At 55.3% G+C, this 120,836-nt stretch overlaps 6 protein-coding genes and 2 non-coding genes across 11 annotated transcripts; 2 read left to right on the top strand and 6 right to left on the bottom strand.

The window, feature by feature from the left end:
• Positions 1–1,801: 1,801 nt before the first annotated feature.
• On the bottom strand, positions 1,802–27,290 carry DAZAP1 (DAZ associated protein 1). Of its 3 annotated transcripts, none has more exons than XM_032203523.1 (12): positions 27,147–27,290; positions 21,737–21,777; positions 21,133–21,299; positions 20,764–20,829; positions 20,013–20,123; positions 17,583–17,631; positions 13,011–13,093; positions 9,439–9,592; positions 7,925–7,954; positions 7,365–7,505; positions 6,538–6,720; positions 1,802–2,362 (listed from the first exon to the last, which is right to left on the bottom strand). In XM_032203523.1, the coding sequence occupies exons 1-12, from the start codon at positions 27,176–27,178 to the stop codon at positions 2,190–2,192; spliced, it is 1,230 nt and encodes a 409-aa protein (XP_032059414.1). In that variant the 5' UTR covers positions 27,179–27,290; the 3' UTR covers positions 1,802–2,189. The 3 variants fall into 3 exon arrangements, with proteins under 3 accessions (XP_032059414.1, XP_032059415.1, XP_032059416.1); XM_032203524.1 differs by having other exon boundaries at positions 20,013–20,120; XM_032203525.1 differs by lacking the exons at positions 13,011–13,093; positions 20,764–20,829; positions 21,133–21,299; positions 21,737–21,777; positions 27,147–27,290 and having other exon boundaries at positions 20,013–20,075.
• Positions 27,291–28,375: 1,085 nt separating this feature from the next.
• On the top strand, positions 28,376–30,931 carry GAMT (guanidinoacetate N-methyltransferase). Its single transcript, XM_032203720.1, has 6 exons — positions 28,376–28,866; positions 29,314–29,459; positions 29,587–29,650; positions 29,821–29,888; positions 29,967–30,077; positions 30,346–30,931. The coding sequence occupies exons 1-6, from the start codon at positions 28,380–28,382 to the stop codon at positions 30,484–30,486; spliced, it is 1,017 nt and encodes a 338-aa protein (XP_032059611.1). The 5' UTR covers positions 28,376–28,379; the 3' UTR covers positions 30,487–30,931.
• Positions 30,932–31,203: 272 nt separating this feature from the next.
• On the bottom strand, positions 31,204–34,809 carry NDUFS7 (NADH:ubiquinone oxidoreductase core subunit S7). The gene is made up of 8 exons (XM_032203604.1): positions 34,738–34,809; positions 34,420–34,456; positions 34,044–34,112; positions 33,514–33,631; positions 32,805–32,984; positions 32,683–32,729; positions 31,773–31,861; positions 31,204–31,416 (listed from the first exon to the last, which is right to left on the bottom strand). The coding sequence occupies exons 1-8, from the start codon at positions 34,751–34,753 to the stop codon at positions 31,319–31,321; spliced, it is 654 nt and encodes a 217-aa protein (XP_032059495.1). The 5' UTR covers positions 34,754–34,809; the 3' UTR covers positions 31,204–31,318.
• Positions 34,810–34,968: 159 nt separating this feature from the next.
• TRNAN-GUU lies at positions 34,969–35,042 on the bottom strand. The gene has a single exon. It is a non-coding gene; the product is annotated as a tRNA-Asn (tRNA).
• Positions 35,043–35,242: 200 nt separating this feature from the next.
• On the top strand, positions 35,243–35,315 carry TRNAF-GAA. The gene has a single exon. It is a non-coding gene; the product is annotated as a tRNA-Phe (tRNA).
• A 1,698-nt stretch (positions 35,316–37,013) lies between these two features.
• Positions 37,014–45,146, bottom strand: PWWP3A (PWWP domain containing 3A, DNA repair factor). 2 transcript variants are annotated; one of them, XM_032203483.1, is made up of 14 exons: positions 45,101–45,146; positions 44,590–44,685; positions 44,079–44,170; positions 43,665–43,735; positions 42,252–43,268; positions 41,859–41,981; positions 41,328–41,398; positions 40,846–40,922; positions 40,321–40,381; positions 39,736–39,811; positions 39,563–39,613; positions 38,741–39,171; positions 37,947–38,035; positions 37,014–37,750 (listed from the first exon to the last, which is right to left on the bottom strand). In XM_032203483.1, exons 2-14 carry the CDS (start codon positions 44,644–44,646, stop codon positions 37,672–37,674), a joined length of 2,295 nt encoding a protein of 764 aa, XP_032059374.1. In that variant the 5' UTR covers positions 44,647–44,685; positions 45,101–45,146; the 3' UTR covers positions 37,014–37,671. The 2 variants fall into 2 exon arrangements, with proteins under 2 accessions (XP_032059374.1, XP_032059375.1); XM_032203484.1 differs by lacking the exon at positions 45,101–45,146 and adding an exon at positions 44,794–44,811.
• A 1,051-nt stretch (positions 45,147–46,197) lies between these two features.
• Positions 46,198–57,551, bottom strand: LOC116498973 (calcium/calmodulin-dependent protein kinase type IV-like). Its single transcript, XM_032203488.1, has 12 exons — positions 57,164–57,551; positions 56,596–56,730; positions 53,493–53,571; positions 53,181–53,243; positions 51,058–51,140; positions 50,870–50,942; positions 50,411–50,501; positions 50,185–50,259; positions 49,690–49,765; positions 49,445–49,571; positions 48,955–49,107; positions 46,198–48,758 (listed from the first exon to the last, which is right to left on the bottom strand). Exons 2-12 carry the CDS (start codon positions 56,691–56,693, stop codon positions 48,543–48,545), a joined length of 1,134 nt encoding a protein of 377 aa, XP_032059379.1. The 5' UTR covers positions 56,694–56,730; positions 57,164–57,551; the 3' UTR covers positions 46,198–48,542.
• A 17,796-nt stretch (positions 57,552–75,347) lies between these two features.
• On the bottom strand, positions 75,348–115,225 carry EFNA2 (ephrin A2). The gene is made up of 4 exons (XM_032203491.1): positions 115,101–115,225; positions 79,169–79,461; positions 77,065–77,130; positions 75,348–75,715 (listed from the first exon to the last, which is right to left on the bottom strand). Exons 1-4 carry the CDS (start codon positions 115,223–115,225, stop codon positions 75,594–75,596), a joined length of 606 nt encoding a protein of 201 aa, XP_032059382.1. The 3' UTR covers positions 75,348–75,593.
• Positions 115,226–120,836: the final 5,611 nt, after the last annotated feature.

Here is a 120,836-nt window from a genome sequence, read left to right as displayed (position 1 = left end):
GGGCGTTTGGCACAGCAAGGTCACAAACCAGACCCCAAGAGGTCCAAAGCGGCCCCACTGCAGCCACGGGGCTCTGGGCACAGGCTGTAAAACAACCTCTGTCCTGTCCTGGTGTGGAAGCAGCTGAGCAAGGAGCTGAGCCATCAGGAGACACGGCACAGGGAACGGGGACCAGCCAGAGGAACTCACAGCTTCAAGCTGAAATCCCCTGAGCTCATCGAAATCCTTCCCTGGCACCCAGCGGGCCCTGAATTTCAGCCGGTGCTGAGCGAAGGCTTTTCTGCAGGAGCAGAAGTGGCACCTGAACTTCCAGCAGCGCACTGTCCGCTCCTGAGGAGTTAAACCCCCATAGCAGGGATTTGGGGCAGAGGGCTAAGGAGCAGGCACGCACCCAGCACCAGGGCCCTTCAGACAGCTAAAAAAAAAATAATAAAAATAAATAAATAAATAAATAAATAAAAAAGCCCTGAGTGAAGAGCACCTGGACAGGGACCTAAGCTGGTGTTTGGAAAGAGGCCCTTGAAAAGCCCCAGCTGATTTGGACACGGGGCGTGCCTCAGCCCCACACATCAAAGCACAGACAGCAACGAGGATGTTTCCTGCTTGTACCGAGCCTCACCTCACAGCCCACGACTCATTTCACAACACAACGCTCCTTTGGCCTGTTAGGGCAGCTCATTTGGATGGGGTTAGGCTCACAGGGACAGGACTAACATTGCGGCACTGCTCCTGAAGACCCAGACCAAACGGTTAGGGACAGCAACCCAGATTTCAGCCACTTTACGCTGGGCTCAGCAGCTGCAGAGGAAAGCCCAAGGGAGGAGGTCCCTGGGGAAAGGATTTTCAAAGGAGACCAGAGACTGGAGGCAGTGAGAGCATCGAGAGCACACCTCACTGTGTCAGCACAGAAACTGAGAGCGTGTCCTCTGAGCCAGCACCACGAGGGCATTTCACCCCAGTTACCTCCACATTTCAGCTGAGGGGCCTCTTCTGGAGGTGGACAAATCCAGACACCTCCTCGTGCTGCTCACAGCTTGTAAGGATTTATTTTTTTTTAAATGGTGCCTTGCAACTCAAGGTTGGAGGGGCAGCAGCACACAGCCAAAGCCCATCGCCGCTACGAACACACGAACAAGCGAGCACGCACAGCTGGTTCTCTCATGAGCAGGGTAAAAGCTGCGAGGCACGAAGGGTGACGGCTCAGATCCCACTGCTGGTGGTGTAACAGCCCACTGAGGCACAGCCTAAGCCTGTATGCTGATGTCAAGGCAAGATTTTTCAAGGCCGCCAATTGATTTCTCATGAAAACACAAATTCACAAGGAACTTCTTTTTGTAAAAAGAAAAAAAAAAATGGAGACAGGCTTGTGTTTCTAATCCAAATGTACGTCTCTTTATTCAAACCAGGGGTAATCACTGGTTAGTGCAAAACGCACCTAAACCTTTTGCCTGAGGGAAATCTACATCTTAACAAGGCCTCCGTTAACCCCTAATGAAATCCACAGAGGATTTGAAAGAGTTTGAAGCACAGACCTAGCGCTGCGCTTCCTAAGTGACTCTGTGCGTCAACAAGTCTGCACCTGCCTTGTTACCAGTTCTACACCGTCAGGTAACAACAGCAAAATACACTCAGTAGATTTCTTTTTTTTTTTAACTCCCAGAGTTTCTGAACCATCCTCCCCACCGCTAATGTCAGGAGTAAGGGGGCTGCAGCTCGCCCTCACTTCCAACAGTGCTAACGGAAACCCTGTTTTAAATTAAAAAATAAGCCAGCATACATAGTAGAAAATTTCTCTTAAAAATTTCACAATCTGTAAATGTATATATTTTTTTTTCTTTTAAACATAAAAGTTTACAATATACGGTAAAACAAAGGCTCAGGAAAAATAATTTCAAAAAAAAGAAACCTGAAGTTTTTGAATTAAAGCTGAAGACATTTTTAAAACCCTGTAGTTTGAACCAGTGACATTTATTTGTGCTGATGGGTTAGAGAAAGGAAAATATTTAAAAACTGCAGTCCAAACACCCACAGCGTTGCCTTCAGAAGCCATCTTCCCCCACCCCCCAAAAAAAAAATGTTGTTAGGTTTTTCTTCCATCAAGTATGTGATTGTCACAAGTTCCGAAGTCTGGGGCTCGGCTGCTCCCAGGCCCCCCCGTGGGGACAGAACTCCCTGATTGCCAGCCCACGCTAGCGCCTGTAGGGGTGAAATCCTTGCACGTTGTGGTTCTGTCCTCGTCCAAAGCCGCTTCCTCCTGCAGGTGGGCCACTGGATGGTTGCACCGAGGGGCCTCCGTAGGGAGGGGGTTGCTGGCTGGGATCAGAGAAACCTTGTCCAAACCCACTCAAGTCTTGTCCATACCCTGGGGAGAAGGAAAGAAAAGGCAGAGGTCAGCTTCCAGTCAGCTTCCAGCGTCCTCCACGCGCACGGAGCAGCAGAGGTGCAAATTCAAGACCTGACGCCACTCCCTCCCCCCACGCAGTCCCAGGAACACAAACCCTTTGATCTAACACAGAAAGGGGAGCTGCTGCTTTCAGTTCTTCACCTTATCTGCCTCCCGGTACAGGAGGAGAACCCAGGAGGCGTGCAGAGGTGCAGGTTTCACTTTTGAGGTAACCCAGCCCAGCCAGCAGGTCAGACTCCCACACTGCTGCTGTTCAGCAGCTTCAAGTGGCTCGCTGGTAGGCTGTCAGCTCATTCTGAGCAGCATTTTTTTTTAATTTCATTTTTGTTTCTAGCAATGTGAGGTTCAGCAGAGATGAAGATGTAGCAAGGAATTCTTCCTGGCACCTCTGCCTGATGGCGGAGAGCTTTTGGAGCCAAGCTTTGTACAGGCAACTTCACCTTCCCTGAACACTCAAAAACTGCTGCTGCTGAAAGGACACACTGGAGAAGATGCTTCAAAAAAAAAAAAAAAAAAAAAAAGCACTGCTGCCTGTGCATTTTCATTAACTGGCCTCTTTCAAGGAATGCTCAGTTCCTAAATTAGAACTGAAACATGAGGGGGCAAAGCTATTAGAGCAGGATCCCAAAGGCTGCGACTGCTCCACCCGTTACAGAATGTGTAGGGGAACCTGAACTCGGAACAACTGACGTGCTTCCCCTAAGGCTCATCACATGAGCAGGCTGACATCCACTTGCTGCGAGTTCAAAACCAAAAGTTCCACTTCAAAACCTGCCCCTGCTCCCCACTGCTCGCTGCTGCAGCTGCTGCTGAGTGCTTTAACCCAGCTGAAGATCAGCAGCAGTGAACAAGGACACAGCAGGTCCCCACATCCCCTAAAAATCCACTGCAGCAGAGCTTGGGCAGTTTTAAACCTGAAAGGACACTCAACTGCAGCGCACACAGATCTGTGCAGGAAATTAATATTTATATTAATATTTATCCTGTTCTTCCTCAGTCTGCAAAACCCAACGCTCCCCTGCTGCTGCTCAGCGAGGCTACGACCACCTGCACCAAAGCCCAGAGTTAGGCTGGGCAGAATTTGGGAATAGGGACAAAGGGCGGAGATGAAAAGCCTTGCAGGAATTCTTGCTGCCAGTGTGAGGGAGAACTAGATGTGAATTAAGAACGCTGAGAAACTAAGAAATTTAATAAAAGTTCCCTTAATTAAATACAACTCAATCATAACAGCGGCATCAGCACAAGCCTCAGCTATAAAAGATGGTATTAAGAACCCTAATTGCTCGGTACGTTTCTGCAGTTCTGCTTCTCCCTGTGCAGGCTTAAAGCAGGTTTAACTCTCTTAATCCAAAACAAAGTCTCTTAGCACGTCTTCAGTATTTCAATTTCAAGCTCTGCCTGTCTCTCAGGACTTGCAGCTGCTAATGAGCCTTAAAACACATCTATCACAAGGCTTCTATTAGCTAAAAATGCTAATCCAGGCTTTTTTTCATACCAAGATAAGCAGACTACCAAAAATACAATTTAATTGTTTGCCAAGGGGCGAGGCTCAGAAGGAAAGAAAATGAAGTTATTCTCACCGCACAGCGCAGTGTTAGAGCATTCGGTGGGGGAAACCACAGCTCCCCATTTGGTTATCAAAAAGGAAGCCCACAGCACCACGCTGAGCAGCCAGACACGTAACTGCACGTTGTCTTCCCTCGCTGTGGCTCCTGCTGCAGCTCTCAGCTCACACCGTGAAGCAGCACACGGCTCACCTGCCCTTCCAGAGGGCTCTGCTTTCTAAAGGAGCCGTGCCAAGCTTTATGGTCTCAACCTCTGGCTTGCGGAACCTGAGCTCTGTTCAGTTACACAAGATAAAGTGTCGCCAGCGCAGCAGCTTTGGAAGCAATCAGCAGCATCATTCCTATTTCAGTGGTGAGCTCCCCCTCCGAGCTAACGAGGGTACAGAAGTGTTTCAGAAGTGTGTTGCCCTTGCTCGCCCAAAGTAAACGTTTGAGCCACGTCGCTCCCCCCACCCCCTTAGGAGAGACCCTGCAAGAAACAAAGTTAGTTTCCCCAAGGCAAACAAATGAAGAGCATTGGTTGTAAAGAGGCGCCACCTACCTAGATCTCTCACTGCTCAGCCTGACCATAAGAGTGTAAACAAAGTATTGGCGCGTAGCCTGAAGGGTCTTGAGAATAGGTACCCAGCCCTAGTAAGAAATGAGGAGACCAGGGTGACGAACCCCGAGAGAGCCCTGTGCAGAGATAATTTTTCAGGGTGAGGGAGACACACCCGTGTTAGCGTTTCATTTACTTGTGTTTACGTTCATCCCGGCTGTAAACATCGCAGCATTTAAGATGCTGTCAAGCCAGGACAAATCTGAGAATGCCATGACGATTAGATAACGCGGTGCCTCTTTAAAGCCCATCAGCCTTATGCATTTCCGTAAATGCATGCAGATCAGCTAGGCTGCCTGTTGTGCAGCAGTGCTGCTAATCTGCAAACACACGAAGAGCTGGAGCTCTTTAAAAAAGTTTCAAAGATATTACAGGTAGCTTTGTGGGTGACTGCTGCACATCAAACACCTCTTTCTCTGTTAGCACTTGTGCTCATTAACAGATTTCAAGCTAAGAAACCACTCGAGGTGAGAGACCACCTTCAGTTGTGCCTTACACCAACCTTCTTAGCTCCTTCCTCCAACTGCAGTACCACACACCTTTTCCTCCCTCCTCCCTCCCCACCCAGCACTTTTAGAGACTAATTAGAAGCACTTTAAATATTTCCCTGGGAAATAGGCTTCCTGGAATATACAGGAGGCGAGTGGTACTACACACACCAAATAGAGGAACCCCCACAAGGTTGGAAAACAGATTCTTCCTAGACTTCTGAAACACCACAAATGTTGGCTCCCCGCAGAATGTAAATGATTATGCATGGCTCTGTATTTTATTTAGTAGGGTCCACCCTCTCTCAAAAGGGATCTATCTGCAAAGAGACAAGTTCTTGCAAGACAAGAAAACCTTCCTCTTGAGTCACAAGGGCAAAGCTTTCTCTGGAAGCAACTGTGTTTAGAACAAATTTTAAACATTTGAAGCTCATCAACATGAGAACATCTGCTTGCTTTACAAATGCACCTGAAAGGCTAATCTTCCGTGTTTTTTTTAAACACATTTTGCATTTTTGGAACTTCAAATAGTATCTATTCAAATAACTTCATGAACTGTTCTTTACATAAGTTTCTGCAGGCACTTTAAATAAAACAGTCAGGCATATGCTCACACATGGAGAATCTGTCCAAGTGTGGAGCAGCAGTCTTAATCCATGGACACACTGCATACAGAAAACTGACTGCAGAAGTGGAAGACCACCAATTACTTCATCTTCAGGAAAAGGAGCATGCCACAGACATGTCTTAGGGACAATGCTGCTTAGAAGTAGGAGTGTGTGGAAGAGCAATATGAAAACTCCATCTCAGTTTCCACAGAGAGGAGCACGAGCACCTATGCAGGTGTAGGTTTGGTTTTATTTTATTTGGTAGTGCTGCCTGACCGGCTTAAAACTTGTTACACCAATGTCTTTCATCACTATCTCAAGCAGTTACTTATACCACAGCACAAATAAGCACTGCTGAGGCATTACATGCTGCTGACAAAACTACAGCTTGTGATAAGACAGGAAAGGAACAGGGGATGGGAGGAAAAAGCATGCAGATTGGATTTTAATACCCCATACTGCTTGCATCTCGATGCTATTCTTAAAGTCTACTCTCCAATCTGATCAAAGTCAGTTAAACAAAACAGCTGTCTACAAGCTGCATGAAGCTATTAGAGAGGAAAAAAAGTTTTAACTGCGGATTCAGGGAGAGAGCAAATCAGTGACTTATCCTTCAACTGCAGAAGTCTCTGAAGACTATCCCACAGGATACAAACGATGTCTAGAGTTGTTTAAGAAAATACCCACTGGCTAGAATACCTGCTGGATGATTTAAGGATCCCTTGAAAGCTGGTGGCTGGCATTCCCTCCCTTGACAGAAGTGCCATCGGTGTTAGCGAACAGCTTCTGAACACTGATTTTGCACCCAGGTAGGAAAGCAAAGCAGGAAGGGAAGAAGGATCAAGCTGAGTTTATTTTACAGGCAGTTACTTACCAAATTGGCTGTAAGGGAATTCTGGCTGAGCAGTTGGGGGTTTGCTCATGTCCTGAGTTGCCTGAGATGGTGGTGGTGGTGGTGGAAAAGCTAGTGGTGCTGCCCCTGGAGTGGCAGGTGGAGGGGGTACTCCAGGTGGGGCAAACTGGTCAGGTGGAGGAGGAGGAGCACCATAACCAAAACCTGAAACACAAGCAAAGTGCAATGGATGTGAAGACACAGGTCAACACCTCCCTAAATTCTTGCTTGGATTTAGTACAATGCATTTTTTTTTCCAGTAACAGACTTGTAGGTATTTAAGTCAAAACGTTTGCTACTTGTAACTGGCAGGCAGTAAAACCAACTTACATTGCAACAGAAAAAAAAGAGTGGCATTTCCTACCTTTTTTAAACCAAGTTTGTGACTAGACTTTTCAAAAGGTGGCCCGAGGGCGTAGATGTTCAAATCCTATTTACGTTTCCAATGCCACTTGTGACCTTAATTCCTTAAGCTTCTCGAAAAATCCCAGCCTGCGTCTAGCCCAGGTCACCGTGCAATAATCTCTTAAGTTTTCTCACAGATGTCATAATAGAGGTACACAATGAAACTAGATTTGTTTAGCGAGAGATTTGAGCTAGAGAACAGACTATTACAGCACCCAAGAGAAAGCAACCCAACTGCCTGACAAAAATAGTTGCTTGTAACTCCGAATATACAATCTCAGCAGAGAATTTAAGGATAGATTAAAAAAGGCGTAGGGGAAAACTCCAAGTCCAGAGAAAGATGAGCAAAAGCCAACCCCTGAATTTGGTGACGGATTGCACTCAGACTCCTGGAGGTCACTTACTAAATGGTGGAGGGGTGCCATAGCCCTGTGGAAATCCTTGTGGAGGTGGGAATCCCCCAGGAGGTGTAGAGACTATGTATGAGGTAAATGGTGGTGGCGGTGGAGGAGCTCCTCTGCCTGGAGGAGGTGGTCCATATCCACCTAGAAAATTAACAGAAACAAAGAGCTGAAGAGGCTCAATAACGAAAAATCTGCATTCTCTAGATGGGGTAAAGCTGTTTCCTCAATATCAGATGCAACCTCAGCCTTCTTTAAATTCTTACTTTGGGAAATATTTGTCCTCCAAGTATCCCTGCAGTAAATAATTGTATTTGAGAATGTAATTCCTTGATACCGAATTAATGGAGTTGGCAACACCGGGATGCATGTCAGCTCCCTTTTCTGGTTTGTTAACAACATGCTGTCGTCTTCACTCTTTAAGGACAAATTCAATCAAGCTTTTAAACATATAGGCTGTTAAATACTACAGCAATCCACAAATCTCAATGGATTCTTAAAGAAATTACGTCCCCACTCAGCAGGATTTTTCTATTAAAATCAGTCCCATATAATGTACTTACCAATCGCCTGTCCAGCTGGCACCCACATCCCTAAAACAAAGCAAAAAAAGCAAGTTATACATGTACTGAAGCTGTTTAATATGAAACAGGAATGATTTAGGGAAAGTTTATCTTGCTTTAGGCTCTGGAATACACTAGATATCCTCCCAGTGTCCCTTACATTTCTTCTGGTCAAAGATTTATTTTTTTTTAATGGTCCAAGAAGTCTTAAAAGACTCTGAATTATTCAGCAAATAATGCAGAAACATGCAGCAATCCTCAAACTGAAGTCAGATGGAGTGCTCAAAAACCGAGCACACCCAGCCAAGAAACCGCACTAGTATAAAAACCACCGACATACTGAGAATCACAGCAGACTACACATCCAAGGTATTTTAATACATTATCAGGTTTATCCTATTTATTTTTGAAGTTTTTGAACCATAAAAACATCTTCCGCATTCGTTGCAGCATTAAGATAGAGAGATAAATGCATTTACGCTTCACGCTAATCTTTCCAGTAGATCAGCTATCGTTTTCTGTACAAATAACCACACTGAAAATAATCTCGTTTCTCAATTTGTGCAGTTGCAGATTAGCACATCTGTGCAGAATGTCAAAGCCTCAGCTGCAGCTTTCAAGTTAATAAGCACCATGGGGAAACGAGCAATCCCTCCACTGAGGTATCATCTATTGTAGCAAGAGATGAAGCACTGACACTCCCTTTAGCCCCCCAGGTGAAAATTTCTCATATCGGAGCACGCAAGTTCTGTTCTGTCAAATGCAACTCAATTATGCCGCTGTATTTCTCCATAAGTTATCAAAACTGTCTTCGGATGAACTCAGCATATTTATCCCATCTTCAAAATCTGGTGGGGTTATTATAGCCATCAAAACCAAAACACACGGCTGCTCCTTTCAGCCCTGAAGGGTTCAAGCTAAATCACGACCGTTATAAGCACTAAGTGCTCCCCTGCACCACTGCTGGCCCCATAGCTGCTTGTTATTTTTCCAGGCTACATTAAGCAATAAAATCCAGAGACAAGACCATCTGTTTTTCTCTCATCCCTTGCAAATTTTACTTATAACTTCCTCTGAAACTGCCTCATCCTTGAAAATGCCTATTTTAACAACATTTTTCTTTCAGGTCTCAAGCAGGTCACGCTCCCACAGCTGGAGTCCCAGCTTGAGCTTTCTCAGCACCTTCTCCACGTTACCAAAAACCACGCCGATTCTATTTAGGGAGAGGCAGAGCCAAACAGAAGAGGCCAAGCACCTTCTAGAATGCGTGCGAGGCTCAGCACAACTCACTGACCTCTGCCCTAAGCAGCAACGTGTTTGGGGAAAAGGAGATGAAGGACTGGTCTCAGAAGACTCGGGAAGGACTGGTGCAGTTTTAGTTCTGCTATCCATCCAGCACGGAGATAGCATTGATGAACCTGCAAATTCTGTCATTTGCCACTCTTACCAAGTTATCGGCAAGCTTTAAGGACGAGACTCGCTCACGACAGTGATTAAGACATCCAGAGAAGTACCTTGAGGGCCGTATCCTTGCTGCCAGGTAGGAGGGGGCTGACCTGCCCAGCCATTGGCAGCGCTCGGCATGATCCTGCTTCCCCACTGACTGGCGCCGGGCGGCCCTGGAGTTTGGCTTTTGCTATCCCGAGGTTCTGCACGTTTCACCTCCACCTAAACAAACAGAGTCGCCATTTAGGAGAGATGCTGCAGGTCAATCTACCCCCCTTCCCTTCACACACACCCTTAATTAACACTTAAGACTACACTTAGCATCTTATGACTTATGTCTAAGTACTTAATTATTAAACTTAAGGCCGGTAATTTAAAATGTTTCTCAGGTACAGTATGTGTGATGGTAAGACGTTACAAGTCCAGCTATTGAGGTATTTCAAGCAAAACACATCCTACAAATCATTTATGTTTTATCATAGTACAATATTCATTGGCTTTAATCTTAAAACAGCAGTACCCTCTTACAACAACTCTTCACTTAAAAAAAAACGTAATCTTTTAAATCGTTTATAGACTCTTTTAATACTTAAGACTGGAGTTACAAAGACGATATTTTCAGAAAAAAATCGAGTAAAGAGTACACTCTGAAAAAGGGTACTAATGCTTTAACCATTCCAAGCGTTTGGGGTTCATTTGAAAGTTACAGTTTAAACCCACCCCATCTAACTGCAATTTCAGCTCGGCTCATACCTGAGAAACACACATTTGTTTGGTTGGTTTTTGTTTGCTTGTTTGTTTGTTTTTTTAAACTTAGAATTTATTTAAATGTCTAATGGAAGATAAAGACTTACCTTCCCCAGGCTAACGCTTAAAGAATCTCAATTAACTCAAACAATGTCAGAGGGAATGGATGTGATAAGAGAATCTTACATTACATCTAACAAAAAAGTAAACAAACATGCAAGTAATAAAAATGGACAGTTGAGTCAATAAGAAGCAAATCTTCATACTGTGTTAAGTCAGTGACAAAAGCCCTCCTGTTTTTAAAATTAGTAAGCCACAGTGCTTAACTTATTTTATTCAAAGATAAAATGTCCTAGTGTTCCAAGCCATCGAATAAGTGCATTTGACCTACTTAAAATAAGCTGCACATTCAATATAAACCTCTCAAAAAAAAAAAAAAATCCAGTTTCTGATTTAATGAAACACTCTCAGCACTCATGCATGCTGAATTAAAGCCTTTTTTTTATTTTATGATTAATTTTAATGGGTGCCAGAGTACAAAGAAAATAAATCGCAATCATCAATGGGCCTGAGTAGTATGGAAAATAAAGTATTCAGAATTCTTCCTGCCATGTCTTAAAAACCATTCATGTCAGAGAACAAACAGGAAATAGGCACAAGGCAAGGACAAAGCCCCCCACCCCCAGCCCACTGCAGATGCCCCAAGGACATTATACATGACAGTAACCAAATCTCTGTCAGCTGAAGGCCTTTCCAGAGAGGAACCGAGGGAATTTTTCAAAGGACTCAAATTAATGAGTCTTAACACATTTGCCTTGAGGGAATTCGGTTATTGCTTACAAAAGCAGAGTCCTTCTTGCAATTTTAATTTTTTTTTTTTCCCCTTTCAACAACATATGGATTCATTTCAGCAATACCTTTTTAATTACCAGAAAGAGAGAGATACCATTTTTAAAGCAGGCATTATTAGTCAATGAAGGGAGCGGAGTGTGCTGGTGCTCGTTTCTCTGTGTGGAAGAATTCCATTAATTTTTCAGTGTGCATTTACAAGCAGCGAGCTGCCAAACTGAGGACTGAAAAATGCTCGTGCAATATTCTCAACAACCAAGTTAAAATTCTGCACCTGCCTCGAGCCCAGTTTACACCAGTAAATGAGGCATCTCCACCGGTTGTATCCGAAGAAACGCTGCAGATTTCTGCCTTTTATGTCATTGAAAGGGGAAAAAAAAAAAAAAAAAAAGAAAAAAGAAATTTCATTTTCATACTGGAATTGTTTGAGAAACAAGGGAGAACTCTGAATTAGCACTGACAATATTCTGCAAGCTGGCAGCACAAGAGGTGACATTTTGAAGGCTCGCACAGGGTTCTCCATTCTTTCCCAGACCCATTACAGCAGATGAACCACCCTTTGTTCGTGTTTATATTTAGCATGTGCTGCTTTGTGATGTGACCTCTCACTGAAGTGGTTCGTGTAAGTTTAAGGCAATTTCAAGGAAAGATCAGAGGCTGGATGCAGGATGCAATTCATACACACACCACCGTAAATAGATTTCGGGCTGTCAGTGCCTTCGCTCACAAATGGGAGTGCTCAACTGCTCACAGGAAGAAAATACTAGTAATCAAGTACACTAACGGTCTTGATTACACAAACACATTTCTTCATTTGCTGCATTTCCATTAACTAAAAAAAATCAACCCACCCCTCAACCCCAAAACAAGTTCACAGGGATAAAAACCATTCTGTGCTGCGTAATTAACCAAACAAAATTCCATTGATTGGCAAGAACATATCCCCTGCTAGCTAGGTAAATGTTTATAAAATATCAGGCTACAGGAAGACTTTAAAACACAATGCAAAATTTTAAAATGCAGTAACTTAAGGTGAGTGACAGTATTCTCGGGTTTCCTTGAGATATATTCTCTCTAAGGTTGGCAGTTCTAAGGTTTACTTTAAAAACTGTGGATAGAGAGAAAAGCTGCAAGGACTTAATTTTACCAGAATTTCCTGTGGTTAATTTTCCTTTCAGAAGTTATGATTTTCCCTGTCTAAAACTGGGGTGTCCTGAACAATTTTCTCTGCTTTTCATTTGTTCCACAGGTACGAGCATGTTCCTTGCTGAGTAACATCAAAGCAAGCATAAAAAATTCCTCCCTATCAAACATCCACTTGCTGACAACACAGTATGAAGATGAAACAACCAGAGGTCACTTAACTGCATTGTGGTTAAATACTATATAGAGTACGTGGGTTTGTATCAAAGTTTCACAGTAAGTGACCCAATTTTTTAAAAAACCAATCCTTCATGATGTTTTTGTTTTGTTTGTTTTGTCTCTTTTAGTTTAAGATTATACAAAGCAGATTTTCTCACACCAGCTAAAATTTGAGTACCAAATACACATCTGAAGGAGTGGTATCTTAAACCAAGCCTTGAACAACTCAGATTTCATTGGGATTCTCATTTTCAAACGGCTGGACACACCTACCTTCTACCCTTGCACCTAGGAAGCAAAGCAGTGCTCAGAAGATGGGCAGTCGCCATCGATTCCATCCAACACAAGCTCCATTGAGCCACAGCAACCCCCCAGGTCTGTAGCACAAGGCCTTACCCAAAATAAAAATAAAAAAATAAGAAGAAAACGACACCCGTAGCCTAAGTTCTCAGGCTTTCAGGATCTACGTCGCTTCTCTGGGCTAAGACCCAAGCTAACTGCCTCTCTCACCTGCTTAAGCAAACTCAGAAGACTTTCTCCACCTTCATGGATAAAGCCTTGAATTTGGACTTGCACGCTCTCCCAGCTCGCTGATCGGTACCTAGGTTTGGTCACCAGTGAAATTGCTAGTTGCCCAAGACTTGGTTCTTTCTTAAGGTAAAATAAAACTACAACTACACACTTTTTTGCCCATGATGTCGTGAAAATGCATGTTGACAGCCTGGTCCACTGATTGTTCGTCCTCGAAAGTAATAAATCCAAAACCTAGCCAACGACGAAGAGTGAATCAAGGTAGCAGGGTGTTGTGACACAAAACAGGATGATGAACAGTATTAGGGGCGGACCAAGGGTTCAAGCAGGGGTTTCAGATAACCAAGACTTGTGTTAAATTTTCAACAACAAAAAAAAAAAATCAGTCTGAGAAAATTGCAATGGATACTTCCCCGAACTTAGGCAATTAATGCCTCATCTTGGTTTCACACATGCAACTTACAAACTGAACAAGTTAACGATTTTTTTTTTTTTAATTTGATTCCTAACCTACCCATCAGGAAATGGAAAAAAGTGCTAGCATAATCAGAACTGTGCCACATGATCAAATCAAAATACTTGTGGGACAGCAAATTAGAAGTAAAGAAGCTTGCCTGCTCCTATCTTTGATTTAAGCTAGGATCCCAAAGAAAAACTGTCCTGTCCCTACGCCCCCAAGCTGCAAAGCAACTTCCTCCCGTCCCTCACCCCACTCTTCAGTTAGGGAATATTTTCCGTGGAAAAGAAGAACATTGTCTTTGAAATGTAGCTGTTAAAGCATGAAAAAATTTTACCACTCCATGGATGAATGAGAAGCTTCAGAAACTAACAACCTAGATCAGAGGTTCTCAAGTTTTTCACGCCTTGGAGAAAGCTCTTAACAGACGATCCTTGTTCCAAACCCGGCCTCCCCTGACGACCCAAGGAGCACGTCACACTTGCTGGTGTCTCTATCTATTTTACTTCTTGCATTTCCTGCTGCTTTTCTCTCCAATGGCTACCCAACGCTTTTTAGCTGCTCTTTTTGCTCAAGCTACTAACTGCTCGAGATCCCCAAGGATGCCTCACGCCCTTTTATCTGACCGCAGCCCTTGACGTTGGCAGCTCAGCTGAATCCAGCAGCTATTTAAAAGGCCATGTGGGACACGGGGTGGGGTGGGGGGGTCTCATGCCTGTAGCAGACACTGGACGAGAGGCAAAGCCCCGGGTTCTAAATCGCTTCTGGAGGTCACACTTTGAGAACCACTGCACTTAGGTTGTAGCTGCTGATACTGCCGAGAGAGTGGCAAAATAGTGGTTAATCTCACAGAACACGGAGGCTGGTTCATGCCATCAACCACTTGTTGCTGGTGTAACAACCGAATCCCAGGAAAGGTAAGAACACATGCAGTACATAAGTGGTGCCATTCTTTAGATTAGCTAAGGGTAGAGCAATAAAATTAGAAAGAAAAACGAGGTGCGGCATCAAAAGCATATGGAACATGGATGCATTTCTGCTTTTCTGAAACCCAAGATTTCCCCCTTGGTTTGCATTTTGCTTTGCAGCTAGTGCTGACAGCAGCCATATATTGCTCTAAAGCGTTAAACAGAAATACAGTATCTATAACAGTTAGTGTCTCTCTAAGCTTATCCAACTGGGTTGGGTAAGCCCAAAGAGGCCTATTGTAGAAAAAGTTTATATATAAAAAATACACAAAGATACAGGCCAAAATAGATTCCAGCAGGTCAAATTCTGCTGTCAGCAACAAGAGCAAAAGACATCACTAAAATAAAATTAAAATAAAAAGGAAAAAAACTTAGCATTTCCCACACACAAGAGACTGGCAGTATAAACGAAGTTTTGTTGACCTGTGATGAAAGCAGCCTCAAAATTGAGAGCAGCATTTCATCACAATATATTTGTCTGAGGTTAAAATCTGCACATTAGAGCCAAAAGAAAAGTATTTGTATTTAAATCACACATTTAGCATTGCTGCCTTTATCTAAAAGGGCACGAGAAAGGAAAACGAGGGATACAATCTACATATGCAGGCTGCTCACTTGATTCTGAGAAGGCTGAAGGAGGGGAACGGGTTGTGATATGGGGATGTGGTTTGTTGGGAGGGGAAGAAGGAAGGAATAAAGGTCATTGAGGAAGCCAGTAAAGAAAAAAGCATTCAAAAGGGCCAAACGCTACAAGATAAGGAACAGTGAAGAAATCAGAATACAATACACAGAGAAATGCCAAGAACGTGAAATTTTAAAGACAGCAGAAGTGACAAAACCTATCATCAAGCAGCTTTATTTTTCAGAAGACAGCACTTTACTGAAGGCTGGAGAAACTCGTTGCCTTTAGCAGGAACCCAAGTGGACTACCAAACAGAGCTACGAGGCTGGTCTGCAGCCAAGGGAAAGAGAACACAGCAAGAACCTGTAAATTACTTCCCAGTGGTCGGTTCAGCAGAGAATAGAAAGCATGAGAAGCAGGGACTGCAACAAAGCCACTATTTCACTTAAGATGTAACGAGGCTGGCTGTGCTTGGGACTCTGGCAAGAATTCTGATGAAAGCAGCGCTTGCAGAAGAGCTAACCACGAGGAGGTAGGGGCAGCAAGTAAATGAAGGCAACTTGGCTGCTTCGAGACAGGCAGGCAGCTCCTCAAGGGCATCACGGTAGTTCTGACACTGAGAACCTGGTTCCCAGCCTTCTTGTGAGAAGCTGAGGGTGGAGGAACGCTGCTGGGATTAGTAAGAGGGGTAATTTGTCCTTCCTTCTACCGGCAAACTGGTGAAATAGCGTGCAGGAAGGGACGTGTTCAGAATGCAAGGACGGTAAAAGAGGAAAATGGAAGGAGGCAAAACTGACAATGATTCAAGTAGAAGATGGTAGCGAAGTGGCCTTTTAAAATTTATAAAGATAGAGTAATTCAGGTACCATGTTAAAGGGACAAGCGGGGACTGAACAGCACTGTACAACAGAATACAGATCAGAAAGGAAGCGGGAGAAAATGTGTTCTGGGATGCACGACCAGGAGCACCAGATACAAAGGAGCAATTTTTCCTAGCACACCCCGAGGGATTAACAAGGCCATTTTTGGAGATGACAGTTAGTTACACTACATAAAAGGAATCTAATAGAATAAAAATGAAAGCCAGAGCAACAGGATTCAAGAACACTGCTTAAGAAGTCAGACAAATAAAGGAGAAAGTACTCTGCAGTACAACTGCACACTGGATGGAGACAGATGGGTTTTCAAACCTGAGCACATTTGTCATTTCTGCTTCAAGCTACCAAGTCTTAAGTGGACCAGAAGCCTTCTATTAATTTTTTTTTAGTATAGCTCTAAGCAGAGAAGCCATTAATTCAGACCAGGATTAATCCAGAGCAGGCATGATGTTTTAGTATCTTTTGCTCAGAGGCTGCAAGGCTGGGATAAATATCACAAAGATATAGATGATACAATAGTTACTGGAATAATTCAAAAACTTCAACCACAAATTATACTCATTTGCCCTTATCTTGGTCTCCACTGCTTCCTCTACTTGAAATTAGATGCTCTAGAGCATTTAAATGGATGAATTTATGTTCTGCTTAAATAGAAGACATCTGTTGAAAGAAGGTTAAGATAGCTAAGGCAAGAAAACAAAAAACAAAAAAACAAATATATTGAAACTTCGTTTACACTCCAATTAAAGACAAAGCCCGTCCCTCCTCTGACTGTGGAACTGGCCTGTACCTCTGTGATAAATTATCACCTAGAGAGAAGAAATCTAAAGAGATATCGTTAATCACAGTCAAACAATTCACAGAGAGAAAAGGAAAAAAAAAGAACTTACTTAACATTACCATACTTTACTATGAAACACTTAAATATGCCACTAAGGATGTATGTCTAAATTAAAAATAAAACTAAGACTTAACAGCTTAATAAATATGAAGTGAAGAATATATTTCTTAATAATGAGTCAGAGGAGAAATGAGAGTTCAGATGGCAAACTATTCTCTAGCATGTAGAACATGCTACTAGGTGGTAAGTGCAACTAAGCTTCACTTATTTCAAATATTGCCTCTTAATAGTCAAAACAGATGAGAGATGCAATGGAAGGTGGATGGCATGAAGCTTGCTTCGTATTTTGACCAAAGGTTACCAACTCGATTAAAACAATCTAGAGAGACTTTGTGGGTTTTTTCCATTAAAAAAGCAGTCTAGCACATAGGCACTATGTATCCCAATCAAAATATATGTGTTTTTGAAAGCATTTTATGTCGTTTAAGAACTGCTTTTCTCGGATTTTAAGTGAAGCCATTTAACCAAAACAAAAAGCATGTAATGGATGGATTCTGTCCTAATCCCATGTCCAGAAGTACTCTGAACTAGAGCACCCCCATGCAATTATAAACATCAACATACCTTTCATGTGGAACAGGAGGAAAGTCTGATGAGATTTTTCCCTACTGTACCTTAAACCACAGGAGTGGCTCAAGAATCAAATTTCATTCAAATAAAAACCAGCAAAAAAAGAAGAAAATGAACATGAAACATCTGACTTTAAATGCACAGATACCAACTAAAGCTGTAGATGAAGAGTCTGCACTTAATGTGCTATTTGCCCAGCGAATTATTCTTTTTCCTGAGGCAACACAGAAAAAAAAAATCTACCTTTTCTGATGGTGTGAAATAGTTTGCCATCTGACTATAGGAGAGTATGAAGAAATTTCAAGGACAAACTAGATCAGCCTTTACCTCGGGGCCTCTGTTTCTCTGCGTCATAGATCATTACAACTTCAGTGACCTGGAAGAGAGAAGGGAAATTCTACTAACTGTGCTACCAGGGGAGCGTTATAAACAGTTACCACAGGCTGGTTTCCCGCACTCTATCCACAAAGCACAATTAAATGCTTGATGTAGCCATCAATACCAGTCTGTCCTAGCACAGTGCAAACAAATTGGGAATACTGCTCTTTATAGGAGTCTAAGAAAAGCCTGAATTCATCTGTTCCAAAAAACTGCCTCATTTTGGCTTTTCAAGGTCTCATCACACTTAAGATTTTAATCTAGCGTTAAGGTTGCTCCACTGTTTATACTCACATTATAGCCCATAAAAACTCTAAAGGTCTTGGGGTTCTCAACACACTGTTCATCAGCGTTGCTTCCTAAAACTGCTTTTTCAATTTTTAAAAAATTTTCACTCTCAATACGAAAGGTACCTTTAACTGCATTAAAAATTTGCAGTTTCTCTGAATTCCTTGCATGTCAGCGTGGTGCAGTATCAGCTATAAACTGATGCTTCAAATGGCATTACAAAAACATTTATGGGCGATCAGTATCAGAATGCATTTAGCTACAAAAGGAAATCAAAAAATGAACTGAAGGTCGTTCAAGAACTTTGAAGACTTTCTTCAAACTAAGCATCAATATGAGCTAAAACTTAGAACAGAAGCAGAGATGCAACATTCATTTCAAAGGCAATATTAAAATAGCTGAAAGGAACTGCCTTAAAAACTTTCAGATGGAGAAACAGTCACGAAATGTAGGTGATGTCATGGAATCACAGCTCTGCCTTCAAGTCCTTTTTTTTTTTTTTTTTTTTTTTTAAACTATGGTCCCCTCATTAGCTTAAAACTCGATGCAAATCCACCTTTTACTGACAGCTAGAAAACATACTTTTCAAGTTATTACACCATACACACTCACTCGAGTGTATCCTATGGGATGCTAACAGCTGAGGTTTATCCCCACTAGGGGATTTTGCCACATGACAGTGGCAGACTTTTTTCCACTGCTCCGTTTGGATCCCATCCTTCACATCGACCTTATTTCCCATCCAATTACCATGTCTCAGAAACAATCCCTGCTTTTGCCTCATCACCCTGTGGCTACAAAACATACACAGGAACCTCTGCTTCTCCAAACACAGCTCATTAAAACTTCCACGTTGGCTTCCTGATTTCTACCCTGCTGTTAAAGTTCTACTACTTACTTTTCAAGGCACTTACACTTACTGGCTGTTGCCTTCTGGTTTTGGTGGCACATAACCCTGTATCTCCCAAGCCATCCAGAGGTCAGAACTGGAAGTTTTCCTCAAGTCTGCGAGGAAGAGCCTTTAGAAATGATGCCCCACAGCTGTGGAACATGCTCCTCCACCTTTATTTATAAGTCTGGTGCAGACTTTCAAACTAAAGAAAGGGTTATTAGCAACTCCCTTTTGTATTTTATTTAAAATTTGGGGTAATCATTTTTAAATAGTACTGTTGATTAACTTAGCCACTTGAGAAAGAATCAACTAATCCTTTGCTGCCGCTAAGAAATTGTATAGAAAAACAATTTAAAAAAAAAAACAATCAGCAGATCACGCTGAACACCACTGAAAGATGGCAAGCTCGCGTGCACTGGCACATCCTGGAATTCAGCTCAGGGAACCTTTAAATATTTCAAAATTATCTACAGCTGAGTTTAGTAATTGAGCTTAGTAATTTACCATCTTGGAAAGAAGCCACAATGGTTGGGATAAATGGGAAATTAAATCTAATTAGAAAAAAATCCGAAGATACACTTGTTTTAGTGAGAAGTTATAAACTGAATTATACACAGTTGCATAACATGAGCAGCAGTTTCTCTCTAGAATGGATATTCCAGGGACAAGAGAACTCAGCTGATTCCAGATATTGTTTAAAAGCAACCAGTGTTAACAAAATAATGGCAACAGACTGAAAATTTAACCAATCACTTATTCAAAGACAAGCGTTTTAGGTGTAAGCTCATGGAAGTGCTTCCAGTTCAAAAAAAAAAAATACAAAAAAATCACACAAAACTATCACTGGGCTGTAAGTTTTCAATTGAGAAGCAAGAATTATTCTAAGCCACCTAAACTCAGGAGCATTTTCTCCCTGTGCAAGAAGGGACCAGAATAATGCATCAGGCAGACTTAAACGAGAGGAGACGGAGGAAGCAAAGTGAGTTACTTATCAGAGCAATAGATTTTGACAAACAGCAAGATGCACTTCGAGATGATGAACGTTTAGTACACTATCACAAAATGCTTCAGTATGTGCCTATAGCAGTTTGTCTAAATTAACCCCAAATTTGACAGCTTGATGAAATCTGAGGAAAGGCAGCGGGGAGGGAAAGCATCTTGCAACCAACTGATAACTGCCATCATGCCGAATGACTCACCACTCCGAATTTCTTGAAGTATTCCCTGAGCTCAGTCTCGCCACAGTTATGAGGAATCCCACCAACAAAAATTTTATTTGATTTATTGTTATCGCTCCTGGATCCTTTCTGCTAAATCGAGGAGGAAAAAAAAAAAAAAAAAAAAAAAAAAAAAAGAATCAGTCAGAAGGACAATGAGGTTGGCTACTTCAGTCATTTTGTGCTTAAACATGAACAATGGTCTCTTGGAGGCTGAGGGGGAGCCATCTCCAGGCCTGGAGTCTACTGTTCATTAAAGGGAAGCAACTGCACGCTCTCAGCTCAGAAGTTTAGCATTCAGTTAAAATCCAGCCTCTCTTCTTCAGAAGATCAGAGAACCGGGGAGCATGTTCTGAGGCCATTTACTCATTTTTTAATGAAATCATATTAGCCTGCAGGGGATGAAGTAGGCTGGAAAAAAGTATCAGTCCTGCAAGCGCCCTTCCAGACACTCCTTTCAAGGCTTGAAGAACTCCACTGAAAGCACTGCAAAGAGCTTAAAAAAGCACCACACCCACAAAGCGAGTTTAACACAAACACAAAGTGTTTGCTAATAACTCCAGTGTACTTGGACTCTTACCATCAAAAAAAATCTAAGTGTATTTTTCAGAAGTAAAGCTGACACTTGAGGCCTGCCTCTGCCTGCTGGCTTTAGGACATGGGAACAATCCACGTGAATTCAACGCAACAAAACTTGGAAACCAGCTACGACACACCACGTTTAGCTCCTTACCCATCCTTCCTTTGGCCGTGTCCGTTCGGGTTGCATCCCCCGAGGTGTACATGGCTTTGGATCAATCTGGAAGAGATTCCAGCTCGGTCAGATCTCTGCGTGGAACACTGTTCTAGGAAGTTTTGTTTCTGGCAGCTGAACACAGCGCTGCTGAAATTCAGCTCCTCAGATAAAAGCTATCGGCAATACAACGTGACACAGATCACCGAGTTAAAGCTGTCTTACAGTAAACAAATGCAAAAAACAGGCAACTTTTACATTATCCAGTATGCAATAAGAAGTCAGAGTTTAGAACATATATTTGAAGCAGTCTGGGAAAAAAAAAATCAAAAACCCCACACCAGAAAACGAAACACGAAGTCAACTTACGTTTCGGCCATCTAACGTGTGAGGTCTACTGGCCAGTACTGTTCCCACACAGTTGGGATCTTTAAATTTGACAAATCCAAATCCTCGAGACTGGTTTGTTGTTTTGTCTTTCATTATTACACAGTCTACGACTTCTCCATACTGGGAGAAGTAGCTACGAAGAGTTTCTGTTAAAAGAAGGATATATTAAACAGAACCAGATATTAACGTTACCAGGCTGTGTTCAAAACCACGAGACAAGACAGAACGAAGCAGCTGAACAAGTTCAGACTTGAGCTAACCATCCTTTGAAAATGATCATGCTTGATTTAAACAAAATGATTTTTTTGCCACTCATGCAAAAGAACAGCAATATCACAGCAAGGAAATGATTTTAAAAAACTGTCATCTTCTGAATTGACAACTTGAACACAAAACAGAATGTAAAGAAGCAAAACAGTGATTGGAACTTTCTCTACAGAAAATTTTATCTCTGAGCAGAAAAAAACAGCAGAAACCTCAACCAAATTTCCCTACCATGGTATTGCCTGGTAAAAAGCTAGGTGTCTGCGTGTTTGGTTGTACACGAAGGGCAGGCCCAATGACTGTAGAATACATAGCTTACCTTGCGTTGTGCTCCAGTCCAGGCCACCCACAAAGAGTTTTCTGCAATGGGAGCACAGAGCAGTGTTAGTTAGGGTGCTACAGGAAATTGTTTCACCTTATTTAACGAAGCAGTCAGCTCTTCTGAACAGTTCTGCTGGTGCTGAGGCCTCCGAAATACAGGATAAAGCCAAGGCTTCGCCAGAAAGCCTCGATTCCTCGTGACAAGCACCTTGTTTTGGGAAGACTGAGACAGAACTGGAGCACACGCTTTGTGTGCCAAGGGCACGAGCAGAGCTTGTACATTTATTAGAGAACGTTTTGTTCTTCCATGTGAAAAGACAATTACCAGGACAGCCAAAGCTCCTCTCAACTCCCCACTTCCAGGAATTTGAGAAAACGGCATCACTTTGAGAAAGCTTTTGCTAGCCAAGAGGAAAGAACACCCCGGAGCATCACCCAAGTCCGTTTACCTGCTCTCCTGGGGGCAGAAGGGAGTTCCAGCATGGAACACTTCATAGCTCACGAAAATGTGTACAAAGCACCGCTGAAATTGTTTGAAAAGCGATCCAAGCACATCATTAAGGTCGCAAGCTACCTGCTCAACCCCTCCCCAATCCAGGGCGCCTGGCTCCCAGTTTCCTTCCCAACTTCTCACGGCAAGAGAACAAACCAGCAGCTGCAGGGCCGTGCAGCTCCGATTTAAGGATGAAAACAAAAACCCCAAACTTCTGAGATAAAGCAAGCTGACAGAAGACCAGACACCGTGGTTTAGCCACCTAAGTCTATTAACTGCTTTAATCCCAGGCTAATGACCGAGAGGTGCACAGTGCTGCGTTAAGCCTTTGAAATGGAGTTCAAAGAACAAACAGCTTGAGCTCTTCCACAGCCATTTGCGACCTGACGTTGAACATTACGAGGTAACTGACAACCTAAATAGGTTAAAAAAACTCTGCCATACAAAAATGGATTAGGAACACAGCTGCTGCAACCCTCTCTGAGAAGTCAGGTGTTGCTTTTGCCGCAATACCTGCAGTTCGCGCATTTGGTGTTACCACCACGTGAAAAAAACAACAACAGCTGAAGTTAATTAATTAATTTAAGTTATTTAACTTAAAAACACCAAGCAAGAAATGCACCTGCCCTGGGGAATGATGTGGCCAGCTTCCACGGGCCACGTGGTCAAAAGCCCAGTGGGAATCACAGCTAAAAAACTGGGGCTTTACCTGGGATTTCTGTACTTGTTTTCTAGCTGCATAACTGGGTAAGAGAAAGGTTTTGAATTTGTTCCATGCTCAGATCAAAAAGCTTGTGTCAGCCCTTGGGTTTACTTGCTGCTGGGTTCCCAAAGTATGGTGTTGTTAAAAAAAAAAAAAAAAAAAGTCCTCAAACTGTTGGTTAGAACAAAACTCATCCCCTCCTTTTACTCGTTACTCCTTCACTCCCGTAGCAGGACGGGTCAGAATCGCTTTGGTTCTGGTTCAGTCGTCATCTTCTAGGGAAATGAAAGCAAAAGTGGAACTGCCAAGCCTAAGGTGGGAAGGAAACTGGTGAGGCAAGCACGAAGGAACAGCGCAGCAATTAGTTGTGAAACCACGTTACAATCCCTGCCTTCCAGATCTCTCCAAACGCACGAGAAGGTCGTGACTGAAACCCAAAGTGAACCCCACGCTCACAACCCGGGACAGCTCTGAACCAAGCCCGTTCTCCTACAGAAGCCGCCCGGACCCGCAGCGCTTCGTGTCGGAGCACGCAGAGCGAGAGGAGCCGCGAGGCCGCCTGCTTGGCAGCTCTTTATCAACCTCAGGGTGTGACAAGACTCCCATGCAAAATATTTTACTCTCTAATTAAAGGCTAGTTGAAAGCCACCCCGGCGTTTGGCCCTTTTCAGTGAGGAGCACCGACGTAAAACATCTCCAGTTAATAGTTTTGTGTCTGCACAGAGCCGTGCTGGGGTGATTTATCCTCTGAGGATGCCCTCCACGCCTCGGATCAATCCTCCAGGAGAGGAACCACCTTCTGCTTGCGTTTTCTACTCACCTGAGCACAGCTGCAGGTTAGAAGTGGAAAGCTGAGGTTCTCCCTTTTCCAAGCATAGCTAAGAAAAACCATTCTCCTAATAAAGGCCGTTGTCCTCAGCTCCTTTTTAGGAGCCACTAGAGCAGCAGGAACCAGCAGTGCCCAGGCAGAGCAGAGAGCTGCTGCACAGGGGCCGGGGAAGGACCTGGAGGGTTTGGCGAGGCAGGGAGCTCACGGAGGAAACCCGCAGCCCTTTTTTATGGCTTCATTTCTCCGTGCTACGGCATCTCATCACAACCCTTATGCAGTAACAGTGAATAAAACAAAATAAAACAACGCTCTAAGGGTGGAGATGTGCTACGTACGAAGCTAAGGGTGACCCAATCCAGCATGAGGTGGTACCAAGAAGTCGTGCTCCATCCAGGCAAACCTGAATCCTCAGCCCCTGCGAGCAGTGCCAGCAGGACACTTCATCCACTACCAACCTCCTCTGTGAGCGGGCCTGTTTTCTACTTGCCCCCTTCAGGATAAAGCTCTTCTCAGGACAGGAAAAGTCCCCCCAGGCCCCCCAGTGGCAGCAGCACCAGCTCCAGGGAGCTTCCTCACCACCACCCAGTTTTTAAGAGCCGAACCGGGCCAGCAGTCCCCGCCAGGCGCAGACTTCCTGCTCCTTCCCACAGCTCCCCCTTCACCAAATTCACACGTGGGACACGCACAAATCCACGTGGCTCCTCCTCGTGCCGTTACAGTTCTGCAAGTTCTGCAAGAAAACAACTTTGTCTCCTGGCAGCAAAGAGGAAAACCTCATCTGATGCTTGCTCAGATGGAAGTTTTGATGATGCCCATCGCCGCGCGCTGCCTACATTTTCCCCACGTTTTGGGGTTTGGGTTTTTAGAACTGAGCTCGATAGCCTGGCATACGAGATCAATTTCTAAGAGATCGGTTTGAAACACCAGCTGCACTCTGACAGAACACCAAGCTGGCTGCGGGGAAGGAGGACTCCCCGCAGTCTCTGGCCATTGAAACCTCCCCATTCCGGGATTAATTCCTTGCAGTCACCTTCCCTTCATTTAAACAAACAAAAAGGCCGGGTTGCCTGAGGTCAGCAGCAGCTGTATGTAAATACACGGCCTCATCCACAGGCCCACTCCGGGGCTGTCCAGGCCTTTGACTCCAGGACAGATTGTTTTCAGGGACACGGAGTGAAGGCAGGAGTTAACTGCCCCCATGTGCCCCAAAAAGCAGGGGAAGACAGCACAAGAGCGGCCTGAAGCGAGAGCTGTGGGACCTAACGAGGCCTCTTTCTTTCTTCAGCAGACGCAGCTCGTCTGAGAACTTTTACCCAAGTTTCACAGCCCCACGTGTTCCACTGCAACTATTTCCTGACAAAGGTTTCTTCTTCTCTCACGGAAACGTGTCTAGCACTGAAATAGCTAATTCCAGAATTAATAACAAAGCATGCAGAGATGTGTGGAAGGGCTGAAACTCAAAAAAAAACAACATACAAACTCCTTGCCTACATAAAATAACGTCAGCTTGACCATCATCTATCTTTTTAGTGCAGCTCCAACGAGTTCTGGCCCGTAGGACGCAGCAAGCTCAGGAGCAGCACTTTCTGTCACTGAAAACACTCCAAGTCCCAACTCCAATCAATAATGTTCTCAAGCCCCTACCTACTCATACCCATATGAGGAGTTATTTTGGTTTCTGAACTTCAAATCTGCCCAGGAAAGTGGTTCAATCCACAACTTCCTATCAAGTTTAAGACTTGCATCACAGCAGCCTTCAGAACAGAACTTCCTCGCACGGCAGCTGACCAAAACTGCGCTTTATCCTCTCATCTGAGCACTTCTGGGGAGGCAGGGAAACAGAAAATCGCCCTCCCCAATTAAGATCTGGTCCTTTCAAATCTGATTACGACTCGGCTGGATCAAAACCTAAGCAGCCTGCAGCCAGGAGCCACCAGGCCTGCTCAGGATGGGCGCTGATGATCCTCCAGCGGGGGCTCGCAGCCTGCGCTCACCTACGAGTCTCGGACATGTGTCTGCTTGTGGTGCCCGCTGTAAGACACCGGGTAGTGTCTTATATGGGCCACGATCCACAAAAAAGGGCACTTTTGGGGCTAAACCTACATATTTAAACACGCCTCGTGCAGTGTGTGCTGTTCATGTGATATTCAAGGCAGTTTTTTTGCTCCTCGTGTTTTTAAGGCCATACAAACGAGGAACACACACAGCAAATGAGCACCCCGTGCCAGTTCCTTTGTAGTGAAAGCTGAGCAGCCCACAGGGTTTTTTCATCTTCTTTTTGCCGTTTCCCACTGAAGTCTACAGGCTTTTATTTAAATATATTTTTTTTTAATCTTCTCTTTGCTGCTTCCCGTCCTAACACGCAGAGTCTACAGGCTCTTCATTTAAATATTTACATGTCGGGTGGTGTGGTTTTTGTTGGTTTTTTTTTTTTTTTGGCTGTTTCCTGTTTTAACTTGTGGAGTCTCCAGGCCTTATCGGCTTCCGAAGATGGCACCGGGATTGCCCCAAACGTACCTTAGGAGAGCTGAGGCCTGAGAGGGAGCTGATAAGAGGGGTGGGAGAGCCGGGAAGCGCCCCCCTTACAGCCTGACACCCCCTGGCTGGGCAGGGGCAGGCCTTCGGGGCCAGGCTTTGTGCTGGAACCAGAAAATCGCCTGGAAACCCACCTTGGGCAAGGCCTTGGGAGGGTGAGGAGCGTTGGGGGCTTCGTTGTCTGCATCGTGCCTGGGGGAAAGGCTCCGGGACCCCCGGGGGAAGGACCTGGGACCCCCGGTGGGACTGGAGCAGCCCCGGCCAGGCCCTGAGGTGGATTTGGGGGGGGATTTAAGGTTTTGGGGGGTGGTTTTGGAGGGGTTTGGGGGTGGTTTGGGAGGGATTTGGGGAGGATTTGAAGGGTTCGGGGAGGATTTTAGAGGGTTTGGGGGTGGTTTTGGGGGGATGTGAGGGTTTTGGGGGTGGTTTTGGGGTGGATTCTGTGGGAATTGGGAAGGATCTGAAGGAGTTTGAAGGGGTTTTGGGGGGGAATTTGGGAATTTTTAGGGGTTTGCCGGAGGGATTTGGGGTTTTGTGGGGGGGGGGGGGGTTAGGTTCCCTTTTTTTTGGGTGGAATTCCGAGGGTTTCGGGGAGCCGCGCGGTGACCTTGGGCCGCGCCACCTGCCGCCGCGGCGGGGGGGTCACGTGACGGGGCCGGGCCCGTGCCGGTGCGCGCGGGGCCAGCATGGCGGCCGGGCCCGGTGGGGGGCGGAGCCTCCCCCCCCCCCCCTTCCTCCTCCTCCTCCTCCTCCTCCCCCCCCCCCTCCCCGCCGCGGCCTTCCCGTGAGCACAACCGGAGCCTCTTCCCCCCCCCCCACCCCCCAAATCTCCCCCTTCTCCCCCTCACCCGATCTCATCGGCGCCTCCCACGCTGTTCATGGCGGCGGCTCCCGGGGGGGGCCGCGCCCGGTTCCGGCGGCTCGCTGGGCTCCTCGCTTTTTTTTTTTTTTCCTTTTTGTGTTTTTTTTTTTTTTGTTTGTTTTTATAGCTCTCTATATTTTTTTTTGCGCCTACTTTTCCGCTTCTTCCTTCTTTTTTCCTTGCTCCCTCCCTCCCCCCCCCCCCCAGGAGCTGCAGCAAACGGCCGCCCCCGGGCCCGGCCTCCCCCCCGCCCCCCCTCCTCTCCTCCTCCTGCTCGCCGCCGCCGCCCGCCCGCCGCGCGCTCCCTCAGCGCCGCCAACGGCCGCTGCGCGCGCACCTGCCCCCGCTACGGGGTCTCCGGGGCCGCGCCCAGGGAGGGGCGGGAAGGGGCGGGGCTAAGGGAGGGGGGCGGGGTTAATGGGGAAGGGGCGGGGTTAAGGGGAGGGAGAGAGGCGCGCGGGGGTGAGTGGAGGTGGGAGGGGCGAGTGGGTGGGCGGGGTTTGTGGGAAGGGGGCGTGGCCTCGAGGCAGGGGGCGGGGCTTCGGGGCGGGTGGCGGGCACGGTGCAGGGAGCGGTGCGCGGGGCGGCCTCACTGCATGGCCCCAGTGCTCAGCGCACCCTCACTGCATGGACCTGGTGCATGGCTGCAATGCACGGCACAGCCCTGGTGCATGTTGCAATGCACAGTGCGTGGCCCCGGTGCATGGCACACCCTCATTGCATAGACCTGGTGCATGGCACAGCTTTATTGCGTGGCCCTGGTGCACAGCACACCCTCACTGCATGGCCCTGGTGCACGTTGCAATGCACAGTGCACGGCCCCGGTGCACAGCACAGCCCTGGTGCATGTTGCAATGCATGGCATGGCCCCATTTCAAGGCCCTAGTGCATGGTTGCAGTGCATGGTGCAGCTCCAATGCACATTGCAATGCACCGTGCATGGCCCCGGTGCATGGCACAGCCCCAGTGCAAGGCCCCAGTGCATGGTACAGCCCCAGTGCATGGCCCTAGCACATGGTTGCAATGCACGGCACAGCCCTGATGCACATTGCAATGCACAGTGCATGGCCCCGGTGCACAGCACAGCCCTTGTGCATGTTGCAATGCACGGCACGGCCCCAGTGCAAGGCCCCAGTGCACAGCACACCCTCATTGCATTGCCCTGGTGCATGGTTGCAATGCATGGCACGGCCCTGATGCACATCGCATTACACAGTGCATGGCCCTGGTGCATGGCACAGCCTTATTGCATGGCCCCAGTGCCCATGTGCCATTGCATGGCACAGTCCCCACGTCCCCCCCCAGCCACCCCAGACCACCCAACCGCATGTGGGCACCGCTCGCCCGGCCCCCGCTGTCCCCTCCCAGCCCGATAAGGCAGCCCTTTCACCCAAAAGGGGCCCCAGCCCGCCGTGCACACTCAGCTCTTTCCCAGCCCCGGCTATTTAAAGCCGGCCGAGCGCCCAGAGCCCTCTCCCTCCCCCAGCACCGCCGAGCCCTTGGACTTTCCTCCCGCGGGACCATGAGCGCCCACCCGGCCGCAGCACCCATCTTTGTGGATGGCGAGGACTGCCGGCAGGCCTGGCGGGGGGCGACGGCCGCCTACGACGCCCCCGACGCCCACCTGGAGATCCTGGGGAAGCCGGTGATGGAGCGCTGGGAGACCCCCTACATGCACTCGCTGGCGGCCGTGGCTGCCTCCAGGGGTAACAGGGCCCTACAGGGGGGCAGCGAACGGCACTGGGAAGGGGTCGGGGGGGGGGTTTTTGGGTGCTCCCTGCACGGTGGTGGCACTTGTGCGCTCGTGTCAGCGGTGACACATTCCCATAAGAGGATGGGGAGCTTGGGGGAGGAGGAGGAGGGGGGCCCGGCCACCACCTGCCCGCATTTCTGGCAGGGAGGCGGGGGGGTTGCAGCACTTTGCAGGGAGCGGTTGCTTCTTTCCATTGCAATGGGCTTGGGGGGATTTCAGGGGGGACAGGGGAGCGTTTGGGGCCTGGGGGGCTCCAAATGAGGGGTACAGCCCAAGTCAAGGCTGCGGGAGGGAAAGCAGAGCCCCGCACGTGCTCGCCTTGCTCAGTGTCCCCAGGGAGGTGCGGGGACCCCCCCTCAGCAGGGCACGGGGCCCCCCCAGCAACCCCTCTCATCCCCAGGCGGCCGCGTGCTGGAGGTGGGCTTCGGCATGGCCATCGCCGCCACCAAGGTGGAGGAGTTTGATATCGAGGAGCACTGGATCGTGGAGTGCAACGAGGGCGTCTTCCGGAGGCTGGAGGAGTGGGCCAGGGCGCAGCCACACAAGGTCAGGGCCGTGCCGTGCCATACCACACCACGCCATGCCATACCGTGCCGTGCCATGCTGTACCGTGCCGTTCTGTGCCGTGTCGTGATGTCAGGCCCGGGGCTGAGCCCTCTCCGTGTCCCCGCAGGTGGTGCCACTGAAGGGGCTGTGGGAGGACGTGGTGCCGACGCTGCCGGACGGGCACTTCGCTGGTGAGGCACCGAGGCCAGGCAGTACCTGGGGGGCACAGGCGGTGTCCCCGGGGACCCCCCAGTCCCAGGGAGCGGCACACCGCTGCCTGTGGGTGCTAGGGACACGGGGAGCAAATTTAAACAGGGAAAAAGTAGAAACAGCTCTTTCTTTTCCCACTTTTCCCGGGCAGGAATCCTGTACGACACCTACCCGCTGTCGGCAAAGACCTGGCACACGCATCAGTTCGCCTTCATCAAGGTACCGCGGCGGGCACAGCCCCTGGGGAGGGTCCGGGGGGGCTGAGCCCTGCGCCTCTCACCCCCCCCTGTGCCGCAGGACCATGCCTTCCGCCTGCTGCAGCCCGGCGGGGTCCTCACCTACTGCAACCTCACCTCCTGGGGCGAGCTGCTGAAGACCAAGTACACCGACATCGAGAAGATGTTTGAGGTGAGTGGGTTGGGGGGACCCAAAGCTGCCCCCAGCACCCCGCTGGTGCTGTCCTGACTCGCTGAGCAGCACAAACCAGGGCATTTTGTGGCTTTTTAACTCGTCTGCGAGGGCTGGGAGCTCAGCAAGGAGCGTTGAGAAGGTCCCAGCGGGGTTCCCTGCAGCCTCCCTGTCCCCACGGAGAAGGAGCTGGGGCTCGGCACCGCCTCGGTGGCATCCAGAGAGCTCAAAGCATCGCTGCTCCCCCCCTGCCCCTCTTCCCTCGCAGGAGACCCAGGTTCCGCACCTGGTGGAGGCCGGGTTCAAGAAGGAGAACATCAGCACCACGGTCATGGACCTCGTCCCCCCCAAGGACTGCCGGTACTACTCCTTCCACAAGATGATCACCCCCAGCGTGGTGAAGCACTGAGCGCTGCCCCGAAGCCCCGGGAAGCAGGAGGAAGAGGAGGAGGAAGAGCAGCGGCTGATGAAGCACCGAGGAGCACGCGTATTCGCTCCCCTCTCCCATCCCTCAATTCAGCAGCAATTCAAGAGCTTGGCTCTGAGCATTCAGCCACAGGGGTTCGAGCAGTCGTTTACTCTAAAATACCGATCATTTTTTTAAATCATGGGGTAGCTTCCGGCGCTCAAGCCAAATAATCTAAACAAGGCAGGAGAAATGGGGAAAAACAGGCAGTTTGAGGCAGATTTGTTAGAATTGGATTTCAACTGCTCCCGAAGCAACTTTCCAGTGAAGTTTCCTCATATTTTTGGCTAATGTCTATTGTAATAAGTTCTGATTCTTTTGACCCTCTTGCAGTTCAATAGCGCATAAATGATGTTTCCTTTCTCTACCCAGAGGGGATAAAACCCATTAAAACAGAATGAAATACACAACTGCTTCCTCTGAGCAATTTATTTTTGTCTTTCCAAGCACACGTGTAATTCTGCAGTGACTGCTCCTTGTCCTGAGCTGCTGGGAGCCCGACACACCAGGCTCCTAAGACCAAAGCCTGCAAGACCCAGGTTTCAGGCCTCCCCTCTCCTGGGAGGGTATTTCTTTCACTCAGAGAACTGCTTTTTGTAATTCAGCTTTTAAACAAATGAATGCACTTTAGATAAGTGATACATTAAAGACAAAACAACATCTTAACCACGTATTGGTTTATTGGAAGGCTTGTGACAATACTTGTTGTTTTGTGCGTAAGAAAGCAAGCAGGTGCCCCCGGTGGGCAGTAAGTGGGTAGGTCATAAATAAGAGGCTATTTCCTGTACCAGATCTGAATCTTCTTCTCTCGTTTGATTTTCTTCTGAAGCTGCAGGATTCCATACAGCAAAGCTTCTGCCGTAGGTGGGCAACCTGAGGGAAAAAGGAAGCCCGTGGGGCTGCCAGCTGTACTGAAATGTAGTCACCGGGAGGATCAACAAAGCTACAGGTTTTGCCCCAAAGCAGGCTGTGATTTCTCTCTGGCTTTGTGTCTGTCACAGGCTGCAGAGTTCACAGAAGCAAGAGGAATGCAGTTTTAAAGAAACTGATGCGATGGTCTGTTAGCTCCCACTGCCCAGCAGGTCCTGCCTTGCACCCCAAATCCCCACCTGCACAGGCAGATGGCTCACATTCTCCCACTGATTTTCAGACCTATTGCTCAAACTAAAATTAACTTCACTCCTGCTCTGAGTTAGTGCTGTGGCACACACAGAGGCTGCCTTTCCTACCTGGCACGTAGATGTCCACTGGCACAATGCGGTCACACCCCCTCACCACTGAGTAGGAGTAGTGGTAGTAACCCCCACCGTTGGCACAGCTGCAAGAGACATCAAGGCTTCGTTAAACGCATGGTGAAACATTAGCAGGAGGCAAAGGAAAACATTAACCTGGCGTCCAAGCTGCTGTGAGGCAAGAGGCCCACTGACAGTTATAGATTTTACAGTAATTGAATGCCAAGGTTTGTACCGTGGCCACTGAACGCAGGAGCTGTGTCCTCGTTGTGAGCCCTGGCTGGGAGGCAGAGCCTGTGCTCACGGCCACCTTTCAAGCTGAATCAAACCAAACTGAACCATTTTCATGGCTCTTACAAAACAAACAGATATTCAGAGGGTCCTTCCCCACACTGCAAACCCCCTTTTTTGCCACATCTACAGCAAGTGTTTCCAGAACTCATCTTGTCCCCTCTGCACCCTTGCAAAACATCTGACCTCGACCTTCACCAGGTGAAGAAGTCAGTTCCACTAAGCCAACACCACAGCTTCCTGGAGCCAGAGCTCCACAGACCTCATATTTTATGCTGCACAGCAGAAGCACTTTGAAAGCTTTAGTCTAAATGTGAATTCTGAGATTCTGGAAGCACACAAGTCCCCAGACTCTGACGGCTGCAAGAAACAAAAAAGAATCTTTCACTGGAAAGACTCCGCAGCTCACAGTGACCTGACAGCAGTTACTCTCCTCCTCCTAATCAAGAGGGAATCTTTATTTTAATAACAAAGCCTCTTGGTCCTCTTTATAAAATTTAAAGGGTTGGAAATACAAACAAGGGTTGGGTTCCCCTCCGTCATCTCCCCACACATGCAGAGACACCTGAATTCCCTCACCAAAGCGGGGGGACAACAGGGACGGCCTGGCACTTACCTCCCCATGGAGACCACGTAGCGAGGCTCTGGCATCTGGTCGTAGACCTGCAGAGCACAGACATTTCAGACCCCTTCCCACCTGCGTGCAGCTGCGCTTGAGGCACCCGCCAGCGTCCGTACCTTTCGCAGAGCCGGAGCCATTTTATTTGTCAGGGTGCCCGCCACGATCATGACATCAGCTTGGCGGGGGCTGGCGCGGAAAACCACCCCGAAGCGGTCCATGTCGTAGCGAGGAGCTGCCATGTGCATCATCTCCACGGCGCAGCACGCCAAGCCAAACGTCATCGGCCACAAGGAGCTCTGGAGCAGGAGAGACCTGGGTTACGGGAGGGGAACGCTGAAAGCAGGAGGTGAAACCCTGTGTGGGTGACTCACAGAGTGAAGGACTTTCAGGGTTGATTGGACAGAGAAGGAAACAACATGAGAAAGGTTTTAAGGTTTGTTTAATTAAAGCATCATAAATGAAAGCAGTGTTCACCGTTAAACAGGAGAGCAAAACCACAGCTTCTCCTCTGCACAGAGCAGAGGACTCATCACAAGGACTGCACAGAACCAGAAGGTGCCTTTTGCCTATTAACAACAGCCAGCTCTGGTCAGACAGGCAGCCCACACCACTTTGCAGCACCCTCTGAGCGCTTCTCTCCCACACTGACACAACTCCCCAAATGTCAACCTCTGGCCAAGAAACCTGACTATTCTTCCTGCGGAGCCTGAAGAATTCGGAACCTATTTTTACCCTCAGCAGATGGCACAAAGCCATTTCCAACCAGCACCTCGCAGCACTTGATACCATTTCTCCTTAGCAAGCACCAGAGTTTCAGCGACTCACCCTTCGTGCCCAGTTGATCAGGTCATCGAGTTTGGCGACAACATACTCCCCCCTGCTAGAGGGGACGTAGGACTTTCTCTGGACAACAGCTGAGCTCTTTTGCTGGACTTGGAGAGAACTAAAAGCAAACAGCGCAGTAGTGTCAGTCTGATTATTAAGCGTTGCTCTAGAATACAATAAATACACTCAAGGAGCTGTCATCCCGTAAAGAATCCATGGGGCATTGCTTACGGACAATCCCAAACCCTCTGCTACCACTGCAGGCTGTTTATAGCAGTTCTTTTCCCCCTGCTGTGGACACGTGGATCAGGAAGAGGTCCTTTTGTTCACCCTACCGAAATTACAGAGGGTGTCTGGCAGGTTCCTCTCCAGGACTCTCAGCCTGCCAGCTAATCCTGGGCCTTAAGGGTGAGGTGAGGAAAAGACTTTGAAGCACATGCAGGGGGAGCCATGGCAATCAACATTTCTTCCCTTCACAGCTGAGGGAGAAAGGACACAGCTGAGGAACCTGCCTTGAAGCACGGCGTTACCTGTCAGCATGGTCAGCTGCCGGTGTCTGATGGAGCAGCTGGGCGTGAACAGATGTCACCGCGCTGGGCCTGTAAAAATAAATAAAAATAAAAATAAATAAACGCTGAACCTCGGTGCCACAGAGCCACAAAGCCTCCCCATGCGTCCCCTGCCACCCCCACCTCGGCCCTGCAGGGACAAACACCCCCAGGAAGCTGAGTGGCCCCTGATTGAGTGCTTTGATCCAAACCATGAAAAGAGCCCAAAAGGGCCCAATTTCAGCTCCCAGCTCTCTGCCCCTTGCTACCACAGCCCCCGGGTCCCCCCAGCCGCGATGAGGGGGGGGACACTGGGGGCTCCCTGCCCTGACCCCCTGCTCCCAGCCCCAGCCCTCACCTCAGGGCCAGCACACCGCACCGAGCGAGGCCGAGACCTGCAAGGAAAGCACAGGAAAAATCAACCCCGGGCCAGGCCGGGTAACGGGGAAAGGCCCAACCTCGGGAAACGGCTCCGGGAGCCCGGGAGCCCTCACAGGCCCGGTCCCGAAGCCCCCAACCCCAGCTTCGGAGCCCCCCCCCAGCCCGGTCAGGGCCCAACCGAAGGCCCCAGCGGCCTCCACCCGGCCCCGGTTCCCCCTCCCGGTCCCGGTGTCCCCTCAGAGGGCCGGGTCCCGGTCCCGGTCCCGGCCCCGTTCCCGTTCCCGGCCCCACTCACGGCCCAGCGCCGCCATCTCGCCCGCAGCCCTTGAGGCAACCTCTGGGCGCGCGGTGCCACCCGGTAAAGCCTCCGGCCTCAGCCCGGTCCGCGCCTCACGGAGCCGGCCGGGAAACCGGGAGCGAGGCGGCGAGGTTCCGCGGGCGGCAGGGGTAAAACGTTAGGCGGAAGGCCAAAAAAAAAAAAAAAAAAAGAATAAATAAATAAAATGAATTAATTAAAGATCGGGGGCGTCCCTGGGTGGGCTCGAACCACCAACCTTTCGGTTAACAGCCGAACGCGCTAACCGATTGCGCCACAGAGACCGCAATGCCGCCGCCGCCGCCGCGCGGGCTCCTGTGGGCACCCCCTGAGGGGGGGGTCCCGGGGGTGAGGGGGGGCGGGAGGGGTGTGGGGGGGGCAGGGGGGGGGCCGGTACCGGCCGAACCGGGACCCCCCCACACCCCCGGGACCCCCCCTCCCTCACGGTACCTGGGGGGGGGCGGGGGGGACGGCGTTGCCAGCAGCCGAAATAGCTCAGTTGGGAGAGCGTTAGACTGAAGATCTAAAGGTCCCTGGTTCGATCCCGGGTTTCGGCAGCTCGCCTCTTTTTGGGGTAGAATTTCGTGTTTTGCTTTCTCCGCGTTCGTACTGCCGGAGGAAAGCTGAGGGTTAGCCAAGCAGACACGAAAACAGGTTTTTCTTTCCCCAAAGCCACCCCCGTGAGCAGGAGGAGCAGGAGAGCCTTGCCCCAGGCAGCCTCCAAGTCCCTGCGGCTGCAATCGCAGAGGTTCGGGGTTTGGTAAACGCATCGCACGCCAAAGCTTCCTCCTCGTGAACACCACAGATCTGCTGGAATCAGCACAGTGAGTGTTAAACAGCTACAGTTCAAGGGAAGGAAAACCAGAGCAGTTGCAGGTATCACAGCTGCAGTTCAGGTGAAGGAAACCACCTCCACTACACCAAGACTCTTAACGAGGATCCTGTCCTTGGCAGGGATAATGTGAATGCTTTATTTAAAGCACAATACCAGAAAAAAAAGTAAATTTACTTTATTCTATAACATGAAACTGATAACTGTAGCACCAGGTTTCAGTAAATCTGATACTCAAAAACTATCTTCACCTACCCTGTAGTTTCAAGTAGAAGCCTGCGTGCACTTACCACCCCAGCTTAAAAGCAGTTTGAAACAAATGAACACATTCAAGCAAGAGTAATAGGAAACTACTGAGGATTTACTTCTTTATTCCACCACTGTTAGTTAAGACCACATAACACCGTACATTGCAAGAGTGAATTTGGTCTCAATCTATGAGTATTTATAGTGTAAGCAATGCCAAGATGTTAAAAGTGTTCTTAAAGATGTAAACATTTTAAAGTGCTTAAACTCTATGTACACTCCTAGCTGTCCTTCAGAAGAATGCAATTTTATTTGACACAGACGAGTTCTCATTTTAAACATCCAGCTAAGATTGCGATAGATGGTATGAAAAGTGAAGATTCAGGTAAAGGCAAGAAGGGCAGAAGTTTATTCCTGTGCAGCGGTTTGAAAAAGAATCTTAGCAGTACTTGGGGAATGTTATAAAGAAGGAACCTGAGGACAGTTTGATTTCTTTGAACCCCCACCAACAGCGCCTGCAGGATGTGTATTTGCAGCAGCATTTGTTTTTCTGGGGAAGAAGCTCATGCAGCCTGAAGCAGCTGTACATGACAAGACACCTCCACTCGCAGATATCACCTCTGGAGGTAATTCCATAACTGCATTGAGCTATCACAAATACAAGAGATGCATTATCCCCTATCACAAGTTCTAATGAAAACTGAAATGAAGCCCATCTCAATATTTATTACATGATTCCGGTACTTGTGAATGTCACTTTGCTATGCAAACACAAGGATTGCAAGAGTACCATGTAATTAAAAGCAATTAAAATATACTCAGGTAATTACTATGGCCAGAATATATATATCACTATCCAATTTCACATTTAAATCCCCCCCTTTAATTTCAAACCACTTTTTTTTTTTTTTACTGGACAAGTGTATCACCTTTTGACTGTAATACACAAAAATAATGATCACTGAGCTTCCATCACTAAACAGTTATCGATTACGCTACAGGTCTGTCAGAATTTCAGCACAAGCTGAGGGAGTTAACAACGCCAGATTAAACTTGGTATTTAAATCAGATGAAAACAGTTAAGCGTTCCTGAAAAACCACTGAGAATAAAACACTTTTAAAACAGCATTCAAAAGAGATTCACTTTTAAAAATGGAAAAGCAAAGGCTTTTGCAAAGGCTTTTTCTTTTCAAACACTGGATTCCTTTTCCACTGAATGCTGCAGTCGTTCCATCAGCAACAAAGCCATTGTAAATTGGATTGCATGAGTAGGTACCAATTTTATTTCCCACACCTTTAAGACAAAGAAAAAAAACTGTCCAAAACACTTTTGGGCAGAAAACCTGTGCATATTCAGGTAGCAGCAAAGTAACCAGGCAATAACACAAGGCTACATAACTTATCAGTACATATTCTTCCGGGGACAATAGCCCTTCCTTTGTCAGATATTCGGTCAGTAATTCACACAAGACTTAAAGAGCTGCATGGAGCAGCTCTCCAAAACACTTGCTGTGTTCCTGTACATCCTATGGTAAGTGCACCGGCTGGATGAGGACAGATTGGCAGCACATCTGCAGGATTACTGCAGTTCACATCACCTCTTGCAGGCAGTTCAACACGGCAGGACAAAGGGAAGCAGCGCACAGCTCCAGTACACAGAAGAGGCAGCAAGGACTGATACGACCATATCTGACAGTAATGCAGCATTGTAACAACCACATTTTAAAAGATATCTACACGCATTTTAAAAAGCAAGAATGATATTTTAATACAAATAATCACTTCTCCAATATATACAGTGCCAGTGCAACGCGTGAAAGTTTGTACCACCCTTTTTATAGGCTGTCTGCAGATTCCAATTCTGTCTTCAACTTTTTTCTTTCCAGAATTTCTTCATCAAATTTCTCTCTCTCCCTGAAAAGAAACACATTAAAGTTCTGCTGCAAAACAATCTTAGTGTATTAAAAATTTTGCTGCTTTTAGTTACAGTAACACAGTTACAGTAAGTTTGCCTTACAGAAGGGAGGCTATTGAACTCTCACTCACACTTTTCCTTATAAACAGTAAGCTAGTAAGGAAAGCTCAGAAAATGCTAAGAATAAGAAGATACCTTTTGCTCACAGATGGTCCTTTTATATATTTCTCTTCTGCTTTTTTGTAGTCTATGTCATCCACAGCAGAAATCGCATAAATGATGGCCTATAAAAGAATATTTAGCTCATTTATACTGGCAAAACAAGAACTAAATTACAAAGTTACACCCACTGATTTGAAACTGTCTCAGTAGATGAGCACATTTTTGGAATGAGATTCCCTAATCACTTTGGAAACTTGGGTGGAACCGCTTATTGTGTACCCAAACCTGTTAAATAATACAAACTTGTCCTTTAGCAGGCCCAGGAGATTATTTTTGTAACCAAAATAAGATACTCTTAACAGCAATTTTGTTTCTACAGAAGAGAGATTCTTACTAATACCTTTCCCTGGAAAGTTCCCATCTAAAGCAATAAGTATCTAAAATTGTAACTAAAAGTAAAACTATCCTTCCTGCCAGCAATCCCACCACCAGGAAAAGCCCAGCTAACTTGTCAGAAGGAAAAAAAAATCTATAGAGAAATAAGTGAAAATATACCAAGAAACAATCATTTGCCTTTAAAAACATTGCAACATGTAAAGCTTCCACTTTTAAGCTAGTGGCTTAAAAAAACAGCATTTGGAATTACCCTGGTCTGCACCTCACCCTACAACCCAGTAGATACCAAATGGACACGTGCAGTGAATACTGGGCCTTACTTATTAATTTTCTCCAACATACAAGCATGTTTTTCAATAGTCAGTAAACTCAAGTCACGTAACTCATGTTATTTAAACATCAACTTTACTCAGTGTTCAATGTTTACTTACTTCAGGCAACAGGACATCTGAAATAAATTTTATTCTGTCTCCATTTATTTGACAGAGATTTTCAGTGTCTATTTCATGATATACTTCCTTCAGGTAGTTTACTACTAGGTCCAATTGTTCTTCATCCTCTAAATAAGTCTCAACGCAGGTCACATACTGACTTGAATTCAGGAATTCCTTCATCCACCGAGACTGTTTTCTGCTTTTCAAAATAGCCAAGAGATGCTCTTCTGCCCCCTTAGTCTTCACTATAAACTCCACTATCTTTTTATTTGCTTTATCTCTGGCAGCCCTTGTTCTGTCAGGAAGAAGTTTCTTAGAAGGCTTCTGAGGTGAAGTTTCTAATAAAGACTCTTCGAGATTTTCTTCTGCTATGTTTGGAAAGGTCATTTGGACTAAACCTTGGTAACACTGCTTTCTAACTGGATAACCTGAAAAAAGAAAGTGCCACAATCATTCACACTCATTTATATAAAATAAAGGGCTTTCTTGTATACATACATACACAAAATAAGCTTTTTTTTTTGGTAGTTTTCCTTTCTCCCCCACCAAGTAGGGGAAAAAAACATCAACAAAAAAAGGAATTGAACCTGACACAATCTCTGAAACAAACTTGCTACAATCTGAAATAACTCAATTGTTTTTTAAACAATCGGTACTTTTGTTGTAGGACTAAAAATCTTACAGCATATTGGGATGTAATTATTTTAATTTTTAATCAAACCCTACCAGGTTTGATGCTTAATAACACATTAGTAAGCATTAGAACTAAACTTCTCTTCTAAGAGGAATACAGAAGAATCTCATCATGAATTCACTTACTGATATCATCAGCAAAATATTCCAAGAAGGATCCCGTAAAAGAATGACAACCTAAAAAGCCCAGAACAGGGTTATTAATCAGTTAAGCCTATAAAACAAAAACTGACAGCCTTTGCATTATTGTTTTTTCAGTGATTTACATCAGAATGGATGACATCAACCCATGTCCTTACCTACTCTAATTCGATAGTCAGAGATCAATTGAATACACCACTCAATTTCCTGGCGATGTTCTTCTTTGGCTTGCTCCTGTAAAACAATGTCCATTTCCAGTTCAAAAAAAGAATAGCCTTATGAAGCTTTTAGGTCTAGGACCAGTAAGCAAAAATGGCTAACGGTAACATATCAAGAAAATGCTTGCAGTTTCCTGCATTCTCTTGAATTTAATTCCTGTAATTACTGTTAATGCACCATGAGAGTGGCTTTGTTGTACGTAGAAAGCCCACAAGTGAAAATCCAGTTAAGAGTCCTAAGCAACTGGCCACCTTCCACATAAACCTGTTCTTAGCAGCATCCTTGGCCTCATCAAGGAGGAGAAATGCATCAGGAGGCTCCCTTTCCCATATTCTTCTCCATTTTGTGCAGTACAAGTTACATTTAATTACTCTGTTTAGTAGACGAGCACCTCTCAGAGAACAGTGAGCAAACAGACCTGTCAGCTGCAACACTCCTCTGGCAGGGTAAGCTACACACTGCACAAAAATACTTTTTCCAGTGTTTGTATACATTTGTAATTGCATGTTACTGGTGACACTTACAATGAGGTCCTGCTTTTCTTCGCAATCAAAGTGCTTCAGACTCCTAAGAGATACTGAGAAGCTTGATGAGAAAAAGACAGGGAAGAGAGGCAATTAGGTTGTGCAGTTGTTTCTTCATTGTGATTCTACACCTTCCCGAAAACCAGGTTTCATAAGGAACTCAGTAAATAGGCTTTACTAGTTCTGGATTTCTAGCAAGCTAAAACTGAGGAGTTCTTAAATTTTAAAGCAAATGCAAAGGCAGACTGATGTCTGCAGGAAGCTTACCCCAACATGAAAAAACAATAGCTAGGTCCTCAGCCTTTTATACTTTATTGCTCACATAATTGCCAACTGTTAGCATGCCTCAACTGGCAGCATGGTAAAAACAAGTAGCCCACACCTGCAAATCCTCACCTTGCTTGGTCACTTCCTTTGAGATCAAGGTTAGTTCTAACAAACTGTAATTGCCCAGTAACAGGAAAAGAGTTCAGGAGACTGCCTAACAAACCCAGAGTTCAGCACCCTATCAGAATCCATAGTTACCCTTTTTTCTTGTCATTTACATTCCCTTCTATGAACAGCACGTTTGCCTTTCGGTGTTTCCGCTTCACTTTTCTTACCTGTTAAAAGGATAAAGTTTCATCAGCATCTTAGAGCTCTAACACCCTTACAAAGCATGAACATTTTCAGTGTTAACGAGCTCACCCCACACTTAAAGCAACTTACATAAATATGAAAAATAAAGTGGCAAGAAGAGCGAAGTACCCAAATGGAGCATTTTTGTTACTGTGCAAGGACCCATCTCTTTCTCACTTTTTTTTAAGAGCAGGATGCAACCACACCAATGGATGACACAGGCTATAAAAGCTAAGCAGCAAACCTCTGCTCCAATATTAAAATGTGAACTGGACACATTTCGTTATTTTGATGTACTTTTATCATACATAAGTTTACTTCTGTTATTATCCTTGTTTTTATCTGGCAATAATCACTCTCAGATAAAGCAGCGAGCTGTTCTTACTTACCACTGCTGGCCAATAAGGATACCTTTGCCATTTGCACCAGACCAAAATCCCTTCCTCAATTGATTGTGGCTCTACAATGAGAAAATAGAATTTCTTTTCTTAAACGAAAACACAGACAAGACAGTTAACTCACCTCATCTTGTTAGCCTCCTTTCATGCAGTTGATATTTAATGAGTTCTGCTTCAGTGCTTTTACAGATTTCAACCAAAGTGACAACCCCTCAACCGCACGCCCTCAACACCTCATCCCAGCCCAAACACAGCACAGGCAGTTCTGAATATAAGAACTTTGAAGTTTCAGACCCAGTTTCACAATGTGTTGCAATTTATTCTGTTCCTGAAAGCCTTTCTGGGGCACCTAAGAAAGGCATTTTAATCCAAGCCTGAACAAATTTGGATTCATTTTCTGAAAACATTAAGTTTCATTAACAGGAATTGCTATAACTCAGTCAGCAAGGCAGAACTGCACGTTCTAAAAGGGCACACAAAGCTTGACTGATTAAGTTTCAAGTAGACAAACTCATGCCTCACCTTGATGAGATAGAATACTAGGGAGTTCTTCATCCTCCTCCTCATCTTCATCTACCAGAGCTGAGACATGAGAGAGATTCTCCGTGAAAGTTAACTTTGAAGACAGGTCAGAAGATTCCAGTCCTGCCGACAGCAACAAACATCAGCATTCAGAAACACAGCACAGTGATTAGCTAAGTCAGCAGGTATCACTTTCAGACCAGGTGAAATACACAAGTGTAAAAAAACACAGTGATTCACATTGCCCTCTAACAAGAGCTCAGGAGACCACCTAACAGAAACCCAGAGTTCAGCACACTCCCAAAAACCACGACGACATTCTCAAAAAGATGAAAAACAGCGCTCAAGAATCAAAAGGAATGAAGTTTTTCCTGCCCTAAGCAACATGCTCACCTTCATCTTCGTTGAAGTCAGACAGCTGGAACTCCTTTACTTTACTCGTAAGCACACGTGGAGCATCCTTGCTTCCCTCCTCTTCAGGCTGGGAAACAAAACCACCAGAAAGCTTTCCACGGTGAGAGGGCTTGGCTGAAGGCTCAGAGCCATTTCTGCATTTCTTTTTCCTGTACGAGGACACGGGCACGCTGGTCTCTTGTTTTCCTTTTAGTTGTTTCGAACTCACTCTTTCTTTTCCCCCACCCAGTTGCTTTACTAGATTCTTGCTCTCATTTCTGATGTTCTTCTTCAAGTCAGAGGCACTTTTACAAGTTAAATCCAGTAACACCCTTTTAGGTTGACGCCTAGTGTTTGTCCTGCTTCTGACATTTGTCCCTGTGTAAGACTTGCAGGTCACAGACAGAGAAGTGTCCTCAGCAAGAGGCTGTGCCTGAATTTTGGGGAGGTTATTTGGAAGTTGCACAGGTGATCCTGCACCTGGCCTTTTTTGTCCTTGCTTACTTTTTTCTTCCTTTGGCTTAAGCACAAGTTTGTTTTTTGTTTGGGACTTTGTTGACAAACTGGACTTGGCTTTTTTCTGTCTTGATAGTGATTTTGATTCTGGCGTTGTGTGATTTTGACCATTTGAGTATGATGTATTACACAAGTCCCCAGCACTACATTTTGAAGGTTTTGTTCCATTTTCATTTGCCCTTTTCTCCAAAAGAACAGAATGTTTTTGTTTTTGTTTTCCTATATCAGTCTTTAGGTTGGGGCTATTTTTTCTCCCTATTTTCTTCTTGGGAGTCTCAGCCTCCAACTTTTCTTTACGGTGAAGGAGTGACCGACAGCTCCGTAAGGGGGTAGATGAGAGAGATCCCCTATTGTTTGCCTGAGATAACTGAGTACTCACTCCCTCTTTCAGCTGTGGCACTTGTCTGGCTGATGCATTTTCTCTCAAAAAATCCAGAGCAGTTCTAAGAGCACAGCGATATTTCAGTTCGTCCACAACTTCACTAGAATCCGTCTTTTCACCTGTCAAAGAATATGCAATACAATAACCTTTATTTGAATACAATACATTAAAAATGTGTTTACAGTTTCTTTTGTCTAAGACTTCAAGATTTTTGAGGCAAAGTATAAAGCACACACAATGGGCAAGCTACTAATAGCTTTAAAAAAAATATGATGCAAATACACAATTTTTTTTCATAATTTCTTCCAATGTGCAACGCAAGGGAAGAATCAAATTAGCCCTGATAATATTTGGTCCGTTTTCAAGCTTTATGGATTGAAAGGGGAGAGGGGAAAAGAAATGCAAAAGAACACCTCAGGAAACACAAGTATCGACCATCCACCAGGTTGAAGTTGTGGGCGTTATTTTGTATTCAGGCAATACACAAGGCAGGAAGCGTTTCAAGATATCCTCACCTAAGTTAGAGGCGATATCTTCTATACGCTCTTCATTCAGTGGAACTGTATCTGCAGAGTTCACACTAACCCTGAAAATACAACAAAGTTGATTGAAACTGTCACAACAGGAGCCATTACTAACAGCATGGCAACACCCTCATCTGGCAATAAACTTGTAGTTTCCCCCCACAGCCCCATAACATTTTAGCAGAAATTAAAAAAATAAAGAAAGAAACCTTGAGCTAACAGCGTGCTGTTTGTAGGTGCTCCGTGAGACAAGTATATAGGCAGCTATCTAAGCAGCAGTGGGTTAGTCACCTAATCGTTCTGTGAGTCAGTGACTCATCCCACACACCTTCCCATAACGGGATTATTTTTCTTCCTTACAAAGTCTAAGAGTGCAAACACAACACAGCAACAGAGATACTTTACTTTTCTTTTAAGCCACATATTTCAACTTCCAAAGAAGTCTCCTCTGCATTAGCGATAGATGATTTTCCAGCGTCTCCACTTTTGCACAAAACCTACATTAAAAAAGAAAAGCACACATTAAAAATTCTCAACCCAGTCTGTAGGACAGGTCAGACTTCAAGATATTTTTAGGACAAACAGCACAGAACAGACTAACTTTGCGTGGCACCTGGCTGCAGTATCAGCTTTCCTACAGGTTAAGGCATTTTTTTTTTAAGAACATATACACGTGTTTACTTGGAGCAATTGCTTCCAGACAACTACCTACAACTATGTCTATCATTTGGGTTGTTCACTTAAGCGATTAACACCAACTGGGTAGTCGTATCAGCACAATTGCCACCTTTATCTCGGTTTACATACAAAGCAGCAGCAATTCGCAGCTGCTCAGAAGCTCACGTTTTCTGTTACCGTTCCCCTCGCTTCTAAGCTAAATCCACAAAACCTTTCCTTATCCGTGCACCCACTTTACCTTCGCTGGCCACAAACGCTCCCTCCACTTGCAAAGCACATACTCCGGCTCTGCCATGACCGCGTTTCATGGAGGAAAGGAAAACCCCGGAGCGTTCTGAAGAAAAAAGAAAGAAAGTTACTCCAAGTTTTAACGAAACGCAGCACTTCACCGTAACGCAACGAGGCGTCGCTTTAACTCCGGGGTCACAGGCCTCGGACCGACCTCCTGAGGACCCCACGGGCCGGCTGAGGCGCTGACGAGGGGCAGGCCCTGGGCAGGCCCCGGCCGAGCCCCTCCCGGCTCCGGCTCCGGCTCCGGCTCCCGCCGACGGGCCTGGGGCGGGCCCTGGGCGGGTTATGGGGCCCCCGCGCTGTGGGGAGGGAGCAGGAAGGGGGGAAGCGGCCCCCGCTCTGTCCCGCAGGAGGGGCCAGGAGGGGTCGTGAGGGGCCGGGACGCTCCCCCCGGTTCCCCCCGGTTCAGCCCCGGTCCGGGACCCCCCCCCCCACAACGGCCGCCACCGCCCCCCTACCAGGCCGCCAGCCCCGCGCAGCTCTGCGCATGCGCCACCGTCCCCCTGGCAACGCCCCGACCAACCCGCGGCACCTCCCTCAGCCCTCCCCCCTTCCAGCCGCCAAAACACGGCTCCGGCCTCCGCTCCTCAGCCAATCGCAGCACCCTTTTTTCGGATCGCCCCGCCCTCCCCTTCTTCTATTGGAAGATGCGAGGCGCGCCCCGCCCCTCAGCGCAGCGCCCGGAAGCGATGGCGTCGTGGGGGCGATGGGGGAGAGCGTTACCATGGCAACGGGAGGGGGCCTAGGCCTAAGGCCTAGGCCCAGGCCCAGGCCCCCGGGGGCGCGATGGGGGCCTCGGCTCCATGCCTGCCCCGAGCACGGCGGTGGCAGAGCACGGCTTATGCCCTGGTCCTTCACCAAGGGACAGAATGGCTGTAGCCTGGCACGAGGAGTCACACCAAGGCGAGGGCAGGCTGCGCACCTCCCTCAGCACAGCCTTGGTGCCTGGCTCTGACCCGCTCCGACACCCAGGCTTCAGTGCCCAAGTGCCCCTGAGCTGTGGCTTCAAGCCATTAGCCTTACTGACTCAGCGGCTCCAAGCTGCCTGCAGCCCCCCAAGGCTCCTTATGTGCCCCCCATTCTCCCCCGGTTGTCAGCAGAGCCCACGGAGCGTGCTGGCAGCGTGCCCTGTGGTGCAGCAGCAGCCCGAGCTGCAGTACGTGGGGAATGCAGCAGAGGCTCCAGAGCCCACAGCCGAGCATAGCACTGCCGCTCAGAGGAGCTCTTTCTAATTTGGCGTAACGAGGGGGTTGTAATTTCTGTGGGTTAAATTACTGCGCGCATCTGGCTTGCTGCATACAGCAGAAATCCTGCTCAAAAGGTCTTCCTATTTATGGTAGGAGACAAAAGGCAAAGCACAGTGCTTAGACAATAAAAAATGCTGAAAGCCCGGATAGATCAACAGAGCATTTAGGTATACAGCCTGGAAAGAGATTGTCACATGAAAATGGGTTCAAAACTCAGGACAAAAAGAAAAAAGCTTTTATCAAGCCGGTACTTAGCCATGTCGATTTTTAGCCCTCTGACGCTAACAGTAAAAACAGAGTTCGCGGTCTGATGTTTGATATTTTATTAGCTCTGTCTATGCTTCTTTATAAATACCTGCAATATTGAAAATGTAACCACTATACCGAAGAAGTAAGTTATTAAAACACATTCTGAAAACAGCATACAGACCAAAATGGCATGTCCTATTACATTTGTTCCCAGTAGTATACATTTTTCCTACCTTTAAGTACTGATATTTGTGGAGTAATACTTTGTTGACATAACATGAGTGACAAACTCCTTTTTTTGCTTACAATTTTCCATCGGGTGTCTCCTGTCACAGAAGACACGTTGTTACTTGTTGTTATCTGACTGATATGATTCTGCAAGATCAGGAGTAGTCTGAAGGCAGTGCAATGTTGCTTAGCATTTTCCAGCATTGGTCCCTGCTTCACAGGCTGTGGGTGTGCTGAGCACTCGGGCCTGGTCCTGCAAGATGTTTAAATAGGTATTTCATTTCTGAGCATATGAAATAATCTTTTAATACCTGGTTTAGTAAACGGCATGCTTGGAGTTCTGGCTCCATTTCTGTGAATGGAGTTTGCAGGAGGGAGAGCGTCACCCTAAACACGCCTGTAGGAGGAAGCCCAGAGCTCAGCATGCTGTCAGATGCTGCCTCTACATTAAAAATCGAGGGAGGAAGGAAGGAAACAACCACTCGTCCCACAAAACGCAGCAGGAATGATTTTCCCCTTGCTTACGCCATTCTCCCACACCATTAGCCTGTGCTTTCTCCAAAGTAATGCTATGCTACCCACCTCCTTCCCAGTTTAAGGTATGAATGACAGTAAAAGGAGCACATTTCTGGTCTTCACCTACTATTTTTCCAATTAAATAAAAACTCTTAAACATCCAATCTCTCCATGTATTCAGCTTGACAAGCACCCTAAACATAAATGAGCGTCAGAAGGTATGGATCAGCCCTTACATGTTGTCTTTATGGTTTCTACTTGTGCTGTAACTAGGTATGAAAGTCATCGTGTCACCTTTGCCTTCCTGCCTCTCTGCTTCCAGGTCTCGATCTGTCGAACAACCCTCTCTGGACTGAGCTGGGGGTCTCTGGTTGCAGCTTTTGACTTAAACAAAGTCGCATTTTGTTCGCAGTCCCTTACCAACTAATGAATTGTACATCCCCATCTGGGAAAAATGAACTTCGTGTATGAATTCATTCTCTCCCAGGTGAGATTTTTTTTTTTTTTTTTTGCCTGGAACATTATGTTACATATACATGACCAAAAATGACCACGATTGACACCTTGGGTCAGCAAGCCCCACGCTGGATTACAGCAGCTGAGCCTGGCACCAAGCGACAGGCTTTCTTTAGTCTAGCACGTGTGATATGGCTTTTCCTTTCTCGTTACTTGCTCTGTATTAAAACCCACAAATGGTTATTATCCTGTGGCTTGGCAAATGCTTGCCTAAAAATTTTCTTTTCAAGAAGTTTGTCAACCGATTTCATTAGTTTTAAAAACAAACAAACAAACGTGTATAAACTCATTGTCGTCAATCAAGAAACAACAGCACCGTTACGTTACAAAGTCCTACAATGCTCTGTAGAAATAGTTGCATTGTTCTTCAGTAAAACTCGTGTAAATCGCAACCTGGAATGCAAATGAAGCCAGCATTCCTGGTCAGTAATAGTCCTACTACTCTCACGTGGCCACACCGAGACTGAACATCAGAACGAATGAAACCGGAGGGTAACAAAAGCACGAATTAAACTGAGGTCATCTACCAGCTAGGGATAATGGAGGAACAACTGGCAAACACTTTTCTCTGGATATGTTCCAACAGCTGGGTTCAAAGGCATCGACAGCCCTGGTGGAATACAGCAGCAAACCCACGGCTGGGTCTTGTAGCAGCGATTGTAGGTGGAATGTAGATTGTCAGAAATCAGCTAAATTCACCTTCTCTCCTAAGTAATGCACCCTTAAGGACTATTTACAGAAATGTAGAAAACTCTGTTGTTAAGATAACTGCCTGCCTTTGTAGGGAAGGTGAAAGAAATCCTTTTTCAGCTGTTTGCTCCTCATTTTTTAAGCCACGTGGGCACTTTTTAAAGCCACGGCGGCCGAAACTGTAAGTTGTTGGAAGACCGAGTCACCAGCCTTGCTTCCGCAGGTCCGTACAGACACTCACACTCACAGCGACCGGCTACAACTGCACTGGCACCAGGACACGACAGAAGGATGCTTCACACCACAGACCACGCGCACCCACAGCACACCTACAGCACGCCGCGTCACGCTCGGGGTGCTCCCGTCCCGCTGCGCCTTCCTCCGCCCCTGCCCGCCTCCGAGAGTCCCTGGGGTATTGCTCGAGGATGTGAGCCGGCCGCGGCGCCGAGCAGCGTTAGCTCCTGCAGCTGGCGCCATTCACGGGGACCTGGGGCACGGCAGGAAAAGCCTCGAGGTCCTCAGCCGCGGCGGTGGCTTCGGGGACGGCGCTCCCCGGCCCCTGGGGCAGGTGGGTGCCTCGTGGGCCCCCCCGGCTGCGCCCGCTCCTGGAGCAGTCGTGGTGCCCGTGGTTGCCCAAGCGGCTGGAGGCCACCACGGCTTTCATGGCAGCCTGTTGGCAAAGGCACAGGGGTCATTGGAGAGGGACATGCATGCCATTTGCTCCCCAGAGCCAGCCAGCTGCCCAAGCTGCATTTATTTGCCATGGGATTCCCAAACCCCAGCGGCAGCAGCCCACCCTCGGTGGCCACCAGGTTTAGAGAAGAACAGGAAACATCCTGGGGCTTAACAGGGCTTTTTTGCGTTACCTTCAGTTTCCTCCTGGCGTTAAATTCCTGCAGTTTCTTCTGCGTGCTATCCATGTGAGCAAATTTAGCGGCCTTCCCAGTGACCCAGGGGTGCTCCAGAGCTTGGTAGACGGTCAGTCTCTTCTGGGGGTCCAAGACGATCAATTTTCGAACCTGCAGCCAATTTCAGGCACACAAAAAAAAGCGTCATTTGTCAGTGCCCCTGCACCTGCCACCCCATGTAATGTTTCTAAAGCTGCCTAGAGCTTTCTCGCCTCCTTGATGGGATTTGGCACTGAGAGGCTCTGGCTCCAAAGGCTTCTCATTTGCAAGGAGCACGGACACGTGGGGGCAGGAGTTCTTCTGAACCATGTCCAGAGACAGAAAGCATTTAAGACGCTGCTGTTCTGTTTGGCAAACTCTTGGCTTGGTTATTTTTCCAAATGAAGCATTGATCCGAAGGCTTCACGTCTGGCAGCCCTGAGCCCGAGGCCAGCGCCGCGTCACTCACCAGGTCCTTGGCGTTGAGGGAAACCTCATCCCACCACGGGGACACGAACTCGTAGTCGCAGGTGAGGATGCGGCTGTACATGTACTGGTCCCCCCGCGGGTCAAAGAAGGGCTCGAAGCCGCAGAGCCTGGGAGCAGGAGGGCCAAAGAACCCCGCTGGCCCCAGCCCGTGCCGGCCACCCGGGCACGGATGTGAACGGAGGGCAGCGGGGAGAGGGGTGCTGGCAGACCCCCAGCGCTACTCACAGGATGTAGGTGATGACGCCCACGGACCACATATCCACTTCTGGGCCGTACGGGCAGCCGTGGAGGATTTCGGGGGCTGAAAGCAGAGTTTGGGGTCAAAACTGGGCATGGCCGCTGGCTGTCCCTGCACCGAGCTCTGTGCAGCCTCAGGCAGGGCGCAACCTCCTCGGGTCCCCCCCATCTCCAGCGTACGAAGCTCCTGAAACCCTGCTGAGGAAAACTGCTGTCCAGGAATTAAATCAGAGGCTAATGGACAATGCAATTTGCTGACGATGCAGCAGGACCGTGCCCAAAACCAACCACAATGACTGGCGACCAGAGCAGAGCCTCACAGCGGGGCTGGTGACCCACGGCCAGCAGGACCCCGCTGTCACCTGGCTCTGTCCTCGCAATCCCCAATTTTGGGCTCTTTGCAAGGCAGAGGCTGAGCACGACTGCAGGGCAGGAGCCCCCAGGAGCTTCCCTGTCCTTTGCCACCACGTCCCTGCTGCTCACCGCAGTACCCCGGCGTCCCGCAGACGGTTTTCATGGTGTCCTGTTCATCCACGATCTTGGAGAGCCCGAAGTCACCTGGGGGGACACAGGGAGAGGAGAGGCACTGCCGGGAACCCCTCTGGTGCCAGCAAATGGCTCCCAGGGCCCCCAGGACGTGCTGGGGGGTGCCACCAGGCTGGGAACACCTTGGGCTCCAGCACCAGCAGTGGCTGCCCGGCAAACCCACCGATTTTCAGGGGAGCGTCGGGGGAAAGGTCTGCGTAGAGCAGGTTCTCCGGCTTCAGGTCACGGTGGACGACTCCGTTTTCATGCAAATACTACAAAGAGAGAGAGAAAACAGGAATGCAGAAAGGGAAGGGGGGCAGATGGACCTTGGGGAGGTGGCCGGGGCTCGCAGGACCAGGCGCAGGGGCACAGCCCCACGACACCAGCGCTGTCTTTAGGACCCCTCCTTTGTCCTGCCGAAACATCCACCGGGCGCTTCAGCGGGGCAGAGGAAGGACATTTTCCGTGCCAAGTTTCCATTTTTAAACCCTCCGTTGCCATGGAAACCCCATTTCCAGCCGACCCCTGCCGTGGCGCGGCGGTGACCTTCCCACAACGCCCTGGCCGCAGCCTCCCCTCCTCAGACCTGGGGCAAGGGGGGGTCTGGATGGCACGGGGGGGGGGGACATGGGGACATTACCGACACGGCCTCCAGGATCTGCTTGACCACGTGCGCCGCATCCCGCTCGCTGTAGAAGCCCCTCTCCACGATCCTGTGGGCACACGGCGGGGGTCACCGCGCGCCCTCGCCCCCCAGCCGGCAGGGACGTGCTTCAGCCCCGCTCCATCCTCATCCTCCGTGGGGGCCGAGGTTCGCGGGTGCCCTACCTGTCGAAGAGCTCTCCCCCCGTCACCAGCTCCAGCACCAGCGCGATCTCGGAGGGCGTCTCGAAGATCTCCTTCAGCTTGATCTGCAAGGGACAACCGCAGGTCTCAGCGGCAGCTGCCCCGCTTGGGGGGCACTGTTGGCAGGCCCCAAAAACCCCATTTGCTCCCAGATTGGGTGAAATCCTTCCAGAGACACAGATGTCAGAGATTCGCTGTGTGCAGATAGGACTGTGGGGCCGTAACAGTTTTTTTTTTGGTGCTGGAACAGGTCCGCAGCTGGCACATTTCCCTCCTTGCCTTTTTATTTGTTTGAACTCGATCTTTTTTTTTTTTTGGTTAAACTGTTTGGAGGAGCCTCACTCACTTCATCAAGCCTTAAAGACGAGGCTGGGAACGAGGAGAGGCTGGCATGCCTCGCGTTTATCCTCTTTATGTCTTCAAGCTCATTAACTGGAAGAGGAGCTCGCCGGAGCCCACGAGAGCTCTTTGATTTCGCAGCCGCGCCAGCACCGCGCCGGCGCCTCCGGGGCCCCGGGGCCAAATCCAGCACCAGGAGCAGCACCGGGGCCTGGCCCCACGCGGGCACATGGGGAAGAGGCCCTGGGATGGTTCTGGGGCTGCAGAAGCATGAAAGAAACTGCCTTTTTCTTACGATTTGAGTTGCAGATACCAGGCAAAGTCTGCCCCAGCGCTTTGTGCCAGTGCAGCAAATCTGGAATTAACAGGTCTCTCTTAAAAATACGCCAAAAATGCAATTTTATTTTATTTTTTAATGGAAAACAGAGAATTTCATGCTTCTTAAGACTTTTGTGACACTGTGAATTTCATGGGGCTTTAATCATTACCTTCACAGGCTGGGTGACGAGCCGTGATACCCTGCAGGGTGAGAGACACTATGTGGCAGCTTATTGCATTATAATAATACACAGAAGCACTATAATTTTCCTATTAACTTCAAAAGTTTACAATCCTATTATCATCTGCTGTTGAGGTTGGTGCTGAACGATAGCACGCGGGCGGGAGGCACCGCTGTAAATAAGGGCGTGCAGCAGCTCTCCCTCCAAAACCACTTGAACCTGCGAGCGAGCAGAACCCCACCAAACCCCAGCCAGGGCCAGGCAGGAATTTGCGCCCCCTCAGACCAATTTTTGGGGTTGTTTTTGGCTTCCCTCGGCTCTCCCTCTCACAGCAGGGTTTGGAGTGATGGCAGGCAGGGCTCCCCACTGGCTTTTCTCCTTCAGATGGGGAGAAATTCGGAGTTTTTGCTCCGAGGAGCAGGGTGGGACACAGCTGTGCCGAGGGGCGCGAGCTGGATCCACCAGACCCTCATGGCTCAGTGCCATTTCCTGGCCCCCCAGCCACAAAAATCCACCTGGGGGGGGGTCTCCATCCTGCGGGAACCACACCGCTGCAGCACCAGCACGGCGAGGGGAGGCTGCCAGGTGGATTGCCACGTTATTTTTTTTAACGCTGCTCATCCCCAAGATGCTTCTGCAATTTGGCAGTGGAACTAAGCCGCTGCGAACAAGGAGGAGGGAGCTGCTGAGGAGCCCGGGAGCCCCCGCGACGACAGGGGGGGCTACACGGCACCCCCGGCCCTGCTGACACCTCGGGGAATTAGCTTCACTGCCGGGCGTTGCGAATTGCACCGGGCCAGGCACCGTTATCCCCCCAGCGCCGTGCCGGAGACACGCGGCCAGCGCCGCGCCGGGGCGCAGAGCCCGGAGCCGTGGCCCCGTCCTCGCCTTTTATCTCCCCTTGCAGGATTCATTACAGGCGGGCGATTCGCTCTGGTATTCATTTGATCTCCTCGATGGAAATTGCTTACCGAATGGAAATCTGAGGGCAGCGGGGAGGGGGGCTGGGGGGGGGCTGCCCCTGGATGGCGGAGCTGGGAAGCTCAAAGGCGCCGCCAGGGCCAAGGTGAGCCCCGTGTGTGTGTCTCTGGCTTCAAAATTCAAAGGGAAAGGAGGAGATTGGCACCGAGCGGGGTGCCGTGGGGCATGGAGGGGACCTGGGCACGGGGTTGTGGGGTGGTGGTTCAAAAACGTTGCCACCCTCCTGTTGGCACCCAGGGCTGGGACCAAAATGGGCAGGGAGCTGTGCCACGGTGCCGTACTCACAATGTTGGGGTGTGAGAGGCGCAGCAGGACCCCGATCTCCGTCCTCACGATCTTTTTGTCGATCTGGAAAGCAGAGCCCACACAGGCGTGTCACCTCCACTGCCGGGGCCACCACGCAGCTCCTCATGGGGCCATTCCCACCGCAGCAGCAGAACTCACCCAAAACACTCCAAAAACGGAGCCTGCCACGCTCCCAGCCCAAACCCTGGGCCCCAGCAGCCAACGTCCCCGTGCCCATCCCCATCCCGGTGCCCCGCACACTTTCGGAGCGGATCAGAGCCCCTTCACCCCTGCATCCCTGCGGGAACTCACCGTCTTCTTCAGTATTTTGGCGGCGTACGGGGCACCCGTGCCCTTCTCCTCGCAGCTGTACACCACGGAGGTGGCTCCCCTGGCAGGACAGAGGGTGTGTGAGACCGCCTGGGTGCAGCAGGGACCGGGGGGCCCCCACTTGTCCCCCAGCCATGTCACAAAATCCCTTCCTTTGCCAGCGCCGGGAGCTGAGCTCGCTCCCCCCCGCATCAATTCCAGCTTTCCCAGTAAAGCCGTTTTAATTAAAACTGAATCCTAAAGGCGGTTTAAAGCCTTAAGCGGCTTTCGGGGCAGGAAGGAGCTTCCCTTTCCCTGCTCGCAGCCACAAGGACGACCTCGGCGGGGACCCAGTGGTGCTGGCGGGCCCCCCCCCATCCCAGTCGCATCCCCACGGTGCCTGCACGGCCACAAAACCTCCCCGCCAAGCGAAACCGCTCCAAGTTACAAAGGAGAAATCGTTCCCATCGCGGTCCCCAGCTGTGCCACTCAGCTGCCCGTAATTTTTAGATCTGGTTAATAATGTTTTCTAACCACTGGACAGTGAAATCAACCCATTTCTTCAGGCCATTACGGGGCTAGTTTGCAATTTCATCTTCGGTGCCTGGCTCCTCGGAGCAGATTAATTCTCACCCCCCGAGTAATTGACCACGTTTTATTGCTCTTTGGCTTCGCCGCCTTCTGGGACCAGGTTCACGTTCTGGCTCGAGGAGCACGCCAGCCCTGCCTGCCCACAGCAAAGGTCGAAGCCCCAAAGCCACCTTTTTTTGCACCAAAACATCCCCCGGGAGCACGACGACCCCGCGGCCTGGCCGCGAGCGACCCTTCGGTGTAACGCCACGCGCCGCTGCTGCCGCCGGGCTCCCCGGGGGCTGTCAGGAAAGGCAGCGATTTGCTTGAAAAACGAGAGCGGATTTTTGCAGCTCCTGGGGCCGAGCTCGGGAATCGCATCCCCATGACAACAGCGGCGCTGGGTACCGGGGGGCACGGGGGGGGCTCAGCCTGCGGCACCCCCGGAGCGAGGCACAGCGGGCAGCCCCAGCCCTGGGCGCTTCCAAGGCGCTTTTCTTCCTTTTGCATGTTTCCTACAATGTTTTTTTTTTTGGGGGGGGGGGAACAAAATGCTTGGGAAACAAGCAACAGCTCCAGCTCAGAGGGGGGGGGTTGGCATCTTGTCCCCCACTTCTCCGGCTCTGCGAGACGGGCGGGTGGCTTTGGGCTGAACCCGAGGCAACCCCACCGCTGCTGTGCCCACAATACAAGTTGCCCTTCCCACGGGGAAAAAAAGCAACAAATGTCCCCCCCCAGCCCCACACAACCCTCCTACAGCTTCCAAGCACGCCGGGTGCCTGCACATCACAGCAGCCCCTCGCCCCACAGACGTGTTTGCTGTCCCGATTTCACCACCCAAAAATCTCAACACCCGAGCCCCAGCCCCCGCTCCCCTTCACCCCAGACCCTGCGCCCCCCCTGCTCAGCCTGTGCCAGCTGCACGGGGGGGGGGTTTCAGCCCAATTCCTGCTGCCCTCAGCATCGTTTCGAGCCCAGCAGCTGGGAGCTGCTCGGCTTCACCCCTCCGACAAAGCTCAGCCTGCGAGCCCCCTGCCCGAGCCCCCCGCGCTCCCCGTTACGGCCGCAGCCACCCCCAGCCCACCCGGCTGCCCCGCTCTGGGCCTCGTGTAAACCCCCCCCCCCGCCATCAACCTCGGCTGCGGCCGCAGATAATTGTATTTGCTTTGCAGATGAACTGGAAAATGTCGAAACAATGGGATTTGCCAGGAGCCCGCAGCCGCTGCTGGCGCGTTTGGAGCTGGATGCTGAATCCCCCAACGGGTGGATGGAGGGGCCGGGGGGCTCGGGGCAGCCCCTGTCCCCCCCCACACTATGTCCGGCTGTGCAGGCTGAGCCCTGGTGTTAATGAGGAGCCTGCAACACCTGATTTAATCCAAACCGCTCGTTTTCAGCCCCAAAGGCTCCTCTGCTGACAGAAACCCCGAGGGGCTCTCGGGTGGGTGCTGGCTGCCCCCGGTCACCTGCTGGGGGCTCGCCCACCCTGCCCTGCCGGACCCTCATTAAGGGGGGAGCAGAGGAGCTCGGGCTCTGCCTGATGAGCAGCAGCTCCCCGGCTCGGCAGCGCCGTGAGGAGCCAGCCCCTTGCTCCGGAAGATAAATGTGGGTGGTTCAAGGGGCAGGAGTCAGTGGGGAGAGAATGGGGACAGCGTCCGTGGCCATGTCCTGGGGTCCCCAGCCCCTTCCCGGAGCAGGAGGGGGTCTCAGCAGCAGTGCTGCTGCCCTCCTCCACTGCCCCCACAGTACGGGGCCATGGATGGGAGCAGGATGTGGCCCAGACCCACGCAATGCCCTGCTCCTGCAGCCAGCTCGTGCTTTGCATCCCAGCCTGGCCTGATCCTGACCTGCTGTGAGCTTTTCCAGCACCTCTACAGTGGAGAAAACCCCTCCGGAGCTGGGTCTGGGCATCACCAGGCTGCATCGTGGCCAGCGGGCACCCCCAGCAGGAGGGGAGGATGGCACCACCTCTCCTGGCACCCCCGGGACCTGGCAAACCAGCCCTGGCACCACGCCTGAGCATCACCTGCCCGATGATCTCTAAGGGATAAATCAAAGGAACCTCCATGTTCACCGAGGTGGCTTCACGTGGAACCTCTGCAGGGCTTTGTGGCCCGAGTGGGACAGATCCAGACCCGTTGTCCGTGCAATAACCCAGAAGGGATCCCTCAGACACGGCCCTTCCCTGGGGCTCGGGGTATTTGGTTTTCACAGGAGGAACCCCCAACAGTCCCAGGCTCATCACCAAAACCCAAAGTCAGAGGGGAGGCCATGGACAAACTCTGCACCCAGGGCATGAGACGCACAGCACACGGGGACCCCAGGCCCCATCCTGCAAGCCCTCAGCGAGCGCTCCCAAAATCACCACTGGAGCATCACCACGGATGCTGAGCTCACGTGCGAGGACAGGGTCCCCCTCCATCCACCCCCCCTCCATCCCCACAGCCCCCCGCATGCACCCACACCTCCCAGCCCTCCAGCAGGATGCAATCCCACACGGGGATGGTTCCTGCACCCCCCCTGGTGTCCCCCCCGGTACCGTCCCAGCTCGGGGCCCACGACGTAGAAGTCCTCCAGCGCGGTCTCGCGGTGGGAGCCGTCGATCCAGTACTCGCTGCCCGTCTTGGAGGAGGGCATGGTGGGGCCGGGGGGGGGGGGGGCGATCTCCCACCAGCTGCTTGGCAGAGGAGACCCGAGCATCGCCGCGGCCCCCCCGCTGCGCCCCCCAGGCGTGCAGATGGCCCGGCGGCGAGCGCTCCTTGGGATTATCGAGCGCGATGGAGGCGCAGGCACAAATCCCCTTCCCACCAGGCACGTACGCCGCCTTTTCCGGGATTATACCCCCCCCTCCAACACCCCCTCCCACCGTTGCTTCTCACACCAGGCCCCCGCATCCCCCTTTTCCCACCCCATCCCCATCTGTCGGGGGCTGTCTCTGCGTTTTGGAGCCCGGCAGGCCGGATCCTGCACCCGCAGGCCAGGCTGTGCCCTGCATACAGGCACCCCGATCCGCACCCTGCTTCCTGCAGCCCCCCCAAAACAACAACACAGCCCCCCCCCCAGCCCCATAATTAATATTTAGGCTGGCTCAGGGGCCCGACACGTACCGTTAGCTGCGGCGGGGCTGCGCAGCGGAGCCGTGATCCCCTCGGTGCTCCCTCATCCCCGGCGCAGGGTGGCCGCGAGCAGGGTGGGCGCTGGGTGCGGGGGCTGCGCGGGGCCCCCCCACGCCTGGGTGCCGGCTGCTCCTGCCGCTCCTCTCCGGGGAGGGGGGTAGGGGAAGGATTTGCAGCCCTGGGGTGCGGGGATGGAGGGATGGAGGGAGGGATGGAGGGATGCAGGGATGGATGGAGGGATGCAGGGATGCTGGTACCCAAGGAGAGGGGACCAGGGGGATGCAGGATTATGGGGTCCCGGGGATGCGGGACCGCAGGGACGCAGGCAGGGCCGTGGCTGCGGGGGCAGAGGGAGGTGGGATCGCGGGGCTGCGGCGCTCCGGGACCCTCCCCGGCAGCATCCCCGCCCGGCTCGGCCGTGCCACCCCACGGCACGGCGCCGTCACTGCACCGCCAGCCCCGCGGCCCCCCCGGGGGGATGGCTCCGGCCGCTCCCCATCACCCGGAGCCCCCTCCCAGCCCCGTGCTTGCTGCGGGACCGGTGGGACCCCCCCCAACCCCAAGGGACCCCCTCCCCGTGCCCGGTGCTGTCCCCGGGGCGCGCAACCGGTGCCCGGAGGCGGCCCCACCGCCTGCCCCGGAGCGCAACGGGGCCACGCAGCGGGATCGGGGCTCGGTTTGGGGCCGGGGCTGGGGTCGGTCAGGCCCCTCCCGGGGAGTCCCGGAGCCCCACGGCTCCCGGGGCCCGATCCTGCCCCGGTCCCGGAGGAGCGGCGCTGCCCGGTGCGGCCGCACGGTGCCGCCGTCGGCCGCCGGATGGGAACGGGGAGGGGGGGAGCTGGGGAAATAAGGGTGGGAGGGGGGTGGGGAGGGATTGGGATAGAGATTGGGATTAAGGGGTTAGGAAGGGGGATGTGGGAGGAGGATGGGGAGGTGCTGGGGGTGATTGGGGGCAGGATTTGGGGAGGGGGAGGTGGGATGCTACAAGGCACGGATGGGGCTGTTGTGGGACTGGGGTGGGATCGGGGAAGGGGATAGGAGGGGATGGGGCCAGGAGCAAGGCGGGAACAGGGAAAGGATTGGGGTGGAATTGGGGTAGGATTGGGGCTGGATGGGGTCAGGACCCCACAGCCGGGGCCATCGCGCTGCCGGGCACCCCAGAGGGCGCATGCTTTGTGTCTCCTGCACCGAAGGGAGCTGAGCAGGAGGTTGCTCTTGTACGTACAAGGGAAGGAAACGAATCCTGGGCCGAGAGCATGGCCAGGGGTCGTGCCACGCGCTGGGACCCCAACACCAGCCCTGCTGCCGAACACACGAGCAGCATGAGTGGGAATTTCCCTGACACGCTCCAATCCCTCTCCTTGTTAGGAGCCACGCTCATCGCGGGGCAGTGGGGGGCACCTCAGCGAGCCCCCCGTGCCAGCAGCACGTTTTTATGTTTTACCATAAAATATGGAAATAGGGAGAGCATCCTGAGGCTGGGGGAGCCCCGGGGACGATGCTCGGCCCCACCACAACTCGTCCAGGGGCCCCCACGGAAGGCCCCGCCGCAGAGGTCTCGTGGCACAAAATGTTCTCCTTGTAATGGGCTCCCTGAGTATTTATTAGAATATTTTATCATATCTAAAGGAGGCAAGCTCGGCCCTGCTTGATCTAGCCTGGTTGCAACTCCCGTTTGAAAGGGATATTCTTAAAGGGAGTGACCTGCTAAGTGAATAAATTGACTCTGCCTCCATTTATCCCCGTCCTGCCCGCGCTCTATTATGTCGCGGTGATAAGGGTGGGCTGGAAGAGGCTGGCTGGCATAATTAATATTTATCACTTCATCTGGAACAAGCACAATCTCCCTGTTTATCCACAGCCCCAAAAGGAGCAGTGGGCTGTGTCTGGAGAGCAGAGGCAGCCCCTGCCCTTTGTAATCCCACTGACACCTCGGTTATTGAGGGGGCTGCGAGCCTGCCCGTCCCTCCCCACCCCGTGTCCCCCCCAGCTTGGCCGATGGGTGCAGGCAAGTGGCCACTGCCAGCGGGCTGGGGACCTGGCATCCCCCATGGAGACCCCACAGCATGGGGCCACATCCAGCCTGGGCAATGGGATGGAGATGGGGGCAATGGGGGCTACACTTCGCGCACCCCATTCCCAGCCCCAACACCCCCCCCCCCAGGGCACAAACCCAGCCCAAACCCATTGGGAAGGGGCCGGATCCTGCCCTGGTGCTGGGCAAAGCGCTGCAGGAGCCAGCCCATCCTCACGGCACGGGGAGACGGGGCTGGAGGGAGCCTCCAGCCTTTTGTCTCCGGCAGAGGAATTAATTATTTTGTTCTCTCATTACGCTGGAATAAAACCCATTTTAGAGTAGCATAAATTTCAGTGCCTGAAACTGCTTTTTTTTTTTTTTTTTAAACTTCCTGGGAAACATTTCTCTCCTTCTCTTGCCTTTTTCCAAATCGTCTCTGTCCAATTGAGCAGCCATCAGTGATTCGGAGGAACCACGAGATGGAGGGGGATCGAGCAGGGTGCTGCGAGGGGCACAGATCTGGCCCCAAATGGGGTCGAGGGCGAAGAGGGGACCCCAAGGTTGGCCCCAGACCCCGCAGCCCCGCAGGAAACCAGCGCCTGCAGCTTGGCAGCGGCACCCCCGAGCGCGGCCGGCCGCCTCCTCCCGCCGCCGGGCGATGCTCAATTGTTTGGAACATGAACTGGAAATTAATACATACGGCTAACGGCCCCCCGGCACCCCCACCCCTCCCCAGCGCCGCGCGCCTCGTTAATTGAACGGCACCAAGCAAATGAGGTCAGAGCTCACTGAAGCCAGCCAAGGACACGGAAACACACCGACAGCGAGACGCAGGCCCGGCTACCTAGCGATGCTTAGCATTCCTGCCAGGAACCGCTCATTAAAAACCTAAAAGACGGCTTTCAGCATCCCATTAGAGGCTCTCGCGGCCTGTAGCAGAGGCTGGTGGTTGGAGGCCGGGTGCTGGTGCTGGGGATCGGAGCACACCGGGGGCACGCGGCGCAGCCTTCACCGGCAGCTCAGGACCACGGCGCTTTTTGGGGCAGCGGGCTGCGCCCCCCAACTGTGCCCAGAGATGGGGAAAGGAGGCTGCGGGCAGCCTGGCTATATCCTCGTCCCCCTGCCCCATCACCTCCCTCGTGCTCTGCTCTCTCTTGGGGTGCCGAGGCCTCAGGAGCAATTCCCTCGCCGTGCCTCAGTTTCCCCAACTCCCTCAGTGCAGCGCAGCACAACACGAGCTGAACGCCCCCATTTTCGGGGCATCCTCAGGGGTGCTCTCAGCCCTCTTTCAGACACCATTTCCCACATCCCTGCCTGCACTCCCGCTGCCCCCTGCCCCATTTCCCCCCACTTCTAGCCCCAGGTGCCAGGGCAGAGCCCCCCACTCCTCCTGCAGCCAGCTCGGGCTCCCCACCTTCACCTCCTCAAACAAAGGAAGCGTTTCCTCCACCCCACCTCGTCCTCCCGCTCCTCCGCTTCCTCTCTGGTTCCTTTTTCTCTCTCTCTTTTTATTTTTTATTTTTTTTTTCCTCGAGAAATGAGTTGTCTTCCCACAGATGTGACTAAAAGCACTCTGGAAATGTCAGCCACTGCTGGAAAGGGACCCAGATAACATTTAGCTTTAGGTAAGAGAGTAGATTTTCTCTGCGCTAATTCATATTTATAAGCTCTCCTGTTCCCAGGGAGAGCGCGGCACTGATAGCACTTGCTGATTGCTAGTGAGCAGTGCAGGGAATTGTTTTCATATCTGAGATTAAAGAGTGGTTTCTGCTCCCAGTGGCACCTGTGTATTTACGCTGGTCATTCTCAATTCATCCTTATAAGATTAAGACTGGAAATGGGAAATGGTTATAGAGTGCCGGGGCTGCGGAGAGGCCGGGGGACGCCGGCGGGGACCGGGCGGGCGTTTGGTGGCCCCGGATGCACAAAAAACCCCAACGGAGGCCCCGAGAGCTCGGCTCCATCACAGGGACCCCGCAGCAGCTCCGGGGCTTCCCACGGGAGACGGCGCCCGGAGCGGGGACGGCGGCGGCAAGCACGGACACGGGCGGACGGCGGATGCCAGAGAGCGCCAGGACGGACGCACGCCCCTGGTAGATTAGGTGAAAGATTTATTTCTATTATTATTTTTCAGCACATCCCGGGGCTTGTGTCAGCTGATTAAAAGCAAACAAGTAAAGCCCTTCTTCGCCGTGGCAGATCAAGGATTTGGGAACTTTTGGAGCTTTAGTTGGCTTGCTTTTTGTTGTTTTCTTTTTATATATTTTTTTTTTTGGAAATCATGTTTGCGAACGGGCTGAGCAGCTCCAGAGAGAGTTGCAGCGTAAACATAGGGGAAAAAAAAAAAAAGGGAAAAAAAATATATACTCTGGTGGGGATTTTAGGGCCTGGAATTAGGGGAGGAAAGGGGGGGAAAAAAAAAAGGGGGAGGAGGCGGAGGGGGGGAGGCGGCGGGAGGGGTGCGCGGGGTGGAAAGGGAAAAAGGCGAAAGGAGAAACAAGACAATGGCAGAAGGCACCCCGGGGACTTCCTGAGAGGTTTTAGAAATTCAAAATACGCCTTAGAGCCTCAAAGCTGTGTCAGTCACAGCCCCGGCGCAGGGATCACTAAGGCTGCGGCCAAACAATACCAGATTGTCTGAGGAAGGTGGGAAAATAGGGGGTCTCAGCGGCTCCCGCTCACACCAGCGGTTCCGCTAGTCAAGCACGCGTTCCACATGAATCAATTCTGGACAGTGCCTCGGCATAATCCCCTCCAGCCTCGCTATGACAACTTGAAGGAGAATTCGGCGGCTGAGTGACAGCAGACGGAGAGCTGACAAGGCAGAGGCCGCAGGACTTTCCTCCCCTTCCCCCTCCTCCTCCTTTTGCCCTTTTTCCCCTCCTTTTATCCCCCCCCCCCCCCCCCCCCCCCCCGGTAACTTTTTCGGTGACCGCTCGCTCGTGCGCGCGGCCGGTGGCGCTTTGCTGCCCTCCTGCAGCCCACGAGCAGCTGCCCCAAATCCTGACCCCAAGTCCTTCCTCCTGGGGTCTCCCCAGCCCAGGGATGCTCTGTGGGGGGGTCCCATGGGGAAGCCCCCAGCCACCCCCATGCAGCCCAGCCCCAGGGGCAAGGGGAGGTCAGGCAGTGGTGAGGAGCTGAGCCTGAGCGGAGATTTCCCCCAAAGAGCCCAACGGGAACTTTTGGGGAAGAAGCAGGGGGACAGCAGCGAGCTCACAGCAGGCATGGGGTGGGGGGACTGGGGGCTGCCTGGCTCCAGCTGGGACCCCCCAGCAGCATCGTCCCCTAACAGCTCTGGAGGAAGAGGAGGGCTCAAGGTGCCAGCGCCTCACCTGAGCATCCCACACGTGGCCTGGGAGCACCAACAAAGGTCACACACCTTCCTTCGTGGGGTGCTGCAGGGCCCCCTCCAGCCCTGCCCTTAATGTTTTAATAACCCCGGCTCATTATCGGGGGGTCGTGAGGGGAGGTGGGGCTCTTTTAATTAGTCCTTCGCAGATGGTACCATCCAGGTGTGCCTCCTTCGAGGGGCTCTGACAGCGTCTGGGGATGGGGATGGAATTGAATTGAATGGGTTTGAAATGGGGATGGAATGGGATGGGATGGGTTTGAAATGGGTTGGAAATGGAAATTGGGATGGAATGGGATGGGTTTGAAATGGGTTGGAAATGGAAATGGAAATGGAAATTGGAATGGGATGGGATGGGATGGGATGGGATGGGATGGGATGGGATGGGATGGGATGGGATGGGATGGGATGGGATGGGGAAGCCAGATCACTGCCAGTCGTGCCAGGGATGGGATCACCAGATCCAGACTGGTTTGGGGGAGCTTGGGGTAGGCGAAGGAAGGCAGGAGGCTCTGAGCTGCCTGGAGGTCTTACTCAGAGACTTGAAGATCCTCCTCCAGCCCTGGAGCTTTCAGATCCCATAATCGCTTCCCTGCACGTGCTGCTGCTTGCCCCTTCCCTCCTTGCCCAAGCAGCCCATCTGCCTCGTTAGGTAACCCGCGTGTATTATTAATAATCATATCAAGAATAAAGAGTGGTTTTGTCGTCTTTGGATCCTGTTCCTTTCTTGGGCTCCCCTGTTCCAGTTCCACATGCCTGCTCTGGGAGGCAAGAGGTATAAAGGAAACTAATTAAAAATTGCCAGTGTCTTATGTTGGAGCATTTGGGTGCGTTCAGTGGTGAAAGACAAGCGTCGTGTTGCAAGGAAATCAATTTTACAGTTACAGGAGCAGAATAAATAGAGGTGGTGCATTAAGGCAAGAGGACGGGAAGGGGCTCCAAGGATGCCGGTGCAGGGACACGGCCACTTTTGGGAGAAGCCACCCTGGGGACACTGCTCCTCGTCACACGTGGGGCTGGGGTGTGGGATGAGGATGGTGACAGGTCCCCTCGTGCTGAGGATGTCCCCTTCTGGTGCTCCCAGCCCTGTCCCCACAGCCCCTGTCCTGGCCACCCTCCCTTGGCAGCAGGCTGAGCCCAAATCGCTGTGTTTTCACCCAAAGCAGTGCTGCAGAACAGGCTGAGCACTGCACACCGTCCCTGCCAGCCTCACAGGAAGGCAAATATTGGTCCCCAAAAGCCCCCGCTCGCGCTGCGAGCATCGCTCCCATTAGGGATTCATTATCCATCCCCGCCACACGCCTCCCTCCCTGCCTTTTATTTATGGCTCCTCTCTCTCTGCGGGCACGCAGCTAAAAATCTATTGGTTTCGTGCACAATTTCATTGTCTTTTTGGGGTCAGGGAAATGGTAAACAAGCCAATTATCCTTGACGGAGGGGGTTAAACGCTCGTCACCCCGCACGGCTATCTGCACCCAGCCGCTGGGCTTCGCCCGGCGCTCGAGGAAGTTCTCGGCTGCCTGGAGACGGGAGCGCGGCAGTCGGGGGCCGAAAGCAAAATGACTTTTATGCTAAACCACGCTGCTGGCAGGCAGGTAGCAGCTCCGGGCCCGGGAGGGGGCCGTGCCAGGTCCCTTTTGGCCCCCCGGGGTCTCTGCGTTGCTGGTGGAGCCGTCACCAGGACCCCCCCGTCCGCCCCGCGCTGGCCATGACGCCCCCCCCGGCTCTGCAGGATTTTCCTTTCTTCGCCCGTCACACCAGGACAGTTCCGATCCCTAATCCTCAAATTGTCCCTTGCCGGTTTTACATACAGCTCTAAGCTCCTCATAATATATTTATTTCGGAAAAAAAAAAAAAAAAAAAAAAAAAAAAAAAAAAAGAAAGAAAAGAGAAAAAAAATGGGAAGGAAATAAAAACCCCTCTGTGGGTTATTATAGGATATTTTTGTTTTAATTGAAAACTATTCTGGGCACGGCTGGCCGGATCCTCACCGGTGTAACCCAGCACCGCTCACGGGCATCCTGCAGCCTCCCCGAGTGGGTGCTCAGCACCCCGAGAAGCGGCTGGGATTTGGGGGGCAGCAGCAGGAGCCGTGGCCGAGGGAGGCCGGGGGGGTGCTGAGCGAGAGGCGCAGCCTCTGCGGGGGCTGCTGGCGAGGCCGGCCGCTAATTGCGGTGATCACTTTTCCGCTGAGTGGCGGCCAGAGCCCGGCCGGCTCAGCCTGGATTGTCTCGTTGCCCTGCACCTGATTGAAAATCGATGCGGAGGAAAATTGAAAAATAGATATTTGGGGTGACAGCGAGAGGGATGGAGGGCACCAGGTGAGGCCGGGACCGGCGGCAGCTCGCTGCGCGCGCCCGGTGGGCGAATAAATCATCCCGGCATCGCGCCGGGAGAGGTTCCCCGGAAAAGAGGAGCCAGAAGCAGGACGGGAGCCGGGATTGATCGGCTGATTATGAAAGGCAGGATGAGTGCTATCGAGCCTCGCTTTCCCTTCATTAGGATCCATGCCACTCATTTCCCTAATAACCCACCTTGAAAGCTTTTAAGCACTTACAGCCCTGCTGAAGGCAGGAGCGTTTTCTAAAGGGTCTGCTGCTTTTCCCCAATCACCTCCTGATTAAATCAGGGCTCTCCGGGCTCACAGCCACAGCAGGATGCTCGCTGCCCCCCGGCACCCCCGTGCCCTGGCTCTGCCCTGCAGAAACGCCTGCGTGGGGTCGGGGTCTGGTGGAAACGTGGGGGAGAAGCCGCTTCCTGCAGCTTTCCAAAAGCTCCAGCCTGTCGGGGCCATGGGTTTCCACAGCTGCTCCTCCTGGCCTCGTGGCTGTGCTTTGTCTTCCTGCTGCCTTGGTGCAGCGAGGAAGGGCAGAGGCCAGGCACAGGGGTGCCTCGTAGCGCTGCTGCCCCTGCACCAGTGCGTGCTGCAAGGTGTGTGCGTGCTGCAAGGTGTGTGCATGCTCATAAGAGCAGCCTGCAGCGTGTGCACACCCGTGCGTGCTGCAATGGATGTGTTTGTGCACCGGGGATGATGGCACCAGCACCCACATGCCATGAGGGGACCCGGGATACCACAGTGGGCAGTGCTGTGGGGTGCCTGGAGGTGGGGTGACACCAGGAGCACCTTGGGGTGCCCGGTGTACCCTGACCAGCAGCGGCTGCAGCGGCCCCAGCCCCTGGATGCTCCACGGTCCCTCCTGGCCGGGGCAGAGGGGAAAGGCCGTGTCGTTAAACAAACTTAATTAAGTTGCTGAGATGGTTTCTTGGAGTTTGCTCATCCCTATTTTTTTTGGTGGGAAGTTGCCTTGGAACCTGCGTTCTCTGCGGTCTGGGGAGAGAGGAGGTCTCTGGGTGAATTAGCATTTATATAGCTGTGCCTTGCATTTCAAAACCCCCTTTATCTCTATTAGCACCTAATAAAGACAGAGCTTTGCTCTAATTCATAATTATAGCACTGGATGGAAATATTTGTGTTTCTATTCCCTGGGACTTTGCCTCAAAACCCCTCAGCCAATCTGGAGCGAAACATCACCAGGCTCCCCTCTGCACCCTGCGCCGGAGCCGTCCCAAAGCACGGGGACCACGACTGTTTGCACGAGGGCTCCGTTGCACGAGGGGCATTTGCACAAGGGCTCGGCTGCTCAGAGCCCCCCGTGGCTTTTGCTCCTCGGTGCCGCGGGGGGGCTGGATTTGGCCAGAGCAGGTGGCAGCAGGGCCAGCACCCACCACGCCACCGCTACGGCTCTGCCTCTGCCGTGCAAAAAAAAACCAAAAAACCACAAAAAACCAACCAGCCTCGTTGCGAATTCACGGCACTCCCCAGCACAAATGGGTTTAAACTACCTTAAGTGTTTCAGCAGGGAACTGGCGCTGGCGGTGTAACACTGTATTACCGCAGCATTAGGAGTGAAGTATTGATCCTAATCCCCTGGTTCAAAAATAGGATTATCAGAAGGGGAGGGGAGGCAGGGGGCGGCCGTGTGGGAGGATGCCCTGTCCCCATCCCCGTCCCCCCCTGTCCCCATCCCTGTCCCCCCAGTCCCTGCAGTGGAGGAAGGTGCTGCCCGGCTACATCACCCAGGGCTGGCACCTGCCCCAGAGGACCCAGAAAGGGGTCAGAGCGGGGTTTGGGTGGGTGCAGACCATGGCAGGGGGATTTCTCCTCCTGCAGCCAGCCCTGCGTCCCCTCGTGGCGGTGCCCGCGGCACCGGCCGCTCCGTTTGGCCGTCTCCAGACGCGCGTTTCCATTACGCGGCCCCTGCAAAGCCATCTCCCCCGATCGATGCCGGCGCCTTCATCCCTCATTGATTGATTGACCGGTAGAGCCCAGGCTCTCCAGGCTCTCCGGAGCTCTCCCAGGCCCAGGGGGGCTTTGCTGGATTTCTGCTGCCGTGGCCCCTCATGGCTCTGTCTTTCCCATGGCTGCCCCGTGGAGGGGAGCAGGGTCCCGGCGAGGTTGGCAGTGCCAGCATGGGGCTGAGCGGGGCTGGGGCTGCCCCAGAGGCTCCCCCCTGGGGTTTTGGATGATGGCATCAGGCACTGGGGTGTGTGGGGGGAAAGGGGTTCACTCAGCTCTGCCGCCATGCACTATAGCGCACGCGGCACCGGGCTGGGTGGCTGCTGGTATTGTGGATTAAGGCACACGGTGGAGGCTGCGTGGATTTGGGCTCCTCCGTGCCAGGAAATCGGGAAGAGGGCTGCGAGGGCGGCTGCATCTGGCACCTCACTCAGCCCAGCCCCGAGGCTTTGTCCCTCGTCCCAGCAGCAGCCCCTGCCCACCGGCTCCCAGCACCGCTCACGTTTCCCTCCTAATCTCCTCTTTTTCCTTCTTAATCCCCTCTCTCCTCCCTGGGCTGGTTCTCCCTCTCCTCTCTCTCCTCCTCTTCTCCCTTCCCTCTCTTCCCGCCCGCCCCCCTCCCCGCAAGCCAAATTACCCTTAATGATATGCTGAAGGCCATGACACCCATGTTGTCTCTTTGTCATCCTTCGCGGTGCAGTGTGAAAAGATAATACAAAATGCGGCACTTATCTACAATTGAGAGCCAAGACAACTTGCTAATCCCTTAATAACGCGCCGGCGAGGGCCTCATTGGCTGGCGGCGCGCGGGGCTCCCGCGGCTGCATGCAAAATCGCCGCCGCCGCTGCCAAGGTCTGGGCTCGCCGTGCGCTCTGCGCCCTGCACCGGGCACCGTGCGTGCCATCAGCCCGGGCACAGCTGCCCCACGGGAAATGGGGTGCTCCGGGGTGCAGCTGGCAGCCAAACGAGCCCAAAGCGAGGAGGGGGAGAGGTGGGGAGATGGGGAGCATCCTGCGGAGGTGTGGGGAAGAAAGGAGAGGGCCCAAGGTTAAAAGGGACGTATTCCCGTGGGACGCATCCTGGGTCTGCTGGTGCCCGTGTAGGATCCATCCCTGATGGCTGCAGTCGGGCTGGTCCTGCTGCCAAGGGAGCAGGGCATGGTCTCGCTTGCTTTGAGCTGAGGTGCTGCGCTGGGCACCCTGGAGGGGGTTGCAGATTGTGTTCATCCTTCTGGGGATGAACTGGTCAGTGCTGGGGGATGAGCATGGCTGCACCTGAGTGCCGTGGCCTGGGAGCATCGCTGCACCTGCAACATTGCTGCACCCAGGGCACCTTTACACCCACAGCACCGCTGCACCCAGAGCACTGCTGCACCCAGAGCACTGCTGCACCCAGGATTGGGGATGCCGGGGTGCAGCGATCCGGGGGCGCAGCGATCCCGGTGTCCCTCTGCCCCGCGCCCTGTGACGGACAGAAATTGCCTCTTAATTTCCGGCTTCCTTTCCCCTTCCCCACCCCCGCTGTGATTTACTTCTCCCCGGAGGAGCCCAAAAGCTGTAAACACACTTTTATTTGTCAGTTGTATCCCTGCAGCCTGCAAGGCTGTTGAAAAGGTAATATATGATTTCAGTCCTCTTTGCTTGATGATGTCGGGATTAGGAGCCCTACATATTTTATAGAAACCTCTACATGATCTTCCTTTATAAATCATTTAAATAGGAGTGTCTTTTCTTGGTGTGTGATATAAAATATTTACTGGAGTGGATGAAGGCTATTCATCCGTGTTTACCCTCCTGCTTACCAGACCGGCTACATTTACAAACAGCTCAGCCTGGCACAGCCCTTCGCCGCCGCCTGCAAGGACCTGGTTATACGTGGAGCTTGCATGCTCCGAGCCCTGGGTGTGCTGCAAAAGTCATCACGGGGACCTGGGAGGGGACAACGCATCCCCCCAGCTCTGCTTTGCAGCAAAAGGAATGGTTTTGGTGCGGCAGCTCAGCACACGCTGGTCCAGGAGCCGCGTGCCAGGGTATCCGCAGTCGCATCGCCCTCTGCACGGCCGGCTCCTGCCTGCAAAATCCGGGCTCTGCCCGTGGCTCCCGGCCCCGCAGTGTCCTCCCGAGCGAGCGAGGCGCTTCCCCGGCCATTAGCATTCATGGCAATTCTTTTCATTTGTTACCTGGCAGGGAAATGAAAACACGTTGTTCCCCCCAGCGGGGTGTTCCCCATGGCGAGCCCCAACTTTTCAATCATTTCTTGGCACCACCGTGGCAGAGAGCGGCCCCCCCACCCCCCAGGCAGGAGACATTGCTATTAAAAGGCTCGCCCAGGGGCATGTATTTTACATAAGACGCCGTGTACATGCTGTGCAACATTCAGGAGGATCATGCTGGAGCAATTGGTCCGGATATAATGCCGGTTACCTTGCGAGATAGGAGCGCGCAGAGGGGAGCGGATGCTCGCTCTGTGCCGCAGGGAACCGACCCCCCCGCAGGCCCTTGGGGCTCGGAGGGGGCAGAATCGCAGCCGACGGTGGGATGGGGACAAAGGAGCAGGAGGGTCCCAACTGCTGTCCCCTGGGGTGGCGTCGCCGCCGTCCCCTGCCCGCGAGGTGCGAGAGCTTCCCCTCCCTGCCCGCGACGCCGGGGCGGGGGAATTAACAGCTCAAGAACCGAACTAAATGTCTAGTGGCCTGAAAAGTTTCATTTCCTGCTAGCAAGGGCCCTGCGGAACGGCATGTAAAGGAGGCTGCGCTATCTGTACACAATTACACACCCGGCTGGCTTATTTCATGGAAATCAATGGCCGCAGAGGGACAGCCCGTCGGGGGCTCTGCAGTGCCGCGCGCCGCCGGCCCCCCCCGATGCGTGCCGTGTCCTCGCCGCGCATCGCCCCCACGCCGGGCACAGCCCCGCATGCAGAGCAGCCGCGGATCAAAGGTGCTGGTGCTGCCTGGTGAGCAGGGACGGGAGCAGGCAGTCGGTATTTCCTCTGCCCTGCATCCCGGCAAACTCGCCACTTCCCTCTCCCGTGCTATTTTCATAAATCATCCCCCCCCCGAGCTGGTGTTTTCCTGGGTGCCCGGCAGCTTGTTACACGGACGTCTCTGGTTGTATCGCTTGTACCTATCAAGAGATAAGGCTGGGGAGAGGAGCGGAGGGAGGGGAGGCAGGGAATAAAGTGCTGATGTGACAGGCAGGGTACAGAAAACAAGGAGCAGGGAAGTGGCAGGGCCTGGGAGGTGCTCTGGAGCACTGGGCGCTGCGGGTCACCGCAGTCCCCTGCTCGGGATGGGACCAGGGGATGCTGTGGAGAGCCCCCTGGTCCTGCTGCAGCCAGGAGCTCATGGTCTGGAGGGGAGGCATGACACATTTTGGTGGGGGATTAAAGCACCGGGAAGGCTGGGGAATCGCACAGTGCCTGCAGTTACTTTTAGCTGGGGTGTTCCCGGCGTGGGGCTCGCAGGAGTTGGAGGCTTCTGCCTCGAGCAGCCCCAGGGGAGCACTCGGTCCTGTTCAACTGCTGGCTGTGAGCGCTCCCCTCCAGGCATGGGGTAGGACCCTCGGTGGTGTAAATCAGGGAAACCCCACAGCAGGGCACAGCAGGGCCAGGCACTGCCCCAGCTGAGGCTCCAGCCTCCAGCTGCATTTCGCCTGCAGGCTTCTAGAGCTGGAGCGAGGGGAAAAGGGAAGGGAGAGGATCCAGAAGTGGCCAAATCCTGACCCCCACCGAGGTGTAAGCCTGGCTGCTAACACAGGGCACAGGGGCAAAGGGGGCACCCTCAGCTCTCACGCTGCCCATGGCCATAACCCATCCGCACCTCGTACCTTTATGGGATTAAAAGAAAAAAAATCATTAATGCTGGAATGTTGAGATTTGGCTGCTCGCCTCAGATGAGCCTGGCACGTGCTGGCCCCGTGGTGTTACCATGGGGTCCTGAGCCGGAGTCACTGAGGATTGAAGGCACTTGGGGAAAGGAGCTGGGGACCGGCTTCGTCCCCAAGCGCTTCCCTCGTCCCTCCCCGGCACCTGGAGGAGAGCACGGCCCCGGCCCCCTGTGGGCACACCAAGCCCTGTGGTCCTGATTAATTGGCACAGCCACATCCTGGAGTAAATCATCCCTCACTGCAGCATGGAGGAGGCGAGGCCGCGCATCTGTCAGCCTGGAAACCCGACCAGGAAGCCTCAGGGCTGCAAACCTCGGGGGCTGGAGAAGCCCGGAGGGGTCTGAGCAACACCAGGGGCAGCGAGGAGCTCGCTGCTCCCTGCAGGAAGGCAGCCCCAAATGGTCCCAAAGCCACATTTTGAGCCAGGGATTTTGCTCACGCAAGCCTGGGGCACGCTGCTCCAGGGCTGGGGACAGGGGTGACACCACCCCGCGTGCCACCGCCAGCCGGTCCCTGCCCGCAGCTTCAATTACGAGAGCGGCAACGAAGTAAAATTGGTGCTAGAGGAGCCTCAGGCCCGTAAAAAACCCATTTCAGACACCACCAGCCATACGTGACGCTCAGGGGAGCCCTTGCAGCTGGGTGCGGGGGCTGCCACCCCCCTGGCCAGCAGTGCTCCTGCACAACAAAGCCACGTCCTCGCCACCGGCCCACGTCCCGTGCTCCAGCCCGCTCCAACAGGGCTCAGCCCAGCGCTGCCACCAGAGCCTGTGCCCCATTGTACCCCCCCAGGCTCCAGCAAACCCAGGCTGCGCCCAGGAACAAGGCTATTTTGGGGTCCTGGGGGTGAAACCGAGTGGGATCAGCCCTGGGGGTGCAGGGACCCACAGTGGGTTGGGAGACCCAGCTGGGGCGCAGAGCAGCCCCCCAATAAATCCCACCATGAGCGTGCACACGGGGGCCGTGTCCGTTCCCATCCCGCACGCTGCCACGGCTAGTGAGGAGAGGAGGTTTAGGACGTGTTTCATTTCTGCAGGTCAGCGTGCGGAGGAATTCTTTGTTTCCCAACAGTGCCAGACACTTCAAATAAGGAAAGAGAGACACGAAAACAGGGTCTGGTTCCTAACAGCCCATCTGCTTCAGCTGGTTATTCCCCACCTGGCGCGGAGCAGCCTCCAGCTTTTAAGGATGCAGCAGCTTCCCCACGCGGCTCCGACGCCTTGTGAGAGGCGGCGATGCTCGGGAAGGGGACACGAGGCTGGGATCTGGGAGAGCAGAGAAAAGGAGCTCCCAGGTCCTACAGATGGGCAAAGCCACCACGTCCCCACCAGCCAGGACACTCACCTTGTGTGTCCCCGCTCCCTTTTGCCCAAGAGCCCCCAGACCCTTGGGGAACCCAACAGGGATGGTACCGGGGGTCTCCACCTGCCTGCAGAGTGCTCACTGCCCCAAATCCAAGATATGGGGTGCCCCTGGGGGCATCAGAGCCAGCCCCCGACTCCAACCCCAGGCTCTCAGCCACCCACCAGCCCCATGGGGTCACGACCCAGCCATGGCCCTGGGTTAAAAATAACCCAAACCCAAACTGGGCTGGTGGCCAGTGCTCACTGGGCTGCCTGGAGCAGGGTGCTGGAGGCTCTCCATCACCGTGGGTCCTTAAATCAAAGCTCGATGCCGCTGCCAAAGAGACAGGCGGGCTGATCAAAATGAGCCCTTTCAGGCCTTAAAAATCCATGACTCCATTAATTAATTACTAACGATGATCCGTCTCAGCCTTGCGCCTGCCAGCTTGCTATTTTTAACTCCGTATTTCCAACCCCACGTGTTAAAAAAATCATGAGTCAGGCCTCAAAAAAAAAAAAAAACTTACGGCGTCGGGCTGAAAAGCTCCCCTTTTCCCCATGTCCCTGCTGGGCTCTTTCTCTGGCACTTTGCGGTTTCCCAGCCTGGCACTGGGTTTGCCAGGGCGAGGAGAGGAGCCTCGCATCCCCGTCCATCCGTACTGGTGTCGCTCCCCGCGCCTGGCACACAGATGGCCCTTATTAAAAAGCAAAATGAGTCTTTCACCCTCTTGTGGCAAACTTCAGAGCCTCGGATCAGCTGCACGAGCCTGAATTAATTAACAGCGGATTGTTCCTATTCTGCTAATTATGCTGAAATATGCATTAAACGCTGGAAATTAACATGGGCCGCACAAAAAAAAGTTATTTAGGGCTGCGACAAACAAGCGCGGGCGGGCGCCCGGTGCGAGCGCTGCTCTACCCGGGGAGGTGGATAGCGGTGGGGGCTGCCGTGGGGTTAGGAAAATCCCCCCCGAGGACGTGTGTGATGCCCCTCGGAGCAGCCTGCCCAGGTTTGGTGGCCCCTGGGGACATGGCCAGGCACTGTCCCAATGCAGCACGAGGGGAAACTGAGGCAGCGGTGGGCGAGCGCCTGGGGAGACGCCGGAGCGCCACGTCCCAGCCCGCAGCGCCCACCCACCGGGCTGCATTGCCTCCCATAATTAAGTACTATCAACAATCGCATATTAATTAATTTAATATCCATTATTATTCATTAACAGAGTAATTAAATCCTTCCCGTAATTAACGCACCACCCAGCAGAGCGGTCTGGCGGCACGGCCCCCTTGCACCGGTGGGGAGGGCGGCGCTGGGAGTGGGGAAGGAGTCAAGCGCGGCCACCCTGCTGCACCCCAGTGCCTCCCAGTGCCTCCCAGTGCCTCCCAGTGCTGCTGGTGGCCGGACCGGTGGCGCGTTTTGGATCGGAGCCCGGCGGTGGCGGCGGGAGGGAAAGGCACTTCTCGAAAGCAAGGGCCTCACATGACATTTATTTTTATTTTATTATAAAAAAATACAGAATCCAAATTAGGTGGTGATCCGGTTACCATCAGCACGACGTCGAGGACGAAAGCGGCGTGGCTAAGGACGAAGCTAGGCGGGACGGAGACCAACACGCAAAACCAGCGCCGACAGCGGGCTGCCCCCAAGGGAAAAAACCGACCCAAGCAACCCCCCCCCAGCCCTCACCCAACCCTCGCCTCTGCTCAGAGCTCCCTGCAAGTGTTGCTGCCTCACTTTGCTTTTAACTCTCTCACAGTCGCTGTACACAATATAGATATTTATATATATAATCTATATATATATAAAACACAGACCGAAGGCCAGGTTTTGCCGTCGCCACTCCCCTGCGAGCCCGGCGGTGCTGGAGCGGTGCCCGGGCACGGCCCCCGGCTCCCCCCTCGCCCCCCCGGGGTACCGGTGCCAGGAGAACCACGATGCTTCCGCTCGCCTTCGAGAACCACGACCTGGTCAAGACACGGGGGGACGGGGACGGGGACAGGACGGGGGGGGGGCGGTGGCGGGGAATGCGTTTTGTTTTTTTTTTTTAATCATCGTTTTGTCATTTTCTTTTCTTTTTTTTTTTTTCTTTTTTTTTTGGATGGTTGAGATGAGCTTATTGCGAGATTTCAGCGTCCTAGTCTAAAAAATAAAAATAATCAAATAAAAATAAAATAAACCCTTCCATAAAATTCATTCTCAACAATACATAAAAAAACGCTCACAGTATAGCGCCTGCCGGCTGTATTTACAGAGCGGAGCGGCCCCCGGGCCCCCGCGGAGAAAAGAGATGGGGCTGGAAAAGGTCCGTGGAAAGGGCTCGGCACGGGCAAAACCGGTGTCCCAGGGCCACCACCCCCGGCGTGAGCCCCCCGGGGGGGGGGACAGTCCTGGATTTAAGGCGAGGAGGGGCCGGGCCCCTCTCTGGTTCATCTCCCACCCCCTGCGCTTCGGGGCCGATGGGGTTTTTTCCGTGGTTTTCTTTTGGATGTGAATAAAGAAGAGGAGAACAAGCCAAAGCCCGGCGCAGCCGCGGCCCCGGTGCCAGCCCCGCACAGAGCAGGGGGGACAATCATGGGGGGGGGTCCCCTGTCCGCCCCCCACGGCCAATGCAGGGGACAAGCCTGCACGGCCACGAGCACCTGGGAGGCGGCGAGGAGGACGGGGTGCAGACCCAAAAAGCTGCTCCATCCTGGCGCTGGGGGGGAATCCAGCCCCCGGGGGGGCACAGGCGGTGCTTGGGCTGACACGGAGGGGATGCAGCACCGGGGGGGGGGGCAGCGGTCGGCCCTGCTCCAGCCCCAGATCCAGCCGAGCACCCGAGGGGGCTCCCGGTGCCATCCGGGACCCCCAGGGCTCCCCATGGGTGCTGCCACTTCGCTGCTGGCGGAGATGCCCCGCGGGGACGGAGGTGACATCCACAGTGCGAGCCATGGGGAGGGGTCACCCCAGGGGGCTCACAGCTCGGGGACCCCCCCAGCGGCCTCGTGTCCATCTGGGTCCCCCATCCCCGTGCGCTGCGACGTCCTGCTGCAGGAGGGGTGGCCTGGCTGGGAAGGAGTCCGTGCCCGCAGAGCCATTGGCACCGTGGTGGCGTCCGTCTCGCCGTGCCGGGCGAAGGCAGCGTGCCACGGCCACCGCGGCCCCCCTGGAGAGAGGGGCTCAGCGCCAGGGACCCCCCCCCGTGCGGTTCAGTCTGACACGGGGAAGCCTGGACTGAAACAGAGCCAACCAAAATAAAAATCTTTTTTTTTTTTTTAAAAAAAAAAAAATCTGAAAAAAAAAAATCAAAAATCAGGACTCTATATTTGGTCTAGAAATGTAAAAAGCAACATCCTACGGGGGAGCCGGAGCCGAGCGAGCTGCAGGGAAGGGAGCCCTCGAGGCGCGCGCGCGCGGGCAGGATCCGTCCCGGTTCCACCGCCGCCGGTGCGGGACCGCTCCCCCGGCGCGCTGCACTGCTGCGGGGGGCTCCGGGGGGCTCCTGGCCGGCAGCACAGCCCCGCTCCGTCCCGCACCTCGCCCCACGGCGCTAGGAGGCCAGCAGCGTCCAGAAGACCGGCACCACCACGAGCGCGGCGTGCGGCACCCTGAGGCTGCAGCACGAGTTGTTGCTGGTGAAGATGGGCTCCGGGGACTCGTAGAGGGAATCGTCTGCGGGAGAAGACGAGGAGAAGGGAGGCATGAGATGGATGAGCCCACCCCCCAGGGCACGGCGGGCAATGCTTGGCACCCCCGCTGGTGCCTGGCACCCCAGGGTGGTGCCAGGCAGCGCCTGGGCCCCGTTCCCTGCCCAACCTCCCCGGCTGCTCGGACGCCAGCAGGGCTGGATCCGTCCCAGCTGCGTGACACCAGCCCGGCAATCCGGCACTGCGCCGGGTGGCAGAGCAGCGCGTGGCCAGAAAAGAAGTTAAATTATGGCTAACGCTGTTAGCGCGTTCCCCGGGCTCTGCTCTCTCGTGTTTATCACCGGATTAAGGATTTTTTTTTACAGAGCCAGAGCCAGGAAAAGCAGCGCCTGCCCCTGCCCCTTCCTCCTGTCCCCATCCTGCAGGGTCCTCGCGTGGGGTCGCCCAGGACCCCTCTCATCCAGGGCTGGGTGCTTGCAGATGCAAAAGGTCCCAGGGTCTGGAGTGGATCCCCTGGGGGCCCGGTGTCCCCCCCCCAAAGCAGTGCCTGTGCCACGGCCGCACAAAGGCAGCCCTTCGCCTCTGCAAGGCACCCACATAATAAAATCCCGATATTATTAAAATACTGAAAAAAAATTATATCAGGAGAGATTTTTTCCCCCATTATGCCCTAGTCCTGAACAAAACAGAATGATTTTTTACAGATGGTTTCATTATATTGGGTTTTATTTTAAAGCCATGCAAATAAAAAAAAAAGAAAGACATCCTTTTAAATGGTGACATTTCGCAGGCACTCAGCCCTTCCCCAGGGAGAGCTGCTGCCATTTGCTAATTACACGTTAACAGGAGAAGAAAATTATTAATTTGTTTTTTTAAATGGCTGAGTTATTTGATTCTGAAAAGTAGCCACTGTGCAGAGATTATTATTTTTTTTTTCCCCTTTCTGAAACCCAGCGGCAGGCGGCAGCCGCCCAGGCGAGGCGCTCGCCCTGCGCCAGCCGTGGCTCCGGGCACGGACCCCAGAGAGGAGCTTTTTGGGCAGGATGGGGGCACCCCCGAGCCCCAGGACACCAGCAGGGTTTGTCCCCCCGGTGCTCACAGCCCCCTGCACCTCGGTGATTCAAAAGTGCCACCCTGGGGACACCGGGGGTCACCCGAAACCTGGCGTGCCGTGGGGACGGGATGCAGCCATAGGGGTCTGCGTTTCCCCAAAGCTCCTGCCCCAAACCTCCCCTCCCTTAAAGCCACTTTTATGCAGCCAAGTCCCACAGAAACCAGAGGTCCCCCCTCACCCACACCTGAAAGCAGCAGCCCCCAGGGGCCAGCAGCCCACCCCGCAGGCCCCCTCCCCACGGCCCCGTGGCGCTCACTTACTCGTCGGCCGAACGTAAACCTTCAGCTTGAGGCAGGGCCTGTCCACCATGTTCGGGGGAGAAGCGGCTGCGGGGAAGCACAAAGGGGAGACAGAAGTGGTCCCGTTAGCGAGGCAGCAGCTCGGACCCCACAGCCCCCCATCAGGACAAGCAGGGACCCCGGACCCTTTATAGCAGGAGGGCTGGGGCTGGCCCTGCCCTGCTCCAGGGCAGCCCAGTGAAGGGCATTTACTGGTCCCAGTGCAGCAATCAGGAGCAAATATTCGGGCTGCCTCCAGCAGCTCCATGGGCTCTCATGTGGGATTAATGCCTTGCAGAACACGAGGGCAGGGATGGGAAGAGCAGAGGAAGGGGCAAGGGCTCGGTGTCGGTGTCACCGTCACCACCGGGGAAGCCCCAGGTTTCACGGTGGCACCCCAGGGTGCTGGCGGTGATGCTCTGCCCCCACCCACAGCCCCAAACCCCTGGGATGGGAATGGGGTCAGGGCTCCAGGTCTGCAATGCCCAGCCCCATGGCACGGCCGGGGTGATTCCAGCTGATGTGTGCCACAGGAGCCCCCTGCCCAAAGCCCACTCCCCACTGGTGGCTCTCTGGTGGCCTCTGTCCTGTCCCCCCCGTGCCACCAAGGAGGGTGAGAGCGGGGGCAGGTCTGCGTGGCTCTCCCTCGCAGGCAAAACGAGGCTAAAGGCAGAGCAAAACTAATACTCGATGGGAGAGACAAAGGGAGTAATTGCAATAATTATCTTGGTGAAAGTCCCCTCGCAATATTAGAAAATGTGATTTTTTATATATGTGTTTTTATAGGAATTTAATTTTCTTTTTTCCTTTTTTTTTTTTTTTTTTGAATTAAAGAAGGGAAGAGCGCGTTACTCGCAATAAAGTTTAATTTCATCTGGAAGAAGGGGGAATTGGGATGTGGCTCGTGCCAGAGCTGGCAGCAAGGGGCCACCCTGCTTGGCACGCGCGGCTCCGGGCACGCCAGCTCTGGGGGGGGACACGGCGGGCTCTGGGGACCCCAAAACGAGCAGCGACACCGGTACCACATCCCCACTGATGGAGCGGGGTCCGGACAGCAGTGCCGGAGCGCCCGTTACTTCTTATCCTCTCCTTTTCCTCCCTCGTGCAGCACCCTGGAGGGAACACGACTGCCGAAATTCGGGAAGGTCACGGCGCCGGCGCCTGGCACCGTGCACGGAGCCCGCGGTGCCCACCCCCGTCCCCAGGGCCAGCGCACGACCTTGGCCCAGTGCAGGAGCACGGCCCCGTCCCCGTGCCCGCGAGGTTAATGGCATTCCGATCCGCGGGCGCGAGGAGGAGGTAATTTCTTTTCTTTCATGTCTGCTAAATACGGTTCCTCAAAGAGGCATAATTTCTAATGTTCCGCATGACATGAATCCTAACCGGTTTAGCAATGATCAGCTTCACCATTTACTTCTGTGTAATCTCTCCCTAACGACATTAAAAATAAAAAAAAAAATAAAAAAATAAAAAAAAAACGGGGCTGGGGCGGGAGGGGGGGGGGGGGGAAAGAGAGAGTTGTAGCTGCCGTTATTTCGCGAGTGACATTTTACAGGGGGAGAGAGCGAGGGGGGAAAATGGTAATTTAATATAGATAAAAGGAACAAATTAAGTGGGCTGAAAACAGATGCTTTAGGAAAAAGGGGGAGAAATAATAAGGGAGATAAGCAGGCCGGGCAGCTCCTGAGCGAGGAGAGAGGCGTCCCTGCCTCCCCGTGACACCGGCGGGTGCTGGGGGGTCACGGTTTCTAATTTATTTTTACTTTTTTACCCTTTATTGATCACAAGGCTCCCAGCGCCCGATCCGAGCCCATTAGCTTATTTTCCCGAGGCTGGAGCAGCTCTCTTCCTCCTCCTCATCCTCATCCTCCTCCTCTTTCTCCTCCTCCTCTACTGCCACCCCTGAGCCCGGCCACTCCGGGAATTAAAAGTGGGCCTAATCCTGCCACGTGCCCAGATTTGGGGGGCTTTACAGCATTTTGGGCAGCCAGCGTGACCGCTGCTCCCCTTCGCTCAGGACACCCGGGGCAGATTTTGGGGGGCAGCGTCCAGCCCCCCCACCCCACCCCAGCAGCCCCCCACTCACAGATGTAGTAGTACTCGTGGCCGGGCCGGAACTCGAAGCCCAGCGAGAAGGGGGTGAAAAGCTGGAACTTTTCGGAAAACTTGAGGGGCCCGTTGGGGGAGTCGGGGCGGTTGCACTCCCAGCGCTTGAAGCCCTTCTGCCGGTGGTCGCAGGACGCGTGCCCCTCGTAGTTGACCATGTAGAGGACGTAGCGCTCCATGCGCTCGGCGGGCAGCGGCTCCTCGTAGTGCGGGCAGTAGATGTCCAGGTAGTCGTTGATGCTCACCTCCACCGTGTAGTCCCCGCGGTGGAACCTGCGGCACAGCCGGTGTTAGCACCCTGCATCCCCCCCCCCCCCCAAAAAGCTCCGCGGGGCATGATCCTGCCCGGCCCCGCACCCCCTCCCCAACCTCATCGCCCCGGTCCCCCCCCCTCCCCAGCATCGACCTCAGGAGATTAAACCTGGCGCCTCGGTGTTGTGGGATTAATAAACGGGCGATACTCGGTACCGAGGAGCAAAAAAAAAAAAAATAAATCATTATTCACCGCGATAAGCATCAGCCCTTTTGGTATTAGTGCCGATGCGCGCCGCAATCCCGTTGTAATTTGCGTTTTTGGCACTGATTATCGGAGAGATTAAGGGATTAGCGGATCCGAAGAGAGCCCTGCATGCGGCGGCTCCCACCCCACAGCAGCACCCGGCCCCTGCCCCTGGCACCCTGGGCCCCCCCCGGCCCAACCCTACACCCCCCCCAGGAGCCAACCTGGTGCTTCTCCTTTATCCCCCGCCTTGTGATGAGTTTTCTCTGCTAATTAACTTGAGGCTCCTGCAGCACCGCTCCCCCCAACACCACACGTCCCATATGTGTCCCACGTTGTGCCCCCCCACACCAATCCTGCCCACGGCCACCCCCAGTGCTCCCCAAAACCACCCGGGCTGAGGCTGGCTCAAACTCATCACAAAGATTCCCCAAACACACCGACGATGCTGCGCACCCCCCAAATCACCACCGGTGCCCAAAAAGGCACCCCAAAAGGGACGGGGGGGGGGCAGGACGGGGATTTTGGTCCTTGAGCCCTGCCGAAGGAGCCGGGCGGCGGCGCGGAGCCGCCATCCAGCTCATTACCTGCCTCATAAGCACTCTGATCACACAGGGACAGGCGCTAATTAAGGAGAAGGGCTTTGCTCGCTCTCCTTCCCTCTCCTTTTCCGAGTCGGTTGTGCCAACCCTGCCCCTGGCAAGGTAACATTTTAAAATGTAAAATTAATACAAAGGGCCGCGATTTACTGGGAAACAATTTCAAACGCACACAAAACAATAAAAAAAAAAAAATAAAAAGCTCTTCTCTCTTCCTTTTATTTAAAAAGAAATTATTTATTTTAATGATTGTTATTAAAAGCCAAGCTAAGGCGATTGTAACAGAAGGGCCCACGCTTATCAGGGGAATAATAATAATAATTATATTTTTGGGAAAAAAAATCAGCCAACTCCAAGGGCTTTTGCCGGACTGACAAATTGCTGAATTAAAGCTGATTAGCTGTGATAAATGGCGCGGACGGGGCTGGGCGCTCCAGGGGCCAGGGGAGGGCTCTGCCTTTGCGGGGGGAGCAGAGGAGCCCAGCCCCAGCACGGTGCCCCCCCAGCTCCTGTCCCACCTCCCCGGGGGCTTCTTGGGTTGGGGACAAGGACGGGACACTGCGGGTGTGTGGGAGGGAGGGGGTAGCAGGAGCGAAATCCCAGCCCCCCAGCCTGATGGCACTGGGACGGTGTCCCCCCCCAGCCATAAATCTGCTCAGCCTGGTGCTTTTAGGGCCAGAGGCATGAAGTCACAGGTAAAGCTACGGAAATGTTTTATGGAGCGGGCGATGGGATGTGGGGAGAAGGTGATGGGATGCAGGGACAGAGGGGTAGGATGTGGGGACAGGGCGATGGGACAATGGCACAAGGCAACGGCACATGGGGACAGGGTGATGGCACACGGGGCACGTGCCGGTGTGGGGACAGGGCTGGGGACAGGACGGGCAGGGCACGTCCCCATCCATCCCCGTGCACCCCAAGTTCGGGGTGACTTCGTCTCGGACCCGTCCCAGCTTTTCATTGCCAGCAAAGCTTTATTGGTGCCCCTGATCCCCCCCCGGCTGCTTCCCCACCCCGTAAATCCCGGGTGCGCTCCCGGGCTGGGGTCTGCTGGCGGGAGCTCCCGTGGAGCCAGACACGGAGCGGCGCGCACGCACGGAGCCGTCTGTTAATTTGTTATCGTTTAAGGCATTCGGTCCGCGAAATGTCAACAGCATTTTAAAAACCCGCCACCTGGAAAGCGCGCTGTCGCCCCGTGTAATACCCGCAGCAGGGCTGCCAGGCCGCGCTAATTAAAATGAGTGGGATTTGAACTGTCTAAACGAGGCACATCGCTAATTCGTCTGCTTCGAAATATATATATATATATAACAAAAAAAAGCAGATCTCGGTCATGCTGGGCTGAGCCGGGCAGTTTTGGCGCGTTCCCTGGTGGGCTGCGTGCGCCTGGCCCGGCACCCGCTTGTGGTGCTGAGCTGCCATGGGCCAGCTGTAAGGTAAAACATTAGAAAAAAATAAAATAAAAATAAAGTTAAAATGGTGAAATGCTGCAGCCTGGTGGGAGGGGACGCGATGGCTCCCCGGGGAGTTTTGGGGCACGGGCATCCCATCTGCAGTGGGGCTGACGAGGTCACGCCAAATGAAAACCTCCCCGGTGAGCACATCCTGCCATAATCCTGGGAATTTTGGACATGGCATTGGCCCAGCCCCTCCACACAACACAGGGACCCCACATCCCACTGTGGCCAGAGCTGCGGGAAGCAGCACCACGTCCCCGTGCTCAGCACCCACCCGCACCAGGGGCTGGTTTGTGGGATCTGCGCCTCCAGAGCTGCGCGCATCCGGCACAGGCCCCGTGCCACGTGTAGGATTTCACCATTTACCGGTGTCCGCCTTGGTGCTGGGACCGGGTGGGGGCTGGTTTGGGGCCGTGGGGGCCCGGAGCTCGCCCAGCGCCCAAGGGTTAACGCGGGAGCCTCGCTTCTCCCTGACAGAGATGAATGGAGCGGCCTCGGCGCTCACCCCGGTGGGATGCTGCGCTTGACAATCGACTCCGCGCGGCTTTCAGCTCTGTCAGCTACCATTAGGGCTGGGATCCCGGCTAATTGGGTGCTTCATTAGGGGCATTCGTTACCGTTAGCACTGCCTGACAGCCCGGCAGCTCTGCGGGGCAGGGGACGGGGCTGCCCCGATCCCACAGCCCCCAGCTCGAGGGACCCTTCCCCGGGGGATCCACACATGGGGGCGGCTCCGGGGGGCACCGGGGGAGTCCTCGGGGTGCCCCAGCGCCTGCCCGGTGCCACCGCCCTGCCCTCGCTCCCCATCCACGTCCCTGGCCGTTAATTGAGAACTTTCCCGGCCCTCACTGCCTCTCCTTTTGCATGACAAGAGCGGAAATCCATTGGAGTGAAATTGCCTGGAATAAAACATCAGGAACCAAGCAGCCCCGCTGCCCCCCGCCGGGTCCCCGCGCGGTGCTGGCCAAGGACAGGGCAGCACTGGGGGCCGTGGGGGCTCCTTCCCCAGATTTTCCTTCTCAGACATTCACTGGGGAGGAAGAAAAGCCTTCCAAGAGCCCACCCGATGACAAAGCTGCTTTAGGGAGACGTCACGCCAACCCTCGCTCTCTACTTTTCTTTTTTTTAAGGCTTTTTCTGCAACCCGATGGAACCAGGGGGCGGCTGCGCCCCAGCTGAATCCCACACCCAGGCCCAACAACCCCATGGCTAACGGGGCCAAGTCCAGGCAGGGCTCTTCCAGGAGGCGCCCCTGGCTCCCCCCAGCCCCAAGGTGCCACCCTGGGGTGAAGCCAGGGCTGGGCAGGGACCCGCGGGTCCCCTCCACGCACAGGGTGGCACCGGTGTGGCTGTGCCAAGGATTTCACTCCAGCAGGACCGGCCCCGTCCTGCCACGGCTCTCGGCACCCCACCTGCGAGCCATTTCTGCCAGCAGGGAGGTTGAATCCTTCCCGTCCCTATTTGCCGAGGCAGCACACGCGCTCTCCGGCTTGCTCTCGTTTTTTGTGTTTTTTTTTTTTTTTTTTTTGTGTGTTTTTTTTTTATCTCATCTAAATTCACATCCCGGTGACCCTCGGAGGACGGCGGCCGCGCCCCTCGCATGCCTGCCCCGCAAAACCCTCCAGAAGCGCCCAACACAAAGCTTTGCCACGATTCAGCCGTGCCCAGCGGGCAGTGGTGCTGGGCACCGCAGCACCCAGACCCCATCCCGAGCCCCCCCCCGCAGCCCCTGCCTCAGTTTCCCCTCCAGGCAGCAGCAGCCCCCCCTAAAAGCCCCCAAGGAGCGCAGCAGCCTTGTGCACCGACAAAGGGCATTTGTCTCGTGGTCTGGTTACACCCTGCATGCCCAGCCAGTGTCCCAAGGGTTAAATAATTCAGATTTTTCTTTCCCGAACAGCTTGAAAAGAGATATGATTGCGCTCACTGAAATACGTTGGGGGGGGGGGGGGGGGGAGATATTATGGATGGAAAAGAGCTATTTAAGCTGAAGAACAGTGTTGGCACATAAACAAATGGGTATAAACTGGCCATGAATAAATTGAGGCTGGAAATTAGAAGGTTTGCAACCATCAGAGGAGCAAGGGGCTGGAACGGGCTCCGGCAGCCGGGCGGGAGGCGACGCGGGGCTCGAGAGTGGGGCTGGGGGGGGGGCTGGTGCCGGGGGTCCCCAGCTCCTGGGGGTCCCCAGCTCCTGGGGGTCCCATGGCCCCGGGGCAGCCGGGCACAGAAAATTCTCGTTTCCACCTTCATCTGCTGAAATTCTCCGTCATTCAAATAGTCACAGCGTGATCAGGAGTAATAAGCCTCTTACAGAGCAAAATAAAGCTGAGCAGCCCTCCATCCCCCCCCAGCCCCCCCGAAAACAGCCCCAGCCCTGCCCGGCGCGCTCTCGCCGTCTTTTCTTTTTTTTTTTTAGCACAACCTGATGAAAATGCAAAGCGGCCACCAGCAGCCACCTTCTCCGCCGCCGGCCCCTCTCCCCCCACCAGGGAACGAGCGAAACGCAGCAAAATGCAGTAAAACGGAGCAAAAAAGGCAGCCCCCCGTCCCACGGGGGCCGGCGGGGAATTACTCCCGCGGGAGGAGGCGCGGGCGCGTGACTCCTCTCCGCAGCGCTCCGGCTCTTTTCCATTAATCCTGGTGCTCTGCTGGTTGCTGGCACGTCCGTGGCCGGCAATGGACTTCACGCCGGGAGCGTTTAAGCTAGTTTTCCCGTCTGTTTCTTTTTTCTCCTTGGGCAGCCTGCATTACCACGCCGCGGAGAGGAGCTCCGTCCTGCGCGAAGCCAGATTCAGCGCCCGCATGTGGTGCGGTGCCCAGAGCTGGGGGGGTGGGCCCTGGGGACGTGGGCTGCATGTTTGTAGAAGAGGCTGGCATGCAGATGAAGCCCCAGCTAGTGCCTGGCACGGTGCTCATCCTGCCCTGTGGGATGAGGAGCTGGGAGCAGCTTTTGGGGTCCCGTAGCCTGTGCTGGGGACTCAACAGGTGAATGAAGCCGGAGACCACGGCACCAAAACGCCTGCACCCATCTACTCTTGGCCATCCCACCCCAGCACCCCATCGGCTCCCACCCCGTCCTGTGGAGCCAATATTTATTATAAGCACGCCGGTGACGTGTTTTGCATGGCCAGAGAGCCAGGAGAGAGCAGCTGCTCTTTCCTTCTCCCACCTGAGAAAGTTTCTCCAATTCCCCTCTGTTCCCGCGAACACCTCCCCATGCCCCGCTGCCGTGCGCTGCAGAAACGCGACAACCACACCGACACGATGTCCCCAGCCCGGCCGATGATGGCCAGAACAAGACGTGGGGCAGGGCTCCAGAGCCACCCTGCCCTCGGCTCTCCCAGCCCTGCCAGGCAGAGGCGACGAGCCCTCGGCCCCGGCGGGGACGTGCAGCACCGTGCGCGCTCCGGCAGCGCGGCGCGGCTCCGGCTGCAGCTCACGGTGCGCCTGTAATGTGGTCTTGAGGGACCCCGCCGTACACACACCACGTAAATTATTTAATTTCTCCAAACTGCTGCACCTTTATAAATCATTAAAAGCTCCTTTTGATCTGTGTTAATGAGGTTTCCTGAGTGTGGTGGCTGGAAACGCACTTCAGCGCCAGATAGCGAATCGGCTAATTAAAAAAATAAAGAAGGAGCACGCGGGAGCGCGGGGAGCGGGAGGAGGGACAGGGACGGGCACCTGTGGGACACGAGGGCTCCTGAACGGCCCCGCAGAGACAGGCAGGTGGTTCGGAGACAGTTTTTCCCTTTTTAGTTATTTTTGGGGATGGGAGGACCCGCACTCAGCTCTCCCCACTTGCTGGCTGAGCACCTCCAATGGTGAGCCACAAGCGCAGGAGCAGGGGCAAGGTGGCAGCAAGCAACATCCACCAGGAACAACCCCAAAAGGTGGCAGGGGAGGGATTTGGGTTCATTTTCTATTTTCCAAGCATCTGAGCCCTGTGCCTGTCGGTCGCTGCTCCACTCAGCCAGCCAGGCTGCCAGTGCCACCCTGTGCCTGCTGCCCGCCCAGGGATGGATTTTCCAGGATGGATTTGTTACACCAGAAAAAAGTCCAGGATGGATTTTTTTTTAGACCTAAGCAGTAAAACTGTGAGCTCTGCCCCTCAGCTGGTCTCAGAGCACGTTGGGCACGTGCAGGTCCCAGCTGCAGCCACCTCTCCCAGAAGTTCCCCTGCTCACTAACACCAAGGCCCCACGCCACACATCGCCGGCTGTCCCATCTCTTTGGGGTCTTTGGGTCTCCCCATGTCCACACACTGGGGTCTCCCATGGGGCAGGTGTGCAGGGACGTGGTGACAACGTTCTGTGGCTGGGGACTTTGGGTGCCACTGGCTTGTCCCAGCCTGCAGGGCACCAGCCCTGGGGACTAAAGCCTGGGGTTGCCCTTTTGCTCGCAGCCGATAGCACCGAGTCACAGCCATGGCACTCCAAGGCATGGTCCCTGCTTTTTGGGGGGGGACCACGGGACACGGGGAGCCCCCTGGGGCCGTGCAGAGCTGGGACCAGAGGGAGCTGGCGGGTCGGGCAATGAGAAACCGGCGGAGCCGGCATCAAGCATCACTTCGCCAGCCCTGACAGCTTTAATATCAATATTTATCTCAACTACAAAACTCCGATCCCAGCTACATATTCAGCAGCTCGATTACAGTTATCTGGACTGACGGTGACGGCTCCCATCGACGGGAGGTTACTTTGGGCTTAATGCCGTTTGACAGCCCCGCCGCAGCCCGTGGCCGCGCCGCGTGGCGGGGACGTGGCAGGGGGCTGCGCACCCAGCTCAGCTCCACGGGGCCGGGGAAATCCCGGTGTGGCCACAGCCTTTGGCCACCAGCACCCTGCCCTCGATCGCCCGCTCCTGCCATGCTCAGTGGTGGTCACCAGTTCTGGCTCCTGGGTCAGCCTCTGTCCTCCGGCAGCACCGGTGGATTCGTCGTTGGCGCATTTTTCCACCCAGCACCCAGCAGCACAGAGCTTTGCTGCCAAAGCTCCCGAGCTCCTCGCTGCTGGATGCGACGCTGGGGTAACACTGGCAGGAGGTTCACGTGGCAGAGCCCGTACAAACCTCGTTGGTCCTGCCCAGGGGTCCCAAAGCACCACGAGAGCCGTCTCTCTGCGCTCTTCTCCATCCCTGCAGACCCCAGCCCCGTGCCCACAGCAGGCGCTGCTTGGCAGCACCCATGGAAGCTCCCCAGGCCAGCAGCCAGGGCTACCCACAGCGCCAACCCCAACCTCATTTCTTATAAAATTGGCTTTTTTTACAACTTTTTTTTATGAGACGAAGGCACCCAGCACCTGCACCGACACAACGGGGTTACAGCGAGGGGGGCCCAGGGAAGGAGCAGCCCCCGGCAGCTTGGGGAGGGCAGCGCCTTGTGGGTAATGAGATGCAAATCGCCATGCAGCACTACTGCCCGTGATTGCTTTCCCCACCGCAGGGAACCGCTTCCAGCTCGCCCCACGACGCCTGCGGGGGAACCTGCGCCCGACGGCCGGGGCAATGCAGGCAGCCAAAGTCCCTGTGACACCCCCAGTTTGGGGCTGGCCAAGAGCCTCCATCGCTGGGGAGCCTCCCAGGCTGGTGCAGCCTCGCCCTCCGGAGGCTCACTCATCTTGATTTAAAGATATTTCCCTTTCCTTTTTTTTTTTTTCAAATGTAAATGACAGCCAGAGAAACGCGCGGCGGCGATTAGACACAGGAGAGTGGAGGTAACCTCGTCCGGGCTCGCCCGCGCTCCCACAGGAGACAACTGCTCTGTTACCTGGGGCAACGGTGGAAAAATTATGGCTGGCATCTAAATTGCCATCATTATGCTCCAGAGCCAACACTCCCCATTTACACTTTATTGTCATCTTTTGCTTTAGGGAGATGCTGAGATATTACAGGACCGGGTGACAGAGTGGGATGAGATGGGATGCATGAATAGATAGACACCTAGATAAATGGGTACACCCGCAGCTATTATTTCAGCCTGTTTGCAGATCTAGAAAAAGAGCAGCAATCCACCCTCCCGCAGGCAACTGGAAGACTTTATAACGGGGGAAAAAAAAAAAAAAAAAAATTTGTTTAAATGCAGGCGCGAGCCCGCCGAATCCACAGCGTGCGGCGGCCGAGGGCCCTGGACACGCAGCGCATCGGAGAGGTTTCCATCAACAGGTGGCAAAAACGCAGCGGTGCAGGAGGGCAGGCACTGCCCCAGGGGCACCCACAGCACCCCGAGCTGGGGCAGGATCTGGCCCGTGAGGCTGGACCTCAGGGGGCACAGTCCTGCAGCCCCCCGACCTGCAGGGCTCTGGGCACAGACACGGGACCGTCAGAGTCGGGCACCCTCCTTCAGTTTGGTTCTTTTTACCCCAAGAAGCAGCCCTCGGCCCTTCTCACACCTCAAACGCTCTCAGGATGACGCACTTATCCTATAAGACGTGCCCTCAACCACACACATTAATTTGGAGGCAGAGCCACCTTGCTCGAGTACGAGGAGCCGCAGGTGCCAGAACTTCTCAGGGGCTTCTGTGCACAAATTGTCCCCACGGGCAGCTGGCACCAGGCTGGGGCTGATGTCCCATTGTGGAGCTGCCCTTAGGGGAACTCACAGGCACCCCAAAACCAGACTGCTCTTCCTCCTGCTGATGCACGTGAAGGGAGCAGAGGGATGATGCAGCTGCTTTGGCTCCAGCAGAAGGAGCTGGGACTGAGCTGCCTAAGGGTCAGCGCGGTGTGGTGATGCTGCACAATTAACGTCACAGTGCGAATTTTAATTCGTTTCTCTAAGGACTTGACGGGGTCTTGGGTGGAAGGTGCTGGGGAAGCAAATCAGGAGAAGAGAAAAAAACCCTCGAGCCAGACCTTCTGCCCCGATTGTGATCTCGCCTCGCTTTCCCCTCGAGCATCGCTGTCGGCGTGCCAGGGAGCGCAGACCCTCAGCACCCATGGGTGCCCCCGCCACAGAGCAGGGACGTGCTGGAGCCAGAGCCCAGCTCCTCTGCTCCCTGCACTGCCATCTGCCCAAAGCAGCACAAGTTTTGCAAAGTTACACTAAGAAACAGAAAAGCAGCAGGAAAAGGCGAATTTGAACATCGTTCCTCCCACGCTGTGCAGGGAACAGGGCTACAAACAGGCAGGGTGAAGAAACTCAGGCTTTCGGTATTTTCAAGGAAAAAAAACAAATGAAAAAAAGCCAGCCAGTCCAAAAACTAAGCAGCTCTTCAGGGTGCAGCCACCAGATCCTGGGCTGTATTTCAGCCCCGCAGAAACGGGAACCTGCTCCGGCTTCCTCCTGCCCCCCAAAAACCCACCAGGACGCTTTGGGAAAGAGAAGTGGGAGCTTTTAGCACATCCAGGTCTGGGACCGAACCCGAGCAGACGGCGCAGACCTCTTAACACGGGCGCTGATTAGATTGTAGCCGGGCGCTGCCGCGATGACAAAGTACAGTAGGAAACAACGAGACGGACGGACGGGGAGATGGAGAGATCCACGCGGCTGATTGATTGATACAGGCACAGACAAGACAGGCTTTCCTCTGGCTCACAAGGTTACTCGCTTTCCGGGAGGAAAAAAACAGCAGGCATCAGTGGGAAATCCGGGGTTTTGGCACAGAAATTCCCCCTTTTCCCCATGCCAGAGCCATCCGTGCCTCGGCAGCCCCAAGGCCACGCGCCCCGCAGTCCCTTTTGGGGTGTGCGTCCCCCTCCCCTAATCACCGCTCCCTGGATCTGCACCAGATGCTGCAATTCACACCACTCGCCCCTCATTAACATGGCTGCTCGTTAGCACAGCCCTGAGACTAATCAATACTGCCATTAACGGACTACCCTGAATTAATGCATTTTAACCTGGCGGGCCTTTGGATATTGGTCATCTTCCCACTTAACCTGGCGGCAGCAGCTCCCCCTGCCCTCCCCGCCAGGTTCGCCACAGCTGATGCAGGTTTGGGTGCTGGGGGCACCCTTGGGTCACCTCCCCAGCACCCCTGGGGGGACACGGGCACTGCCAGGCTGATGCCACTGCCTCGTGGCTCTCTCGTGCTGTCCCGTGCCACCACGCGAGGCCACCGCCTGTGTCCCCCCCTCAACGCAGAGGGTCTCAGACCTGCACCCACAGCCCCGTCCCGTGGCTCAGGGCCCCCAAGGGTGGCTCAGAGCCCCCAGGGCCAGCCCACGGCCCCTGACCCCTGCGTGGCCATGCCCCGGGCAGCAGGAATAGAGCCGCTGTCCCCCGGGCGCCCCCCGGCCACCCTCCCCTGCTGCCTCTCAGCGCCTCTGGCTAAACAGAGATCAGAAATGTTAGATCTTTCTTAACATCTCCTGCCAGCACTGTCAGTGGCCCTCTCCAGAGTACCAGGGCCCTCTGTTATGTAAACACAGCACATTCTCTGTCAAAGATTAAAAAAAAAAAAGGCTCATTTGCACATAAAAGCAGCCTCTGCACTAGTTACGGGCACTGTGGCATGTAAGGAAGGCTGGAGGTTAAACTCGGTAATAAGCCAGGCGGCACAGATCCCCCCCCCAGCCCCTCCTGCAGCCGGACTCTGCTGGGACCGGGCAGCGGGGTCCGGCCAAAGCAGGACCCCAAGGGGCAAAACGCAGGGGAAAGCCCCGACACCCCCTGCAGCGAGCTGGGGGCACCCTTGGGTGCTCCTCACCCATGGAGCAGCACCGTCCCCATCCCCTCCGCTCTGCGTCGTGGCCGGGTGGCATCTCCCAGTGCCTTGCTGACGGTGGCGATGCTGCCGTCTCCCCTTGGGGCTGGGGGCTCCGGGGGTCCCCGGCCACGCTGACCCCCTCGCCCTCAACCCCAGTGCGCTCCGGGAGCGCCCGAGCCCGGCCGGCTGCGGGGCTGGCGGCAGACATCTGCGTGTGCCGTCGGGGTCCGCGCAAATTTAATCAGATCAGAAATTCATTGTCGGAGAGACGGCGGCTGGAAAATGTACCGATAATTGCGTTAGCGCCGTCAATCGCGCGTCCTCGTCTCCCGCCGCCGTTCCTGGAGAGACGCGGGGGCACCGCGGGCTGGACACGTGGGATGGGGAGGGCGGCAACGCCGGGACCCCAACACCCAGGGGTGCTGGGGGGAGGATGGGAAAGAAGCCGAGGGTCTCGGTGGGAGCAGGGAAAGGGCCAGGGGAGGGCGAGCAGAGCACGGCAAGAGCCGGCGGCCAGATGGCTCAGGACAGGGCCGAGCCGCCGCAGCAGAAGGTGTTTACGGTGCCGGCTGACAGCAAAGGTGAGCAGGGCACCGGGCTCCGGCGGGGAGGCGAGGAGAGGAGACGAGGCTGCCGCGCTTGGCAGGTCCCCGCTGTGCCCAGGCTGTGTGCACCCCCAGCCCAGCACCCTGCACCCCAACCCCGCACACTCCCAGCCCCACGCACCCCCAGCCCGACACGCGTGCCCCCACGCACACCCGTCCCGCTCGCACCCCTCCCAGCACCGTGCACGAGTCCCGCGGTGCCTCGCTCCCCGCAGCCACACGTGCCGCCCCGTGCACGAGGCCACGCGTGCTCATACGTGCTCAGGCTGCTCACGCTGAGCGCCCTAATTAACACGGCTGATAAGGGGCGCGGGGCGGGAGCCGCCGGGGGTTATCTGCTGCAGGCAGCCGGGCCCCCCCGCTGCCCGCGCCGGGCCCCGCTGGGCATCCAGACAAAGGCGCCCGTTTGGGGGTCTCCAAAAGGGGATGGGGCGCACGGCCCCCGTGCCCCACCTGTGGTTCACCCGCTCCAGGCTGGCCTCGTTAGTGCTGCTGAGCCCCGGCACATGGCAAGTTCGGGCCCTGGCACACTGGGGGCAGCTCTCTGATCACCCCGCTGTAGGAACCAGGGGGAGGTGACCGCTGCCTCACCCCCCCCGGGGCTCTTTTGTTTGCCTGGTCTCAGAGCCAGGGGCAAGGCTTGACCCGCAGCAGCCTCTCCGTGCCTCAGTTTCCCCGTCCTGAGGCTGGGCTGGGAGCCCTGCCCACCTCAATTCATTTAAAGCACACCAATTAACGCGGCTCAGCGCCAGCCACCTCCTCCATCCCCCCTTGGCTCCCGGCTCCAATAACCCGAGGTCGGGTCTCCCCCTGCGGAGACACCGCGGGAGGTGCCCGGCCATGGCCCCGGCCTCGCCTCCTTTCTCTCCCCATCACGTCGGCTGTCGGCAGCTCTGCTTTCAAGGCGGCATCGCCGCCGCAGCCGGGGGAGCCCGGGGGTGGCGTGTTTCAGGGGTGACTTTTTAACCTTGCGACGCTTCCATTCGAAGGAGATTTCACGCGCGCGGTGGGAGCGGTTTCCCAGCACGCTGCCGACGAGCGTGGCCGCGCTCGTGTGACGGGCAGGAGCTGGGGACAGGGCAGGAGCTGGGGACAGCGCCGGCCCCGGCACAGCCCCGCAGTGATGCTGCCGATGCTGACGAGCCACCAGCGGGATGCCGCACGGGGACAGGAGGACATGGAGATGGACAGGGGGACACGGCCAGGACGGATGCTGCTCGCCCTCCAGCCCCTTTCCCGGCCTCTCTGCCCCAGCCCCGTGGCCCCGTCTGGTCCTCGCGCACCCTGTGCCACCCCAGTGTCCCTGTCCCTGTGGCCAGGGGACGCCAGACGGGATCCAGACCCGTGGTGACCCCCAATCAAAAGGACGACGCGGGACGTTTCTCCCCAGCCCTGACGGTGACGGGCTGCAGAGCCAGCGGAGCCGTAATTTATCACGCCAGCCCCTGACAGCTCCCTTTGACGGGGTCCCCGGGGGGGGCCGAGCGATGCCTTTTGTCTGCCCAACAATTAATTATTTCCTGGCTAATGATGAACTCTGACTTGCAAAGCAGGTAGCGGCTGTGTGCAGGAATGAGACCCGCTTCCTCCGCTCCTGCTGCTCACCGCAGAACCCAACACCTCCACCATGGGTGGGGGGCACGGGGAGGGCTGGTTTGGCACCACCACCACGCCGGCACCCAGCCCTCCTGAACCGGTGACACTGTCCCAACAAAGGGTGCCCCAAATTGGACGACCCCACAAATGAGACCGAAGGCGCTGGCTCCAAAGGAACACGGGGAAGGGCACAACCGTGCCAGGCGTGCCAGGGAGAGGGCGCAGGATTCGTCCCACGCGAGCTCGGCAGGGCAGGGGCTGCCGCGGCAGCAGATATTCGCCGCGCCGGCGGAGAGCACTTCCAGCGCCAGGCGCTCCGACCACAGGCCCCGGGCACTCAGCGCCGAGGAGCTGATAACTGGATGATAGGTCTGTGTTAATGGAGAAAATCCATTTAGGTTCACTCGATACTCTCCCCACAGGCTTTCATTACACCTCAGGGGTCCGCGGCGCACCGTGCCCTGATGCAGGCAGGCTGCGAGCCCCGAGCACACCTCCGCCGTTCAGCGGCCTCTGCGGAGGCTCTGGGGGGAGCTGCGGCGGTTTCGGCCCCCTGCTTGTGGCCGGAGGGGCCAAGAGCAGCGCCGTGCCAAACCCGTGCCAAACCCGTGCCAAATCCGTGCCACCCTGCACCAGCGTTGGAGCAGCGCGGAGCCGCCCGCCTGGGTGCCACGGGGCTGGATCCTGCCCCGCAGCGGAGCCACGAAGGAAAGTAAAATAATTATCGGGAGCTCCCAGGCCGGGCTCCCCGCCTCGTGCGCTCTGTTTAAGGCTAGTTAATAGCTAGTGTTCTCTGGTTAGGCCTGAATGACATTTCCAGAGTTATAATAACTGAGCTATTACTTGCCGTATTGATGCATTCCCCCTGCCGGCAGCCTGCTCATCCCGCGCCGCGCGGAGCAGCCGCCGAAAGCTCCTTTAGTCAATAGCACTTCTATTTTTCATTACTCCCTGGAAATGTGGCTCTTGGAAGCTCATCCGTCATTCAATTACGCCCTGGTTCAGTCCTATCATACACGTGTCATAAAGTTCCTCAGATCTGAACTGCTGTTAATTTTCTGCGCCGTCCCGAGGGGATGCCCGGGACGTGCCTGGAAAGGAAGCAGCGCGCCGAGGGCATGCCGGGTACGGGGCGGCCGAGGCCGGGGGGGGGCGAGGGGCTGGGGAGCCGCCCCCTCCCCGCACGACCTTGGCAGCGCAGGCAATCTCTTCCTCCGGCTGGTTTATTCTTTTATCAGGTGTTGGTTTAACGGGGAGAGCTTCCCCCCCCCTTCCCCTTCCCCTTTAATCCTATCGGCATCTGTGTTCGGCACGTCCGTACACAGGATAATCACCTGCCTGGCAGATTTGTCACTTCACCAGATGTAATCGGGGAACTTTTCTCTCTCTTTTTTTTTTTTTTTTTTTTTTTCTTTAAACCCTCCTTATTTTCTGTTTCTTGGAAGCCGCAGCTCCCGGGCAGAGGCTGCTGCTGCGGGCGGTGCCTGCTCAGAGCCGTTCCTCTCCTCACCCGCGGCCTCCTTCAGCTCGGCTTTGTTCTCCGGCTGCGTTTGGACCCGAGGAACCTCAGCAGGTTGCAGGGCAGCTTGGGCAGATTTTGGAGCCAGTCTCCATCCTCCTGACCTCCAGGGCCCACGGGCACGCGTCTCAGGGCACAAACCCACACAACAGACCCGAGAGCTGGGGGAGAGGCTGGGGATGCTACGGACACGGGTCCTGGGCAGAGCTCCCCGTGCCCACCACACGCAGGGAAACCAGGGCACCAGTGACAATGACCTCAAAAAACCCAAAGGACCAAGAGGTGGCGTTGGTCCCGCTCCCCAGTGCACAGACCCGGGGGTTCTCCTCCACTTCCATGCGCTCCTGCCCCTGTGCTGAGCCGCTCTGTCCCCGGGTCCCCACCATCACCGAGGTGCAGCACAGGGGGCAGTGACCGTGCCAAAACCCGGCTCCTCTGCATGCCCCTGACCCATGGGGGGGCTCCCTGGGGTTGTCATCCCCAAACCAGGACAAGCACAGAGCACACCGGGTGCTTGTGAGCACCGCATGTGGCTTGGCAGCCCCCAGGAAGCCTCCGGTGCCTCCCGTCCCACTGACCCAGATCCGTCCCCTAAACCGAGCCCTAGGGGCATTACAAACGTTAGCGACCTGCTGGGGCCGACCCCAGCACCACGGGGCTCCTGTGACCGCCAACAGCCCCTCTGCTCCTGGGGGCTGTAAATGGGAAGAGCCCGGTGCCAAACAGGGAAACTGAGGCACAGGGAACCCCACGTGCGCTCGGGGTGAGTGCCCAGCAGCTCCCACTGCGGGGTGTAGGGGAGCTGCTGGGATGTCCCCGTGCCTGCAGGACCACGGGGAGCTGCCCCATCCCCTTGGGATGACCCCTCCGGGCACTGCCAGACCCCCTTGGCTGCTGGGGGTGGGCATCCCCCTTGTTCTCCCTCCCGGCCATCCCAGCCCCGGACCTCCGTCCCCTTCCATCTCGCCAACGAGACTCACGCTTGGCTCTGGGGCACGGCTAATGACTGGCCTAATTGATCCCTGACGAGGCTCAGCTCCTCGCCGGGAGATCGATGCTGGAAGGCGCTCAGGGCTCTGCGAAAAGCCATTCCTCACCCCCCTCCCCGCCGGCCAGCGCCGCCCCCGGCCGCACGGCAGCGCCCATCGATCAGGGGCAGGATCGATGCGATGGAAACCACGGGTGGGAGGAAGGTGGCCGGCCTGCCGAGGGGGGCCGCAGACCCCCGGCAGCCTTTCTGCGCTCGGTGCAGCTCCAAAGCCCCGCGGAGGGGCTGGGGCACAGGATGGGACCCCCCCATCCCCACCACGATGCCCCCCGTGCCAACACCGCCCACAGCGGCTGCGGCTGTGCCAGGCCACGGAGCGCACGCGATGCCCGAAACGCGCTGGATTCCCCCCAAAAAAAACACGAGGTGTGAGCACCGAGCGTGGCTGCAGCGAGACACGGCGCGTCCCAACCCACCCCCAGGGGCACCCTGACCCACGGACACGGGGACAGACGGACGGGAGGGCAAGGACAGACACGGGGCTTGGCTCACACCGCGGTGGCGGGGGACACGGATGGGTTTTACCTGTCCCCCCCAAACCACTGGGGGGCCACGGGGACGCCCCACATCCAGGTGATGGTGGTGGCAGCACCGAGGGGTGCTCGCCCCCGGCACGTTTGCCACGCGAGGCTGGAGGGTGCCCGGCCCCCCCGGCGGGGTCAGGGCGAGCCCCCACGTGGTGGGGGGGCCGGCAGCGGGGTCGCGGGGCCGCAGCAGCGCTCTGATCTCTGCCCGGCGCCCCCCCGCACGCTTTTCTTCCTTCCCCTCGTGTCTCCCTGGCCAAATTTGACCTAATTTGCCGTGAGCCGCCGGGGTCTCCACTTCACAGGGCACCAAGCCCCCCCGCCCCTCCCCGCTCCTTTCACTTGGGTTTAAGCCTTTTCGCTTTGTCCATTCACTCAAAGCCTAATCAGATTAAAGCCTTTCCAAAGGTGCCCCCCTCCCTCCCTCCCTCCCTTCCTCCCTCCCTCTTTCTCACTTTCTCGCCCCGTTTCTTCCCCCGCCGTGGGTTTTGGCACCGACCTGCCCGGGGACCTTCCCTTCCCCGTCCCCTGCCCGGTGGCACCGGGACCCTCTGGGGAACCCCTTCCTCAGAGATACTTCACGTTTGGAGTCAGGCTCACCCAAAACAGAAGGAATTTGGTAAAAAGGCTGCGTTTCTCCCCTCCTTCCCACCCAGGGGGGGGTTACAGCAGGCAGCAGCACTCGCTTGCCCTTGACCGAGACCAGCAGAGCCATGGCAGCGATGGACAGAGCCAAGACCCCGACCTTGGCACAGCCCCGAGATGCCCTGGGGACGGCCAGGACCCCATTTCCAAACCCTGGCCCCAGGGGGACACCCCAGGAGTGCCCAGCCCTGGTCCCCGCGCTCCCCACGGCACCGGCAGCATCCCTCAACAGGGGCAGCTCTGGATAGGAGGCGACTCCCACCAGAAACTTTCCGGCCTTGCCCCACGTGCTCCGGCCCTCCCCGAGCCCCCAAATCACCAAATGCCCCCGCCAAACCTGAAAAATTGATTTCAATTCATTTTGGCCCAGCTCTGCACACAAATGCATTCGACACGGGCACTCTCCCCCGGCCAGGATTGTATGCAAAGGCAGTTAGGGGTCAATGAATAATTCATACTCCGCTGTCTTTCAGAATTATACTGTGGAAAAATAAATCTGAGACTATATAAAAAAAAAAAAAAAAAAAAAAAAAGAGAGAGAGAGTAGAGAAAAAAAAAAAAAGAAAAAAGAGGCCGGGGGCTGGGGACGCGGGGAGGCCGAGCTCGCCCCCTTCGCCCAAACTCCGGCATGGGGATGAAAGCGCCCCGCGGCCACGGCTCCTCTTCCATTGAGCAGCTCCACATTCAGGTCCGCGCGGAAACCACCTTAAATCCTTCCTGTGCTTTGTTCTGCTCGCCTTTTCACCGGGGTCTTAAGGAACCGGGGAGAGGGACGCGGACAGGAGGAGGAGAAGGGGGGGAGCAGGGACTTCAGGGGGGTCCCTTTGAAGAAGCCCACTCATCCGTTCGGCTGCTCGAGTTCAAGGGGGCGGCGTGCTGGGGCGAGCGGAGGGGCTGGGGGGGGGGGGAGCGGGGCCGTGTCCCCTGCCCCGAGCCCACCTCCCCGGGGGACCCCGGTGGCACCGCGCTCAGCCGCGGCCACCCCACGTCCCGCTGAGAACGGGGAGCAGGAGGGAGGCTCTGCCCCGTCCCACCGGGACCCTGCGGGGTCGGGGTGGGCAGGGGGTGCAGGCGCCCTGCCGCCCACCCACCCACCCACGTCCCGAGCCGCCCGCGTCCCCCCTCCCCGCACGGCGTGCGGGGGCCACGTGCTTGCGGCACGATCCGCTAACAGGGAGGAAAGGAAGCGGGAGTCACTTTAATTTGGCTATTTAAAAATAAAGAAATAACACAGGCTTTGAAAGCCTGGAGGGGTCCCAGCGGAGAGACCTCCATCTCCCCCTTCAAAGGCCGCCTCTGCTTTCTTCCACCCGTTAGCAGCACACAAAGGTGCACGAGCACTTTCGTCTCTGCGGAAAGACCTTTTTAATTGGTTCCAGGCAGAAGGTTAAAATCTCTCCCCTTCCCTGCACGCTTTTCTAAGAGGGGGAGAAAAAATAAAATACTAATAAAAAAAAAAAAAAGCGGGGGGGGGGGTAAAGGAGGAAGGGAAGACGGCTTACAAAAGGCAGATCTGTCCAGGGAGGGGAACCCGGGCTGGGCTGTGCCTGGGGCCAGCATCCCCTGTGCAGGGCCCAGGGCAGCGGAGGGGACGGGAGGGACACGGGACGAGGCGATGCTCGCAGGGGAAGGGAGGTGCTGGCACGAGGATGTGGTGCTGGCATGGGGACGTGGTGCTGGCATGGGGACATGGTGCTGGCACGGGGACGTGGCTGCTCCTGCAGCAAGGCAGATCGCTGGGGCTCCTGCAGGAATCGCCACCAAGCGGGTGGGGACACACTTCCCACACTCAGGGAGCAAGAATCGGGTACCCGGGTGCTCGATGCCTCCCAGGACCTCTGGGGGTATTTCTGGCAGCAGCCAGGGAGCAGCCTCGTGCCGCGGAGCACGCGCAGCCCCGTCCCCGCAGAGGGGTCCCCATGGCGCCGTCCCCATCCCCACGCCCACCACCCGAACCCTCGCCGCTCTCCGTCCCCGTCCCCACCCCAGCAGCGCCGCCGTCCTCCCGGCACTTGGATTTCCTTTCACGGAAGGGGGAGCTGAGAAAACGCATCAATTATTGAGCCGGGGCGCCGCGAGCCCGACGCGTCCCCCTTGCTAATGCCGCTCAGGTAGACCCGCGCGGAGCTGCAGTCAGACACCTCCTAACACGATTAGCTGCAGGGCTCTTCCAGCGCGCTTCAAGGTCAATTTTTCTGAGGCTGACAAAAGGCACGGGCAGGTGGAGGCTGCCCCCACCACGGCCCGGGACGGCACGGCCAGCCCCGGCCACGGGGAGCAGGGGTGCGGGACGGGGCCGCGTGGGTCCCGCTGCACCGAGGCGATGCCCGAGGCTCCGGTGCTGCCCTGCCCGGCTCGGCTGTGCACGGAGCAGCAATTGGATCCATATGTTCCCCAAAAAAACGGAAACCACTTCCCCCTCCAGCTCTCCCAGCCCGGAAACTGCTCGGCCCCATCCAGCGCCCCGGAGCGGCTGGGATGGAGCCAGGAGCGTGGGTGAGCCCCGTGCCGGTGCGCGAGGATTCACCCGGCACGGGGGGATTTATTCGGTGTGTGGGGATTTACCCCGTGTGCCGGGCTGGCTCCTGGGCCCAAGGGCTTGGGACTTGCAGCACTTGGGGTCTAAATGGAAATGGGGGCAGGCAGCCAGGGCTCCGCCTGGTTTAAGGGATAAAAGCCCCTCGCCAGCTGCAGGTGAGGCAGGTCCCTGCCCCACAGCCTCGCTCCCCACGCAGGAGGTTTTGAGGTTTATTTTATGCCTTTGCTGAGCAGAGCTAAGGGCTGGGCTCTGTCGTTCCCACACGCCTTGCTCGCCGCTCCAGCTGAAGGCAAACGGCCCCCACTAAGAGCACACAGCTGGCCCCTTTGCCCCAAATCCCAACCCTCAGCCCATCCGGGTCCATCCCCATCCTCCCCAACCCCAACCGCATCCATCCTGCCCCGGGATGAGCCGGAGCCACCATGGCCTTGGCCACCCAAAAACGCCGGTTCCCGGTGCCCGCAGCGCAAGCATCCTCTGCCAGGTGGCAGAAGCAGCTCAGGGCTCCCAGCAGCTCAATGAGGCACGACGACAGCACCCCAAAAGCCTGAGAGGTCCCCGGCCCCACACAACATGCACCCCTTTTTGGGAAGGGTGCCCCAGGGAAGCGCAGCCCCACACGGGACTGGCGCACGGTTCTGGTGCCCCAGCCGCAGGGTGCACAGCAGGGACGGCCCCAAGAAATCCTCAGAAACCCGCTCGGAGAGGCAGAACCCGAATTCAGCCACCCTCACGTTATTTAAAGCCCATCTCGGCTTCCAAGTCCTGCAATGATGCGAGAATCTCAATTACCATTAAAAGAATGCATTTCTGCTCCTTGCGCTACGGAGGAAAGCTTGAAAACAAACCCCTGGGGATTAAACAACTCGGGAAAGAAGAAAAATTAAAAATTCATGTAATTTATATTATTTAAAACCTGGCAGTTGGCAAACCAGGCTCCCGACTAGGAGAGACTGGGGCCGTCCATACCTTGAGGAAGGCAGGGGACGAACGGGGCCGGCACCCACGGCCCCAGCCCGGCAGCCCCGGTGCCACCGCTCCGTCACCCCACACCGCTCTGAGTCTGGACCTGATGGTGTTTGAACACCTCTGGGCTCGTGGGACACTGTGCTGTGGAAGGCCAGCGTGGTATTTTTATCACTGTGTTAGTTCCTGCTTAATTGCCAGGATGTTATTACCTGCACGGAGCGGGGTACTGGTGGCGGGGACGCCGCTCTCAGTCCGTCGGGCCCGCAGCACCGGGTCCAAGACCAGCACCACACGGCTCCGAGCAGGGTTTGGTGCTCAGCAGGGACAGGAGAGCATCGCCTGGTGCCAGGGCATCCCGCTTGTCCCCCCCCCAGCCCTGTAGCTCCTTCTCCTGCTCGCTCCACCGCACGTGGCCTCATGCCTGGCTGGTGCCAGCGCTGATGCGGGAGCCGGGAGCACGGTGCTCCCGCACCAAGACCTCCGAGGGACGGCGCAGGGACACCCGGCGCCCCCTGAGCCCCAAAGCTGAGCTAACCCTGGGCTTCCCAACATCCAAACCAGCCCTGCTCTCTTGGCAAAGTCCTCAAGCTCTGGGGAAACCCCGACCTCTGCCTTCGCTGGCCCGCAGCCATCCAAAACACCGCGGGGCCGGAAAGCATGACGCGTGCCGCGGGCGTCCACAAGGAGCTGGGGGTCACTCAGCCCTGCCGGGACGTCCCCGCTGCCTCGCCATGCCGGGGTGAGCTGCGCCGTGCTCCTCCTGCAGCGATGGGGCTGGCAAAGGAAAACCCCACGAGCACAAACCCTGCACGAGCCCATCAAAGGGACGAGGCGCTGAGCCGAGGCGGTGGCGGGGAAGCAGCGGTGCCTTCGGCACCAATTCATTGCTCTCCCCGTGCCACGCTGGGCACAGTTCTGCCATCTCCCCAAGCCTTCCCTGGGTCCCGTTGGTGGCCGTGGAGCTGCCATCCCTGCTCCAAGCCCTGCGCTCCCAGCGCTGGGGCAGGAGGGAGGCAGGAGAGCGGCGCGGAGCAGCCCCGCCGCCGAGAAATCACCTCGGAGGAAACCAAAGTCGCCAGTCAGCGATCTGAGTAATGGCAAGCGGGAATTAAGATACCAGAAAATACCCCGGCGTGCCTGCCAGCAGCTTCCCAGGCAGGTGTGTTTGCTACAACTTGTTTTCACGGGGAAAGCCGCGTTCGTGTCTGTGCAGCGCTGACAACTTGCTCAGCGCTCCGGCGCGCGCCGCTCCCACACCAGGACGCGTCCGGACCCTGCCGGCCCCGCTCCCAGCCCCGAGGGACGCGGCTGGAGCCCGGGGCATGGGACGTGCCCGGCGTGGATCCCACACACGCCAGAGGTGGGGAGCAAAGCTGCGAGCAGGTCGAGCACGCCGGGGCCGAGGGATGCGCGAGGTGCCCGAGCAGGCTGGGCAGGGACGGGCAGCAGCGCAGGGAGGTGGCAGCAGCAGAAATCCCAACGCCGGGACCGCTCCCAGCAGGGGAAAGGTGAGGAGAGAAGGATGGGGAGCAGGGCTGTGCCCCAAGCTGTAGGCGCTGGCTCTCCTCCCGCCACCAGTAGCCTCCCAGTTCAGCACTGGGGAGGAGCTGGAGGCTCCCGCGGCGGTGGGTGACGTCCTGGTGTTGTAGGGTCGCGCAGAGAGGCAGCGTCGCCGAGATATTTCGGTGGCGGTTTACCATAGGAAAAATTAGAGTCACAATATTAATTAATCCTCAAAGCACTTTACGAACATTAACTAATTAAGCCTCCCAGCCCCTCTGTGAGGTGGGAAAGGTATCATTGTCCTCGTTTTACAGCTGCAGAAGATGAAGCTCGTGGAGGCGACGTGACTCGCCCAAGGTCACCGCGAGATGGGCAAAGGTGGGGACGGGACCCCGAGATCTCCCCGCACCCCCTGCTCCTGCCTGCAAGATCAGGATGGGACACAGCTGTCCTGAGGGGCTCCCCCCTCCAAATTTCTATGCCTGAAAAGGGAGAAAAACAAAGCAGGTGGTGGAAGAGGCAATGTTAAGGATAAAGGGGGTGCCCTGGGACAGCAGGAGCTAAGCGTTGTGGGGTGCCGATGAGGCCATCCCCTGAGATGGGGACCAACTCCAGCCAAGATGGGGACCCAAGGCTCAGCACAGGAGCCACCAGCTCACGGGCACGGTGCCTGCAGGGACAGCCCGAGCACGCTGAACCCACCCCACTACCGGCACAAGCACAGCACCTCACCCCAACACCGCTGGGCTGTGCCTAAAAGCACCCCGAGGGGACAGCACCCCGAGGGGACTCATCCAGGGGGACACGGGGACAACCTCAGCCTTCCCAAACCCTGCAAAGCAGCAGCCCGGCTCGCAGCCCCATCCGTCACCCCAAGAACTGGTGTGCGCCACGCCACCCCAAGCATGCCCCACGGGGGACCCTGGTCCCCACCCAGGGCAAACACTGAGTCACGGGCAGGGACCTGCGCCGCCCCACAGCCACCCGCACCCACGGACGCCGGGGGAGCCACCGGTCCCAGCACGCAGCCCCTGGGGAGCCGGCGGGCGTGGGGCTGCACGGGAAGGGGGCAGAGATAAAACAGAGAACACCAAGAGGGGTTTTATCGAGAGCAAAAACGACCCCGCGCGGTTTAAAAGCGATTAGAGGCCCGGCTGGGTTATCAACCGGTGTCTCAATCACGCAGCATCGATCCAGATAATAGCAGGCAATTGTTCAGATACAATATCATAAAGTCTCCTTAACTACAGCCATAAAGCTTCCCCCGCCTGCAGCACTCCCGGGTGCTCCCCGTGCCGTGCCGGGGCCGGACGAGCCTCGTCCCACCGAGCACCCACGGGCACGTGCTCGGCCCCGCTGCGGCCCCTCGGATGCTCGGCGCACGGAGCTGCCTCCTTCACGCCTCCGCTCCCCAAATCCCTCCCCTCGGCCAGTGCCACCAAGCCGCTCCCCTTGTCCCCATCCCACCTCTGAGCGGCACAGACGTCCAGGCACCCCAGCACCACGGTGCCTGCGTGGGGTCCGAGCCCCTCTCCCACTCGGTGGGGTCCCCATTGGGGTGGGCACCCCCTCACCTCCCCGCACGCCGCGGCCCGTCCCGCTGCAGGATCAGGAGGGGATGTGCCGAGCTCCCGCAGCCCCCCCACCCCCTCGCCACCCCTCCCGGCGAGCGGCGGCGCTGGGTTAGGGCAGTTCAAAGCCGGCTGCCGAGATTCACCGTTTCAAGTTTTAATCCGTCGGATTTACGGTCGTTAGGAGAAAACGCGTGGTGACAGCCCCGGCCCCGCTCCGAGCGCCGTGCCCCTTGGCTCCGCCGCAGCCGTGGGGCGCTGAGAACCGGGGCTGCCGAGCTCCTCCGCGCCCTGCGAGGCACCGGGGGGCTTCTACAAGGGGCTCCCCCCTCCAAACCCCAGGCTCAAGGGTGGCCCCGCGCCCTGGCTCCCAGCTGCCCATCACCAGCTCTGTTTTTCAGCCGGAGGTCGGCAGGATTTTGGTCCCCGTAAGCTCCGGGGACACCTTCGTCAGTCCCTGCCCGCGTCGAGGAACACCGCTTCCGCGCCCGCCGCTTAATGAGCACAAAATATTTCCATGTTGCAATTACTTGGTTCATTTGTGCTGCTGCGGGCAGCGCTTGCTCTGGGAAAATCCCCCTGGAGCTGCTGTAGAGCCCGGGGAGTGGGGAGGGGGTCCCCGGCCAGGTCCCCCAGGGCTGAGCCACCCCATGGCAGGGCCCGGCCCCGCCACGCGCACCCCACGGCGCCGCTGCTGCCCCATTGCCACCGGTCCCACGGCCGTCAGCACGTTCCACGGGCTGGATTCCCCCGTCCCCAGCACCACACCGACACCGCTGCGGCAGGAACACGAGCTGTGCCGGGGATGTGCACCACAGGACGTGGTGAAGCTCCCCAAGCACCAGGCTCCTCAAGCACCCTCATGCCCAGATACGGGCAGAAGCCGCCTTTTTGGGCTCGGGGTGGGGGGCTCAGCTCTCTACCCCCCCCACGTTTTGCTCTGCTGATTCACACCAGCGGCCGGGGGAAATGGTTTGGGAGCTGACCTGGCGCCGCGCCAGAGCATCGGCATCACGACGGCATCCAGCAGGAAAATCCCGAGCGGGAGGCTGGAGGCGCACAGGACCTCGCTCCAGCCCTGCCCAGCTCCCCCCCCCGGGCCCGATCCCCAGCCCTGTCCCCACTCCCCGGGCAGGTACTGGGGGAGGATTTACAGCCAGGAGACCTCTCCCTTAGCCAGCTCCGCCGCTGCAGCGCCATCATTATAAAAACATTAAAACAGGTCGGTCACCAGCAACAGAGTTCATCTCGCTGCAGCTACACCTGGGCCCATAAATCCTCCCTTTACAAGCCAGCCCGGGTGGGATGATTTACAAGGTGAAACGAATATTAAAATGTTTAAGGGGAAAAAAAAAAAAGGCACAACAACCCAGCTGGCCTCCCCTCCACATCCCACCAGGGCCAGGATTCGGTAACGGGACGCAGGGGCCCTGGGGACCCTTCCCAGTTCGGGGCTCTCCGTGCCAGGGCTGCGAACCCGCTCCAAAGCCGAGACCTGGGGCCAAAAAACATGCCCGGCCGCTGGATGTGGGAGCCAGGCTGTGCCCCGAGCCACCAGCAGGGCTGTGGGTACCCCCTGGCTATGCCCAGGGCCATGGGGGGCTGCTCCCCATCCTTGTGTCCGGCACAGCCCCGTCCCAGGAGCCAGGGTGCGGAGCAGGAGGATGCACGGCACGGTATGGCACGGTACGGAGCCTGCACCGCCACGTCCCTCTCCGCCTCTCCGTGCACTCCGCAGATATTAATTGCTTAATTTAGCCTCTGGCAACGATCCTCACCTTAACGGCGGAGAAACTGAGGCTGGGAGGGGAGAGGCGATCCGTCTCTGCGTAGCGAGCTGGAAATAGGCTCCAGCGCTCCAACTCCCAGCTCATTGTCTTAATCGTGTGAGTACCCCTCCGCCTCATCCAAACGCCTTTCAGTTCGGAAGGCAACGCTCTGATTTATCGTTATTAATCAGCTTGGAAATATTTGCTGGAGTCCGGATTTCTGCTGACGTCCACCCGCCGGGGCTCGGCCACCTCCGCCCGCTGCTGCCCAGCCCTGGCGTGGCCGCAGGACCTGGCGCTGGAGAGCGCCGCTAACGAGCCCCGGCAGAAAACGAGCGGACGCGGGGCTGCCCTGTGCCCAGCCCGAGCAGGACCCCGGGTACTTGGGGACTTGAGCACCCCGAGGAGCCAGCACAGGCGGGGAGAGCTGGGTGAAGGCGAGGGGAATTCTGTAAAGGTGACAAAAGGAGATGGGGGTTTTAGGAGCGGGGCGCACGCCGCATTGCGCACTCTGTGCCACGGTCCCGCAGCGGAGGACGATCTCTGTGCCCTGCTCCTGAGGCTCATTTCAGCCTTACGTTTGTGCCTCTTGCAGCAGTGATATGGGGACCGTGTGGATGGCACGGGGGGGATCCCAATATCTTGGGGCACCCAAGCTCTGTGCATCTGCCTGGATCCAACCAGACCAAGCCCCAAGGCAACACCACAAAGACGCCGCCGGGAAGGGGCTCCCAGCTCAGGGTGGCGGAAACCTCTCCGGGTAAAGGATTTGGGAGCCCTCACCAACACCCAGGCCCTGCTGCAGCCTGGAGAGCAGAAATTGGGCACCACCAGCAGCCAATTCGCCCCACGCCTCCCCGCTCCAGAAGGGCAAAAGCCCCCAAACCCAAACCAGGGACCCCGGGAGCTGGGGGGAGAGCAAATGGGGAGAAGGGAGCGCAGCGGCACAGGCTCGGCACCTCTTGTGTTTCTTAGAGGAAGGAAAATGGTGGAAGCGCACAGGGAAGAGGAGCTGGGATGGAAACCAAAGGAGAAAGCTGCGGGGTACGAAGGGCACGGGGAGAGGCGTTTCCAGCTCCCCCGTTAGGTTCACACCCAGGCAGCAAACCCCAGGAAGGAAACCCCAGCGAGAGCAGCCCCACGACGCCCAGGGGTCCCTGAGCAACTCCGCAGCCATCCCAGGGAGGGGTGAGAGACCACCGAGCCAGCACCAGGAACCCCCCCGGGATGAGAATCACTCCGAGATTTGCAGAAATCACCTTCCCGGAGGGCTCCGGCACAGGCGGCTCCGGCGAGGTGTCCAGCAAATTGCCTTGATAAAAATAAAACAGAATTCGGAGGAGAAATGCGAGAGGAAATCTCGGCTAGCGAAAAGACCGGGGAACGTTTGTGCGACGGGGAACAGGGGAATTGAAGCTAGGAGGCCCTGCCATAGGGAGGGCGGGTATTCTTTGTGCGAAGGGCAGAGGAGGCGGATAAAGGCTTCTTTGAATTTTAGAGCAAGGGAAAAATAACTTTTTTTTTTTCTTTTTTTTTTTTTTCTTTTTTTTAAGCAAATATCCAGGTATCCTTTTAACGAACAACTTCCATTTTCCCCTACAGCCGAAATGAGAGCAGCGCATCCCAGCTCAGAGCTCCGCACCACGCGGCCACGACGGCCGCCCTGCGCCAACGGGGGGACAGACGGACGGGCTGCGGGGACAGACGGACAGGCAGCGGGACAGGGCGCAAACCACCGCATCTCGTGCCCCAAAACCCTCTCCCTCCCAGCCCCTGGCTGCAACGGGTGGGCGCCCGCAGCCCCCCCGGCCCCCAGGGCTCTGCCCTGGGTTTTTCCACTCCATTTCCTCCCCGCGGCCGCGGGAGATGAATCCCTCTGCCGAGGCAGGCGGCCGGAACGGCAAATCCAGCGGTGCCAAGTTTAATAAGAAACCCTGATCTAGAAAGCAGATAATAATTGGGATTATCGAGCTGCTGGGATGCAGCTTCCCCAGCACCGGGCAGCCCCTGGCAGCCGGGGGAGGGGGGACGCTCCCGACCACGGTGACACCCCTGGGGCCACCACCGGAGCGGGGAGCAGAGGGGCAGCGTTCGCTGATTTATTCCAAAAAAAAAAAAAGAAAAAAAAAAAAGAAAAAAAAAAAAAGGAAAAATCAGAACCCCACCCTTTCTGGATGCAGCAGGCAGCCAGCACATGCAGCACGAGGGACTGGGTGCCCCCACGTCACCTGGCTCCCCCCCCGCCTCCCAAAACACCGTCCCCATCCCCATCCCCGCTCCCCCCCGGCACCGAGCTCAGTCGCCGAAATAATCCCGTTGCGGTGGGATTTCACGCGGGCCGTCGGGTTCAGGAGCTTTTTTTCCTCAGCGGAAACGGGATTGGTAAAAGGAAGAATTGGGATTTTTTTTCGAGTTCTCTGCAGGGTCAGGCTTGGCTGATTTTATTCTACTGCAAGTATAAATAGGGCTTTTTAAATAAATAAAAAAGAAAAAAAAATCAAGGCAGCCTAAATAAAAACCCACTAGAAGACACAGCAAGAAATCCTTCTGGAGGACAGGGAGAAATATCTGTAGCGGGGCTGAGTGCTCAGAAATATTTGTATTTGCTGTCTAAACACTTTATCTGTTTCCTAGCACATGGGAGAGTTTTGCTCTCCGTGTAATGCTAAAGAAAAAATAAACCGATACAAATAATTTCTCCTCTTCCACAGGAAAAAAAAAAAAAAAAAAAGAGAGAAAAAAATCCAACAAAACTTGGTTTGAGACGTATCAGGGGAAACGGCAAGTATTTCCACTGAAACTGGGCTGAGCGACGTGCTAACAGAGTAGGAGATGCAGCAGGAGGAGGACCAGACCCCGCGGTCTAATGGGGCTTTTTTTGCCCCTTCGCCCTTCGCTCTCCTCCTGCCAGCCCCGCGGCACAGAGGACCCGAAATGAAGTTTAATTCCTGCGGGGATCTCAGGGTTGAGTGGGGAGGAAGCCTAAATAAGAGCACGCTGCTGTATTCCAGGAGGAGGCATCGAGCGAGGGGCTTACACCCGACGGACGCCGGGGACGGGGTGGGAATGCCGGCGGTGCGCACCGGGATTCCTGCGGAGGCGCGGGGCTCGCCGCTGCCTTTGGGCAGAGGAGCGGCTCCAAAGGTCCAAGCGCGAGCCCTGCAGCCCCCCGTGCACGCGCCTCTGCACCAACGTGCACGTGGGGGCTACGGGAGGAGAGGGAGAGCCCCACGAGCACAAAGAGAGGCCGGGGGAACCGAGAGAGGCAGGATGATGGCGAGGGCGCCCATGGCCACATCCCGCGGCCGCGCTCGCTGCCTCCTCCTCTCACCGCAGGGCTTGGAAAGCGGGCATGGGAGGAACAAAATTCAAAGGGTGGGAAGGAAACACGCAAAGATGGTCTCGATCTCCGTTTCTCTCAGCACCCCTCGTCCCTCCGTTAATGACCTGGAGGAAAATGTCAAACGGATCCAAGCAGGGCTTGGAACCGAGAGCTGGGCTCTCACCGGCTCCAGCGCTGGTTGGCTTCACTGGAGGCAGAGACGGCCGCGCTCCGGGGCATTTAAATCACTCCTGGGATCAATCACAAGTGGTTTGCCGTGCCACCTCTGTCCTTGGTGCCACACCGAGCCCTGACGGGGTCCAGCACCGGGTCCAGCACCTCCATGTGTCCCTCATTAGGTGGCCGGATTGGGGCATCGCTGCCACGGGGCAGCAGCCGGGCGCTCCTCATGGGCGCAAGGAGCCGGGCAGTCGTCCCCCATCTTCGTTATTATTCTAGCGAGTGCCTTTTCCTCCTTTGTTTCGTCTCCCCCCGTTGTGGTCGCTTTGACCGCCCCGTCCCCCTCTGAAGTTCGGGATCCTCCCACCCACGCCCGCTCCCGGCGCGGGGCGGCACAAAGCCCGGCTTCAATCGGTGCGGGGCGGAGGCGGGCGCCCCCGGTTCCTCTGCAGACCTTTTTTTCCCCCATTTTGCCTGCAGTGCCTTCGCCAGTCGGCACATGGAGCAGCCGCATGAGCCACCACAGCCCTGCACGACTCCAGGGCAGGGCCGGGATCTGGCAAACACGGACCAAGGGCGCTGGGTACGAGCAGTGCACAGCCTCTGCCCTGCACAAATCCTTGGCCACGAGGTTGGGTCCCACCAAGGGATGGGACCGGGCGGGAGGAGCTGGTTTAGCCGAAGCAGAGCAGGATTTGCCACACCAAGGGCACACACGATGCGTAAACTTGGAGGAACTGTGTTTTTAGTGACCGTGGCCAAAAGGAAAGATGCGCCCTATGCATTTTTGTGAGAGTTCCGTCATTGCGAGGCTGCTCGCTCGTCTTTCCAGCTGCAATCCCTAAATCTGGGGCTTGGCCTGGGACCCTCTGCAAAGCCCTTCCCTTTGGTGCCCGCAGACCTGAGCCAGCAGCAGTCCCCAGCCCCAATATCCTGCTGCTGCATCCCCACTTGCCACAGAGCCGGGTCCCACGGCGGCCCCATGAAGTGGGGAGCGGCCAGACCCCCAGCCCCACACCTTCCCCCTGACCCCCAGCCCCACACCTTCCCCCAGGCGCCTTGGTGGGCAGCGTGCCTGAAAAGCAGCCCACCGCACACCCTCCGCTCCTCTTGGCTTTTGAGTAAGGAGCCTCATTAAGAGGTAATTAGCTCTCGAACAATGGGAAGCTATTTAGCAGCCCAGCCACAGCAGCATCAACAACCAAAGGGGGAGAGAAGGGAGGAGAAATAAATAACCAACGGCGCTGCGACCGCCCAGGAGCCAGCGGGATCGCGGGACGCAGCACCCTGCCTGGCCCCATTGGCACCAGCCCTGTCCCCAGCACTTTCCTTGCAGGTTCCTGCTGGGGACAACCCAGCCCCAGCACATTGAAGGGGTTGGATGAGCCCAAATCACCCCACGACAAGCGCCCAGCCCTGGACCATGGTGGGGATCCCAATCCCAGGAGGGTGATGGCAGAGAAGGGTTTTCTGGGCTGCTCGCTGCTGGGAAAGGTGCAGGCTCTTTACCAAAAGCACACACGCCTTGACCCAACAATGAAATACAAGCCCTGATTTCGGAGGCACCATTTCAGAGATGTCTCCTCAATGATTTTGGCCATGACAGAGCATCAGCCTGCCTGCACCAGCACTTTTTGGGTGCCGGACAGTGGCGTGGTCATCCCCTGCATATGGAGATGACCCCGTTCCCGGGTAATCCAGTGCTGGGCTTGGGCCCGTAATCACGCTCCGAGCACACGGAAATGGCAGGACTGGGATCACGTTGGTCTCAGATGGGCCGTGGAGGAGGAAAAAAAAATAATAATTACCTCCTCCTAGGGGCTGCAGGTTACAATGCCATCGTCTGATGGCCTCCCCTACACCCCACTAAACCCAACGAGGCAGGGCGAGATCTCTGCCCCGACGGGGAAAAACGCCCGGGATAAAAAAAAAAAAAGGAAGCCTCTAAAACCGTGATTAATATCTAGCACAAAAGAACCAAAATTTCCACCACCAGAAATGAGGAGCTATTTAAGGAACAATTGCAGCAATTTTGCAGACAAGCCGGCAGATGAACCTTGTCAAATTTATGCACGTATTGACACGGATAGCCCCAGCCACCGCCACGTGGGTCGGCCGCGAGTACGCACCGAGACGGACAGACAGCTGGGCGAGATGCTACCTGGCGCTGGGATCCGTGTTCCCAGAGACGTGAAACCCCAACTATTTATAGCCCTCAGCCTGCAGGTAGAGCAGCGGGCGCGTGCCACGTGCAGATGGCTACGGGCGCGCTGCTGCCCACGCAGGGGGATGCCGGGTGGGCGGCCGTGGGTGTTTGTGCACGGGGATTATTCGTGTGAGCGCACAAGGTACACGCATCCGAGAGGGCTTTGAAAGCTCCACAGCGGTACCCGAGGGCGTCTCTCTCCCCCTTACCCTCTGCGGGGCTCCCTGCCCGTCCTTTGTGCCCCTGGGACCAGCACGAGTTCGGGTGGTGCGGGGCCGACCTGCGGCTCCCGGCCCCAGCCTCGCATTAGGATGCGGCGCGTGGCCGGCATCTGGATACCAAACGGGCGAGCAGTAGGGAATGTAATTGCAGTCCCCGGGAAGGGACGGGGAGAGACGGAGACAGGCGGGGAGAGAAAATCTTGTCACAGGCGCTGGACCTGGTTGTATCTGCTCTCTATTAACCGCGCCGCTACAGCCCTTGGCTGGTGAAGAATAGCTAACACGGCTTAACGGTCTGGAAAAAGAGGGGTGGGAAGGGCTGCGAATGATCGCAGCACAAAGGGAAAACGATACAAATGAAAACTCAAAAAAGAACTAATTGCGCAGGATGGCCGAGGTGGCCGAGCAGCGGCGGCTCCCACCCCGAGCTCCCCTCACCACCCCCCGGGAGCTGCCCCGGCCCCGCTGGGACAGGGGACCCCGAGCGCCAGGGCTCAGGCTGAGAGCCAGGAGCTGGGAGCTCCGTGGTGGTGTCGGTGCAAACCCCCCAGCGTGATGCTCGTGGGCTCCAGGGAGCACCACAGGATGGCCCCAAAGGTTTGTGCCCAACCCAGGCAGCCCCAGACAGGAACGGAGCCTTGGAAAGGAGCCCACGGCATGGAGAGCACCCAGCCCTGCCGCAGATATGGGAGTGAGCACTTAGCACCAAACCTTCCTGCTGCAGTGGTGAATTCCCCCTGGAAAAACCACCGTGGGTTTTCCTCATTCCCTCGAACGAGGAGCCTGCTGCCATGGCCATCACTGCAGCCCCACGCACCGGGTGAGTTTGCTCAGGCTGGGGCTGGGAAATCGCCACCAAGCGCGGGTGGGCACGGCCCCGGCAGCCACGCACCAGGCTCCGGGACAAAGCAGTGGCCGGCCGGCACGCCACGGGCTCTGCCCGTGTGCCACCAGCTGCCTTCGGAGGCGGCAAGATGGGAAGAAGCACGCACAAAGGCTCCGTCGCCCCAACTCCCCCCGTGCCGCAGCTCGGGCCCCTCGTAGGACGCACAAAAGGAGCCCCCAAAAGTCCCTGTGTCCCCCCCAGCGAATGTCCCTGCTCGGAGATGTTTGCCTGGTGTCCCCAGCCCCGGCCTGGGGAGCACAGAGCAGTGGAACAGAAACCCCAGCTGTGCTCACAACACCAAGAAAAAAAAAAAAAGAGAAATAGAAAATAAGCTTTCCAAGGCACAGAAATGACTTCACAGTTAAATATAGGCCATGGGTAAAATCTAGACCATTTACAGCATTTGTATCTGTACTGTAAATAGAGAGAGAAAAATACCTAACACTTTGCACATTTCTCTCTCTACAGACACAGAAATACGCGGCTGCATATGGGGGAATTACGTTTGGCTGCAGGAAAACCATCATTCCGGAATTACTGTAACCTGACCATTACGGAGCTGCAGGTGGAGCGGGGAACAAGAACAAATCCCAAATTCTAAGCCTTTCCTTTTCTAAGTCTCCCCTTCGTGTCCAGGAGGTTTCCAACCGTGGCCCCAAGGCTGGGATTCCGGATGGGTCCTGGAGCTGTCGTGGCACGGTGACGATCCTTCCCAAAACCTTTTGTACCCCTCAGTGCTGAGGTCTCCTCGAGCCCTGATTTTTCCTGGTACAACTCGGTGCAAGCTGACCAAGAGGCACACCACCATGTCCATCACGGCACGGGGCTCGCTGCGGTGCTGGGGGTCCTGCACCAGTGCTGGCAGTGGCCGGAGACCCCGACGCAGCCTCGGTGCCGCTGTCCAACAGCGGCATTGTGCCGGGCTCCCCGCCTCGACCCGCTGCTCCCCGGCCCTGTGCCAAAAAATCCACCCCAAGGATGGCACCAGCCGGGGTTGTGGTGAGCCCTGGACACGGCCCCGTGTGGGGCAAAGAGGTGCGGGTGCATCGGTCTGCATACACGCCACCAAACCCCTCCGTTACACGCAGATACCGAGGCACCGTGGTGCATAACGACACGCTCTCCCTCCTTCGGCTACGTCCCGAGCAGCCAAACCCATGGAACCTTTCCCAAACGTGTGTTTGCAAAATCATTAAAAAAAAAAAAAAAAAAAATCTCTAAATCCGTGGCGAGCAGCTAAATATCCCCACAGAAGAGGCAAATTGCAGCATCTCGATGTAACACTTATTTTTAATTTGGGCCCAATTATGAAATATAGAATTATTCTAATCTGGGCAAATTGTATTGACCATGAGATTTATTACCATCTTTTATAGAATATAGATTGCAATATAAAACAGAAGAAAAACATTTATTGCCAGATCAGGTACGCAGGTTCAAACAAGCAGAGGGCATTTTCTTCTCTCTTTTTTTTTTTTTTTTTTTTGGTCTTCTTTACATCCCTTCCGATTTCCCTCTTATTGAACGAGATGGTGGGGAAAAAAAAAAAATAAGAAGGAAACCAAGAGACCAGAAAAGGCACACGCGGATTATTCCTCGTTTTTAAGAACGAAACGGTCTTCTAGCAACTCCGGAGACGCGCCGAACCGCTGCTAGGCTCCAAAAGAAAAATAAGCAGGAAACTCGGCGGCAAATCCTGCAACGTCTCACGATTGCCCTGGATTCCCGAGCCCCCAACACGCACGCAGGGAGCCCCGCGGCCGCCCGCAACGCGGGTGCTGCCATGCTGGGAAATGTGGGTCACGGCGCAGACCCGGGCGCTGCCGGCGCCTGCTGAAACCCACGAGCCATTGTCTGCTCCCTCCTTGCATCGATTCCTACTTCCTTCGCCCTATTTTATTTTATTTTTTTCATCCCCCTTGAAAACATCTCCTCCACCAGCGTCAGAACCGGCAGCCGTGGCTCACCACCACCACCCGGTCCGGGGGGAGCGCGTCCCTGCAGTGCCCAGCCTGGTGCTGTGGGACGGTGCCGGGGCACAGGGCAGGATGCAGCGAGGTGCCCGGCACTACGGCGAGCAGCTCGGCACCAATTTTGGCTTTTGGTGCTGCCGTAAGAACCCACGGGCATGGGCCCCGACCTCGGGGTGATGCCGGCCCCGTCTCCAACCAGGACGATGCCCAAGCGCGTTGGGCACCAGCGGGCCCAACGACCCCGTCCCATCCCAGCGGGGCCCTCGCACGTTGGGCGTTTTGGAGAACAAAAGGGAAAGAGCCCAAACTGCGACACCGCAGAGGAGCGGCCACTGTAACCAAAAACTTTGCAATGGGAATGAGAAAAAAAAAAAAAAAAAAAAAAAGGAAAAGAAAAAAAAAAAAGGGAAAAACCCTCCCTCTTACAACCCCCCACAAAAATGCAAGGGAGATAATAAAATCCATATGCAAGGCGGCCGGCCCGCGGAGAAGGCCCCGCCGCGCACAAAGGCGCCCGCCGGGCGTCCCGGCTGTCGGGGCGCGGGTGGAGGCGCGAGGCCGCGGCGTCACGGGCGGCTGAGCCCCACCGGGGGCGCACGGTGCTGGGGCCGAGATGATGCTGGAGCAGTTGGGGGGGTCCCCGACACCCCCATCCCACCCGTGCCGTGGGGATGGGGCTGTGCGGCGAGCCCCGCGCCATCCGTCCCGGCACCTCCTGCGGCACCGAAACGCCACCGGGACCTTGGATGGAGAGTGGGGTCGTGCTGGAGGAACCCGATTCCCTCTTGAAGCATCAGAGGGGGAAATCCTCCCGGCCTCGCCAGCAGCACGGTGCCACCCGTTGGGATGGGACGGGCGAGGAGACGCCTGCTTCGCCCCATCGACCCCAACATGGGGCACCCAAGGGGGCTGGCACCCACCCATCGGGGACACGAGTGAGGTGACCCTGTGCTTGCAGCAATGCTTGGCTCGTGGGGGGGGGGGTTCTGGGGCCCTGCTTAACTTTTATAAACTGGGGGAAGAACGGGTGGCTTTGGTGGCAGTGATTTATTTTCTCTTTTAAGGGAGCCTGCAGAAATCGGCCACTCCGAAACCCAGCTCGGACCCGTGTGGGGCAAGCAGTGGGGGCCCGGTGGTCCCAGCCCCCCAGGCAGGGCTCCCTGAGGGCTCTGGGGCAATTTTAGGGGTTTTCAGAATTACAGACAAAGAAACGCAACAGAAACCAAACTCTCCAAAAACAGCAAAAAGCCAACGGTAACGAAAATAAGAAAACCACCGCCGTAACGGAACGGGAAAATGGGGAACCGAGGCACCGGGAGCAGCCCGGCCGCCTCCGCCCTCCCTCTGCGGGCTGGGGGCTGCGGCTCTCCGGTACCGGCAGGGTCCCCCCGGTGCTCCCCCCACCCCCGGTACCCCCTCCGATACCCCCCCCCCCGGCCACCCCCACCGCTTTGTTGCGCTCGGCGGCTGCGGGCAAACTTCGGGAGGGTCCCGGGCGGGCACGGGGGAGCTCGGCGGGCGCAGGGGGGGGGGGAGGGCAAGCCACAAAACCCCCTTTTTTTCCAAAAATCCTTTTTTTTTTTTTTTTTTTAAAAAAACCACGAACCTGGGGGGGGGCGGGGAGGGTTCTCACCTGGGGTTGCTGCGGTTCCAGTACACGGCGTAGCGGTCCGACACCACCTTCCCGGGGTCGTCGGTCCAGACGCAGACGCCGACGAGGGCGGCGAGCAGCGCGGCCGCCTCCCAGCGCGGCGGCATCGTCCCGGAGGGCGGCGGGCGCGGCTCCGGCCGGTCACGGGGGGGCGGCGGCGGCGGCGGCGGCGGAGACGGAGGCGGCGGAGACGGCGGAGCCCAGGGGCCGGCCGGGGGCTGCGGGCGGGCGGCGGGGGGCAGCGGGGGGCGGCCGGGCGGCCCTCACCATCGCCCCCGGGAGCCGTCAGCGGGGCGACTTGGGGGCGACCGCGGCGCGGCGGGGCCGGGGCGGCGGCATCCCGGGGTGCTCCCCCCCCCCCCAACCACCACCACCCCAAAAAACAGCAGCACCGGGGGGGCACCGGGACGGTGCCGCGGGGCCCCGGGAGATGATGGGGATGCTGCTGCTGCTGCTGCTGCTGCCGCTGCTGCTGCTGCCGTTGCCACCGGCACCCCCCCCACCCCCCCCGGTGCCCGGCCCGAACTTCGGGGTCCCCGGGGCGGCCCCGCACCTGTGGAGCGGCGGCGGGGATGGGGAGGGACCGGGGGGAGGAAGAGGAGAGGAGAGGTGGTGGAGGCGGAGGTGGAGGACGGGTCGGGAAGGGAAAGGGAGAAGGGGAGGGGGGGGGAGCCCGGCGCGGCCCACGGGGGCTCCTCCGCCGCCGCCGCCGCCTCGCTGCCCGGGAGCCCCGGCGAGACAAAGGCCGGGCCGGGCGGGCCGCTGCTCCCCGAGCGCCTTCAGTGCCGCCGCGCCATGCTGCGCCGCCGCCCCGCCCCGCCCCGCCCGAGGCCACGCCCCCTACCGGGAGCCACGCCCCTGGACCACGCCCCCTACCGGGAGCCACGCCCTCTACCGGGAGCCACGCCCCGGCCACGCCCCGCCCCGCGCCGCCGCTCCCCTGTTTCGTTCGCCCCCCCCCCCCCCCCCCCGAGCCCCATTGTCGCCAACGGGGGACGGGGAGGGGTCGAGGGGGAGGGAGGGGGGTGCAACCGGGGGGCTTTGTAAAGGGGGGGGCGGGGGGAGCATTGCAAATTGGGGGGGCATTGCAAAGGGGGGGGCATTGCAATTTGGGGGGATTTGGGGTGCATTGTACATTGGGGTGCATTGCAATTTGGGGGTGCATTGCACGTGGGGGGTGCATTGCGCATGGGGGTGCACTGCAATTTGGGGGGGTTGCATTGCAAATTGGAATGTATTGCACATGGGGATGCATTGCAAAGGTGGGGGTGCATTGCACGTGGTGCATTGCAATTTGGAGGTGCATTGCACATGGCGGTGCATTACAATGGGGGGGTGCATTGCAAAGGGGGGGTGCATTGCAATTTGGAGTCTATTGCACGAGGGGGCGCATTGCATATTGGGGTGCATTGCACATGAGGGGTGTATTGCAAAGTGGGGTGCATTGCAATTTGGAGGGTGCATTGCAAAGAGGGGGTGCATTGCAGTTTGGGGGGCACACGGGGGGCTCTGCATGGGGCTCGGGGATGCATTGCAAAGGGGGCTCCTAGTGGGGCTAACACCAACGGGACCAGCATCGGGGTGCATCCACGCATCCCACCCCGCTGCCTGCCCAACCTCGTGCTTCAGCACCCTGCTGCCCCCCCATCACCTCCCACTGCCCCCCGCATCCCCATCTGCACGTGGCGCCTTCGGGGTTTGGGGTTTGGGGTTTTTTGGCTCGGAATGAGAGGAAGGGGTCCGCTGTCAGCCACACCACTAAAGCACGGCTCGCCGTCCTTCTTTAGGAAACCTCCATGGAAAAACCCAACGGGCTGCGGTGCATCGTGCCCCCCCCTGCCAAAAAGTAAACCAGATCAAGGCAGGATTGTTTGGGACGGCGCTGGCGGCGCGTCCTCCCGCGTGGGAACTCCTCATCCTCCGCCACCAAGGTTGTCCTCGCCCCGGCTGCGCCCATCAGGACATTTCTCCATCAAGCCCCGACAACCAATCTTTCTCCCTGTCAGCGCGAAGCTATCATAAAGCTGTCCGCTTGTCCATCAGCTTTATTTGTTTTCATTTATCAAGCCAAGCCACTAAAAGCCTCTCCGGGGCGCTGGCAGCCCAGCCGCGGCCCCTCCCCACGCGTGGCTGTGGGGGGAGCGCCAGCAGACCCCGACCCAGCGGCACAGACCCCAAAGGGGCATCCCAAAGTTATCCCTGGAATTATTTGGGGGGCTGGGCTCTGACACCCCCAGGCTCCGAGGTTTGGTGAGGGGAGGGCGATTCTTCTTCTTCTCCCCCAGAAACGCAAGGCAAGGCGCAGGGCCAGGCTCCCACCATGCTCCCAGGCTCCCGTTTTTGCCCTTTTCAGCCTCATTTAGGCTGCATGGGCACCTGTAGCTTCAAATGCTGGCAGCAGCAGCTCTGGGGACATCGTTCCAGCACCAGACCGGGCCAGAGAGCACGAGCTGAGCACCCAGCACCGCAGCCAAACCGGTGCAAGCTCCAAGGGCTGGGGTTTGGTTTTGGCTTCCAGCCGGCCCGAAGGAGGGCAGGGGGCACGGGGCAGCAGCAAACCTCACCGCGGGGTCTCACGTACCTTCCGCAGGGCATCCGGCGTGCAGGCTTTTCAAAGGAAAGGTCACTAGAATATTTTAACACAATTAAAAAGTCTATTTTTTTTTTTTTTTTTTCCCTCCAAAGCCTCATTCTTGGAAATCGCTAAGCAGATTTGGCTGAAATCGCAAGAAAAGAATAACCTCGCCTGAAGAAACGCAGCCCGAGCCGTAAAGCCGCGAGCGGCTGAAACGCCGAGCGCTCGATAACGGGCTCTGCTCCAGCCTAAAGCATCTCGGGCACGGCTCGCGGGGAGCGGCCGTTTTCATTTATTAGACGGAGCTGCAGAAAGCAGAGGAGCTTCCCGGCACGGGCAGCGTTTTCTAGGGCTTGGCACGGGGCTCGGTTTCTCTTGCCCCGGTGTCTCCCCCTGCACTGGGGGCTCCCAGACCAAGCAATGCCCCCGGCACCAGCTCCGGAGAGCACCCATGGGTGCGTGGCACGGCCAGGGCTGGCTCCAGCCTGGGTCCAGAGCCCAGGACGAGGCCCCAGCAGAGGCTGCGAGAGGACATCCGAGGGGCTTCAGATCAGGCCCTTGCGGGGGGAAATACCTTGAAGTCATAATTACCAAATTAATCAAGCTCCGCCGTATCCCTCGAGACTAATCAATCCCGCAGTTATTTTGCGGCTGGAGAGATGGAAACAACACAAAGACCCCGGCGCTGCCTTCAGCGGCAGCTGCTGATTTTGGCCCCGGTTTGGGGTGTGGCAGACACCCAGGCGCTCGCTGTCAACACCTCCGAGGCCATTCTGCAGCACCCGGGGTACAAAGAGCACGGCCCAGAGCCTCGGGGAGCACCCCTGGTGGGCTGGGGGCAGCACCGGGAGCCCCCCCACTTCCCCCGGTGCTGCACGGGGCTTTTCTCTGCCCCCCCGGGGAGGCGCATGGCAAGAAACCCAGCTCAGCCCAGCTCAGCCCAGTTCAACCCAGCTCAGCCCAGTTTTCCCAGTACAGCCGAGCACAGCAGCTCCTGCCAGGGCCGTGGGAAGTCAGGGATCGAATTCACTGGGAAATGGCCAGGAAGGGGAGAAGCGCGGCGAGCGGCCCCGTTAATCCCGGCGGAGGCACGCGCTGGCTCTGCGGCCAGGTCCCGGTGTGGCTCCTGCACGCCCCTGCCAGGCACAGAGCCCGGCGCCAGCTCCGCGTGTAACGACTTTTTCTCCCCCGGTCCTCGGTAATTGGAAGGAAAACACTTTCTACGGTTTCTCTTGCTTTCTTTCGAGCAGCACCAGCTTGTTTTTCCTTACCAAACAAAAACAACTATTTGCCTTAATTATTGCAAATCCTCATGTTTCCAGCCCCCAGCTACTCTAGGGGGGCGAGGCTGGTTGCAGGGAGGTATAATTTACACCCATCTTCTATAGCTTTAATTGCACCAGCCCAGAAATTATGGAAAATATTTGCTACTGAAAGCAAAAAAAAAAAAAAAACCCTTCCTGCTTTAAAGGTAAAGAGTCGCAGCAGAAAGGCTCGCGAGGAGCGCGGCTCCAGCGCCAGCAGAGCCAGAACGAGCCTGCCTGCTCGTTACCAGGGCTGGTTATAATTTAGCTGCAACAGGAAAAGGGGCCCAGCCGCGGCCCCGGGAGCTTTCGGGGCCTGGCCGCGTGCCCGCGCGCAGCCGCGGTGCGCGGGGGGATCCCGGCTGCTGCAGCCTCTGCCCCTCCCGCGGGGTCGTGCCAGCACCCGGCAGCCCCGGCAGAGCCCCCCCAAGGTGCCAAGAGGCCGGGGAGGGGGGTGGCGGAGGGGGGGTGGTGCTGAGCGGGTTTGCTGTTTAAGCGAAGACACATGTGAGAAATTAAGGGCTAATTTACAACCGGTCCCAGGCAGCCACCGGAGGGGAGGGGGGGAGGATGCAGAGGGAGAAGGAAACAAATCCATTAAGTGACCCAAATGTCAGAAACCCCAAAGTAATGAACAGCCACGAGTGCATTACTGCCGGCTCATTAGCGTCTGCTGTCAGCTTGGGCCTCTCCGCTCCCCTGAGCCGCGCCGGCGCTGACGGCAACGCTCGGGCAGCTCTGCCCGCACCGGGACCGGGCTGGCACCGCGCCACCGGCCTCTGCTCCGGGCACGAGGCACGCGGCCGAGCGGCGAGGGTAAATTAGGCACCGCAGCGAGCCACCCAGGTCTCCCCGTGCCACCGGAGCAAAGCGCCGCGATGCCGTGCCGGGACACGGTGCCCATGTGCCCGGGTTTGTCCTGGGGCACCCGTTAGTGCCTGGTGCCCCGGGGGGGTGGCAGGGTCACAGCTCCGGGCACGTGGCTGCTCTGCGGGGCAGGAGATGGGGTCAGCAGGGAGCAGAGGTGTCTGCACAAAGGGGTGCCCGGGGGATGCTGGTGACACCAGGACTGCGCGGCGGTGGGCTATCGGTCCACACGGCCAGGCTGAGGCACAGTTTGAACGCCCTGGAGCCCCTGCAGGCTCACCAAACCCTCACTTTATTCAGAAAATCACTTCCAAGTAAGCAGGGGCGGCAGTGCAAAACACTACAAAATAACCCAAATGCAAGCTGCGCCTCTGAGCCCGGAGCTCCTGCGTGAATCCGCCCCGGGAGTGCTCCTTTTCCTCCAGAGGAAAGAGGGGAACACCCCAGCACATGGTTCAGGCACGGAAACACGGAGGAGAAGACGCCCGGCGCTCCCACGCCCAAATCCACCCACGGACACGCTCCTCCCGGGCGTGCTGGGCGCTGCCTCCCTGCGGGCTCCGCGCACAGAACCGGGCGCATTTCACTGCCTCATCCCACGCTTGTTAAAACGCCTGGCCCCGAAATCCAGCTGCACGTGAAGCCACCCCCGGCTGCCGAGCCGTCGTCCCACGCCAGGCCCGTGCCGGCACGAACGAGCGCGGCTCCCGGCGGCTCCGGGGGCTCGGTGCCAATTTGCGCCCGCCGCGGCCCCCTGCGAGAGCTGAGGCTCGGCTGCCGGAGACGCCGGCACGGCGAGCGTCCTCGCACCTCTCGCAGCAGCCGTCCTCAAAGCAATTTGCAAACATTAATTAAACCACAGCCCCTTCACCGAGGGGGGTGGGAAACAACTGCGGAATGGCACCTGGATGCTGACGCAGCTGGCACCTCTGAAAGCAGCCCTGCAGAAACCCACCCCGCTGCAGCAGGGGA

The sequence above is a fragment of the Aythya fuligula genome, chromosome 26 (assembly GCF_009819795.1).
Source record: "Aythya fuligula isolate bAytFul2 chromosome 26, bAytFul2.pri, whole genome shotgun sequence".
Lineage (NCBI taxonomy): Eukaryota > Metazoa > Chordata > Aves > Anseriformes > Anatidae > Aythya > Aythya fuligula.
This window is presented reverse-complemented; position numbering and strand designations above follow the sequence as displayed.

Coding starts and splice junctions, on each gene's coding strand:
- DAZAP1 (XM_032203523.1), bottom strand. CDS start 27,178: ATGAACAGCGTGGGAGGCGCCGATGAGATCGG. Junction 13,094..17,582: donor AGAGAAACAGAGGCCCCGAG/GTAAAGGCTGAT, acceptor GTCGTTGGCTAG/GTTTTGGATTTATTACTTTC. Junction 7,955..9,438: donor GCAAGGATACGGCCCTCAAG/GTACTTCTCTGG, acceptor GCTTTGTTTTAG/GGATGTGGGTGCCAGCTGGA.
- PWWP3A (XM_032203483.1), bottom strand. CDS start 44,646: ATGGCAGAGCCGGAGTATGTGCTTTGCAAGTGGAGGGAGCGTTTGTGG. Junction 41,399..41,858: donor TAGTATTCTATCTCATCAAG/GTGAGGCATGAG, acceptor TTCTCATTGTAG/AGCCACAATCAATTGAGGAA. Junction 39,812..40,320: donor AAGAAAAGCAGGACCTCATT/GTAAGTGTCACC, acceptor ATTGTTTTACAG/GAGCAAGCCAAAGAAGAACA.
- EFNA2 (XM_032203491.1), bottom strand. CDS start 115,225: ATGCCGCCGCGCTGGGAGGCGGCCGCGCTGCTCGCCGCCCTCGTCGGC. Junction 77,131..79,168: donor CCACGAGTACTACTACATCT/GTGAGTGGGGGG, acceptor GCTTCCCCGCAG/CCGCTTCTCCCCCGAACATG. Junction 75,716..77,064: donor GGTTTACGTTCGGCCGACGA/GTAAGTGAGCGC, acceptor CTTCTCCCGCAG/ACGATTCCCTCTACGAGTCC.
- NDUFS7 (XM_032203604.1), bottom strand. Junction 32,730..32,804: donor TGGCTCCGGCTCTGCGAAAG/GTACGGACGCTG, acceptor TGTGCTCTGCAG/GTCTACGACCAGATGCCAGA. Junction 31,417..31,772: donor AGTGGACATCTACGTGCCAG/GTAGGAAAGGCA, acceptor TTTTTCCCTCAG/GTTGCCCACCTACGGCAGAA.
- GAMT (XM_032203720.1), top strand. CDS start 28,380: ATGGCCCTGGTGCATGGCACAGCCTTATTGCATGGCCCCAGTGCCCAT. Junction 29,651..29,820: donor GCCGGACGGGCACTTCGCTG/GTGAGGCACCGA, acceptor TTTCCCGGGCAG/GAATCCTGTACGACACCTAC. Junction 29,889..29,966: donor ATCAGTTCGCCTTCATCAAG/GTACCGCGGCGG, acceptor CCTGTGCCGCAG/GACCATGCCTTCCGCCTGCT.
- LOC116498973 (XM_032203488.1), bottom strand. CDS start 56,693: ATGCCCTCCTCCAAGACGGGCAGCGAGTACTGGATCGACGGCTCCCAC. Junction 51,141..53,180: donor GCCTCTCACACCCCAACATT/GTGAGTACGGCA, acceptor TGTCCCTTGCAG/ATCAAGCTGAAGGAGATCTT. Junction 50,260..50,410: donor CGACGCTCCCCTGAAAATCG/GTGGGTTTGCCG, acceptor GTGTCCCCCCAG/GTGACTTCGGGCTCTCCAAG.